The sequence below is a fragment of the Coregonus clupeaformis genome, chromosome 7, assembly GCF_020615455.1.
Source record: "Coregonus clupeaformis isolate EN_2021a chromosome 7, ASM2061545v1, whole genome shotgun sequence".
Lineage (NCBI taxonomy): Eukaryota > Metazoa > Chordata > Actinopteri > Salmoniformes > Salmonidae > Coregonus > Coregonus clupeaformis.
Genome location: NC_059198.1, coordinates 47,001,690 through 47,126,351, shown reverse-complemented (window position 1 = coordinate 47,126,351; position 124,662 = coordinate 47,001,690). Strand labels below are relative to the sequence as shown.

Below are 124,662 nucleotides of genomic sequence, written 5' to 3'. Positions count from 1 at the left end.
TCACAAACACACCACACAGACTGATATGAGGGTCAGAGGCTTTTTCTAAGACTTAACCATCTCCAACCCCTATAGAGATGATCAGACTTTGCCTTACAAAATAGGCAAAACATCAGATAGTTTTTCAGGTGTGGTATAAGTGAAACTCTAGTACAGGCCCTATGTTCCTCCAGGAACGAAAATGATTAAGTAAGTATGAGTAAAACTCTGGGGGGTGAGGCTTAACAGACAGTGATACCTCTTGACACACCCTGCTCTGTAATAATGTAATAAGCCATCATCAATATTAAAATTGAGTACCTGAAAACTTTATTTCAAATTAAAACTGTTCTAGGAGTAGGCTAAGGGGAGAGGAAAACAAAAAGAAAAACAAAGTTTGAAAGTGCATTAAAATGCAAATAGGATGGGAAGAAAAATTGCCAATAAAGCTCAATTTCATCTGGCATTATCACAAATTATATTCATGATTTTTTGTTTTGTATTCATCTTGGTGATAATTTTTCTCATTTGAAAACGACTTGGATTGCATCCAAATGGCACCCTATTCCTGCATTATTTTCGACCAGAGCACTAAATGGGCCTACTAAAGTAGTACACTATAAAGGGAATAGGGTGTCGTTTGGGACTCAGCCTTGCTGTCTAACTCACTTTTCTAGTTTCCACTGTGGAGAGGAAAGGTGTGTAAAACCTATAGAGAACATTGGGTCCTTATCACTGGATCCAATAATGGAGGCAGATGTAACTGATAGCCTATTTGTGTGGAAAGACCTCACTGCATCACCTCTCTACGCCAGTGAATGGCTGTAAATATAAATATTAAATGTAATCTGCCTGACATCTGTATGTTTGTTTTCTTACTTTCTGCATCCTTTCTCCACCCCCCTTCCCCTTCCTCCAATTCTGACCTAAGGTGAAATGTGTCACTCCAAGAGGCTAATGCAACAAAAGTGTTTAATCAAATGAATATTTAATATGTTTTAATGACATATAATGTTGTTTTATTTGTCCACAAGGTGGCATTAGAGGGTAAGAACCCTATGGCAGTGGGTGAATGAAATTATCAATAGAAATTATGAGAGGAACTAATGTTTATTCTTATATTGTCCCCTTGAATAATTTCTGAGAATTAGTTTTTTTAAATTGAGTTGGTGGCAACACGTCCATCATTGAGCTTTATACTTGGGATTGAGAACAGTTATGGCTCTCTTGTAGATCGGTTTGTCACCCTACAATGGAACAGAGGAAGAACAATATCAGTAGGTCTACATATGATTCCCAATGATTTCTCCCATCACAATCCTAATTCAGAGAGTGAAGAGACAAACACAGCTACTGTACTGTACTGTATATTCTCCACAAGTAAGTTAACTTGAGTCTGGTGAGACACTTGCCCTGATATGGCTATAGCCTTCATGGTGTCTACACCACAGCCATATCAGGGAAAGCCAAACCCTGTCTGTGTTCCAAATGGCACCCAATTCCCTATATAGTGCACTACTTTTGACCAGGGCCCATAGGGTCAAAGGGTAGCCAGAGCACCCGCACCCTGTCCCTGTCAGCTTCCTGCTTCCCCTGTTTGTCTCCTGGCCTCTAGAGGTCAGCTGTGTTCCCCTTTTGCCTTAGTTTTTCCTCATGTGTCCTAATTAGCTTATCTATGTCACCTGTGCCTTGTTTCCCCTTGAGTATTTTAGCTGTGTGTTTTCCCCTTGTTTCTCACTTGGTTATTGCGTCCTGACTGTGTGTCTCCTGCTTTGTCTCACCGTGCCTGTCCTAGTAAGTTGTTGAAGTTATCTTTAGTTTGTTTTTCTCCCCTCGTGGAGTTGTTTTGTTTTGCCTCCTGTTTTGGAATATTAAATCTACTTGCCTGGAGTATTGCCTTGGGTGTTTCATTTGGGTCCTACAACATTTCCTCTGTGGCTAAGGGGTAGTACCCCCAGCTCTACACATCTGAGACCGGAGTTCTAACCCGGCTTGTGACAGAATAACCAAGGCAATCATGGACCCAGAAACACTCAGTTCCCAGGACCTGTTGGCGGTGATCATTCGACATGAGGCTTCTTTCCAGCGCCATGAAGCCGTTCTCAGCCGACAAGAGGAGCTGATGGCTAGACATTCTCAACTCCTGGCCGAAATGATGAGTTCCCTTCACCAGCTCTTTGAACGCCTCCTTGGTTCTCCCCCTTCCCCCGGTCACCTCCCAGTGACGACAGGCCTTCTCGGTTGGCGGAGCCCCGACTACCACCTCCCAAGCCCTTTTCTGGGGATCCAAGCTCTTGTCAGGGTTTCCTCACCCAATGCTCCCTCACCTTCGAGCTCCAACCCTCAAGTTTTCCCACAGACCGTTCCAAGATTGCCTACCTCATTACCCTTCTTTCAGACAAGGCGCTCGCCTGGGCCTCTGCGGTGTGGCAGTCCCAGGAGGCCTGTTGTGACTCCCACGCTGCATTTGTAGAAGAATTCAAGCGGGTGTTCGATCATCCTGTCAGTGGGCGGGAGGCTTCCAAGCGCCTACTGTCTCTCCGTCAGGGCCCCCCGAAGCACGGCAGATTTTGCCATTGAGTTCGAACCATAGCAGCAAGGAGCGGATGGAATGATGAAGCGCTGAGGGTCTGCTTTCAGGGAGGGTTATCTGAGCCCCTTCAAGATGAGTTAGCCACCCGTGAACCAGCTGAAGATCTCGAGTCCCTCATAGCCTTGGCCATCCGCCTGGACAATCGTCTAAGAGAGCGGAGAACGGCTCGCCGTCAGGTGTCTCAGTCCCAAGTTCCTCTGAGCAGCTCTGTTTCTCCTGTTTGGACTCCGTCATTCAGAGCTGCCCCGGCTCCTGAACTGCTCCAAGATTCCCCGGAGAGCATGCAGTTAGGCCGTTCCAGGCTTTCTTCCAACGAAAGGGAACGTCGCATGAGGGAGCGTCGGTGCCTCTACTGCGGGGTTGCCGGCCACTTCCGCTCCACTTGCCCCGAGCTTTGGGAAACGCCTGTCCCCGCCCAGCTACAGGAGGGTTGTGATGGGGAAAATTAGAGCTCCTCCTACTAACGCGGTCCTAGCTATTCCAGCCACTCTGTCCTGGGAGGGCCACCAGCATCGGGTCCAGGCTATGATCGATTCCGGTGCCGCAGGTGATTTTATGGATGTAACCTTGGCTAAGGAACTTAAGATCCCTACCCAACTACTTCCTCAACCCCCAGGCAGTTACAGCCTTAGATGGCCGACCTCTGGAACCAGGAAAAGTTACTGAGGCGACTCAGTCCCTGCGACTTACCATCTCTCAACACCAGCAGGAGGAGACCTTCTATCTCATTGACTCTCCCGAGTATCCTATTATCCTGGGTCACCCTTGGCTATGCAGACATAATCCCCAGATCGACTGGCCTACTGGCACCATTCTCAGCTGGGGTCCCACTTGCCAACTCACCTGCATGCTTCAGAGTTCCTCAGCCCCTAGTACCCAGTTTCAAGAGTCTGTTGACGTCTCCCGAGTCCCCAGTGTTTACCATCGGTTCAAAACAGTGTTCAGCAAGGCCCGGGCTACTGCCTTACCGCCTCATCGCACTTATGACTGTGCCATTGATCTACTCCCTGGGTGCTGCCCTCCTAGAGGTCGGATCTTTTCCTTGTCCTCCCCGAGCACGCAGCTATGGACACTTACATTAAGGAGTCCTTGGCAGCCGGCCTCATCTATGCCTCTACTTCCCCGGCTGGGGCGGGCTTCTTTTTGTTGAAAAGAAAGACGGGGGTCTGAGGCCTTGTATTGATTACCGGGGACTCAACAAGATCACGGTTCGGAATCGATACCCTCTTCCTCTCATGGCCACTGCTTTTGAGCTGCTTCAAGGGGCTTCCATTTTTACTAAGCTGGATCTCCGCAATGCTTACCATCTCGTGCGGATCCGGCCAGGAGACGAATGGAAGACGGCGTTCAACTACGCCCACGGGACACTATGAATATCGGGTGATGCCGTTCGGGCTCACCAATGCCCCCGCAGTATTCCAAGCCCTGATTAATGATGTTCTCCGGGATATGCTTAATCTGTTCGTCTTCGTGTACCTGGACGATATCCTCATCTTCTCGAGGTCACTGAAGGAGCATGAGGGGCATGTTAGCCGGGTTCTCCAGAGGCTCCTTGACAATCACCTCTACGTTAAGCCTGAGAAGTGTGAATTTCATGTTTCTCAGACTCAGTTTCTCGGGTTTATTGTCACTCCCGGGCACCTAGAGATGGATCCCAAGAAGGTCAAGGCGGTCCACGATTGGCCCACACCTGCCACGGTCAAGGAGGTTCAACGGTTCATTGGCTTTTCTAACTTCTATCGGAAGTTCATCAAGAATTTCAGCTCGGTGGTAGCCCCCTTGACGACGCTTACCAAGGGAGGAGGGACCAAGATTCACTGGGGTCCGGAAGCAGCAGGGGCCTTCGAGGATCTCAAGCGCCGCTTCACTTCTGCTCCGATTCTGGTGACCCCTGACCCAGAGAGACCTTTCGTGGTGGAGGTGGACGCCTCAGAGGTGGGGGTGGGAGCCGTCCTGTCACAGAGGGGTGCGGATGGGAGATTACACCCTTGTGCCTTCATGTCTCGCCGCCTGTCTGAGGCCGAGCGCAACTACCACGTGGGGGATCTAGAGTTGCTTGCGGTTAAACTGGCCTTGGAAGAGTGGCGCCATTGGCTTGAGGGGGCTCAGCACCCTTTCCAGGTTCTCACAGACCACAAGAACCTGGAATATCTCCAACAGGCTAAAGCGGATGAACCCTCGGCAAGCACGATGGTCCCTTTTCTTTAATCGATTCCAGTTCATCCTGACTTACCGACCTGGCACCAAGAACGTCAAGCCGGATGCTCTGTCTCGAGTCTATTCTCCCGAGGTACAAGAGAAGCCCTTGGCATCGATTATTCCGAGGTCTAGGATCGTCGCACCTCTTCAGTGGGAACTAGAAAGAGGGGTACGAGAAGCTCTTGCCCATGAGCCCGATCCAGGCGGTGGTCCTGCCGGTCGCCTGTACGTTCCTCTCTCGGTTCGGGCCCGCGTCTTGCAGTGGGGTCATGAGTCGCCCTTGACATGCCATCCTGGCAGTGCTCGCACACTGGAGTTCCTCCGACGGCGGTTTTGGTGGCCGTCCATCAAGAAGGACGTGCAGGTCTACGTTGAGGCCTGCCCTGTGTGCAACCAGGGAAAGTCGACACGCCAGCGACCCCAGGGACTGCTCCATCCCTTACCTGTTCCTCGAAGGCCATGGTCACACCTTTCGCTGGACTTTGTTACGGGACTTCCTCTATCCCAGGGCAACACCGTCATCCTTGTGGTGGTAGACCGTTTCTCTAAGGCTGCCCGGTTTATTCCCCTGCCCAAGCTGCCCTCGGCTAAGGAGACTGCTGAGCTCCTCATGAACCATGTCTTCCGGATATTTGGCATTCCCCTGGACGTGGTCTCTGACCGAGGTCCCCAATTCTCGTCCCGGTTTTGGGGGGCCTTCTGCAGGCTTATTGGGGCCACAGCCAGCCTATCGTCAGGATTCCATCCAGAGTCTAATGGCCAAACGGAACGGATTAATCAGGATCTGGAGACCACCCTGCGGTGTATGGCGGCCAGTAATCCCACGTCTTGGGCCACCTATATCATTTGGGCTGAATATGCCCACAACACCCTCCAGTCCTCAGCCACCGGATTGTCCCCCTTCGAATGCCAGTTCGGTTACAACCCTCCTTTGTTTCCAGAGGAAGAGGCGCAAGTTGGTGTTCCCTCGGCCCAGCGCTTTGTCCAACGCTGTAGGCGGACCTGGAAGAAGGCCAGGTGTACCCTCCTTCGGACCTCCCAGAGATACCAAAGTCAGGCTAATCGCCACCGCCGGACGGCCCCTAGTTTCCGAGCTGGTCAGAGAGTTTGGTTGGCCACTAAGAACTTGCCCCTCCGGGTCGAATCCAAGAAGCTTTCCCAGAGATACATCGGCCCTTTCCGCATTTCTAGAAAGGTTAACCCTGTGTCGTATCGTTTAGTTCTGCCTCGCTCCCTTAGAGTTAACCCCACTTTCCATGTTTCACTCCTTAAACCTGTCTTGTCTTCTCCTTTTGCCCCCCCCACAGACCCCCGCCACCTCCCAGGATCATAGACGGCCAGCCAGCCTACACAGTCCGCCGGATACTGGACTCCCGGAGGGTCCAGAACTCTCTGCAGTATCTGGTGGACTGGGAGGGCTACGGGCCAGAGGAGCGCTCCTGGGTTCCAGCCAGGGACATCCTGGACCCAGGGTTGATCCGAGATTTTCGCACCCTGGGGCCAGGGTGTTCTGGAAGGAACGTCAGGAGTCGTTCCTAGAGGAGGGGGTCCTGTCAGCTTCCTGCTTCCCCTGTTTGTCTCCTGGCCTCTAGAGGTCAGCTGTGTTCCCCTTTTGCCTTAGTTTTTCCTCATGTGTCCTAATTAGCTTATCTATGTCACCTGTGCCTTGTTTCCCCTTGAGTATTTTAGCTGTGTGTTTTCCCCTTGTTTCTCACTTGGTTATTGCGTCCTGACTGTGTGTCTCCTGCTTTGTCTCACCGTGCCTGTCCTAGTAAGTTGTTGAAGTTATCTTTAGTTTGTTTTTCTCCCCTCGTGGAGTTGTTTTGTTTTGCCTCCTGTTTTGGAATATTAAATCTACTTGCCTGGAGTATTGCCTTGGGTGTTTCATTTGGGTCCTACAACATTTCCTCTGTGGCTAAGGGGTAGTACCCCCAGCTCTACACATCTGAGACCGGAGTTCTAACCCGGCTTGTGACAGTCCCAAGTCATCCCTCCCAGTTCTTTCTGGATGTGGGCGAACTCCCTCTAGTCGTGGATGGGAGGTAAGTCGTTTCCAGAGCAGTAGAGAGACCACATCCAGGACCACCATGGAGCCAGACACCACTGCAGTCACCAGAACTACATCAGGACCTGACGGGCACTCCGGGAGGAAGAGAACAAGGTCAAAGGTTAAAGCCACAATCTGCCATTTCAACAGCCTGACTTTTCCATTATGAATAATAATTGGGTTGTATATCAATAATTTTAATGGCCTTTGAACAGCAGGCTTTATGACAGAGTGTGGCTTATTAGAGGGGTAATCTGGGATTCAAGCAGCAACAAACTGGGCACCCACCACTCTTTTGGTAAACAACTGAGGGATGGGGTAACCACTCTCAAATGACTGACCATTCATGAGATTAAAATGTTATTATAATTTATTGACAATATAGGTTTTTCTGTGTTCCTACATACAGTAGCTTTAGGGCTGAGTGAATGTGGGCAGTGCCCCATCTCTGTCCGGCCAGATACAGGAAATTAACCCAGCACCTGTCCGTGTCCCTCTCCTTACACCTGTGGAAGCCAGTGGATGCTAACTAAGGCAACAATGGGTATGCAAACCAGGTATTGAAAAAGTTTGGTCCGAAGAGTTGGTTAGTAGACTATTTGTGGTGTCCAATTGTCATCATGGCTGTTTGCATCAGGGTAGGCATGGGTTGGCCTGCGTGGACACAGGCCCACCCACTGGGGAGCCAGGCCCTGACAGGCCCATCCAATCAGGTTGCTGTGGTATAAGCATTGTTGTGGACTTGGGAAACTGGTCAGAATTGAAGGAATGATGGATGGCGCTAAATACAGGGAAATTCTTGAGGGAAACCTGTTTCAGTCTTCCAGAGATTTGAGACTGGGATGGAGGTTCACCTTCCAGCGGGACAATGACCCTAAGCATACTGCTAAAGTAACACTTGAGTGGTTTAAGGGGAAACATTTAAATGTCTTGGAATGGCCTAGTCAAAGCCCAGACCTCAATCCAATTGAGAATCTGTGGTATGACTTAAAGATTGCTGTACAACGTCGGAACCCATCCAACTTGAAGGAGCTGGAGCAGTTTTGCCTTGAAGGATGGGCAAAAATCCCAGTGGCTAGATGTGCCAAACTTATAGAGAGACTTGCAGCTGTAATTGCTGCAAAATGTGGCTCTACAAAGTATTGACTTTGGGGGGGTGAATAGTTATGCACGCTCAAGTTTTCTGTTTTTTTTTGTCTTATTTCTTGTTTGTTTCAAAATAAAAAATATTTTGCATCTTCAAAGTGGTAGGCATCTTGTGTAAATCAAATGATACAAACCCCCCAAAAAATCAATTTTAATTCCAGGTTGTAAGGCAACAAAATAGGAAAAATGCCAAGGGGGGTGAATACTTTCGCAAGTCACTGTAGCTAGACCGTGGGAAAACTATTGCTCGCTATTGTGTAGTGACCTGATGGCCTTCGAGAAGGCAGAAGTTTCCATACGTTTTTGTAAAAATGGTCCCACCCATTCCAAGTAAAAATGTGATTGGTTGATTCCACTGTCACTCCAAAATGTTGCCCTAATACAGTTGAATGGCAAATGCCTTCTATTTGGCTTCTGATGGCCTAGCCAATTGCTGACTTAGCTAGCTATATTTATCTCCCCAAGGACCAGCAAAGAATTGGATGTGTTTTTCTCTTCAGTGTTAACCCTTTCCTTTTCAACAAAAACTGAAGAGATTAAATCAGAACATCATTGAAAATGATAATATAATCTGAACAAAAATATAAATGCAACATGCAACAATTTCAAAGATTTTATTGAGTTACAGTTCATATAAGGAAATCAGTCAATTGAAATAAATTCATTAGGCCCTAATCTATGGATTTCATATGACTGGACATACAGATATGCATCTGTTGGTCACAGATACTGTACCTTTAAAAAAAAGGGTTGGGGCGTGGATCAGAAAACCAGTCATTAACTGGTGTGACCACCAGTTCATGCAGCGCGACACATCTCCTTCATATACAGTTGATCAGGCTGTTGATTGTGGCCTGTGGAATGTTGTCCCACTCCTCTTCAATGGCTGTGCGAAGTTGCTGGATATTGGCGGGAACTGGAACACGCTGTCGTACACGTCCATCCAGAGCATCCTAACCATGCTCAATGGGTGACATGTCTGGTGAGTATGCAGGCCATGGAAGAACTGGGACATTTTCAGCTTCCAGGAATTGTGTACAGATCCTTGTGACATGGGGCCGTGCATTATCATGCTGAAACATGAGGTGATGGCGGCGGATGAATGGCACGACAATGGGCCTCAGGATCTCGTCACGGTATCTCTGTGCATTCAAATTGCCATCGATAAAATGCAATTGTGTTTGTTGTCCGTAGCTTATGACAGCCCATACCATAACCCCACCGCCACCATGGGGCACTCTGTTCACAAGTTGACATCAGCAATACACGCTGTCTTCCATCTTCCCGGTACAGTTGAAACCGGGATTTATCCATGAAGAGCACACTTATCCAGCATGACAGTGGCCATCGAAGGTGAGTATTTGCCCACTGAAGTCAGTTACGATGCTGAACTGCAGTAAGTTCAAGACCTTGGTGAGGACGACAAGCACACAGATGAGCTTCCCTGAGACAGTTTCTGACAGTTTGCGCAGAAATTCTTGGTCTTGAATCGGTCTCGCTTTAGGTGGTCTCGAACACAACACTGGTCAAAACAATGTTCTTTAATACATTTGAATATTTGTAGCTAGTTTTAAAGTAAATACCTGCAGTCAACTTCTGCAATCCGTTAGTAGATAAAGCAGATCGCGTTCTTCATTTCACCTGTCACATTATTATTATTATTATAGTTTTTCATGGTGTTTGTTTACAAGCACACAATGACGAGAAACCAGAGCCTTGTATGTCACTCACTGTTGCAGCACGCGCCAGGTGATCTAGCTACAGTATGGAATTCACATTAAAATGTTTGCCAGCTAGATATCTTATAACTATTAAGTTAACTGTCTAAAATGTGATAAATGCTCTGCAGTTGTACATTTGGTTTGCTAATGTTTTTATTTATTTTTTATTTATTTAACCTTTATTTAACCAGGTAAGCCAGTTGAGCTGAACTGGACCCCGGTGGAGCGGAATGCTCTGGCTCCGGAGTGGAGCCGCTGACCGGAGCTGGACTGTGCACCGGTGGAGCGGACTGCTCTGGCTCCGGATTAGAGCAGCTGACCGGAGCTGGATCAGGTACCGGTGGAGCGGACTGCTCTGGCTACGGAGTGGAGCCGCTGACCGGAGCTGGACTGGGCAGTCAAGGATCGGTAGGATAGTCAGTTTTACGAGGGCATGTTAAGCAGCATGAGTGAAGGAACCTTTGTTGCGAAATAGGAAGCCGATTCTAGATTTAACTTTGGATTGGAGATGCTTATGGTTTATGGTCTAACCAGACACCTAGGTATTTGTAGTTGTCCACATATTCTAAGTCAGACCCGCCGAGAGTAGTGATTCTAGTCGGGCGGGCGGGTGCAAGCAGCGTTCGATTGAAGAGCATGCATTTAGTTTTACTAGCGTTTAAGAGCAGTTGGAGGCTACTGAAGGAGTGTTGTATGGCATTGAAGCTTGTTTGGAGGTTTGTTAACACAGTGTCCAATGAAGGGCCAGATGTATACAAAATGGTGTCGTCTGTGTAGAGGTGGATCTGAGAGTCACCAGCAGCAAGAGCGACATCATTGATATACACAGAGAATAGAGTTGCCCCGAGAATTGAACCCTGTGGCACCCCCATAGAGACTGCCATAGGTCCAGACAACAGGCCCTCCGATTTGACACATTGAACTCTATCTGAGAAGTAGTTGCCCAAAATGCATTGCTCCAATAACTTTCAAAAGATTGTTCCAAAGTTTGCCCCCAAAAAATGTTTTTTCCTATGAATGAAGTCGCACAAAAATGTTGGTATTTTCCTACAAATTAAGTCGCACAGATGTATTTTTTTTTTTACAAAAAGCGCACAAAAGCGCACAAAATCTGCTGAAATGGTTTTGTACATATTTGCATGAATTGAGTGTGAGATTGTGTTGGCATTGTATATTGCCAGCATAGCCACAGGACGTAGGGGTGCTGAGGGTGCTGCAGCAATCACCCAAAATTTTTGTGGAGAAAAGCACCAGGAATGTACGGCTTTCCCATAGAATTCTATTGAACATTTTGGGACAAAGTAGCACCCTTATTGACAGAAATGACAACAGGTCACTGAATTCAGTGCTTCCTAGTTCCATTTATCAAACAGTTATTTGAGTTATATTAAAACCAGGAAAATCTGGAGAGTGCCCTGCTGATTACAGACTCATACGTTTAATAAATTGTGACAAAATAATAACAAATCTCATTAGCAATAGAATGGTAACGAGTGGAGGACAGAGGAGCCTCTTAAAGAAGAAGTTACAGGTCTGTGAGAGCCAGAAATGTTGCTTGTTTGTAGGTGACCAAATACTTATTTTCCACCATAATTTGCAAATAAATTCATTAAAAATCCTACAATGTGATTTTCTGGATTTTTCTTTCTCATTTTGTCTGTCATAGTTGACGTGTATCTATGATGAAAATTACAGGCCTCTCTCATCTTTTTAAGTGGGAGAACTTGCTAAATTGGTGGCTGACTAAATACTTTTTTCCCCCACTGTATCAAGGAAAGGGGGTTTATAAAAAATAGACACTTACAAATACAAGAACATGTTTCAGTTTAATACCATACGCTAAAGAACTACACTGCTAAAAAAAATAAAGGGAACACTTAAACAACACAATGGAACTCCAAGTCAATCACACTTCTGTGAAATCAAACTGTCCACTTAGGAAGCAACACTGATTGACAATACATTTCACATGCTGTTGTGCAAATGGAATAGACAACAGGTGGAAATTATAGGCAATTAGCAAGACACTCCCAATAAAGGACTGGTTTTGCAGGTGGTGACCACAGACCACTTCTCAGTTCCTATGCTTCCTGGCTGATGTTTTGGTCACTTTTGAATGCTGGCGGTGCTTTCACTCTAGTGGTAGCATGAGACGGAGTTTACAACCCACACAAGTGGCTCAGGTAGTGCAGCTCATCCAGGATGGCACATCAATGCGAGCTGTGGCAAGAAGGTTTGCTGTGTCTGTCAGCGTAGTGTCCAGAGCATGGAGGCGCTACCAGGAGACAGGCCAGTACATCAGGAGACATGGAGGAGGCCATAGGAGGGCAACAACCCAGCAGCAGGAACGCTACCTCCGCCTTTGTGCAAGGAGGAGCAGGAGGAGCACTGCCAGAGCCCTGCAAAATGACCTCCAGCAGGCCACAAATGTGCATGTGTCTGCTCAAACGGTCAAAAACAGACTCCATGAGGGTGGTATGAGGGCCCGACGTCCACAGGTGGGGGTTGTGCTTACAGCCCAACACCGTGCAGGACGTTTGGCATTTTCCAGAGAACACCAAGATTGGCAAATTCGCCACTGGCGCCCGGTGCTCTTCACAGATGAATGCAGGTTCACACTGAGCACGTGACAGACGTGACAGAGTCTGGAGACGCCGTGGAGAACGTTCTGCTGCCTGCAACATCCTCCAGCATGACCGGTTTGGCGGTGGGTCAGTCATGGTGTGGGGTGGCATTTCTTTGGGGGGCCGCACAGCCCTCCATGTGCTCGCCAGAGGTAGCCTGACTGCCATTAGGTACCGAGATGAGATCCTCAGACCCCTTGTGAGACCATATGCTGGTGCGGTTGGCCCTGGGTTCCTCCTAATGCAAGACAATGTTAGACCTCATGTGGCTGGAGTGTGTCAGCAGTTCCTGCAAGAGGAAGGCATTGATGCTATGGACTGGCCCGCCCGTTCCCCAGACCTGAATCCAATTGAGCACATCTGGGACATCATGTCTCGCTCCATCCACCAACACCACGTTGCACCACAGACTGTCCAGGAGTTGGCGGATGCTTTAGTCTAGGTCTGGGAGGAGATCCCTCAGGAGACCATCCGCCACCTCATCAGGAGCATGCCCAGGCGTTGTAGGGAGGTCATACCGGCACGTGGAGGCCACACACACTACTGAGCCTCATTTTGACTTGTTTTAAGGACATTACATCAAAGTTGGATCAGCCTGTAGTGTGGTTTTCCACTTTAATTTTGAGGGTGACTCCAAATCCAGACCTCCATGGGTCGATAAATTTGATTTCCATTGATAATTTTTGTGTGATTTTGTTGTCAGCACATTCAACTATGTAAAGAAAAAAGTATTTAATAAGATTATTTCATTCATTCAGATCTAGGATGTGTTATTTTAGTGTTCCCTTAATTTTTTTGAGCAGTGTAGATATAGATTTATCAATAATGGCTGTTAATGCCGAAAAGGCTTAAGACGGTCTTGAATGGCCTTTTCTATTCAAAACTTTGGAAGCTTTCAACTTTCCAGCTAAAATAATAAATTTAGGAAAAATATTATATAAATATTATAAAGCAAAAATATACACAAATAATACATTATCTGATGAAATTGCTTTAGAAAGTGGCACAAGTGTCACGCCCTGACTCAGGGGACGTTTATTTGTTGAGTCAGGGTGTGTATATTTCGTGTTGTGTTGTTTCTATGTTTTATTTCTAGAATGTGTAGATCTATGTTGGCCGGGGTGGTTCCCAATCAGAGGCAGCTGTATCTCGTTGTCTCTGATTGGGGACCATACTTAGGCAGCCTTTTGGCACCTGTTAGTTGTGGGATCTTGTTCCGTGTGAGATATGTTGTTTGTCTACCTTGGACTTCACGTTTCGTTTCATTTGTTGTTTTGTCGTGGTGTTTATTCAATATAAATAAACATGTATGCATATCACGCTGCGCCTTGGTCCGTCCCGTCTATAAACGAATGTGACAGAAGATCCCACCAAAATAGGACCAAGCAGCGTGTCCAGGAGCAGACAGCCTGGACCTGGGAGGAGATCCTGGACTGAAGATGGATCGCCGTCCTTGGGAGGAGACAGTGGAGGCGCGATATAGAGAGGAGCAGCGGCAACGCGAACGGCACCAACAGTGGCGCCAACAGTGCCGACGACGGAGACCCGAGAGGGGCACACGGTGTGGACGACGAGGCAGCAGGAGGCAGCGACAGGGCGATTCTGCAGGTTAGGAGAGGAGGCCACCAGGTAACGGGGGCTATTGGTTCAGAGGGAGCAGGAGTTATTTGGTCCGAGGGAGGAGCTACAGGAGGCTATAAGGGAGAAGGAGAGTGTAGAGGCACGGCGAGAGGTGCTGGTTAGGCAGCAGAAGCAAGTGGTGCGTGTCGCAAGTCCGGTCCGGCCCGTACCTGATCCCCGCACTAAGCCAGTGGTGCGTGTTCCCAGTACGGCCGACCCATTCCTGCTTCCCGCACAAGGCCAGTGGTGTGTGTTCCCAGTACGGTCCGGCCCATTCCTGCTCCCCGCACTAAGCCAGTGGTGTGTGTTCCCAGTACGGTCCGGCCCGTTCCTGTCCCTCGCACCAAGCCAGTGGTGCGCGTCGCCAGCCCGGCCCGTTCCTGCCCCTCGCACCAAGCCAGTGGTGCGCGTCGCCAGCCCGGTCCGGCCGGTTCCTGTCCCTCGCACCAAGCCAGTGGTGCGCGTCGTCTGCCCGGCCTGGCCTGTTCCTGTCCCTCGCACCAAGCCAGTGGTGCACGTCGCCAGCCCGGTCCGGCCTGTTCCTGACCCTCGCACCAAACCAGTGGTGCGCGTCGCCAGCCCGGTCCGGCCTGTTCCTGTCCCTCGCACCAAACCAGTGGTGCGCGTCGCCAGTCCGGCCCGGCCTGTTCCTGCCCCTCGCACCAAACCAGTGGTGCGCGTCGCCAGCCCGGCCCGGCCTGTTCCTGCCCCTCGCACCAAGCCAGTGCTGCGCGTCGCCAGCCCGGTCCGGCCTGTTCCTGTCCCTCGCACCAAGCCAGTGGTGCGCGTCGCCAGCCCGGTCCGACCCGTTCCTGCTCCCCGCACCAAGCCAGTGGTGCGTGTATCCAGTCCGGCACGGCCCGTGCATGTCCACCGGTGCCTGGTCCGGCACCGGTCAGCTGCTCCACTCCGGAGCCAGAGCAATCCGCTCCACCGGGGTCCAGTCCTACTCCGTTCAGCGGATCCACTCCGGAGCCAGAGCAATCCGCTCCACCGGGGTCCAGTCCAGCCCCAGTCAGCCGCTCCACTCCGGAGCCAGAGCAGTCCGCTCCACCGGTGCCTGATCCAGCTCCGGTCAGCGGCTCCACTCCGGAGCCAGAGCAGTTCGATCCACCGTCGTCGGGTCCAGCTCCAGTCAGCGGTTCCAGTCCAGACCCAGACGTCAGCCCCTCTCCAGGTTCGGAGTCTGCCACACCAGGGTCCAGACAGGGCTTGGTGCATCGTGGGAGGAAGGAGAGGGGAAGCAGCGCCCTGAGGTCCAGACCAGACCAGGGGCGCAACAGGAAGGTGGAGAGTAAGTGGTGCCCACCCGGTCCCTACCCTGTTATGTTTATGTGGCGCGGTCGGAGTCCGCACCTTTGGGGGGGTACTGTCACGCCCTGACTCAGGGGACATTTATTTGTTGAGTCAGGGTGTGTATATTTCGTGTTGTGTTGTTTCTATGTTTTAGATCTAGAATGTGTAGATCTATGTTGGCCGGGGTGGTTCCCAATCAGAGGCAGCTGTATCTCGTTGTCTCTGATTGGGGACCATACTTAGGCAGCCTTTTGGCACCTGTTAGTTGTGGGATCTTGTTCCGTGTGAGATATGTTGTTTGTCTACCTTGGACTTCACGTTTCGTTTCATTTGTTGTTTTGTCGTGGTGTTTATTCAATATAAATAAACATGTATGCATATCACGCTGCGCCTTGGTCCGTCCCGTCTATAAACGAACGTGACAACAAGACAGGAATGTCATCTCATCCGCCTCGTTTGCACTGGCAATTGAACTGCTTGCAGAAAGAATTTGACAGGAACCAAATGTAACAGGTATCAGTATTGGTAAACATTAATATAAACTAAACTTATTTGCAGATGATCTCCTGATATACCTGAACAATATTGAAAACTCAATGCCCCTCTTGCTAAAAATATTTTCAGTATACTGTAAAATCTCAGGATTAATGTGGGAAAAAAAATGAAATAATGGCAATAGGAAAAAGAAAAATAATAACTCATGAGCTCTACAGCAATCCTTTAAGTGGACCACGAAAAATATCAAGTATCTGGGCCTCTGCTCCTATGGTGAGGAAAGGACATACGGCAGGCCCTGCATACGGAACCCGCACCTGCACAGTGCCTGGAGAACCGCGCCTACGTGCCCACGGGTGTGTGGGACCGCCTCCTTTCCTGGGCGCACACGGCGCCTGTGTTGGGTCATCCTGGGATAGGCCGTACCATTGCATGCCTGACTGAGAAGGACTGGTGGCCCACCTTGGGTAGGTACGTCCAGGTTTACGTCTCTTCCTGCTCCATCTGTGCCCAGTCTAAGAAACTCAGACACCTCCCTTATGGAAAGCTCCTTCCCCTGCCGGTTCCACAACGACCCTGGTCTCACCTCTCAGTGGACTTTGTCATTGACCTTCCCCCCTCCCAGGGGAACGCCACCGTTCTCGTCATTGTGGACCGGTTTTCCAAAGCTTGTCGCCTCCTTCCTCTGCCTGGTCTCCCGTCGGCCATGCAAACCGTGGAGGCTCTTTTTACGCACGTCTTCCGGCACTACGGGATCCCGGAGGACATTGTGTCAGACCATGGTCCTCAGTTCATCTCACGCATATGGAAAGCGTTCATGGAACACCTGGGGGTCACGGTCAGTCTCACCTTCGGGTACCGTCTTCAAGCTAATTGGCAGGTGGAGAGGGTCAATCAGGAAGTGGTGTTACTGTCAGGACCGGCTGGTGTAGTGGGCGGATTTTCTACCTTGGGCTGAGTACACGCAGAATTCCCTCCGCCACTCCTCCACTAACCGCACTCCTTTCCAGTGGCATCCGAGCCAGACCTTGGCATCTGAGCCAGACCAAGGCCCCTGTTGTGGACAAGTGCTTTCGGCGCGCTGAGGAGATCTGGAACATTGAGCACACTTGTCTCCAGCGGGCTGTGCGTCGGCACAAGGAACAGGCCAACCACCACCGCAGTGAGGCGCCTGTTTTCTCTCCAGGTGACCGGGTCTGGCTCTCCACCCGGAACCTGCCCCTCCGCTTGCCCCGCCGGAAGCTGAGCCCACGGTTTGTGGGGCCGTTTAAAGTCCTGAGGAGGGTTAATGAGGTAACATACCGTTTGCAACTCCCTGCTGATTACCGCATTAACCCAACTTTTCATGCACCTCTCCTCAGGCCAGTGGTGCCTGGTCCCCTCGCTGAGGCTAGACCCAGTGACACCCCGCCTCCTCCTCTGGACATCGAGGGAGGTCCGGCGTACTCGGTCCGTGAAGTCCTGGATTCGAAGCGTCGGGCAGGGCGTTTCCAGTACCTCATCAACTGGGAGGGGTACGGCCCAGAGGAGCGGTGCTGGGTTCCTGCGGTGACCAAGAATTTTCACTGTCTGCACCCTGACCGACCTGCACCGCGTCCCTGTGGTCGTCCCCAAGGTCAGTGTCATACTGCTGCTGGTATAGCGCGTCGGGGGGGTATTGTCACGGATCCCCCCGGTACTGCTGCTCATTCTGTTCACCAGTTCCGGAGGTCTACGTCACCGGCTTTCTAGGCATCACTGACATGGATCATTAACACCAACCTTGGACTGTCATTACGCACACCTTGTTCCCATTCCCCCTGATTTGCATGTGTATATATGTGCCCTCTGTTCCCTATTGTCCTTGTCGATTATTGTCCCATGTCCATTGGTCTCGTGAGTACCGTGTATTGTGTAGAGGTTACACCTCGCTCTTTGTTTGGGTTACATCCCATTATTATATACAGTAGAAGTCGGAAGTTTACATACACCTTAGCCAAATACATTTAAACTCAGTTTTTCACAATTCCTGACATTTAATCCTAGTAAAAAGTCCCTGTCTTAGGACAGTTAGGATCACCACTTTATTTTAAGAATTTGAAATGTCAGAATAATAGTAGAGAAAACGATTTATTTCAGCTTTTATTTCTTTCATCACATTCCCAGTGGGTCAGAAGTTTACATACACTCAATTAGTATCTGGTAGCATTGCCTTTAAATTGTTTAACTTCGGTCAAACATTTCGGGTAGCCTTCCACAAGCTTCCCACAATAAATTGGGTGAATTTTGGCCCATTCCTCCTGACAGAGCTGGTGTAACTGAGTCAGGTTTGTAGGCCTCCTTGCTCGCACACGCTTTTTCAGTTCTGCCCACAATTTTTCTATAGGATTGAGGTCAGGGCTTTGTGATGGCCACTCCAATACCTTGACTTTGTTGTCCTTAAGCCATTTTGCCACAACTTTAGAAGAATGCTTGGGGTCATTGTCCATTAGGAAGACCCATTTGCGACCAAGCTTTAACTTCCTGACTGATGTCTTGAGATGTTGCTTCAATATATCCACATAATATTCCTTCCTCATGATGCCATCTATTTGGTGAAGTGCACCAGTCCCTCCTGCAGCAAAGCACCCCCACAGCATGATGCTGCCACCCCCGTGCTTGTCACGCCCTGACTTATGGAACTCTTGTATGTTGAGTCAGGGTGTGGAGATCTATGTTATTATTTCTATGTTTACATTCTAGGTATTGTGTTTCTATGTTTGGCTGGGTGTGATTCCCAATCAGAGGCATCTGTCGCTCGTTGTCTCTGATTGGGGATCATACTTAAGTTGCCTGTTTGCAATCATTAGTTGTGGGATCTCGTTCCGTGTATAGGCTTGTATTGTGTTTAGCCTGAGGACTTCACGTTACGTTATTTTGTTGTTTTGTTCGTGTGTTTATTTTGATAAATAAACATGTATGCATTTCACGCTGCGCCTTGGTCTGACCCGTCCTTCAATGTCCGTGACAGAAGATCCCACCAAACACGGACCAAGCAGCGTGCCCAGGAGCAAACACCCTGGACACAGGTGGGGAAGATGTGGTCTTGGGAGGAGATATTTGCGGGGAAAGGACCCTGGGCGAAGGAGGAAGCCCATGCAGGAGAGGAGCAACGGCAACACAAGAAGGCGCCGGCCGAGGAGGAAGCCCGAGAGGCAGCCCCAAGATAATGTTTTTGGGGGGGCTAAAGGGGTGGTCGGGGAGTGAGAGAGAAGAGCCCCGACCACTGCACCCGGTGGGTTTCCAGGTTGAGTCCCTACGACCATGGGAACAAGAGTGGGAACAGTTTTATACTGAGGAGTCGGAGGATGATGACGACGATGAGTTTCTGTTCCTTAACTCGTGGGGGCTCCCGGAGGAGTCCTCACTGGAGGAGGATTGGGCGCGGAGAGTAAAGGACTGGTATAGTCGTAGACCTCCAGCGCCGGTTCTCAGTCCGGTAAGATCCGTGCCTGCTCCCCGCACCAAACCAGTGTTGCGTGTTCCCAGTCTGGTACGGCCCGTGCCTGCTCCCCGCACCAAGCCAGTGGTGCGTGTCGCCAGCCCGGTACGCCCCGTACCTATTCCCCGCACCAAGCCAGTGGTGCGTGTTCCCAGTCTGGTACGGCCCGTGCCTGCTCCCCGCACCAAGACAGTGGTGTGTGTCGCCAGCCCGGTACGCCCCGTACCTGCTCCTCGCACCAAGCCTGTGGTACGTGTTCCCAGTCCGGCACGGCCCGTGCCCGTTCCACCGGTGCCTGGTTCAGCACCGGTCAGCTGCTCCACTCCGGAGTCAGAGCAGTCCGCTCCACCGGGGTGCAGTCAAGCTCCGGTCAGCAGCTCCACTCCAGAGCCAGAGCAGTCCGCTCCACCGGTGTCCAGTGGGGGGTGTACTGTCACGCCCTGACTTATGGAACTCTTGTATGTTGAGTCAGGGTGTGGAGATCTATGTTATTATTTCTATGTTTACATTCTAGGTATTGTGTTTCTGTGTTTGGCCGGGTGTGATTCCCAATCAGAGGCAGCTGTCGCTCGTTGTCTCTGATTGGGGATCATACTTAAGTAGCCTGTTTGCAATCATTAGTTGTGGGATCTTGTTCCGTGTATAGGCTTGTATTGTGTTTAGCCTGAGGACTTCACGGTACGTTGTTTTGTTCGTGTGTTTATTTAGATAAATAAACATGTATGCATTTCACGCTGCGCCTTGGTCTGACCCGTCCTTCAACGTCCGTGACAGTGCTTCACAGTTGGGATTGTCTTCTTCGTCTTGCAAGCAACCCCCTTTTGCCTCCAAACATAACGATGGTCATTATGGCCAAACTGTTATACTTTTGTTTCATCAGACCAGAGGACATTTCTCAAAAAAGTACGATCTTTGTCCCCATGTGCAGTTGCAAACCATAGTCTGGCTTTTTTATGGCGGTTTTGGAGCGTTGGCTTCTTCCTTGCTGAGTGGCCTTTCAGGTTATGTCGATATAGGACTCGTTTTACTGTGGATATAGATACTTTTGTACCGGTTTCCTCCAGCATCTTCACAAGGTCCTTTGCTGTTGTTCTGGGATTGATTTGCACTTTTCGCACCAAAGTACGTTTATCTCTAGGAGGCAGAACGTGTCTCCTTCCTGAGCGGTATGAAGGCTGTATGAAGTGTATGTAAACTTCCGACTTCAACTGTACATGTTTGTGTTGGGTGGAGTAATAAAAACCATAATATGTATACCTGCACCTGTCTTCTAATCATTATACAACGTGACAGCTCATCCCCAGAATCTTTCCAAATGTCTAAAAATAACTGATATTGGCACAAGATGGAGGGAATGTTGGAAAAAAAAAAAAAAAGAATTACAGTTAAGGAAAATGTATGCTTAATCCAGTATAAACATAATGTATAGAATTTATTAACCAAGAGACAAAATTCACAAATTCTACAGCACAACGGCAGAGTCATGTCCTAAGTGTAAAACTACACTACATGACCAAAAGTATGTGGACACCTGCTTGTCGAACATCTCAATCCAAAATTATGGGCATTAATATGGAGTTGGTCCCCCTTTGCTGCTATAACAGCCTCCACTTGTCTGGGAAGGCTTTCCACTAGATGTTGGAACATTGCTGCGGGGACTTGCTTCCATTCAGCTAAAAGAGCATTAGTGAGGTCGGGCACTGATGTTGGGCGATTAGGCCTGGCTCGCAGTCGACATTCCAATTCATTCCAAAGGTGTTCGATGGGGTTGAAGTCAGAGCTCTGTGCAGGCCAGTCAAGTTATTTAACACCGATCTCGACAAACCATTTCTGTATGGACCTCGCTTTGTGCACAGGGGCATTGTCATGCTGAAACAGGAAAAGGCCTTCCCCAAACTGTTGCCACAAAGTTGGAAACACAGAATCGTCTAGAATATCATTGTACCATGACAAACAAGATTATCTGGTCTGATGAAAACAAGATTGAATTATTTCGCCTGAATGCCAAGCGTCACCTCTGGAGGAAACCTGGCACCATCCCTACAATGAGGCATGGTGGTGGCAGCATCATGCTGTGGGGATGTTTTTCAGCGGCAGGGACTGGGAGACTAGTCAGGATCGAGGCAAAGATGAACGGAGCAAAGTACAGAGAGATCTTTGATAAAAACCTGCTCCAGAGCGCTCAGGACCTCAGACTGGGGCGAAGGTTCTCCTTCCAACAGGACAAGACCCTAAGAACACAGCCAAGACAACACAGGAGTGGCTTCGGGACAAGTCTCTGAATGTCCTTGAGTGGCCCAGCCAGAGCCCGGACCCGATCTAACATCTTTGGAAAGACCTGAAAATAGCTGTGCAGCAACTCTCCCCATCCAACTTGACAGAGCTTGAGAGGATCTGCAGAGAAGAATGGGAGAAACTCCCCAAATACAGGTGTGCCAAGCTTGTAGCGTCATACCCAAGAAGACTCGAGGCTGTAATCGCTGCCAAAGGTGCTTCAAGAAAGTATTGAGTAAACGGTCTTAATACTTATGTAAAAGTCATATTTCAGTATTTTTCATTTTACATTTTAGTCATTTAGCAGACGCTCTTATCCAGAGCGACTTACAGTTAGTGAGTGCATACATTATTTTTTTATTTTTTCATACTGGCCCCCTGTGGGAATCAAACCCACAACCCTGGCGTTGCAAACGCCATGCTCTACCAACTGAGCTACATCCCTGCCGGCCATTCCCTCCCCTACCCTGGACAACGCTGGGCCAATTGTGCGCCGCCCCATGAGTCTCCCGGTCGCGGCTGGCTACGACAGAGCCTGGATTCGAACCAGGACCACTGCACCACTCGGGAGGTTATGGGATATTGTGTATAGATTGATGAGGGAAAAATACTATTTAATCAATTTTAGAATAAGGTTGTTTCCTAACAAAATGTGGAAAAAGTCAAGGGGTCTGAATACTTTCCGAAGGCACTGTAAATAGCACCACTTGTTATGTCTCAGTTTGGGGCAGTCAGACAGTGTAAGGGGGACTGCCCTTTTAGGTTGCTACTGTATGTAAGGAATAGGGTGCCATTTGGGACACAGCCTTTAGTCCCTCCTTTACAAACCCATTGACCTGTCTCAGCCACAATCATTTCTCTCCTAGAATGTTCTCACTGTAAACCACAGGGCAGTGCTAAAGAGGGATCTCTTTGTGATCACATGGCGCACAATTTGTACAGTCAATTTCTCATAAACATTTGTATAAACCCAGATGGCTGGTGATGACATTGCTGAGAATGTGATATGAATCACTATGTTATGTTACCCTCCTCCCTCTGTGACACGATGCAAACATCTAGCTAGCACAGAACTCTGTTAAATGCAGAGTTTTTACAGCCAAGAGGTTTATTTTAAGATAATTCCATATGCTTCCTCCGACTCTCTCTCTCGCTCTCATCTGTGTCTGATGGGCAATGTGGGCTGTAGACATCGCAGCATTAGCCCATCCGAAGGGAGGCAGGCAGAAGCAGCTGAAAGCAGGACGGATCTCTGCACACCAAAGCTGTGAAAGGAGAGGGAGAGAGGTGGTGGGGTGGGGGAGGGTGAGAGAGACACTCCTTTCCCTTGAGGGGAGAGGGAAAATGTTGCATCACACTGCAACAATGTATTTCATATGGAATATTGTCACTGTGTCTGTCTGCCTGGTACATGAGTGTGTCTACACTGCTGCTCCAGCAATACTTTCCCACACTAAATTCATATTATCAGGTCAGATTAAATTATCCATGTACATTGTCTAGCTGCAGGGAATTTACATCAAATTAGCCATACATGTATACAATTCAATTTTAATACAATACATTCACACATTTCACAGTCTTCCAATTGGCTTAATCAATAATTAATGGAGTAATAGTAGAATATATAATTCATCTGCTACATCTGCCCGGTCTGTTCAGTAACACTTTGAACACACCGACTTCGTTTTTGCGCAAAATAGTATGCAGCATCATCTAGATATGTGTGCAAAAAAAGTTCAACATTCACCTTCTGCTACCATTTCTGTCAACCCGTTTACACATACAGTTTGACGCATACGTTCGATAAATCCAACGTATGCACCACACAGAACGTAAGGTTTTTACTAGGTCCTCTGAAGTAAACTAAACAGTGAGCTCATCCTCTCCACAGGTGATTGGTGGCACTCGCTGTCCAATCACAAACCGTCTGTTTGCCAACGCAAATTTTGTTTTGGTCAGCTGTAATCTTTTTGGACGAACACATTTTTAGCAACAGCTATGATATCCCTTGAAGTTCTGATGTTGTACAGCAAAATATTGATCCAACACACAATTTAAAATAAAAACCGGGAAAAGTGTAGCTACATTCTAAATACTGCATAGTGTTTGTGGATTGCTCAATAGCTTGATTGCTAAGCTAAAGCTAGCCAGCAAGCAACCCAGCAACTAATATATATGCGGCCGGTTTCCTATGGATAACGTTAGCGAGCTAGGATATTCGTCACTCATTTCGACCAGAGTTGTCATCATCCTCCCTGGTGGTTTCGCTGGTAAGTTCATTTTCTTGTGTGGGGTTTGTCCCTCTTAGACTGTATCCATGCTAGAATAAAATATTGTAATGTAAATTTGACACGTTTTTGAATATAACTAGCCAAAGAAAGGGAATAGACATTGGCTAACGTTAGCAAGTTAACGACATTTGCTATCGACGCCCGTGTCTTTAAATTCACAACCCTCGTTTTTAAAAACGGTGCAAATGTAACTTGGTAATCAAATGCCCTTCCCCATAATCTAGCCTGCTAGCTACGGAAACTTCTCATTTATATCTATACTTTTATATAGTTATTTAACTTAACTGCTAACATTAACTGTTGTCGTTCTTGAGAAAAACTAGCTAAGTTAGCTACCCCAACATCTGCCTGGACTGTGTGACCAAACATTCGCTGAGGTCAAGGATTGAAAAGCTGTTTATTAAATGTTATTTTATCGTGGGGTGTAACGTTAACTCGACAAGTTGGCTAGCTAAATTACCTAGCTAGTCAACTAGCTAACGCTAGTTACCTACTTTTTTATTATAACTGGAAATTAGCCAATTATTCGACATTCGTAACCAAGTCAAGTGACCACCTAGCAAATCTCGCTAACGTTCGCTATTGTTGTACAATTTTGTGTCTGTCTCTAACACTGCATTCTCTACCAGAAAGTTGGTTGGCCCTCTTTGATGTCACGTAGGTTGATAGATACATTACTACACTATATATACAAAAGTATGTGGACACCCCTTCAAATTAGTGGATTCGGATCTTTCAGCCACACCCGTTGCTGACAGGTGTATATAATCGCGCACACAGCCATGCAATCTCCATTAACAACCATTGGCAGTAGAATGACCTTACTGAAGAGCTCAGTGACTTTCAACGTGGCACCGTCATAGGATGCCACCTTTCCAACAAGTCAGTTCGACACATTTCTGCCCTGCTAGAGCTGCCCTGGTCAACTGTAAGTGCTGTTATTGTGAAGTAGAACTCTTAAGAGCTCACAGAATGGGATCGCAGAGTGCTGTAGCGTGTAAAAATAGTCTGTCCTCGGTTGCAACACTCACTACCGAGTTCCAAACCACCTCTGGAAGCAACGTCAGCACAATAACTGTTCGCTGGGAGCTTCATGAAATGGGTTTCCATATCCGAGCAGCCACACACAAGCCTAAGATCACCATGCGCAATGCCAAGCGGCGGCTGCAGTGGTGTAAAGCTTGCCGCCATTGGACTCTGGAGCAGTGGAAAGAAACGCGTTCTCTGGCGTGATGAATCACGCTTCACCATCTGGCAGTCTGACGGACAAATCTGGGTTTCGCGTATACCAGGAGAACGCTACCTGCCCCAATGCATAGTGCCAACTGTAAAGTTTGGTGGAGGAGGAATAATGGTCTGGAGCTGTTTTTCATGGTTCGGGCTAGGCCCCTTAGTTCCAGTGAAAGGAAATCTTAACTCTACAGCATACAATGACATTCTAGATGATTCTGTGCTTCCAACTTTGTGGCAACAGTTTGGGGAAGGCCCTTTGCTGTTTCAGCATGACAATGCCCCCGTACACAAAGCGAGGTCCATACAGAAATGGTTTGTCGGGATTGCTGTGGAATAACTTGACTGGCCTGCACAGAGTCCTGACCTCAACCCCATCAAACACATTTGGAATGAATTGGAATTCCTACTTTGAGCCAGGCCTAATCGCCCACATCAGTGCCCAACTTCACTAATGCTCTTGTGGCTGAATGGAAGCAAGTCCCTGCAGCAATGTTCCAACATCTAGTGGAAAGCCTTCCCAGAAGAACGGGGGTTGTTATAGCTGCAAAGTGGGACAGACTCAAAATTAATAGCCATGTTTTTGGAATGAGATGTTCGATGGTCAGGTGTCCACATACTTTTGGTCATATAGTGTATGTTTTCATTTATAAGGGCCTTTTACAAAAAGTCCCACTGTACCAAACATCTTTACTAAACTTTAGACTTATGAGTTACCACACACTGTCTCAGGGATCTATCTAACTCTTGAAATTCCGTTGGTCTCTACTGAGTTAGGTAAATCAGCTTTTCGTTTTCTTGCACTATAGTTGTGCAACAATCTTAAATGTTCTTACATTTGATGTTTTGGTGCCTTTAGGGCAATTCAGAAAGCTGGTAGAGGATGAATGTGTTAGTTTTTTATTACAGTGTTTTTCTTTCTGCTTGCATTTTGATTTTAATATTTTAATATGTGTATTCTTTTGTAATATATGTAATTCAGGGCTCATCTGTAAGAGACCTAGGTCTCAGTATGACTCCCTTATAATATAAACGTTAAATAAAAAAGAACTAGCTACATTAGCTAGCTGAAACGTTTAATACTTTTGATTATCTATCAAATAAAATTGACTACGTAGACAACAGGTGTAGACTAACAGTGAAATGCTTACTTACGGGTCCTTTTCCAACAATGCAGAGTTGTACAATACAGAGTTGTATACACTCACTACTGTAAGTCGCTCTGGATAAGAGCTTCTGCCAAATGACAAAAAAAAGTTAGTTTTATATGGTTAGTTTTTCAGGGGGACTGAGTATTTCCCACCCCACTTTAGCTGAGATGGGTAGAAAAGTTATCTCTACATGCAAATATGTATAAGTCTACAATGTATTGCATTGGGGGCTATGGAGGGGGTGGAGATGGGGATATGTACGACACAGTCCCCCTCAACCTACACATATTTGGTTAGTAGAGACCCAACTGAGTATTTTCCACCCAACTTTAGCTACAAGCCAATATGTATTCCATGTACAGTCTATTATAGTGTAATGCATTGGGGGCTATGGAGGGGGTGGAGTGAAAAGCCAGCAGTAGGCCGTGCAACACAGTCCACCTCAAAACGAACAAAATTCTGTTAGTAGAGAGTAGTGTTGTCACAATACCAACATTTTACTTACGATACCAGACCAAGTATCATGATACCGAGTAGTATCGCGATACAACGGGGGAAATTCAGTGGCCCTGCGTCCTGTTCGCCTTATTCCCATTTTCTAAACGTTATGCGCATGTGCTACATATCTGTCACTGATATTCACACTTCTACTCAATACAACACAAATTGAATTTAACTTCACACTGTTAACTGTATAATATACTGAACAAAAATATAAACGCAAAATGTAAAGTGTTAGTCCCATGTTTCATGAGCTGAAATAAAAGTTTTGTACACAAATGTGTTTACATCCCTATTAGTGAGCATTTCTCCTTTGCCAAGATAATCCATCCACCTGACAGGTGTTACATATCAATAAGCTGATTAAACAGCATGATCATTACACAGGTGCACCTTGTGTTGGGGACAATAAAAGGCCACTCTAAAATGTGCAGTTTTGTCGCCTCCAACGTCGTTTTAGAGAATTTGGCAGTACGTCTAACCGGCCTCACATCTGCAGACCACGTGTAACCAGGACCTCCACATTCGGCTTCTTCACCTGCGGGATTGTCTGAGACCAGCCACCCAGACAGCTGATGAAACTGAAGAGTATTTCTGTTTGCAATAAAGCCCTTTTGTGGGGAAAACTGATTCTTAATGGCTGGGCCTGTCTCCCAAGTGGGTGGGCCTGTGCCCCTGCCCAGTCATGTGAAATCGATAGGTTAGTGCCTAATTAATTTATTTCAATTCCTTATATGAACTGTAACTCAGTAAATCGTTGAAATTGTTGCATTTTAAATTTTTGTTCAGTATAGAATACTGCATAGAATGGCTAATTTGCTCATATTTGCAAAGGCCTACCTGTGATTTGGCTGGAGGAATGGGAGGAAGGAATATACAGTACCTTCAGAAAGTATTCAGACCCCTTGATTTTTTCCCCACATTTTGTTACGTTACAGCCTTATTCTAAAATGGATTACATTTAAATAAAAATCCTCAGCAATCTACACATAATACCCCATTATGAAAAAGTGATTTTTTTTGTGCAAATGTATTATAAATAAATAAACATATCATCTTTACATAAGTATTCAGACACTTTGCTATGAGACTCGAAATTGAGCTCAGGTGCATCCTGTTTCCATTTATCATCCTTGAGATGTTTCTACAACTTGATTGGGGTACACTTTTGGTAAATTCAATTGATTGGACATGATTTGGAAAGGCACACAGCTGTCTATATGAGGTCCCACAGTTGACAGTGCATGTCAGAGCAAAAACCAAGCCATGAGGTCGAAGGAATTTTCCGTAGATTGTGTCGAGGCACAGATCTGGGGAAGGGTACCAAAACATTTCTGCAGCATTGAAGGTCCCTAAGAACACAGTGTCATCCATCATTCTTAAATGGAAGAAGTTTGGAACCACCTAGACTCTTCCTAGAGCTGGCCGCCCGGCCAAACTGAGCAATTGGGGGAGAAGGGCCTTGGTCAGGGAGGTGACCAAGAACCCAATGGTCACTTTGACAGAGCTTTAGAGTTCCTCTGTGGAGATGGGAGAACCTTCCAGAAGGACAACCATCTCTGCAGCACTCCATCAATCAGGCCTTTATGGTAGAGTGGCCAGACGGAAAGACTCTCAGTGAAAGGCACATGACAGCCCGCTTGGAGTTTGCCAAAAGGCACCTAAAGACTTGCATACTGTGAGAAACAAGATTATCTGGTCTGATGAAACCAAGATTGAACTCTTTGGCCTGAATACCAAGCGCCACGTCTGGAGGAAACCTGGAACCATCCCTATTTTGAAGCATGGTGGTGGCAGCATCATACTGTGGGGATGTTTTTCAGTGGCAGCGACTGGGAGACTAGTCAGGATCGAGGCAAAGATGAATGGAGCAAAGTACAGAGAGATCCTTGATGAAAACCTGCTCCAGAGCGCTCAGACTGGGGCGAAGGTTCACCTTCCAACAGGACAAAAACCCTAAGCACACAGCCAAGACAACGCAGGAGTGGCTTCGGACAAGTCTCTGAATGTCCTTGAGTGGCCCAGCCAGAGCCCAGACTTGAACCCAATCGAACATCTCTGGACAGACCTGAAAATAGCTGTGCAGTGACGATCCCCATCCAACCTGACATAGCTTGAGAGGATCTGCAGAGAAGAATGGGAGAGACTCCCCAAATACAGATGTGCCAAGCTTGTAGAGTCATACTCAAGAATGGCGTCAGAGAAGATGGCTGCCGTTTTACGCCCCCCTAACCAATTGTGCTAATATGTGTTTTTTCGGCTTATTTGTAATTTATTCTGTACATAATGTTTCTGCCACCGTCTCTTATGACCAAAAAGAGCTTCTGGATATCAGGACAGCGATTACTCACCTCTTATTGGACAATTATTTTTTCTTCAACGAGTCGGGCGCGAAGGATATTCTACAGACACCTGACAAGGCCCAAATCCCTGTCATTCGCATGAGAAAGAGACAGAGATATCGGGGATGTAGGTCGGGGTGCCTTGTAAGGATCCGACGGCGACCTATTAGCCAACGTACAATCACTGGAAAACTAAATGGACGACCTACGATCACAGATATCCTACCAACGGGTCATTAAACTGTAATATCTTATGTTTCACAGAGTCGTGGCTGAACGACGACATGGATAACATACAGCTGGTGGGATATACGCTATATCGGCAGGATAAAACGGCTGACTCCGGTAAGACAAGGGGTGGCAGTCTGTGTGTATTTGTAAACAACAGCTGGTTCAGGAAGTCTAATATTAACCTCTTTTCAATTTCCACCTAAAATGACATACCCAAATCTAACTGCCTGTAGCTCAGGACCTGAAGCAATTATATGCATATTCTTGATACTATTTGAAACGAAACACTTTGAAGTTTGTGGAGATGTGAAATTAATGTAGGGGAACACAACACAATAGACCTGGTAAAAGATAAAACAAACATAAAAACATATGTTTTCAATTTGTATTTTATTGCATCATCTTTGACATGAAAAAGAAAAGCCATACATTCAGATAGGAAGCTGGAGGTAATTTAGATGTTGTCTACAAGAGGGTAACAGTGTATGTGCAAAGTTTCAGACTGATACCTTCAATAATGAGGGAGCTACATTACATTTAGTATGAAGTCACCCAGGTGTCCCTCACGAGTTTGCCCAAATGTACCCAAGTGGGCGAATTGGTAAATTGATATATTTTCAAGTACATAACTATAGAGAACATACAAAAATGCTATGGTAATGCAAAATACAAGTTTACACACTCCCAGGAATGTCATACACGATGGCTCATTAGCTTCCCTAAATAAATGGTACTAACAGGAGATGCGACGAGAATGCTGATCCAATGCCTCCCAACACAGAAGTGAACTATTTAAGACAAGGGCAAAGTTAGCAGCCAACACTGATCTAATGTCATAAGTGAACACACCACAAATCACACACAAAGTTTTTTAAAAAAGAATACTTTTTACACACTATTTACAATATATTAGTATTTAGAACACCCTCAGTCCTCTACACAAGATTGTGCTGCTGATGCCAAGTCCCATAGTAGTCTCTTTCTGCTCTAAAGCAGAGGGTAACAGAAAAAGTAGTGCAGGTGATGGGAGATTTCTTGTGAAGACACCTGGGTGACATCATACTAAATGTTATGTAGGTCCCTCATTCATATACCTTATGGAACAGCGGGGACTGTGAAGCAACACAAACATAGACACATGCATACTAACACACACGAAAACATACGCACTATACACACACATACACATGGACATTGTACTGTAGATACAGTGGGGAGAACAAGTATTTGATACACTGCCGATTTTGCAGGTTTTCCTACTTACAAAGCATGTAGAGGTCTGTCATTTTTATCATAGGTACACTTCAACTGTGAGAGACGGAATCTAAAACAAACATCCAGAAAATCACATTGTATGATTTTTAAGTAATTAATTAGCATTTTATTGAATGACATACGTATTTGATACATCAGAAAAGCAGAACTTAATATTTGGTACAGAAACCTTTGTTTGCAATTACAGAGATCATACGTTTCCTGTAGGTCTTGACCAGGTTTGCACACACTGCAGCAGGGATTTTGGCCCACTCCTCCATACAGACCTTCTCCAGATCCTTCAGGTTTTGGGGCTGTCGCTGGGCAATACGGACTTTCAGCTCCCTCCAAAGATTTTCTATTGGGTTCAGGTCTGGAGACTAGCTAGGCCACTCCAGGACCTTGAGATGCTTCTTACGGAGCCACTCCTTAGTTGCCCTGGCTGTGTGTTTTGGGTCGTTGTCATGCTGGAAGACCCAGCCACGACCCATCTTCAATGCTCTTACTGAGGGAATGAGGTTGTTGGCCAAGATCTCGCGATACATGGCCCCATCCATCCTCCCCTCAATACGGTGCAGTCGTTCTGTCCCCTTTGCAGAAAAGCATCCCCAAAGAATGATGTTTCCACCTCCAGTTTAGACCAAAAAGCTATATTGTTGTCTCATCAGACCACATGACCTTCTACCATTCCTCCTCTGGATCATCCAGATGGTCATCTGCAAACTTCAGACGGGCCTGGACATGCGCTGGCTTGAGCAGGGGGACCTTGCGTGCGCTGCAGGATTTTAATCCATGACGGTGTAGTGTGTTACTAATGGTTTTCTTTGAGACTGTGGTCCCAGTTCTCTTCAGGTCATTGACCAGGTCCTGCCGTGTAGTTCTGGGCTGATCCCTCACCTTCCTCATGATCATTGATGCCCCACGAGGTGAGATCTTGCATGGAGCCCCAGACCGAGGGTGATTGACTGTCATCTTGAACTTCTTCCATTTTCTAATAATTGCGCCAACAGTTGTTGCCTTCTCACCAAGCTGCTTGCCTATTGTCCTGTAGCCCATCCCAGCCTTGTGCAGGTCTACAATTTTATCCCCGATGTCCTTACACAGCTCTCTGGTCTTGGCCATTGTGGAGAGGTTGGAGTCTGTTTGTTTGAGTGTGTGGACAGGTGTCTTTTATACAGGTAATGAGTGGAGAACAGGTGTGCTTCTTAAAGAAAAACTAACAGGTCTGTTAGAGATGGAATTCTTACTGGTTGGTAGGTGATCAAATACTTACAGTGGGGAAAAATAGTATTTAGTCAGCCACCAATTGTGCAAGTTCTCCCACTTAAAAAGATGAGAGAGGCCTGTAATTTTCATCATAGGTACACGTCAACTATGACAGACAAATTGAGAAAAAAAAAAACAGAAAATCACATTGTAGGGTTTTTAATGAATTTATTTGCAAATTATGGTGGAAAATAAGTATTTGGTCACCTACAAACAAGCAAGATTTCTGGCTCTCACAGACCTGTAACTTCTTCTTTAAGAGGCTCCTCTGTCCTCCACTCGTTACCTGTATTAATGGCACCTGTTTGAACTTGTTATCAGTATAAAAGACACCTGTCCACAACCTCAAACAGTCACACTCCAAACTCCACTATGGCCAAGACCAAAGAGCTGTCAAAGGACACCAGAAACAAAATTGTAGACCTGCACCAGGCTGGGAAGACTGAATCTGCAATAGGTAAGCAGCTTGGTTTGAAGAAATCAACTGTGGGAACAATTATTAGGAAATGGAAGACATACAAGACCACTGATAATCTCCCTCGATCTGGGGCTCCACGCAAGATCTCACCCCGTGGGGTCAAAATGATCACAAGAACGGAGAGCAAAAATCCCAGAACCACACGGGGGACCTAGTGAATGACCTGCAGAGAGCTGGGACCAAAGTAACAAAGCCTACCATCAGTAACACACTACGCCGCCAGGGACTCAAATCCTGCAGTGCCAGACGTGTCCCCCTGCTTAAGCCAGTACATGTCCAGGCCCGTCTGAAGTTTGCTAGAGTGCATTTGGATGATCCAGAAGAGGATTGGGAGAATGTCATATGGTCAGATGAAACCAAAATAGAACTTTTTGGTAAAAACTAAACTCGTCGTGTTTGGAGGACAAAGAATGCTGAGTTGCATCCAAAGAACACCATACCTACTGTGAAGCATGGGGGTGGAAACATCATGCTTTGGGGCTGTTTTTCTGCAAAGGGACCAGGACGACTGATCCGTGTAAAGGAAAGAATGAATGGGGCCATGTATCGTGAGATTTTGAGTGAAAACCTCCTTCCATTAGCAAGGGCATTGAAGATGAAACGTGGCTGGATCTTTCAGCATGACAACGATCCCAAACACACAGCCCGGGTAACGAAGGAGTGGCTTCGTAAGAAGCATTTCAAGGTCCTGGAGTGGCCTAGCCAGTCTCCAGATCTCAACCCCATAGAAAATCTTTGGAGGGAGTTGAAAGTCTGTGTTGCCCAGCGACAGACCCAAAACATCACTGCTCTAGAGGAGATCTGCATGGAGGAATGGGCCAAAATACCAGCAACAGTGTGTGAAAACCTTGTGAAGACTTACAGAAAACGTTTGACCTGTGTCATTGCCAACAAAGGGTATATAACAAAGTATTGAGAAACGTTTGTTATTGACCAAATACTTATTTTCCACCATCATTTGCAAATAAATTCATTAAAAATCCTACAATGTGATTTTCTGGATTTTTTTTCCTCATTTTGTCTGTCATAGTTGACGTGTACCTATGATGAAAATTACAGGCCTCTCTCATCTTTTTAAGTGGGAGAACTTGCACAATTGGTGGCTGACTAAATACTTTTTTTCCCCACTGTATGTCATGCAATAAAATGCAAATTAATTACTTAAAAATCATACAATGTGATTTTCTGGATTTTTGTTTTAGATTCCGTCTCACAGTTGAAGTGTACCTATGATTAAAAATTACAGACCTCTACATGCTTTGTAAGTAGGAAAACCTGCAAAATCGGCAGTGTATCAAATACTTGTTCTCCCCACTGTATGTGGTAGTGGTGGAGTAGGGGCCTGAGGGCACACAGTGTGTTGTGAATGTATTGTAATGTTTAATTTTGCTGGACCCCAGGAAGAGTAGCTGCTGCCTTGGCAACAGCTAATGGGGATCAATAATAAATACAAATACAACAATGCCTCCCAGCTGTGCTCTTTTGGCCCTGAGGCACATTCATGTCAACAGTTATGTATTTTGGTAGGTGAACACAGGAGTAGAGGGGTGAAGATGAAGATCTTCTGGGCTGGCCTCTTCACACCTCTAGATGGCCGGGTGGGGGTAGGTGTGGAGCCAGAGACAGCAGCAGGGGTCGGACTGAATAAATAGAAAAATGCAATACTTTTACGGCTGAGCCCTGCATCAATACATCAAATAAACAACACATGGATGGTGTTAAGAGATAGCTGGGAGGTGTTGAATGGAGCTGAAGGATGGGACTAATAACAACAACTAATAACAACAAGATAACTAATGTAAAGCATACTGTGTCCATAATAAGTATATAGGTTGTAGGTTGAGAGCTTTTGTGAAAGAGCACAGTTAGAAAAATATGGCATATAGAAGCAAACCAGATGGACATCATGAAAATGATCGGAGGAAGTTCAGGAGTAAAAACAAACAAAATATAATTATTGTAGAATTTGACTGTGTCCATAAAATGTATATAGTATGTATGGGCTGGAAGTAGAGGCCTAAGCGTTGTTGTTCACTAGTTTACTCCAATTGGGGAAGGGGTGGTGGGGTTGGAAAGTAATGAAGGGCAATATAATTTAAAAAAGGATATGTATGTGTATATATATATATATATATATATATATATATATTTATATATATATTTGCGAGAAAAAAAAACATATGGGGGATTGGAAGTGATGCAGACAATTACATTGATGGAAGTTACAATCTATCTGAAATATTAAAGCTGATCTACCCCCTAAAAAGTAAAAATAAAATAAACAACACATATCATATCTAGAGTAGGGGGAACACAATCACTGTGGTGAAGTGTGTGTACCAATGGTAAATAAGGCTGGTGAGGGGAGGACGGCTCGTAGTGGTGGGTGGGGTGAGTGGAATGGTATCAAGCACATGGTTTTCGTCTGTTTGGTGCTGTTCCATTAACTACATTCCGGCCATTGTTGTGGGCCGTCCTCCCGTCACCAGCCCCCACTGGCTTATATATATATATATATATATATATACACACACACACAGTTGAAGTCGGAAGTTTACATACAGTGAGGGAAAAAAGTATTTGATCCCCTGCTGATTTTGTACGTTTGCCCACTGACAAAGAAATGATCAGTCTATAATTTTAATGGTAGGTTTATTTGAACAGTGAGAGACAGAATAACAACACAAAAATCCAGAAAAACGCATGTCAAAAATGTTATTAATTTATTTGCATTTTAATGAGGGAAATAAGTATTTGACCCCCTCTCAATCAGAAAGATTTCTGGCTCCCAGGTGTCTTTTTATACAGGTAACGAGCTGAGATTAGGAGCACACTCTTAAAGGGAGTGCTCCTAATCTCAGCTTGTTAACTGTATAAAAGACACCTGTCCACAGAAGCAATCAATCAGATTCCAAACTCTCCACCATGGCCAAGACCAAAGAGCTCTCCAAGGATGTCAGGGACAAGATTGTAGACCTACACAAGGCTGGAATGGGCTACAAGACCATCGTCAAGCAGCTTGTTCAGAAGGTGACAACAGTTGGTGCGATTATTTTGCAAATGGAAGAAACACAAAAGAACTGTCAATCTCCCTCGGCCTGGGGCTCCATGCAAGATCTCACCTCGTGGAATTGCAATGATCATGAGAACGGTGATGAATCAGCCCAGAACTACACGGGAGGATCTTGTCAATGATCTCAAGGCAGCTGGGACCATAGTCACCAAGAAAACAATTGGTAACACATTACGCCGTGAAGGACTGAAATCCTGCAGCCCCCGCAAGGTCCCCCTGCTCAAGAAAGCACATATACAGTGCCCTCTGAAGTTTGCCAATGAACATCTGAATGATTCAGAGGAGAACTGGGTGAAAGTGTTGTGGTCAGATAAGACCAAAATGGAGCTCTTTGGCATCAACTCAACTCGTCTTGTTTGGATGAGGAGGAATGCTGCCTATGACCCCAAGAACACAATGACCCAAAACACACGGCCAAGGCAACAAAGGAGTGGCTCAAGAAGAAGCACATTAAGGTCCTGGAGTGGCCTAGCCGGTCTCCAGACCTTAATCCCATAGAAAATCTGTGGAGGGAGCTGAAGGTTCGAGTTGCCAAACGTCAGGCTCGAAACCTTAATGACTTGGAGAAGATCTGCAAAGAGGAGTGGGACAAAATTCCTCCTGAGATGTGTGCAAACCTGGTGGCCAACTACATGAAACGTCTGACCTCTGTGATTGCCAAAAAGGGTTTTGCCACCAAGTACTAAGTCATGTTTTGCAGAGTGGTCAAATACTTATTTCCCTCATTAAAATGCAAATCAATGTATAATATTTTTGACATGTGATTTTCTGAATTTTTGTTGTTGTTATTCTGTCTCTCACTGTTCAAATAAACCTACCATTAAAATTATAGACTGATCATGTCTTTGTCAGTGGGCAAACGTACAAAATCAGCAGGGGATCAAATACTTTTTTCCCTCACTGTGTGTATATATATATATATATATATATATATATATACAGTGGGAGAAAAAAAGTATTTAGTCAGCCACCAATTGTGCAAGTTCTCCCACTTAAAAAGATGAGAGAGGCCTGTAATTTTCATCATAGGTACACGTCAACTATGACAGACAAAATGAGAAAAAAAATCCAGAAAATCACATTGTAGGATTTTTAATGAATTTATTTGCAAATTATGGTGGAAAATAAGTATTTGGTCAATAACAAAAGTTTCTCAATACTTTGTTATATACCCTTTGTTGGCAATGACACAGGTCAAACGTTTTCTGTAAGTCTTCAGACACTGTTGCTGGTATTCTGGCCCATTCCTCCATGCAGATCTCTTCTAGAGCAGTGATGTTTTGGGGCTGTCGCTGGGCAACACAGACTTTCAACTCCCTCCAAAGATTTTCTATGGGGTTGAGATCTGGAGACTGGCTAGGCCACTCCAGGACCTTGAAATGCTTCTTACGAAGCCACTCCTTTGTTGCCCGGGCGGTGTGTTTGGGATCATTGTCATGCTGAAAGACTCAGCCACGTTTCATCTTCAATGCCCTTGCTGATGGAAGGAGGTTTTCACTCAAAATCTCATGATACATGGCCCCATTCATTCTTTCCTTTACACGGATCAGTCGTCCTTGTCCCTTTGCAGAAAAACAGCCCCAAAGCATGATGTTTCCACCCCCATGCTTCACAGTAGGTATGGTGTTCTTTGGATGCAACTCAGCATTCTTTGTCCTCCAAACACGACGAGTTTAGTTTTTACCAAAAAGTTCTATTTTGGTTTCATCTGACCATATGATATTCTCCCAATCCTCTTCTGGATCATCCAAATGCACTCTAGCAAACTTCAGACGGGCCTGGACATGTACTGGCTTAAGCAGGGGGACACGTCTTGCACTGCAGGATTTGAGTCCCTGGCGGCGTAGTGTGTTACTGATGGTAGGCTTTGTTACTTTGGTCCCAGCTCTCTGCAGGTCATTCACTAGGTCCCCCTGTGTGGTTCTGGGATTTTTGCTCACCATTCTTGTGATCATTTTGATCCCACGGGGTGAGATCTTGCGTGGAGCCCCAGATCGAGGGAGATTATCAGTGGTCTTGTATGTCTTCCATTTCCTAATAATTGCTCCCACAGTTGATTTCTTCAAACCAAGCTGCTTACCTATTGCAGATTCAGTCTTCCCAGCCTGGTGCAGGTCTACAATTTTGTTTCTGGTGTCCTTTGACAGCTCTTTGGTCTTGGCCATAGTGGAGTTTGGAGTGTGACTGTTTGAGATTGTGGACAGGTGTCTTTTATACTGATAACAAGTTCAAACAGGTGCCATTAATACAGGTAACGAGTGGAGGACAGAGGAGCCTCTTAAAGAAGAAGTTACAGGTCTGTGAGAGCCAGAAATCTTGCTTGTTTGTAGGTGACCAAATTTTCCACCATAATTTGCAAATAAATTCATAAAAAATCCTACAATGTGATTTTCAGGATTTTCTTTTCTCAATTTGTCTGTCATAGTTGACGTGTACCTATGATGAAAATTACAGGCCTCTCTCATCTTTTTAAGTGGGAGAACTTGCACAATTGGTGGCTGACTAAATACTTTTTTCCCCCACTGTATGTGTATATATATATATATATATATATATATATATATATATATATATATATATATATATATATATATATATATATATATATATATATATATAAATAAAAGCTCAGCAAAAACAGAAACGTACCCTCACTGTCAACTGCGTTTATTTTCAGCAAACTTAACTTGTAAATATTTGTATGAACATAACGAGATTCAACAGCTGAGACATAAACTGAACAAGTTCCACAGACATATGACTAACATAAATTGAATAATATGTCCCTGAACAAAGTGGGGGTCAAAATCAAAAGTAACAGTCAGTATCTGGTGTGGCCACCAGCTGCATTAAGTACTGCAGTGGATTTTATGGACTGCACCAGATTTGCCAGTTCTTGCTGTGAGATGTTACCCCACTCTTCCACCAAGGCACCTGCAAGTTCCCGGACATTTCTGGGGGGAATGGCCCTAGCCCTCACCCTCTGATCCAACAGGTCCCAGACGTGCTCAATGGGATTGAGATCCAGGCTCTTCGCTGGCCATGGCAGAACACTGACATTCCTGTCTTGCAGGAAATCACGCACAGAACGAGCAGTATGGCTGGTGGCATTGTCATGCAGGAGGGTCATGTCAGGATGAGCCTGCAGGAAGGGTACCACATGAGGGAGGAGGATGTCTTCCCAGTAACGCACAGTGTTGAGATTGCCTGCAATGACAACAAGCTCAGTCCGATGATGCTGTGTCACACCGCCCCAGACCATGACACAGAGGCCCATTATCAGCAACCATCAGTCCTGTGTTCCAATGGCACGTTGTGTTTACTAATCCAAGTTTATCATTTTAAAAGGCTAATTGATCATTAGAAAACCATTTTGCAATTATGTTAGCACAGCTGAAAACTGTTGTGCTGATTTAAAGAAGCAATAAAACTGGCCTTCTTGAGACTAGTTGAGTATCTGGAGCATCAGCAATTGTGGGTTCGATTACAGGCTCAAAATGGCCAGAAACAAAGAACTTTCTTCTGAAACTCGTCAGTCTATTCTTGTTCTGAGAAATGAAGGCTATTCCATGTGAGAAATTGCCAAGCAACTGAAGATCTCGTACAACACTGTGTACTACTCCCTTCACAGAACAGCACAAACTGGCTCTAACCAGAAAAGAAAGAGGAGTGGGAGGCCCCGGTGCACAACTGAGCAAGAGGACATATACATTAGTGTCTAGTTTGAGAAACAGACGCCTCACAGGTCCTCAACTGGCAGCTTCATTAAATAGTACCCGCAAAACACCAGTCTCAACGTCAACAGTGAAGAGGCGACTCCGGGATGCTGACCTTCTAGGAAGAGTTGCAAAGAAAAAGCCATATCTCAGACTGCCCATCTTAGTCTTTTCTTTTTATTGGCCAGTCTGAGATGGCTTTTTCTTTGCAACTCTGCCTAGAAGGTCAGCGTCCCGGAGTCGCCTCTTCACTGTTGACGCTTTCTGCCCATATAAGACATGTATATGTCCGTGAAAATGTGCTTTTGTTTACAACGTCATTGTAGTCCATTATCCGTATTGAGCAACAACTGTCCTGATTTCGGGACACCCATCCAGTAGAGGTTAAGGAAGTCTCGAGGTTTTGCTCGCCTGAGGTAGAGTATCTCATGATGAGCTGTAGACCACACTATTTACCAAGAGAGTTTTCATCTATTTTTTTCCGTAGCTGTCGATTTACCACAACAAACCGATGCTGGCACTAAGACTGCACTCAAAGAGCTATATAAGACCATAAGCAAACCGGAAAAACGCTCATCCGGAGGCAGCGCTCCTAGTGGCCGGGGACTTTAATGCAGGGAAACTTAAATCCGTTCTACCAGCATGTTAAATGTGCAACCAGAGGAAGAAAAATTCTAGACCACCTTTACTCCACACACAGAGACGCGTACAAAGCTCTCCCTCACCCTCCATTTGGCAAATCTGACCATAACTCTATCCTCCTGATTCCTGCTTATAAGCAAAATCTAAAGCAGGAAGCACCAGTGACTCGGTTAATAAGGAAGTGGTCAGATGAAGCAGATGCTAAGCTACAGGACTGTTTTGCTAGCACAGACTGGAATATGTTCCGGGATTCTTCTGATGGCATTGAAGAGTACACCACATCAGTCACTGGCTTCATCAATAAATGCATCGATGATGTCGTCACCACAGTAACCGTACGTACATACCCCAACCAGAAGCCATGGATTACAGGCAACGTCCGCACTGAGCTAAAGGGTAGAGCTGCCGCTTTCAAGGAGCAAGACTCTAACCCGGACACTTATAAGATATCCCGCTATGCCCTCCAACGAACCATCAAACAGGCAAAGAGTCAATACAGGACTAAGATCGAATTGTACTACACCGGCTTCGACACTCGTCGGTTGTGGCAGGGCTTGCAAACTATTACAGGCTACAAAGGGAAGCACAGCCGTGAGCTGCCCAGTGACGCGATCTTACCATACGAGCTACATCACTTCTATGCTTGCTTCGAGGCAAGCAACAGTGAAGCATGCATGAGAGCACCAGCTGTTCCTGATGACTACGTGATCACGCTCTCCGTAGCCGACTGTGAGTAAGACTTTTAAGCAGGTCAACATTCACAAGGCCGCAGGGCCAGACGGGTTACCAGGACGTGTACTCCGAGAATGCGCTGACCAACTGGCAAGTGTCTTCACTAACATTTTTCAGCATGTCCCTGACTGAGTCTGTAATACCGTGTGGTGCCAGGATAACAACCTCTCCCTCAACGTGATCAAGACAAAGGAGATGATTGTGGACTACAGGAGAAGAAAAAAGGACTAAGCACGCCCCCATTCTCATCGACGGGGCTGTAGTGGAACAGGTTGAGAGCTTTAAGTTCCTTGGTGTCCACATCACCAACAAACTATAATGGTCCAAACACACCAAGACAGTCGGGAAAGCCTATTCCCCCACAGGGGACTGAAACGATTTGGCATGGGTCCTCAGATCCTCAAAATGCTCTACAGCTGCACCACCGAGAGCATCCTGACTGGTTGCGTCGCTGCCTGGTATGGCAACTGCTCAGCCTCCGACCGCAAGGCACTACAGAGGATAGTGCGTACGGCCCAGTACATCACTGGCACCGAGCTTCCTGCCATCCAGGACCTCTATACCAGGCGGTGTCAGAGGAAGGCCCTAAAAATTGTCAGACTCCAGCCACCCTAGTCATAGACTGTTCTCTCTGCTACCGCACGGGAAGCGGTACCGGAGCGCCAAGTCTAGGTCCAAAAGTCTTCTTAACAGCTTCTACCCCCAAGCCATAAGACTCCTGAACAGCTAATCATGACTACCTGTACCATTTGCATTGTGACATGGTTTGTGAAATTATATAAAATTCTCGCGAAATCTCGCAAGAAGAAAAAAAGTAGCTCTGGTTATGAGTCTTTTAATTTTTAATAAATAAATAAATAAAATTTGAGCTAGAGACGAGCCATTTGCTATGCTGTAAAGCTGCATGCATGCATGCCTGTCGCGAAGCTGTTTTTCCTCTGGCACTGCTGCGTGACTGTCGTAGCCGGCCGTAACCGGGAGACCCATGGGGCGGCGCACAATTGGCCCAGCGTCGTCCAGGGTAGGGGAGGGACTGGCCGGCAGGGATGTAGCTCAGTTGGTAGAGCATGGCGTTTGCAACGCCAGGGTTGTGGGTTCGCTTCCCACGGGGGGCCAGTATGAAAAATATAATGTATGCACTCACTAACTGTAAGTCGCTCTGGATAAGAGCGTCTGCTAAATGACTAAAATGTAAATGTAAGCGAACTTGCCTATACTAAGACTGGCCTGTGCTCTTGGTTATACCAGGGATTAAATTATATACAATGTATCAATTTAGCTCGCGCTGCTCCAATGTAACAACAGAAAACTGATCAGGGTCTCCATCTCCGCTCGCCATCACTTTAAAAAACTGATGTGCAGGAAGAGAGGACGGAGAGAAGCAGGTGAGTTAGGGCTTGTAGCATGGAAGTGAAGTGGACATTATTGTACCGGTGGCGAACGAAGTGCTGCTGGATATGTACGACACAGTCCCCCTCCAAAACTACACATTTGGTTAGTAGCGACCCTACTGAGTATTTCCCACCCCACTTTAGCTGAGACGGGTAGTAAAGTTTTTTTTTCTTTTTTCTTTACAACCCAAATACTGTGTATTGCATTGCAGTAGGGCTGGGCAATATGGCCTAAAAATCATACCTCATGTTAAAAAAAATAAAAATAAAAAATCTCAATAAGCGTTGTACAATTTTTAAAGGTCACAAACACTGCATTTCAAACAGACAGCAATCTAATGAATTGAGGGCTTGTGAAGTTATACCTAGGCTAAATATAAGCCTTCCACAACCATAAGAACCCCTAATAATTTAATTATTTTATCAAAATAGTTCAACTAGCTTTTTTCCCCCTCAATAATCACTGATCTGGCTTTTAAGTATGTCTATGAAAATTCCCTTTTTTTGTTACAAATTTAACTAGAACCATGCATAATGCACATTCACCCTATTAATGACTAACTTCTTGTAGCAGGCATTAGGCTATAGAAAATTAAAACAGGTCTCATCAACAACCTCTCAAGCCCACGTACTAGTGATTAGCCAGCTAATCTTTATATTTCAAGTTTAGCCAATTTGGATCTATTTGCTAGCTAACAAGGTTGAACAGTTGAATTGTTATGAACACAACTTTCTTTCTCCAACTGTTTGAAAAGCATGTTAGCCTGTCTACTTTGTTCAGATGTTGAAATCAAGTGGCCTACCTTATTTCAAAAAATGAGAACGAGTTGCCAATTCCTTATAAAATTGTGTTTTATGCTTATTGCACTTTCATAAAACACAGACTAGACAGCTAGTAAAACAGTCTTTGGCTAAAATGCTGCTAGTGGTACTTGGTACCGCAATGCAGAGCGCAACAAACTGAGCATTCATTTTCAGGAATCAATGTTCATTGATACTATTGTTTTAGTAGTGACTGCACTGCGTGCAATTTGAGTAGTTGAGACATAAAAAGGGTATCGTTTACAACAATGAACTTCTCTACTACTGTAAAATGTATCAATGTGTTTTGGTGTCCATATTACCGATTTTTATTTTGGACCAAAATGCAAATAGCGAGTTGAAACCGCTTGCGAGAGAGAAAGATGTGATCTCTCAACTTTGTTGGCGTGAGAGACAGGGAGAGGGGCTTGGTGTGTGTGTAAACCATAGAGGAAGAGGTGAAGCGAGAGGTTTCTCTTGCTAAAATATGTCCAAAATAAGGCCAATGCGTTTCTATGGGCTTATTTTGGACTAAGCTTGTCGCCTGCCTTTCCACCTTTGGGACAATGACTCTCATTGTTAGGGCGAAGACGTACATCTCGTCATTACATACACATCTCTGGGGTAAATGGGGAAGGTATACACAGCACAGAGGAGCGAAGGAGACAAGACCAAAAATACAACATGAGAACAAGCAGACATAAACGCTCATAAAATCGAAAAATAACAAAACCTTGTGTTACAGGCATTTGGAATATCGAACAAATATAAATTCTAATTAATTTGAATGATTGCCCAGCCCTACATTGTGGTGGGAGGAGTAAGGAGTTACCAGTACTCTGTACTAAACCCGTTGCCCCGCACGAGACCAATTTAAGTTTAGCAGACTATTGAGTAATTTCAGTAACCTATATTTGTATTTTATTAAGTGTATTTCTTTAAATATAGCCTACACTATCTTTCAACATACCAGTATCTGTGTAAACGTTCAAGATCCAGATTTTGAATTTGAGGATATAGGTTTGACGTCCTTTGGACAACATGTACACAATGACATCAAAACAAGTACTACAGTTTATTTTCTCTGCTTTCCAGGCCACTATGGAGTTATTCCCATTCCCAAATGGATGATAAGCATGGAGTACGTTCTTAGCATGTGGACCAAACACCCCCACTCTACAGGCGGAAGACCACACCCTCCCATCATCAGTATGGGTGAGATCTAGCTGTATGCATTTATAGGCCTAATGATACAGTTCATACAGTGCATTCGGAAGGTATTCAAACCCCTTCCCTTTTCCCACATTTTGTTACGTTACAGCCTTATTCTAAAATGCATTAAAAATGAGGCCCCTTGCTCATTGTTCTATCTGTGCTAATATGGCCTTTTGGCCACTAGAGGCCTCTATCATTCTCTGGATTAGCTGAATTTGGGTGTGTTACAGCAGGGCTGGAGCATGTGCTTGCACGCCCAGTAGCTCTAGGAGGTTTGCGCCTACATCCTGTCTTATGATAGCAACGTGAAATCGAACCTCAGCGGCATAGCTTTCTAAAGCTTGTCGAGCATAATTCTGCTGTTCAGCCATAATCTGGATATTTTCGACTAACCCTTACTTGACGATACTTACTTAGTTCTCGATTCGGAAGGCACCTGTGTCTTATAAACGTATGTGTCCAGTTGCCGGTAGAACTCAGATTTCGAGAAAATATTCAGAAATATATTAAATCCACTTTTTGTACTGTAAAGGTTGGTCTGAAATGTGTTGATTACTGCTAAACAGCAGCATTGTATCAATGGCTATCACAAGCTAATTGCTAATGATAGTTGTTTAATTTGATATTGGCTAATCTTCGAGAAGCATCCACCTGCAGATTATGCACGCTGACGCCACCTGGTCTGCATAGCGCGTGCGTCTCAGATGGTATTTTTGCGTCTCAGTTGGTATGTGCGAGCGCAACCTGAACTTGCAACGTTTTCTAGGGCGCAGTGTGCGACACACATACCAGGCCGACCTAGGCCCACCCATGGCTGTCCCCTGCCCAGTCGTGAAATCCATAGATTAGGGCCTAATTAATTTATTTCAATTTACTGATTTCCTTATGAACTGTAACACATTAAAACCGTTGAAATTGTTGCATGTGTCGTTTTATATTTTTGTTCAGTATAGAAGACTGGTTGAAGTAAGAAATAACCCCAATGCTTTGCAGTACTAAGGTTATGCCACAAGAGGGCGACATTGACTAGCATATAGGTCAGCTAAAATTACAGGACACTCACATCTTTGGTACACTGAGCCATGGTTTGCTTTTCATATTTGGTTAGCAAATAATTTATAATAACAAAATAATTTAGGGGGGTGCTTGTATTTGTTCTGTTACACACAAGTGTCAGTAAGACCAAGGAGCTGATCGTGGACTATAGGAGAAAGAGGGGAGAGCACGCCCCCATCCACATCAGCGGGGCTGTTGTGGAGCAGGTCGAGAGCTTCAGGTTCCTTGGGGTCGACATCACTAAGGACTTAACATGGTCCACACACACCCGCACAGTCGTGAAGAGGGCACGGCAGCATCTTTTCCTCCTGAAAAGGTTTGGCATGGACCCTAGGATCCTCAACTTCTACAGCTGCGCCATCGAGAGCATCTTGACTGGCTGCATCACCGCTTGGTATGGCAAATGCACCGCCTTTGATCGCAAAGCGCTACAGAGTGTGGTGTGGACAGCCAAGTGCATCACTAGGGCCGAGCTCCCTGCCATCTAGGACCTCTATCAGTCGGTGTCAGAGGGCCTGAAAAATTGCCAAAGACTCCAGCCACCCAAGCCATAGACTGTTCACTCTGTCACCGTCTGGCAAACAGGCTCTGAGACAGCGTCTACCCACAAGCCATAAGACTGCTAAATAGCCAGACTGCGGAATAGTCAATTAATGGTACCCGAACTATCTGCACTGACACTATACACACTCACTAGACTAAATATACACACACTACACTACACTACACTACACTACACTACACTACACTACACTACACTACACTACACTACACATACATACATATTACACACGCACACTCACACACTTTTACACTCCTTTGCGGCTACTGTTCTTTATTTTACTCTTATCTATCCCGATGCCTAGTCACTTTACCTTGCCTTCATGTACATATTTATTTCAAATACCTTGTACCTCTGCACATTGATCTGGTACTGGTATTCCCTGTATATAGCTCCATTCTTGTATTTTATTTTATTCCTCTTGTGTTACCATTTTATTTTTAAACTCTGCATCGTTGGGAAGGGCTCTTAAGCAAGCATTTCACTGTAAAGTCTACACGGTTGTATTCGGCGGATCTGACAAATACAATTAGATTACTTGCATAACCCAACTTCCACTGAGACAACCGCAGGGAGTGGCGTCACGGCCAGGGTCATCATTGTCCAGAGTCCCTGGATTTCTCACACCAGTCTGCTGCACTTGTATACAACTTTTCAACTATTCAAGTAGCCCATCTAGAGTTTGTGCATCCCTTGTAACGTATACAAACTGTCAGTTGCTTTAGTTTGTTTAGAGTTCAAATTAGTTCCACTACATGACCAAAAGTATGTGGACACCTCATTCCAAAATCATGGGCATTAATATGGAGTTGGTCCCCCCTTTGCTGCTATAACAGACTCCACTCTTCTGGGAAGGCTTTCCACTAGATGTTGGAACATTGCTGCGGGTACTTGTTTCCATTCAGCCACAAGAGCATTAGTGAAGTCGGGCACTGATGTCGGGCGATTTGGTCTGGCTCGCAGTCGTCGTTCCAATTCATCCCAAAGGTGTTTGATAGGGTTGAGGTCAGGGCTCTGTGTAGGCCAGTCAAATTCTTCCACACCAATCTCGACAAACCATTTCTGTATGGACCTTGCTTTGTGCTCTGGGGCATTTTCATGCTGAAACAGCACAGTTGGAAGCACAGAATCGTCTAGAATGTCATTGTATGCTGTAGCATTAAGATTTCCCTTCACTGGAACTAAGGGGCCTAGCCCCAACCATAAAAAAACACCCCAGACCATTACTCCTCCTCCACTGAACTTTACAGTTGGCACTATGCATTGGGGCAGGTAGTGTTCTCCTGGCATCGGCCAAACCCAGATTCTACTGCCAGATGGTGAAGCGTGATTCATCACTCCAGAGAACGCATTTCCACTGCTCCAGAGTCACATGGCGGCGAGCTTTACACCAGCCGACTCTTGGCATTGCGCATGGTGATCTTAGGCTTGTGTGCGGCTCGACGATGGAAACCAATTTCATGAAGCTCCCGGCAAACAGTTATTTTGCTGACGTTGCTTCCAGAGGCAGTTTGGAACTCGGTAGTGAATGTTGCAACCGAGGACAGACTATTTTTACGCGCTTCAGCAGTCCTGGTCTATGAGCTTGTGTGACCTACCACATCGCGGCTAAGCCGTTGTTGCTCCTAGATGTTTCCACTTCACAATAACAGCACTTACAGTTGACGGGGGCAGCTCTAGCAGGGCAGAAATGTGTCGAACTGACTTGTTGGAAAGGTAGCATCCTATGACGGTGCCATGTTGAAAGTCATAGCTTTTCAGTAAGGTCATTCTACTGCCAATGTTTGATTATGGAGATTGCATGGCTGTGTGCTTGATTTTATACACCTGGCTGAAATAGCCGAATCCACTAATTTGAAGGGGTGTCCACATACTTTTGTGTGTGTGTATATACAGTACCAGTCAAAAGTTGACACACCTACTCATTCAAGGGTTTTTCTTTATTTTTACTAATTTCTACATTGTATAATAATAGTGAAGACATCAAAATTCTGAAATAACACATGGAATCATGTAGTAACCAAAAGTGTTAAACAAATGAAAATATATTTTAGATTCTTCAAAGTAGCCACCCTTTGCCTTGATGACAGCTTAGCACACTCTTGACATTCTCTCAACCAGCTTCATGAGGAATGCTTTTCCAACAGTCTTGAAGGAGTTCCCACATATGCTGAGCACTTGTTGGCTGCTTTTCCTTCACTCTGTGGTCCAACTCATCCCAAACCTTCTCAATTGGGTTGAGGTCAGGTGATTGTGGTGGCCAGGTCATCTGATGCAGCACTCCATCACTCCTTCTTGGTCTGTTTTGGGTCATTGTCCTGTTGAAAACAAATGATAGTCCCACTAAGCGCAAACCAGATGGGATGGCATATACTTACAGAATGCTGTGGTAGCCATGCTGGTTAAATGTGCCTTGAATTCTAAATAAATCACAGAGAGTGTCACCTGGAAAGTGCCTCCACACCATCACACCTCCTCCATGCTTCACGGTGGGAACCACACATGCGGAGATCATCCGTTCACCTACTCTGCGTCTCACCAAGACGCAGCGGTTGGAACCAAAAATCTCAAATTTGGACTCATCAGACCAAAGGACAGATTTCCACCGGTCTAATGTCTTGCTCGTGTTCCTTGGCCCAAGCAAGTCTCTTCTTCTTATTGGTGTCCTTTAGTAGTGATTTCTTTGCCGCAATTTGACCATTTAAGGCCTGATTCACGCAGTCTCCTCTGAACAGTTGATGTTGAGATGTGTCTGTTACTTGAACTCTGTGAAGCATTTATTTGGGTTGCAATCTGAGGTGCAGTTAACTCAAATGAACTTATCCTCTGCAGCAGAGGTATCTCGGTCTTCCTTTCCTGTGGCGGTCCTCATGAGAGCCAGTTTCATCATAGCGCTTGATGGTTTTTGCGACTGCACTTGACATAATATGGACTTAGCCCTGTTTGGTAAAAGACCATCTTCTGTATACCACCCCTAAATTGTCACAACACAACTGATTGGCTCAAACGCATTAAGAAGGAAAGAAATTCCACAAATTAACTTTTAACAAGGCACACCTGTTAATTGAAACACATTCCAGGTGACTACCTCATGAAGCTGGATGAGAGAATGCCAATAGTGTGCAAAGCTGTCATCAAGGCAAAGGGTGGCTACTTTGAGGAATCTCAAATATAAAATACATTTTGATTTGTTTAACACTTTTTTTTTGGTTACTACATCGTTTTGATGTCTTCACTATTTTTCTACAATGTAGAAAATAGTAAAAATAAAGAAAAACCCTTGAATGAGTAGGTGTGTCCAAACTTTTGACTGGTACTGTGTGTGTGCATTTGTATGAGTTTTTTTTCTCATCTGCATTTTGTGCAAAATATTAATCACTGCTGGGCTGTCTGTTTCTCTGTATGGTTTGCAGCTGCCTATCCTATTATGTGAATATCAGTCAGTTTCTACGGAGGGAGCGTGTGACGGGGTGTGATTACTCTCCTTTCCCCAAGTTACCACAGCCACAAAGTCAAAATTGGCTATATCGTAAAAATTTATGAAAACAAATAGTTTTTCGGTCATAATTTAAGTTTAGGGTTATGCATAAGGTTAGGAGGGTGGTAAAGTTTAAAATCACATTTTCTGAAGATAAATTGTTTGACTTTCTGGCTGGGGTAACTAGTGACAACACTTGCCCCAGTGCTCCCTCCCCTCAGGGCTCCGCGAGCGCGCATGCGCGCGATACCGTATGGGAATGGCTGTTGTGTGATCGAGGGTTGGGCCGCCAGGAGCGAAGGGACAGCTGCAAGAATTTGTAATGTCCGCCATGTTGGACATGGCGTATTGAACCAGGGAGGGAGAGCGGAGCCTCGGAAAAAAAGAGACCGACAGAGAACGACCAAAATCCGGGCCTTCCCGGCTCCTGTTCGCATTGCCATATACCTGCCCTGCTACCAAGCGAACGGTTGACTTCTGACGAACATCACATATCCATCCATGAGAACTCAAACCAGTACTGTAGTGAACATTAGATCGGATTTATTTATGCTGCATCTTACATTATAAAAAATGAGTAAATTGTCGTTTCGGGCACGGGCGCTGGACGCTACCAAGCTTCTACCAGTCTTCCGCTGCGAGGACTTGCCTGACCTGCACGAATATGCCTCAATCAATCGGGCAGTGCCGCAAATGCCAACTGGGATGGAGAAAGAGGAGGAATCGGTATGTTTATTTTATTTTATCGCAGTCAGATTCATAATTGAGATGTTTGCCCTATTTTCACAATATGGGGTCGCTCCTATCTTGCCTGCGTAAATGTGCACAAAATGGCGCCCATATGTTTTCCGTGAACTGTAGATTGAGACGTAATTTGCGTGTAACACCGACATCCTTTTCCCCTTAACATTATCCCAACCTTGTATTGTTTCGAATTTAGATTCGTAAGCCGTGTTGTATTCACTTGTTTCACTTGGAATTGCATTGTAAAGCACAAAGGGGTCACGTGGTTCGTCTCGCATCCGCCATTTTGTTGACTTTCTCTTTGCCAAAGACAGTTGGGGATGGGCTTTGAAGTGGTGCCCTTACATGAACAAATACCAGGGGGAGACACTGAGTCGACATGTCTTTTCTCAGCATGTTTTGAATGGGCTACACATTTGGACAGATCGGTAAAACAACAATCGCACGCACGACTCTGTGCCTGTGCAAGTGTCACTCCTAGTCAATAATTGAACAGTAACGTGCATTTATTTTGCATGAAGCGAACTCTAAGGCGCTGACACCACTATTGCCACACTGCACAAGCTGTTATTTTTCTAATACATACGTATGCACATCAGCTTTTCTTAACCAAGTGTCTCAATGTGACAAGGAGCAAGGAGTGTGTTAGAATTTATACCATGGTAAAATTCTTTCAAGCTTGAACTAGACCTGACAGAAAATATACAATTTAGAAGCCAGTGCCGGTATTCATAAAGCACCTCAGAGTAGGAGGGCTGTAGTAAGCTAGCTATGGAAGGAAAGAGCACCTGCCTAATGGTAAAATGAAGCACATGCTCTCCTGAATGTAATATAGCAGATCTGAGTGCAGATGCTGTGCATATTTTTTGCCTGTCGAGGCGTGACGCAAAACGACCCAGTTCTGGGTTATAATCCAAAATAAACCCAGTGGCCAATTTTGAGCATTGTGTTGTGATGATCAGAGAGACATTGCCTCTTCATCACCTAACTAGAGCATCAGAGGGGGGCCTCCTGTGCTGCCTCAGTGGATGCAAACAGAGGGAGGGAGGGACAGGGGAGCAGGAGTGCAGTTAATTTAACTGCCAGAAGAATCCCGCCAGCCCCCCTAACCCCTCTCTCCTCCTATGCTCTATGTTACGTAAACTCCTGGAGTGACAGAGACAGAGGAGAGAGGCTGTTTTACTACAGGGGCTCCAGTGATATGCGGTGTGGCTTCTTTGCTGTCTGACTCTCATCTACCCCAGTGGGAACTGGATGGGAAACCCTGGACTGTGTCCTAAATGGCACCCTATTCCCTTTATAGTGCACTACTTGTGGCTACTGCACATAGGGTTAGTGGTGCGCTATTTGGGACGCAGTCTGGGAGCTGGTTGACTGGGGCAGACTGGATGGATGAACTGCTAGCTAGATTCCCCTGACCAGGTCGTTTAAAATCTGGAAAGCAAAGCTCTGTGGCTGGAGGCCTATAGTGAAACCATATAGGAATCAACAGCATGCATATTTTATACAGCTCAATGTTTTGATTTATGCAGTGTTTATGGAATGTTGAAATAGTTTCCTCATGCTTTGGTCTAAGAGGGGGGTAGGCAACCCTGTTTTTGATTTAACCAACCTGGAGGACTAGAGTTTCCCATCCCTAATCTACAATTGATGTTGTTAACCCTGCACAACATGGGCCTGGGAGGCTGACAAGAAAATGGCGCTGACAGAGAGGGCTGCCTCGCTTCTAGTCCTTAGGAAACTTTGCAGTATTTTGTTGCATTGTTAGCTCAGAAAATCTTCAGTGTTATTACATACAGCCGGGAAGAACTATTGGATATCAGAGCAGCGTCAACTTACCAACACTATAGTACAGTTGAAAAATATATGGCAAATAGAAATCCAATATGGATGGTGTTAAGAGATGGATGGGTGGTGTTGAATGGAGTTGAAAGATGGGACTAATAACGACTAATAACAAGATAACTAATAATGTAAGCAAACTATGTCCATAATAAGTATATAGGTTGAGAGCTTTTGTGAAAGAGCACAGTTAGAAAGATATGGCATATAGAAGCAAACCGGATGGACATCATGAAAATGATCGGAGAGGTTGAGGGTAGAGGAAGTTCAGGAGTAAAAACAAACATAATAGAATTATTGTAAAATTGACTGTGTCCATAAAATGTATATAGTATGTATACGCTGGAAGTAGAGGCCTAAGCATTGTTGTTCACTAGTTTACTCCAATTAGGGAAGGGGTGGTGAGGTTGGAAAATAATAAAGGGAAATATATTTTAAAAAAGGGAATGTATATGTGTGTGTATAAAAAAAAAAAAAAAATACTAAAATATATATATATATATATATATATATATATATATATATATATATATATATATGCATGCATATGCGAGGGGGGAAAAAATATGGGGGATTGGAAGTGATGCAGACAATTACATTGATGGAAGTTAGAATCTATCTGCAATATTAGAGCTGATCTATCCCTTAAAAAAACGTACCAACACTATGACCAGGAATACGACTTACCCGAAGCGGATCCTCTGGAAGGGATTCCAGAGGCCGACCCAAAACAAAGCCACCGGAGGAGAGGCAGCCGGAGCGGTCTTCTAGTCAGACTTAGGAGGCGCGCACACCGCCCATCGCTTTCTAGTATATTACTTGCTAATGTCCAGTCCCTAGATAACAAAGTGGACGAGATCAGGGCAATGGTTGTTTTCCAGAGAGACATCAGGGGTTGTAACATACTCTGTTTCACGGAAAAATGTCTCTCGGGATATACTGTCCCCGTCCATACAGCCATCTGGGTTCTCAGTACATCGTGCCGACAGGAATAAACATCTCTCCGGGAAGAAGGGTGGGAGGGTTTGTTTAATGATTAACGACTCATGGTGTAATTGTAACAACATACAGGAACTCAAGTCATTTTGTTAACCTGACCTAAAATTCCTCACAATCAAATGCCGACCGTATTATCTCCCAAGAGAGTTCTCTTTAGTTATTGTTACAGCCGTATAATTCCCCCCTTCCTCGGCCGATACCATGACGGCGCTCAAGGAACTTCACTGGACTTTATGCAAATAGGAAACCATATATCCTGAGGCTGCATTTAGGTAGCCTTTTTCTCAAATTTGCTATCAGCATATTGACTGTAGCACTCGTGCTGGAAAAACACTGGATCACTGCTACACTAATTTCCGCCATGCATACAAGGCCCTCCCCCGACCTCCTTTCGGCAAATCTGACCACGACTCAATTTTGCTCCTCCTTTCCTATAGGCAGAAACTCAAACAGGAAGCACCCGTGCTAAGGACTATTCCACGCTGGTATGACCAATCGGAATCCACACTTCAAGATTGTTTTGATCACCCGGACTGGGATATGTTCCGGGTAGCCTTTGAGAATAATATAGACGTATACGCTGATTCAGTGAGTGGGTTTATAAGGAAGTGTATAGGAGATGTCGTACCCACTGTGACTATTAAAACCTACCCTAACCAGAAACCGTGGATAGATGGCAGCATTAGCGATAAACTGAACGCACAAACCACCGCATTAAACCATGGCAAGGTGACGTGGAATATGGCACAATACAAACAGAGTGGTTGTTCCCTCCGCAAGGTAATCAAACAGGCAAAACGTCAATATCGAGACAAAGTGGAGTGCAATTCAACAGCTCAGACACGAGACGTATGTGGCAGGGTTTACAGACAATCACGGACTACAATAGAAAACCAGCCACATCTCGGACACCGACGTCTTGCTGCCAGACAAGCTAAACAAGTTCTTTGTGCTTTGAGGACAACACAGTGCCACCGACGCAGCCAGCAACCAAGAACTGTGGGCTCTCCTTCTCCGTGGCCGACGTGAGTAAGACATTTAAACGTGTTAACCCTCGCAAGGCTGCCGGCCCAGACAACATTCCTAGCCGTGTCCTCAGAGCATGCGCAGACCAGCTGGCTGGTGTGTTTACGGACATATTCAATCTCTCCCTATCCCAGTCTGCTGTCCCCACATGCTTCAAGATGGCCACCATTGTTCCTGTACCCAAGAATGCAGAGGTAACTGAACTAAACGACTATCGCCCCGTAGCACTCAATTCTGTCATCATGAGGTGCATTGAGAGACTAGTCAAGGATCATATCACCTCCACCTTACCGGTCACCCTAGACCCACTTCAATTTGCTTACCGCCCCAATAGAGCCACAGACGATGCAATCGCCATCACACTGCACACTGCCCTATCCCATCTGGACAAGAGGAATACCTACAGCTGTGGAAAGAATTAAGAGACCACTGCACATTTTTCTTAAATCAGCATCTCTACATGTACGACAGCCATTCCATTCCAGTATCTGTTGAATTCCAACACAGGCACACCTCATTCTACTGAATTAAGTAATGATTAGGTGATCACCTGAACCAAATCTTATTTAACGAGGAAAAGTATAAAAACCACTGCTGTGGTCATCACTATCCTCTTGCAATAGGACCAGCTGGATTGCAAAAACAGTGCTAATAGTACCTCAAAAGTAATATTAATCAAAAAATAGCTATTGACCATGCCAAAGAGTTGAAAAGGAACGTTTTGAGTGAGGAAAATAAGGGTTCAATTCTGGCTTTACTGGCAGAGGGATACAGTGAGCGTCAGGTTGCTTCCATCCTTCAAATTTCAAAGACGGCGGTTCATAAGAACAAGGTCAAGCAGCAAACATTGGAGACAACAAAGCTACAAACCGGCAGAGGGTGAAAACGACACTACTGACCTGGATGACCTCCAACTCATTCGAATGTCACTCAACAACAGTAGGATGACATCAAGTGACATACAAAAGTAATGGCAAACGGCAGCTGGGGTGAAGTGCACGGCGAGGACGGTTCAAAACAGGCTCCTAGGGGCAGGGCTGAAGTCGTGCAAAGCTAGAAAAAAGCCCTTCATCAATGATAAGCAAAGAAGAGCCAGGCTGAGGTTTGTAAAATACCATAAGGATTGGACCGTAGAGGAGTAAGTTAATCTTCTCTGAGTCCAATTTTCAGCTTTGCCCAACACCTGGTCGTCTAATGGTTAGACGGAGACCTGGAAAGGCCTACAAGCCACAGTGTCTCGCACCCACTGTGAAATTTGGTGGAGGATCAGTGATGATCTGGGGGTGCTTCAGCAAGGCTGGAATCGGGCAGATTTGTCTTTGTGAAGGACGCATGAATCAAGCCACGTACAAGGTTGTCCTGGAATAAAACTTGCTTCCTTTTGCTCTGACATTGTTCCCCAACTCTGAGGATTGGTTTTTCCAGCAGGACAATGCGCCATGCCACACAGCCAGGTCAATCAAGGTGTGGATGGAGGACCACCAGATCAAGACCCTGTCATGGCCAGCCCAATCTCCAGACCTGAACCCCATTTGAAAAATTCTGGAATGTGATCAAGAGGAAGATGGATGGTTACAAGCCATCAAACAAAGCCGAGCTGCTTTACTTTTTGCGCCAGGAGTGGCATAAAGTCACCCAACATCAATGTGAAAGAATGGTGGAAAGCATGCCAAGACGCATGAAAGCTGTGATTGAAAATCAGGGTTATTCCACCAAATATTGATTTCTGAACTCTTCCTAAGTTAAAACATTAGTATTGTGTTGTTTAAAAATGAACATTAACTTATTTTCTTTGCATTATTCGAGGTCTGACAACTCTGCATCTTTTTTATTATTTTGACCAGTTGTCATTTTCTGCAAATAAATGCTCTAAATGACAATATTTCTATTTGGAATTTTAGAGAAATGCTGTCAGTAGTTTATAGAATAAAACAAAAATGTTATTTTTACCCAAACACATACCTATAAATAGTAAAACCAGAGAAACTGATAATTTTGCTGTGGTCTCTTAATTTTTTCCACAGCTGTATGTAAGAATGCTGTTCATTGACTATAGCTCAGCATTTAACACAACTATACTTCATCATTAAGCTTGAGGCTCTGTCTCAACCCCGCCCTGTGCAATTGGGTCCTGGACTTCCTGACGGGCCAGGTGGTGAAGGTAGGAAACAATACCTCCACTTCGCTGATCCTCAACATTGGGGCCCCAAAAGGGTGCGTGCTCAGCCCACTCCTGTACTCCCTGTTCACCCATGGCTGCGTAGCCATGCACGCCTCCAACTCAATCATCAAGTTTGCAGACGACACAGCAGTAGTAGGCTTGATTACCAACAACAATGAGACAGCCTACTGGGAGGAGGGTGAGGGCTCTCGGAGTGTGGTGTCAGGGGAATATCCTCTCACTCAACGTCAACAAAATAAAGGAGATGATCGTGGACTTCAGGAAACAGCTAGATATTACTGCACTGTCGCAACTAGAAGCACAAGCATTTCGCTACACTAGCTATAACATCTGCTTGTGACCAATACATTTGATTTAATATTGGTATCGACGGTTTTCCAAGTCTAAATTTTTCAGCTCAATATTACGTATATTCCCCCATTTTTTTGAAATATTTTTTACATTAATGCACTGTAATTTTTAAGTAACTGTCCAGTCAAAATCTAACTTTTTAAAAGTTAATAGTCTGTTAACTCATACTCAAATAAGGTTGTTGACACATACCTGTATTTGTGGCCAAAGCATAAATTGCAGGAAATTAACTTTAACTGCAACATTCTCTCCATTGCCAAGAGGCGGGCCTTTAAAATTTTCCTTCCGAGGGTCCGAGACATGGTTCGTCCAGCCATTCACTGCTGAAGTCATGGTAAAACTCTTTATGCTATTTTTCTCACTCAAATTGTTTGGATTATGGGGGATTCCTGATGAATTTGCTATAACAGAAAGGGGTTCCCGGCCCCAAAAAGTTTGAGAGCGCATGCGCTAAGCTATGTGTCCCATATAGTGAACAATTTCCAAACCCAGCCTGCCTCGCACAGTTTGTTTTGTAATCCTTCAAGAGGAACATGAGTCAGACTGAGCCAGTGTTTCATAATCCGCCACACTAACACCTAGCCTAATAGCAAACATCCCTGCTGAAACCACACAGTGCACCTGCTACTTTACTAGAATATACTATACACGCTAGGCTTTTACTTCAATTTGTCAATCAAAACAGAATCTGCACCAAGGCTGTAATTATGAGACCTACTCGAATACTGAACTAGGTCTTGAACAGGCCTGCACGAACAGTTTTCATTTAATTGAATGTAAGAGAATGTTGGCCTGCCTCTACCTTTGATTACACCACTCTTACCTTTAGCGGATGCCATTGTCTGACTGAACAGACTGGCTATGAGTCATTGGTTGTGTCCCAAATTGCACCCTATTCCCTATATTGTACACTTATTTTGACCAGGGCCCATCCAATCAGCTTGAATCTGAGCACCTGCTGGAGGCCACATTCTTTTATTGGAGTCCCGTCCTGTGGCTCCGGGGAACATTAAATTGAGGGAAATGCATGTCCCTGTGGAAATAGGCTACATGACATTCACACTTTTATTGCTGTTGTTTTAGCCAAGGTGGCCTAGCTGTGTCTCAGGTAGTCTAATGGCAGTAGAGTTGTATGGTGCTAGCCTCGTCCCATTCCCAGATGTTTCTGTTCTTGACATTGCCAACTGCATGTTTGTCATGACAATGAGTGATAAGGAGTTGGCATGATAGCACAAAGACTGGCACTGAGGCAAGTAAGCTGCTGCTTGTAGCAAAGTTTCTGTATCGTAGCTATCAGGGTGCTTTTCTCTTTATCACCCACACTACAGGTTGCACCTACCGTAGCTAATGCTGCTAGGCCATAAGCAGGTAGGCTACCTGGGCTAAAGATAAGCTAGCTGAGTGATCTAATGTACAGTCCATCTCCCTGCTGTGACTATTTTGTTCATTGGCTGTTTCATTCACAGACGTCCTTTATCACTACCACACACACACACACAAGTAGAGGAAGGTCCCCAACTGCACTACGCTCAGTCTAGCAGCTGTGAGTAATTTGCTATCGTCATGTCTCAGCTCAGCTGTGATTCAGGTTAGTGGGCCTGGCGTTCTCCAGAGGAGCGTGCAAAGGATCTGGCTCAGGCCTGCTTCCAATTTGGTTCATTATGCAAGTTTTCACCCTGCCCAGAGTTCAGCAGTGTGTGTTGACTAAGGCCTAATGTGGGTGATTTGGGGCTATGCTGAGACCTTTAGTGCAAAAACGGGCTCATTGAGAGTTTAATTATTTGTTTACTTTATATGCTATCATATCTGATATGAACATCCTGTCAGGGACATTGTCACATTACTAAAGCAACAGTCTATCCTCCCAATATGGTTGTCTGGAGTGTATTCACTTTAAAACGTCTTCTTCTCCTGGACGGATTTGGCACCAAATCTGGGATATCATCTCAGTACCCAAGTCTTAAATGCGACATTTTCCAGGACTCTAGCTCAAACAATATGGCCACTATGAGCCAATGAGCTTGCATTGTTTTTTCATGTCCAGCAGCGCCACCATGCGGCATAACCGAACCATACTTTACAGGTTAGCTAGACTCATATCCTTGAGCATGTGTGCCGAATCTCATCACCCTGAATCAAACCGATTAAGATATATAAACATTTGCACGTTATAGCGACACCGTGTGGTCGATCTGACGTGCCTGAATTTGCTGAGTATTCAGTGTTTGGAACGGGTACCAAGTTTTGTTACAAAACAAATATCCGTGACTGATTTATGTGCCAGCCCACGTGAATACTTATTGGTCAATAGCGGCCATATTTTAGGTACTAGTCTGGAAAATGTTGCGTTGGGAGAACTTCGTAGATGCCACAAGGTTTCATACATATAGGACATTTGGTGTCAGAGAAGTAGCCTTTTTAAGTGTTTTTTAACTATTTTTAAAAAAGGGCTAAAAATCCATCATGGTGTACCACATGGGTCCTTGAGGCAAATTTGTTTGTTTTGAGGAGAGGGACCTATGTGCTAAATGACCTTGCAAAGTTTGCATGTTAAATCGATATAGTGCCACCATGTGGCCTTTTGGCATGGCATTGCATGAGAAGGTGTGGCCCTTTACCATCATGCCAGGTTGCACCCTCCTAGGCCTTATCATCTCGCGGGAATTAGCATTTTAATTTGGCTTTACGGAAGAAGAGGAATAATAATGAATGCCAACTAATGCAATAGCTTAGCTGCTGAACCCTAACAAGTCTTTTCCAACATTGTTATATACAGGTAAAAGTCAGTAAATTAGAATATTTTGAAAAACTTGATTTATTTCAGTAATTGCATTCAAAAGGTGTAACTTGTACATTATATTTATTCATTGCACACAGACTGATGCATTCAAATGTTTATTTCATTTAATTTTGATGATTTGAAGTGGCAACAAATGAAAATCCAAAATTCCGTGTGTCACAAAATTAGAATATTGTGTAAGGGTTACATTTTGAAGACACCTGGTGCCACAAACTAATCAGCTGATTAACTCAAAACACCTGCAAAGGGCTTTAAATGGTCTCTCAGTCCAGTTCTGAAGCCTACACAAACATGGGGAAGACTTCAGATTTGACAGCTGTCCAAAAGGCGACCATCGACACATTGCACAAGGAGGGAAAGACACAAAAGGTTATTGCAGAAGAGGCTGGCTGTTCTCAGAGCTCTGTGTCCAAACACATTAATAGAGAGGCAAAGGGAAGGAAAAACTGTGGTCAGAAAAAGTGTACAAGCGATAGGGATCACCGCGCCCTAGTCAAGATTGTGAAAAAAAAACCCATTCAAAAATGTGGGGGAGATTCACAAGGAGTGGACAGCTGCTGGAGTCAGGGCTTCAAGATCCACCACCAAGAGACGCTTGAAAGACATGGGTTTCAACTGCCGCATACCTCGTGTCAAGCCACTGTTGACCAAGAAACAGCGCAAAAGCGTCTCACCTGGGCTAAGGAAAAAAAGAGCTGGACTGCTGCTGAGTGGTCTAAAGTCATGTTTTCTGACGAAAGCAAATTTTGCATTTCCTTTGGAAATCGAGGTCCCAGAGTCTGGAGGAAGACAGGAGAGGCACAGGATCCACGTTGCCTGAAGTCTAGTGTAAAGTTTCCACCATCAGTGATGGTTTGGGGTGCCATGTCATCTGCTGGTGTCGGTCCACTCTGTTTCCTGAGATCCAGGGTCAACGCAGCCGTCTACCAGCAAGTTTTAGAGCACTTCATGCTTCCTGCTGCTGACCTGCTCTATGGAGATGGAGATTTCAGGTTCCAACAGGACTTGGCGCCTGCACACAGCGCAAAATCTACCCGTGCCTGGTTTACGGACCATGGTATTTCTGTTCTAAATTGGCCAGCCAACTCCCCTGACCTTAGCCCCATAGAAAATCTGTGGGGTATTGTGAAAAAGGAAGATGCAGAATGCCAGACCCAACAACGCAGAAGAGTTGAAGGCCACTATCAGAGCAACCTGGGCTCTCATAACACCTGAGCAGTGCCAGAAACTCATCGACTCCATGCCACGCCGCATTAATGCAGTAATTGAGGCAAAAGGAGCTCCAACCAAGTATTGAGTATTGTACATGCTCATATTTTTCATTTTCATACTTTTCAGTTGGCCAACATTTCTAAAAAATCCCTTTTTTGTATTAGCCTTAAGTAATATTCTAATTTTGTGACACACGGAATTTTGGATTTTCATTTGTTGCCACTTCAAATCATCAAAATTAAATGAAATAAACATTTGAATGCATCAGTCTGTGTGCAATGAATAAATATAATGTACAAGTTACACCTTTTGAATGCAATTACTGAAATAAATCAAGTTTTTCAAAATATTCTAATTTACTGACTTTTACCTGTATATATGATAATATATAGAGTCCCAGTCAAAAGTTTGGACACCTACTCATTCCAGGGTTTTTCTATATTTTTACTATTTTCTACGATGTAGAATAATAGTGAAGACATCAAAACTATGAAATAACACATGGAATCATGTAGTAACCAAAAAAAGTGTTAAACAAATCAAAATATATTTGAGGTTCTTCAAAGTAGCCACCCTTTGCCTTGATGACAGCTTTGCACACTCTTGGCATTCTCTCTACCAGCTTCATGAGGTAGTCACCTGGAATTAATGTCAATTAACAGGTGTGCCTTGTTAAAAGTTAATTTATTTCCTTAAAGAATGTCTTTCCTTAATTTGTTTGAGCTAATCAGTTGTATTGTGACAAGGTAGGGTTGGTATATGGAAGAAAGACCAAGTCCATATTATGGCAAGAACAGCTCAAATAAGCAAAGGGAAAACGACTGTCCATCATTACTTTAAGACATGAAGGTCAGTCAATCCGGATAATTTCAAGAACTTTGAAAGTTTCTTCAAGCGCTGATTTTTGGTTCCAACCGTCGTGTCTGTGAGACAGAGTAGTTGAACGGATGATCTCTGCATGTGTGGTTCCCACCGTGAAGTATGGAGGAGGTGTGATGGTGTGGGGGTGCTTTGCTGGTGACACTTTCGGTGATGTATTTAGAATTCAAGGCACACTTAACCAGCATGGCTACCACAGCATTCTGCAGCGATACGCCATCTGGTTTGCACTTAGTGGGACTATCATTTGTTTTTCAACAGGACAATGACCCAAAACAAACCTCCAGGCTCTGTAAGGGCTATTTGAACAAGGAGAGTGATGGAATGCTGCATCAGATTACCTGGCCTCCAATCGCCCGACCTCAACCCAATTGAGATGGTTTGGGATGAGTTGGACTGCAGAGTGAAGGAAAAGCAGCCAACAAGTGCTCAGTATATGTGGGAACTCCTTCAAGACTGTTGGAAATGCATTCCAGGTGACTACCTCATGAAGCTGGTTGAGAGCATGCCAATAGTGTGCAAAGCTGTCATCAAGGCAAAGGGTGGCTATTTGAAGAATCTAAAATATATTTTGATTGTTTAACACTTTTTTGGTTACTACATTATTCCATATGTGTTATTTCATAGTTGTCTTCACTATTATTCTACAATGTAGAAACGTTAAAAAAAAATCTAAACTTGAATGAGTAGGTGTATCCAAACTGTTGACTGGTACTGTAGTTCATAGGATTATTAAGACTACATATTAACAAACATTCTTTTTTTTACATTATCATCAAAATATAGTGTGCAATAAGCACAGCACTTATTCATTCATTAATGAATAACATGAGTTCTTATTTTACCATTATGAGTTAATTATTTATTCAGGAATAGGACGCAGTTGGAATAGTACACTTATGATTGTGTAATTATTTGTAGGCTCAATCATTATTATAATTTAAATTGAGTCTAAGTGCCTTAAAGCTGCAATATGTAACTTTTGTTTTTATGACCCGACCAAATTCCCATAAAAATGGTATTATAGATCTGTCATTCTCATTGAAAGCAAGTCTAAGCGGTAGATCTGTTCTATGTGCTCTAATTCTATGCTTCCCGTTAAGTTTTGTTTTTGCGTCTTTTACTTTCAGTTTTGTACACCAGCTGAAAATACAATATTTTTGGTTATGGAACATATATTTCATAGTGGTTTAGACTGTACAATGAGTCTCTACACTATACTTGCTTGTTTTGTGTCAAACTGAAATTAGGGAAACGATAAACAATTTAGCAACCAGGAAATGGTGGAGTGATTTCTACATCTTACACCTTTTAAAAACATGTAACACGTAGCCTACCGATTGCAAGGTGTGGCCTTTACCAAGTTTGCGCCATTATCATTATGCACACTTGCTGCTCCTCATTCAGGCTCCAGGTGGCTAAAGCTTCTCTCAACCCCAGAGCGAAGTTTTCTCCCGTGTGGCTATGATGTTTGCAAGCACCACCCTTTCAGTTGAAACTCCTCATCAATCAAGTGTACTGTCAAACTAAAGTATCCTACTGTTGTGCTCAGTTGATCTTCTAAACCAAAGGTCTGTTGTAGGCGTGTAATCAACGCGTGAGCTCGGTTTCAACTTCTCCTTAAAAATGTTGTTATACAGATGGCGACTTGAGAGAAATATGTGCGAGATGGAAACTTGTATCTCCTGACCAGCTTGTTTATCTTCTTGAAGCCGTCTTTGCTGACTGTAAATAGGAGCCATGTTTTTGGCTATGTGGTAGGTGATAGCCTCTGTGATTTCTATGTGTCTGTGGGATGTTTTTTCGTAGGGCATTTTGAAAACACATCAGCAATCAATGCCTGTTTTAACATAGGTGGCTGAGGCACTTTGCTGCTGTCGGGAGCTTTTTTCATCTTGCAATTGTCGTAAAGTAGGGGATGGTTCTTCAAATAATTTAAATACTTTTGTCGCCACAACACTGAAGCACTTTTTGCACAACACTTGCATTTGGTTGATATTGGTTTGCCTGTAGCAGAAATACTGCCATACCACTGAAGACGCCGTTCTTTGGCACCAAATCGATCTCGTTAGCACTCGCAGCGTTCATGTTTCCGTGGTTTAGTGAGGTAAAGCCCTTTCTCTCCTCACCAGCATCTACCTGCGCAGTCTAAGCGGGGACGTTTGTGATTGACCAGCATGTGCATACCATGCAGAGTGAGAGAGCCTGCTTGTTATATGGAGAGTGAATGAATGGAATCTAGCGCATCTCATTGGAGGAGGTACCGTAAGTCTAGTTTTTGTTGGATTAATGGAGTGTCAAAAATAGGAGAAAATCGCAGCCTCCTACGATTTATGGATATTGCACTTGTCAATATCACAATTTCGATCTGAATTTGATTAATCTTGCATTGTAGGGAATGTGAGCTGGGTGTTGCATCATGATTTGCTTCAACTGCTAAGAGAAGGAAGACCTTAGACTGGCCTGTTTGTAGACTAGCTTCAGATACTAGTTTCTCTCTGTTAATGTTGTAGTTGTAAGAGGATGTTCAGTCTTGCTCTGATGCACATCGTTTGTTCTAAAAGATAAACAACATTAACTTTTCGGCAGCGGGCTGCCTTAAACTCCTGACTAAGGCAGTTTGTTGCGGAGTCATGGATTTTATCATTTGGGTAGGCTAAATTATGTGTGTTGATTACCTCTTGAAGTTATTGTTGCTCTGTCCTGTTGGTTGGCACCTTGCCAATTCATTATGTATTAGAGATTTGTATAACTGTTACAAGTCTTGATTCTGCTTAGTCTAAAGCACCAAGGTAGATGGATGCGCAAGCTCAATCATGGCTTTCCTCTGAATTGGACATGCCTACACAGTGTGAAATGTTCTCATAGTTAACCAGAAATACAGGCGGACCCAAATTTATTGAATAGTCTATCTGCTTGCTCTCTGCAAATGAAATGACATTGGCATGTTGACTTCCATGGAGCGAAAGGCTAGTGCGGCAGGAGGACAATTTGATGGCAGTTATTTTTAATTGATATGAAATGCTTTTTGGATAATAGGCCAATAGCAAATAAAGACCTATTTTGAATGCATTTTATCATGTTATACACTGAGTGTAGAAAACATGAAGAACTCTTTTCTACTGTTGAGTTACACTCCCTTTTGCCCTCAGAACAGCCTCAATTCGTCAGGGCATGGACTCTACAAGGTGTCGAAAGCGTTCCACACGGATGCTGGCCCATGTTGACCAATGCTTCCCAGAGTTGGTTAGCTGGATGTCCTTTGGGTGGTGGACCGTTCTTTGTACACACCGGAAACTGTTGAGCGTGAAAACCCAGCAGCGTTTCAGTTCTTGACACAAACCGGTGCACCTGGCACCTACTACCATACCCCATTCAAATACACAATCCTTGTCTTCATTCTCTCAAGGCTTAAAAATCATTTAACCTGTCTCCTCTACACTGATTTTAAGTGGATTTAACAAGTGACCTCAATATTGGATCATAGCATTCATCTGGTCAGTCTGTCATGGAAAGAGCATAGTTTTGTACACTGTGTATTAGGGCTGACCCCATTTAGTCGACTGGTCGATTCTAGTGGCAAATATATGTAAAAAATAATAATTGTTATGGCACATGAGACGCCTGTCTGAGTGGGCTAATCGATTGCGGGGATTGCACACCAGTAGTACATGTACCTTTTTTAATTACCATAATTTCTCATCTACAATGTTTGTTTGGTTATGGTAATTTCTGTTAATGCATTCAAATCATTATTAGTCTTACCGTTGTCATTGTAGGAGTGGACATGTTGTTTGCAGAGCACACAACCTAGGCAACAAGTTGTCAATTTATTAATTGTCTTTTGTTTGGAGCACTCCTGTCAATCTTGAGTAAGGACACGCACTCGATTATGCTAGGCCTAGGCTACCTGGCCTGCACGCAAATGTAGGCTTATAATTGTGCCCATTTCGGGATCTGATACTATTTCTGATTGTTTTAACTCACCATCACTGTGGAGCTTCTCAAAGTATTTTTTTCTTCGCCTCAAAAAGCAAGTAAAAGAAGTCTGTTTTTACATCCATTGAGAATGACAATAGTTCCTCAATGTAGCCTATTTGAAAAATATATTTCCAGCTCTCTCCCTTTCGATAACCACTCAGAAAATGTCATGCTCTGATCTGGTGGAAATCTCATAAAGGCCTACCTGATTACTACTTGTCCCTTGCGCAAATAGCATATAGCTGTGTCTCTGTCAGGAGCTCACTGGGCCAGAAAATATTTTATACAATGTTGCAAATTCTTTAGTGCAAGCTTCGGCTGGACCCAAGTTAATAGTTGATACAATGTGTCAAGTTCCTTTTCAGACAGGCCATTGCATAGCCAATGTGATTTTATAGGATATTTATTGTTATCAGGATATTTTCTACCTGTGGGCCGTAATGTTTTTATTTGTTGGCTTTATGTAGGCTATTTTTACATAATGGCAATAGATAGACTTTTGATTAAAACCACATGACATTGATTTTGAGATATGAAGACTATTATAAATTAAATGAAACAGTTCCACCAAAATTATAACTGGCACGCAGATCAGTAGAAATGGTACGATAACTTGGCACTCCAAATGGAAAAGGTAGCCTATTACCAGCAACTCCAGGAGCATAATGGCAGAATCTGCAAAGGGCAGCGGGAGGAGGGGGGTCGGGTCGGGAACAGTTTTTTTTTTTGCTCTTCTGGTTAGGCTATATTGATTTCTGGTCCCTCTTTTTAGTAATTTGTGTGTTCATTTTTTATTGCAGTGCTTAAAGCATCAGGCAAAAGCCCTATTCGGACGGTATACGTTTTACTGGGGGAGCTCAGTTAATGTAATTGTGCATGAGCACAAATCACCACATCCGTAATTTTTGTCCCGTCCGAATCTGCGATGTCACTAATTTTTACTTGGCAAGAAGGTTAATATCCCAGCCGAAAAAACCTACTGTTTTTCGGACAACTCCCAGGTCCTCTGATAATACTTATTCCGTGTGAGTCGTCATCCCTGTGTTTTGAGTGATATTAGCGTTTAACAGGTGCTGCACCCAGTTTGGGTAAGAACATTGGAACAAATGTATGCTTAAAACAAAGTGCTATGCACATGGCCTACAGAAGAAGGAACTGTTTTGTCACATATCAACTTTCCTAGTGCCATACTCTTTTATAAGATGAAGTGGGCGATATTGTGCCAATGAATTGATAAATTGACAAATACGTCAGGTAGTTAAATGTCTGCGTAGGTTACAGTTCATGGTTCTTACTGATATGCATTATTATTTTGACTTTCTCCAAACTTAAGGATGTTAGGCCAATATTAGGCTATCCCTAAACATTTGAAATGTCATCGCGTAGAAGAGCCTCCAGGCTTGCGTCATAACGGTCAATTTTGAATGAGGATTTTTATTTATTTACAGGGGTAGTTTGGTAAAACTAATTCTGCCCAAATCGTCCAATGGAAAAACTGACATGCTGGGGTGATAATTACATAATCAACGTTTTGTAGTAATACTAGTCCCGTGCGAATAGGGCTAAAGTAGCCTACATATAGTTGATTTTACTCAAACATAAAAATGGAAAAAATGTCAACCTATCGATTAGTCGAAAGAACAGACTCTCGGTAGACCAAGTTCTTCTTTAGTCTGGGACAGCCCGACTATATTTCTATCTAGTTTCTCAACCGACCTAATAACTTGAGTGTGTGTACACGTATCCCAAAGTTGATACTCACCTGTGCTGATATTGTTATAATATAATAATAATATGCCATTCAGCAGACGCTTTTATCCAAAGCGACTTACAGTCATGCGTGCATGCATTTTTTTTGTGTATGGGTGGTCCCGGGGATCGAACCCACTACCTTGGCGTTACAAGCGCCGTGCTCTACCAGCTGAGCTACAGAGGTAATGATGCTGAACGTCCGACCTCGAATTCTCCTGAATTGATTTCCCCGTAATGTGAATTAAAATTGGATGAGTACTGTGGATGTGGACACTGGACCTAATGCTGGATAGAGTCGGTGGTGTAAGCCTATATGTGGAATTGCTGGGGTGGGCTTAAGGACCGGATTGGGAAACACTGGGTTAGCCTACACAGAGACTGCTTTATGGTTCGCACTTTTCCAATTTGAGCGTTTTGTTCACACTGGGTTGTTTTTCAATGTTAGTTTATCACATTCAGATTTTTTTTAAATCACAGACAAGCTAGTGCCCAAGTTTCCACAATAACGGCCCATCCCTCAAAGGGCCAGCTGAGTGTTTGTCTCACCTAAAACGTTTATTCATGAACTTTTAGTCATCGTTCTCCTATATTTTATTTGTGTGCTTCTGCATTTCTACTTAGGAGCACATCATGTACTCCTTGTAAGAAATGTCGGCGTAGAGCCCTGAACTATAATAATAAATAAGCAGCATTTTGTGGCAGGACAGGCACTTTGTTGATTCTTGATGTTCAGTTGTAGATCTGTTTCTGTTTTTATTATTGGATCTAAATGATTTATTTTAACATATTGTTTAAAAGACTTAGGTCACAAAAATGAAATTAAGCAGTTATACCCCATTACTACTTACTATTAATACATGTCTATTTTTGGTGTAATTAGGCTATGTATAATTATTATTTTTATGTACCTGCCACAGTGGCAGGTGGACCAAAAAGTTAATTTCCCACCCTGACTGTGTTGTTGTAGGCCCACTGACCTCTCCTTTATCTTCCTCCCCCACAGGAGCACCATCTCCAGCGGGCTATCTCGGCACAGCAGGTGTATGGGGAGAAACGGGACAACATGGTCATCCCCGTCCCCGAAGCAGGGAGCAACATCGCCTACTACGAGTCCCTCTACCCTGGGGACTTCAAGATGCCAAAGCAGCTTATTCACATACAGCGTGAGGAGTATTACTGTTCATGTAGCCTGTTTGTCAGCGCTCTTTGTTTTTCTGCTGTGTCTGTTAGCTCTCTGTCTGTCTCTTTGGTCAGTCGGCAGATGTTTGTTTTTCTTCTCTTGAGTGAGCCTGGCGGGTGTGCACATTCTGCAGTTTGTGTTCATGTTGCTGTGTGTGTGTTTGTGAGTTTGCAGTGCTTGTGTGCTCTGTCTGAGGTATGTTTAAAGCCCCAGTGCAGTCCAAATGTGTTTTTCCTGTGTTAAAAAAATATATATATATACAGTGAGGGGAAAAAAGTATTTGATCCCCTGCTGATTTTGTACGTTTGCCCACTGACAAAGAAATGATCAGTCTATAATTTTAATGGTAGGTTTATTTGAACAGTGATAGACAGAATGACTACACAAAAATCCAGAAAAACGCATGTCAAAAATATTTATAAATTGATTTGCAATTTAATGAGGGAAATAAGTATTTGACCCTCTCTCAATCAGAAAGATTTCTAGCTCCCAGGTGTCTTTTTATACAGGTAACGAGCTGAGATTAGGAGCACACTCTTAAAGGGAGTGCTCCTAATCTCAGTTTGTTACCTGTATAAAAGACACCTGTCCACAGAAGCAATCAATCAATCAGATTCCAAACTCTCCACCATGGCCAAGACCAAAGAGCTCTCCAAGGATGTCAGGGACAAGATTGTAGACCTACACAAGGCTGGAATGGGCTACAAGATCATCGCCAACCAGCTTGGTGAGAAGGTGACAACAGTTAACAGCGATTATTCGCAAATGGAAGAAACACAAAAGAACTGTCAATCTCCGTCGGCCTGGGGCTCCATGCAAGATCTCACCTCGTGGAGTTGCAATGATCATGAGAACGGTAAAGAATCAGCCCAGAACTACACGGGAGGATCTTGTCAATGATCTCAAGGCAGCTGGGACCATAGTCACCAAGAAAAGAATTGGTAACACACTACGCCGTGAAGGACTGAAATCCTGCAGCGCCCGCAAGGTCCCCCAGCTCAAAAAAGCACATATACAGTCCTGTCTGAAGTTTGCCAATGAACATCTGAATGATTCAGAGGAGAACTGGGTGAAAGTGTTGTGGTCAGATGAGACCAAAATCGAGCTCTTTGGCATCAACTCAACTCGCCGTGTTTGGAGGAGGAGGAATGCTGCTTATGACCCCAAGAACACCATCCCCACCGTCAAACATGGAGGTGGAAACATTATGCTTTGGGGGTGTTTTTCTGCTAAGCGGACAGGACAACTTCACCACATCAAAGGGACGATGGACGGGGCCATGTACCGTCAAATCTTGGGTGAGAACCTCCTTCCCTCAGCCAGGGCATTGAAAATGGGTCGTGGATGGGTATTCCAGCATGACAATGACCCAAAACACACGGCCAAGGCAACAAAGGAGTGGCTCAAGAAGAAGCACATTAAGGTCCTGGAGTGGCCTAGCCGGTCTCCAGACCTTAATCCCATAGAAAATCTGTGGAGGGAGCTGAAGGTTCGAGTTGCCAAACGTCAGGCTCGAAACCTTAATGACTTGGAGAAGATCTGCAAAGAGGAGTGGGACAAAATTCCTCCTGAGATGTGTGCAAACCTGGTGGCCAACTACATGAAACGTCTGACCTCTGATTGCCAAAAAGGGTTTTGCCACCAAGTACTAAGTCATGTTTTGCAGAGGGGTCAAATACTTATTTCCCTCATTAAAATGCAAATCAATGTATAATATTTTTGACATGCGATTTTCTGGATTTTTGTTGTTGTTATTCTGTCTCTCACTGTTCAAATAAACCTACCATTAAAATTATAGACTGATCATGTCTTTGTCAGTGGGCAAACGTACAAAATCAGCAGGGGATCAAATACTTTTTTCCCTCACTGTATAGAACTCCACACTAAGGTTGTAATAATACTGTGAAATTGTGAAATTAATGCCCTTTTAGTGTAAGAGTTGTTTGAAAAGAGCACCTGAAATTTCAGCCTGTTTTGGTGGGATGGAGTTTTGGCCTTCCATGGTGACATCACCATGTTGTAAATTAGTTAGGCGTAATAGACCAATAAGAAAGCGTTCCAAACCTCTGCACATTTTTCAGTTGTTTTGCCTTCCCACTCAGACCACTCCCAGACAGTCCTAGCAAAAATCTTGTTTGAGAAATTGCCCTTTGCTAAGAAGCTGTTTTTGTTTGTTTTGACAATTTTTATTGAAAACAATCACAGTAAGGTACTTAATTGTTACCCAGAAATGATTTGATATTGAGATAAAAATGGCTGCATTGGACCTTTTTTAAGTGATTGTCTGCCCCTGGGGTGTCTCTAATAGCAGCAGTGTGATCCAGAGGTGTCCTGCTGTCTGAAAGCATTTGCGCACACTCGCACAGTGAGAGACGGCACAGATGGGGAAGTAGAGGGGCACAGACTAGGCAGGGGGTCTGAATAGTCTAAGCCCAGGGGACCCCCTCTCAGCCCCAGCTCACAAACACTCCTGTCGGCTCTGTTTTTTCTAAGGGGCTTTCATGTAGAACCAAAGGAAAAGGGAGGGCAGACTTTTTGCAAGCTTAGCCTATTTCTGGAGTTGGCCGCATTACGCTGCTGATTGTGATCTGCGCTGAATATAGAGACGTGTGTTTTTACCAGAGTTCCCATGGTCATCTTTCTGTATCCCCTATTCACTGTTAAGTAAACTACTTTTGACTAGGGCCGGTCAATTAGTGCTCCGGTCAAAAGTAGTGCACCATAAAGGGAATAAGGTGCCATTTGGGAAGCACTACTACTTGGGAAGTGTTGCAGCATGTTTTTGGGCTTCAGGGCAGGAGTATGGTGGACTGAAGATGGCGGTGCAGAATGCCTCGTGAAAAAGCATATCAATTAATGTACTTTTACGCTGATCTGCTCACTCCTGGGCAAAATCATCCAAACTGGATAATAACGCAAAACAGTTTGTAATTTTATAGACAAATACTACCGACGCAGTCAACACCAAAACATGGTGGAGATTAAACACAGAAAGAATGGAACACCAAACTCTAAAAGAGAACTAACAGACTGACACGGATTACCGTAAATAACAAAATACAACAGTTAGGTATAGTATTTATAAATGTACTGAACAAAAACATAAACGCAACATGCAACAATTTCATATAAGGAAATCAGTCAATTGAAATGAAGTCATTAGGCCCTAATCTATGGATTTCACATGACTGGGAATACAGATATGCATCTGTTGGTCACAGATACCTTAAAAAAAAAAAACAGTCAGTATCTGGTGTGACCACCATTTGCTTCATGCAGCGTGACACATCTCCTTCGCATAGAGTTGATCAGGCTGTTGATTGTGGCCTGTGGTTGGACGTACTGCCAAATTCTCTAAAAATACGTTGGAGGCGGCTTTGGCAACAGCTCTGGTGGACATTACTGCAGTAATGTCCAGACATCTGTGGCGTTGTGTTTTGAAAAAACTGCATATTGTAGAGTGGCCTTTTATTGTCCCCAGCACAAGGTGCACCTGTGTAATGATCATGCTGTTTAATCAGCTTCTTGATATGCCACCCTGTCAGGTGGATGGATTATCTTGGCAAATAAGAAATATGCACTAACAGGGATGTAAACAAATTTGTTCACACAATTTGAGCGAAATCAACTTTCTGTGCATATGGAAAATGTCAGGGATTTTTTTATTTCATGGAACATGGGACCAATACTTTACATGTTGCGTTTATATTTTTCTTCAGTGTAGAAAGTTGGCCAAATTAGATAAGATTTTGCTACCATGGAAAGGACAACACCTGTCTATTTGGGGGAAAATCACCCTGATTAATTATTTATCCTAGTTTACCTATTTACTTATGGCCCTGCCTACGCCTAACGACTTGTTTAAAAAAATAAAATGAGCACAAAATATTCCACTTTATTTGGAAAGGCAAGCCAGACAGAATTCATACCCCTTGACTTATTCCACATTTTCTTGTTACAGCCTGAATTAAAAATGGATTTTTCTCACCAATCTACACACAATAACCCATAATGACAAAGTAAAAACAAGTTTTTAGAAATTTTTGCAAACTTATTGAAATACAGAAATCTAATTTATATAATTATTTATTCCCCTGAGTAAATACTTTGTAGAATCACCTTTGGCAGCGATTTAAGGCTGTGAGTATTTCTGGGTAAGTCTCTAAGAGTTTTCCACATCTGGATTGTGCGACATTTGCCCATTTATTCTTTTCAAAAATTGGTTGTTGATCATTGCTAGACAACCATTTTCAGGTTTTGCCATAGATTTTCAAGTAAATTTAAGTCAAAACTGTAACTCGGCCACACTCACTGTCTTCTTGGTAAGCAACTCCAGTGTAGATTTGGCCTTGTGTTTAAGGTTATTATCCTGCTGAAAGGTACATCTCCCAGTGTCTGTTGGAAAGTAGACTGAATCAGGTTTTCCTCTTGGAATTTGCCTGTTTTAGCTCCATTTCTTTTTTTATTCTGAAAAACTCCCCAGTCCTTAACGATTTACAAGCATACCCATAACAGCCACCACTATGCTTGAAAATATGGGGAGTGGTACTCAGTAATGTGTTGTATTGGATTTGCCCTAAACATAGCACTTTGTTTTCAGGACAATTTGCAGTATTACTTAAGTGCCTTAATGCAAACAGGATGCATGTTTTGGAATATTTTTTATTCTGTACAGGCTTTGTTCTTTTCACTCTGTCAATTAGGTTAGTATAATGGAGTAACTACAATGTTGTTAATCCATCCTCAGTTTTCTCCTATCACAGCCATTAAACTCTGTAACTGTTTTAAAGTCCCCATTGGCCTCATGGTGAAATCCCTGAGCAGTTTCCTTCCTCTCCTGCAACTGAGTTAGGAAGGACGCCTGTATCTTTGTAGTGACTGGGTGTATTGATATACCATCCAAAGTCTAATTAATAACTTCACAATGCTCAAAGGGATATTTAATGTTTGCTTTTTTTACCCATCTACCAATAGGTGCCCTTTGACGAGGCATTGGAAAACCTCCCTGGTCTTTGTGGTTGAATCTGTTTGAAATTCACTGTTCGACTGAGGGACCTTACAGATAATTGTATGTGTGGGGTGCAGAGATGAGGCAGTCATTCAAAATCATGTTAAACACTATTATTGCACACAGTCCATGCTGCCTATGTGACTTGTTAAGCAAATCTTTACTCCAGAACTTATTTAGGCTTGCCTTGACAAAGGGGTTGAATACTTATTGACTCAAGACATTTCAGCTTAAAATGTTTAATTGGGAAAAAAATTGAAAAACATCATTCCAATTTGACATTATGGGGTTGTGTGTGTGTGTGTGTGTGTGTGTGTGTGTGTGTGTGTGTGTAGGCCAGTGACCAAAACATCTTAATTTAATCAATTTAAAATTCAGACTGTAACACAAAATGTGGAAAAAGTCAAGCGGTGTGAATACTTTCTAAAGGCACTGTATATAATGAATATGAATTTGGAAATTATTAAATATTAAAGCATTGGACCTCTCACTAAAGGCTTTAGTCATACAAAAACTATACTTAAATCCAAACTGGTTCTCTAGCAGACTAGTAAGAATGGCTCACCCCGTATTCAAGAATGGCCTTTTTCCCTTTTCAGATAACAACCTCTCACTTTTGGTTATTTGAAAATGAAATAATCTCCAAAATATAGCTATTTTTAAAACAAACCATAGAAAGCTGGTTGCAATTTCAGTTTAATCCACCAGAAAAGGCAGAAGAAATATTAGAACAAATATTATGGTTAAACTCGAATATTCTAATTTATAAAAAATAACATTATTTTTGAATGCTCTTTTGTAAATTATATCATAAATAGGACTGGAGGAGTTATGTTACACATGCAGTTAACAAAAATATATGGAAATGTCTGCTCTATCTAAAATGATAACCAACTGATTGCAGCATTACCTCAAAAATGGAGTAGGCAAGTGGAAAGGGGAGAAGGTAATGAACTTGTCTGTCGGCCCTGCATTAAAGACCAAAATTGGCTAAAGAAAATTGTGATAAATAAATAAGTATACCAGGTTAATTGAAGGACCCACATATGTATGGCTGCGCCATACAGGTTGCAAAAATAGTTGGGAGGAGATTTTGGAGGTACCAATACCATGGCACATGGTTTATGAATTGATACACAAAACAACGCCAGATTCAAAACGTTTTATTTTTTATTTTAAATTATTATACAACATTCTTGCAACCAATAGAATGGTATATGTATGGGGGATACAACCATCCCAGCTCTGCTGATTTTGCTGGGAAGAGACAGAATCATTAGATCACTTGTTTAGGTACTGCCTATATATAGCTTGTTCTTGTTGCAGTTTCAGGTATGGCAAAAAAATAACACTTGCTTGGAGCTAACTCTGCAAATAGCATTGCTGGGTGATTTGAAAAGTCCTAGTCAATCGATCAGTAATATAATAGTCTTAGCAAAAAATGTTTATATAATTAACCATCTGTAGAAACTATTAGAATGGAAAGGTTCAGAACTGTTGCGAAACATCACAGCACAGTGGAAAAAGATATGGCAAATAGAAATCAAAACTGGATGGTCTTCAGAGATAGATGGGAGGAGTTGAGGGTAGCTGAAGGCTGTGACTAAAAACAAATAAAAGATAACTAATGTAAAATATACTGTCAATAAAATGTATATAGCATGTATAAGCTGGAAGTAGAAGCCTATGTGTATTGTCCATTAGTTTACTCCAATTAGGGCAGGGGAGGGGTGGTAGGGTTAGCGAGAAATAATAAAGAAGGAAAATATATATTTAAAATAATATATATTTATACAAAATATATGGGGGATTGGAAAGGGTGCAGATATATACTTTGATAGATCCCACAATCTATCTTTAATATTAAAGCTTATCTACCAACTAAACAAATATATTTAAAAAAACATGTTGGTTATTTCTTACTTCATCCTGTCTTCTCTATCACAGCTTTCAGTTTGGATACAGAGCAGCCGGACTTCGACCTGGATTCAGAGGATGAGGTGTTTGTGAATAAGCTGAAGAAGAAGATGGAGATAACCTCAGTGCAGTTTGAGGAGATGATCGACCGGCTGGAGAAAGGCAGTGGCACGCAGGTACTTTACCAAACCACACCACAATGCTAAAGGCACTTCTCTCAGAAAATGGGACATAGGCCAGTGTTTGTCAAACCTCTTCTCGACTACCATTCTGCTTATTTGATCAAAAAAGTGGAACGGGTAGACGTAGGGCTGTGGCGGACACAAAATTTAGTCAGCCGGTGATTGTCAAGCAAATAACTGTCGGTCTTACTGTAATTTACCGTTAATTAACATAAACACATTTAGCATCTCCTGGCTTCCACACAGCCTACAAGCCATTTTTAAAAAGTCTAATAAATCCATGTAGTATAGCCTACACCTTCACAATACATCCATTATTTATTTTAGACAGGTCTAAAGAAGCATGATATGAAGAAAATGTAGTCTATTTCAGAAGAAAAGAATAGCATACTCTGAGTTGACCTTATGTTAGGTCCTGATGTAGAAAATAATAGCATACTGAGTTGTCCTTATGTTAAGTCCTGATGTGGCTATGCCAAATGGCTGTGGGCTACACTAGTTCATTTAGCAGACAAGATTTGCTTTAAATTCCGTGGCATTATTTTATAGTATGAAGAATACAATTGAACAAAGCTGAATAAAATATAAATATTTTCTCCGAATGATTTGAGGGAGTGCGCACATGCGGCTATTCTGTGTTGAGCGGTTAACAAAGAAATAGGTACTCCTATATGCTTAATTTAGAGTTATTAATGTAACTTTAGTTGTTCTACAAACATTGGGCTATATGTTTTGATATGTAATACATTGTAAGGCTGCATGATGAGATTATAATGATTTAGAAAAAAGTTGCTTGAAAGGCATGAGCTCTGCTTTGTTTTTTTGTGCAGGCTGTACACACCAATAGTCTCACATTCACAATTTCACAAGCACTTGATAATGCCTCGAATTTCACGGCGGCATCCCCTTTGTGGCCGTAATGCGGCCCAGAGTGCTGCGTTGTGCCCTTTTCCCTGAGTGTGCTGTGCAATCCGAAACGTCTCTCACTCACACTGCTCTCTGTCACGTCATCGGGTCTTTCTCACAGGCTACAAGTTAAGACGACACATCGGGGACGCAACTGTGCGTGTCCTTATCCAATTCCGAGGTGCATATTGAAGATGTTGGAAGAGCTGTCCACATTTACTTTTTGTCAGCCAACAAGATGAGTAGGCCTAACTAGCCTAGGTCAATCTACTATCCCCCATAGTACAAAAGTCGACCTATTCTGTGCGAGAAATAAATATTCCAAACATATTCTGGGACAGTTGTGGGATACGATAGATCCCAAATTAATACAACCACTAGCATCAACAGATAAGAAAGTTTAGCTTAAAATGTTGATAAACTATTAGGCTATTTCTTATAAGCGCGAATGTTCCATTAGCGGAAAACACCATTATCAAAAGTGACCGCAAATGCAATTATGCATGTAATGCTTTTATTATAAAGGTGCATTTTTATGGTAAATTATCTTACCCAAACATGAAACTCATGCGCTGCTTATATATGCCAGTTAAGCTCTACACCCCTTTTAAAGCGGATTAATGTGCTTAATTTTAAGAAGTTATTTTGCCACTTTAGTTGTGATACAAACCTTATTAAAACATATATGCCTATGGGCTATGCAACATGAGGTGTGCGACTATGATTAGAAAAAGTGGGGCGGGAAAAGGCATTATTTCTTATGCTGGGCATCATTCACAAGTGATGATAATATAATTCACAAGTGATAGGCTAATATTGTCACCCATCAGACTATTCTTGATTTAATCTTTACTATATAATATATGTGACATTTGTTTTGATTTAGTTTGGACCATTATTATGCACCTGTATCGAACCAGGGGCAGCGGGAAAAAATACATGTCATCTATGCACTGAGAGAATGGAGGACGCTTTTCCCCGTGATTTCTTTTCATTCCAGCCAGGTAGCCAATACTCCTGTTGTAAATATAAGCAATGTGCTTAATATTAGGAAAGTTGAGAAATAAATATAGTAGGCCTAGCCTATAGAAAGCTGATGGGATCCACTTTTTATTAGCAGCCATCACTCTGTTTTCTCCCACAATTTCATACCCTATAGAAATGTTGCGCCGCAACAGCTCATGGGCTCTCATGAAGTGTTTGATAAAATTTTCAAATACATTTGCATTGATGTCAGAGTGATTAGAGGGACAATAGTGCTAAGTACTAGGCAGTTAGCAAGTTTGGTAGGCTACTAATAATCAGCAGCAGCATCAGAGCTTGGAGAAACCTATTTACCGTGACTAAACGGTCATGTGAAATTTGACTGACTTCATGACTCGTGGCTGCCGATGTGACGGTAATACGGTCACCGCAACAGCCCTAGGTAGGCGGTGGATTATTGAGTACTAGAAAGAAGTGACTAAATGTGTTGTCTCCTCAGCTGGTGAGCCTGCAGGAGGCCAAGCTGCTGCTGAAGGAGGATGACGAGCTGATCAAGGAGGTGTTTGACTACTGGACCAGGAAAAGGAAAAACTGTAAGAGCGGCTCGCTCATCCCCACGGTGAAGCAGGAGAAGAGGGACGGATCCAGCACCTCAGACCCTTACGTGGCCTTCCGCAGGAGGACTGAGAAGATGCAGACCAGAAAGGTGAGCCACGACCTAGGTAGGATGACGGGACTAAACAAGGGCTGCATGCAAGTATAATAAACCATTTCACTTTCAGAAAGGGGGGCTTTTCACATAACATTGGGATCCAGGACAGGGTTGAGGGAACGTTCTTACCCACGTTTCTGTATTCACTAGTGTGTCATTTGGCTTCATCAATAAGTGCATCGATGACGTCGTCCCCACAGTGACCGTACGTACATACCCCAACCAGAAGCCATGGATTACAGGCAACATCCGCACTGAGCTAAAGGGTAGAGCTGCCGCTTTCAAGGAGCGGGACTCTAACCCGGAAGCTTATAAGAAATCCCGCAATGCCATCCGAAGAACCATCAAGCAGGCAAAGAGTCAATACAGGACTAAGATTGACTCGTGCTACACCGGCTCCGACGCTCGTCGGATGTGGCAGGGCTTGCAAATTATTACAGACTACAAAGGGAAGCACAGCCGCGAGCTGCCCAGTGACACAAGCCTACCAGATGAGCTAAGTCACTTCTATGCTCGCTTCGAGGCAAGAAACACTGAAGCATGCATGAGAGCATCAGCTGTTCCGGATGACTGTGATCACGCTCTCCGTAGCCGATGTGAGTAAGACTTTTAAGCAGGTCAACATTCACTGAGTAAGACTTTTAAGCAGGTCAACATTCACTGAAAGATTACCAGGACGTGTAGCATGCGCTGACCAACTGGCAAGTGTCTTCACTGACATTTTCAACATGTCCCTGACTGAGTCTGTAATACCAACATGTTACAAGCAGACCACCATAGTTCCTGTGCCCAAGAACACTAAGATAACCTGTCTAAATGACTACCGACCCGTAGCACTCACGTCTGTAGCCATGAAGTGCTTTGAAAGGCTGGTCATGGTATGATCTGAAGAAAATGTAGTCTATTTCAGAAGAAAATAATAACATACTCTGAGTGGTCCTGATATGGCTATGCCAAATGGCTGTGGGCTACACTAGTTCATTTAATTTTACATTTTAGTCATTTAGCAGGCGCTCTTATCCAGAGTGACTTACAGTTAGTGAGTGCATACATTTTTTTTTCATACTGGCCCCCCGTGGAAATCGAACCCACAACCTCATGAGTTCTCCATGACAGTAGGTTCGATTAATGAAATTGTAGGCTCCTGACCTAAATAGGCTGAGGAGCCTGAAGCTCCAACCAGCCATCATTGCCTGAAGCTCCAACCAGCCATCATTGCCTGAAGCAACTTTGAATAGAATTGGCACAGGCACATTTATACCACATTAGAATCCATTTCATAACAAATGTCATACGCACATGTACATCAAATTTTTTTAAATTCACATTTGTCCCTTTGTGGTTTTTAAACATGTGCAATATGTACAAGGATTGCTCTAGAGTTAGATAATGTACAATAATTAATCAGTCTACTGAAATGGTCATTGTCTTTGGGCAGCAGCCTCTTCTCTGGCTTTAAATCCCAGCAGTTAGCAGACAAGATTTGCTTTAAATTCCGTGGCATTATTTTATAGTATGAAGAATACAATTGAACAAAGGTGAATAACATATAAATATTTTCTCTGAATGATTTGAGGGAGTGCGCACATGCGGTTATTCTGTGTTGAGCAGTTAATAAAGAAATAGGTACTCCTATATGCTTCATTTAGAGTTAAGTTTAATGTAACTTTAGTTTAATACATTGTAAGGCTGCATGATGAGACTATAATGATTTAGAAAAAAGTTGCTTGAAAGGCATGAGCTCTGCTTAGTTTTTTTGCGCAGGCTGTACACACTCCAATAGTCACATTCACAATTTGACAAGCACTTGATAATGCCTCGAATTTCACTGCGGCATCCCCTTTGTGGCCGTAATGCACCCTAAAAGAATCCATGCCTTTTGCTGCCCAGAGTGCTACATTGTGCCCTTTTTCCGGAGTGCGCTGTGCAATCCGAAACGTCTCTCTCACTCACACTGCTCTCAGTCACGTCATCGGGTCTTTCGCACAGGCTACAAGTTAAGACAACACATCGGGGACGCATCTGCGTGTGTCCTTATCCAATTCCGAGGTGCATATAGATGTTGGAAGAGCTGTCCACATTTACTTTTCGTCAGCCAACAAGATGAGTAGGCCTAACGAACAGCAAAAGCACTAGCCTAGGTCAATCTACTATCCCCCATAGTACAAAAGTTGACCTATTCTGTGTGAGAAATAAATATTCCAAACATAGTCTGGGACAGTTGTGGGATGCGATAGATCCCAAAAAAGGCTGGTCATGGCTCAGATCAACACCATTATCCCAGAAACCCTAGACCCACTCAATTTGCATACCGCCCCAACAGATCCACAGATGATGCAATCGCTATTGCACTCCACGCTGCCCTTTCCCACCTGGACAAGAGGAACACGTACGTGAGAATGCTATTCGTTGACTACAGCTCAGCGTTCCAACATCATTGTGCCCTCAAAGCTCATCACTAAGCTAAGGACCCTGAGACTAAACACCTCCCTCTGCAACTGGATCCTGGACTTCCTGACGGGTCGCCCCCCAGGTGGTAAGGGTAGGTAACAACACATCTGCCTCGCTGTTCCTCAACACGGGGGCCCCTCAGGGGTGCGTACTCAGTCCCCTCCTGTACTCCCTGTTCACCCATGACTGCATGGCCAGGCACGACTCCAATATCATCATTAAGTTTGCCGACACAACAGTGGTAGGCCTGATCACCGACAACGATGAGACAGCCTATAGGGAGGAGGTCAGAGACCTGGCCGTTTGATGCCAGGATAACAACCTTTCCCTCAACGTGATCAAGACAAAGGAGATGATTGTGGACTACAGGGGAATAAAAGGGGACTGAGCACACCCCCATTCTCATCAACGGGGCTGTAGTGGAACAGGTTGAGAGCTTCAAGTTCCTTGGTGTCCACATCACCAACAAATGTATCATGGTCCAAACACACCAAGACAGTCGTGAAGAGGGCACGACAAAGCCTATTCCCCCTCAGGTGACTGAAAAGATTTGGCATGGGTCCTCAGACCCTCAAAAAGTTATACAGCTGCACCATCGAGATCATCCTGACTGGTTGCATCACCGCCTTATGTCAACTGCTCGTCCTCCGACCGCAATGCACTTCAGAGGGTAGTGTGTACGGCCCAGTGCATCACCGGGGCCAAGCTTCCTGCCATCCAGGACCTCTATACCAGGCGGTGTCAGAGGAAGGCCCGAATAATTATCAAAGACTCCAGCCATCCTAGTCATAGACTGTTCTCTCTGCTACCGCACGGCAAGCGGGCCAAGTCTAGGTCCAAAAGGCTTCTTAACAGCTTCTACCCCCAAGTCATAAGACTCCTGAACAGCTAATCATGGCTACCCGGGCTATTTGCATTTTCCACCACACCCCCTCTTTTACGCTCCTGCTACTCTATTTATTATCTATGCATAGTCACTTTAACTCTACCCACATGTACATATTACTTCGATAAACTGGTGCCCCCACACATTGACCCTGTACCGGTACCCCCTGTATATAGCCTCCCTACTGTTATTTTATTTTACTGCTACTCTTTAATTATTTTCTATTTTTATTTTTATTTTTTACATAACACTTTTTTTTCTTTTCTTAACTGCGTTGTTGGGCTGTAAGTAAGCATTTCACTGTAAGGTCTACACCTGTTGTATTCGGCGCATGTGGAAAATAAGTTGATTTCATTTAGCCATAACCTATTCTCAGGAAGTGACAGTAAAGCAGAGAACCTAGTTAATATTTTAAAGAAGGAAAATGCCTCCATAAATACTGCTCCCATTATTTATTCCTGCACCAACATAGATGTTAACATCTACCTTGTTTCTCTGCAGAACCGTAAGAATGACGAGGCTGGGTATGAGAAGATGCTGAAACTGCGGAGGGATCTGAGCCGAGCCGTCACCATTCTGGAGATGATCAAGAGGAGGGAGAAGAGCAAGAGAGAGCTGCTGCACCTCACCCTGGAGATTGTAGAGAAGAGGTGAGAACTTTTTCATATTTTTACGTTTTATTCATATGAATGAGGGAGAAGGATAAGGTCATCACCGTGAGGAAAGAATGGGTAACTCCGGAATCAAACCCCCACCTTTTCTCTCTGTGATTTGGTTTATGGATTTTTCTACTGTTGTGGATTATGAATTAATTTTTCCCCAAATCAATGAAACAGTTACTTTCTCCGTGACTGTAGCAGACTATTAATTATACCGTTTTTGTTAGACACACCGGCCATTTTGGATCTTTGGCTTGGGTATTAGCCTGTCTGGTTGATTTAACCTGTGATGTTTGTTAACCCAAGGAAACTCAGTTAGGAGTCCGGGCAGGCTGGGTGTCCCCCCCCAAATGGCACCTTATTAGAATATTTCTTAATACATTTTGGGGGGCTTGCTGTTCCCTTGTGGAGCCGTCTATTGGTGAATCCCAAATGGCACCACCCTATTCCCTAATATAGTGCACTACTTTTGAAGAGGGCACATTTGGCTCTGGTCAAAAGTAGTGCATTATGCAGACAATAGGCTGCCATTTGGGACTCCAAATGGCACCCTATTCCCTAATATAGTGCACTACTTTTGAAGAGGGCACATTGGGCTCTGGTCAAAAGTAGTGCATTATGCAGACAATAGGCTGCCATTTGGGAATCAACCTATCTAAATATGACCTATTAGAATGGAATAGATTCCATCTGAAAGTAGCTGTCACTGCGACTTTAGATTAGACTTCTTTCTGATTTGTAGTGCTTCTGATTTGTAGTGACATTTCAATTTCCGCCTGTTATCAGCCTGCCCTGCGCTGGTGGCTCCCTGTATTCCTATGGTTTTATTTTTACTTAGAGATAGATTGGGATATTATTCTATTTTTGATGGGAGATGTTTTGCACTCCTATGCTAAAAGGCTTGTCAGGTGGCCAACTTCCTTCACTGTGCTTTTCTGGGCATTTTCTCTAATTTGAAATGGTGTATCCTGCTCGTATCCAGTAACCTGCAGGTGCAGAGTACAAAAAGTGAAGTCATTTTAAAAAAAAAGGTTACTTGCACACTGTTGAATGTTCCTGCAGTTTTATTGTGCAACGTTTTGACCCAAAAAGGTATTTCGCCGAGTCCTAACCCTTTCTCTCCGTGTATCCTCCCCAGGAACGGCATGCCTGATTATGGCAGTGAGGTGATGGCTGAGGCCCTGGCCCAGAGGGCTCTGGTGAAGCCCATCTACACGATACCCATCATTCCCCTCTCCAACAGCAACCAGTACCGCCACCAAGACCACATGGACATGAAGGACTACAAAACGAAGGTAAGAGGCACAGGGCAAAAAAAATTAACTTTTTGGTCCACCAGCCACTGTGGCAGGTAAATTAAAAATCTACCAGCCACTCAGATTTTTTACCAGCAAAATAATTTTTGTGTGTGCTAAAATTACACATAAAAGTGGTATATATTTTTTTCTTCATTTTTTGTGACCGGAGTCTTTTAACCAAAATATCATAGATGAGGTAAAAAGGTTCACCTACCCCTTTAACGGCTGGAGGTTCCCTTGGTAGCATGACTCGAGTGATGTTTGTGCCTGTGAGATTGAGTCTGACTAGTAGAATTGTCTTCTCTTCCCTAGCAGTTGAAACTCAAACATAGAAAAGCAACCTAGCTTGTGATCAAAACAATGTAAATAGCCAAGAAACACAAGGACAGTCTCACTTCAGTAAATTAGACCAACTTTTATGCCTGTGCACAGCGCTTCTAAAAATGAAGCTTTCACTCAGCTCTTCATGCGTGCACAGCCCCCAGCCAGGTAGTGTTGCAGCCCGAGTTGGAATAGGCTATATAGAATTCGTAGTTCTTTGACTTTGTGCAATTTAATTTATCAGCTATGAAACAAAACGGCGAAAATGCTTTAAACAGCAACTGCAGCATTTATTTTACTATAAATGTGATCATACTTGACTGTTTCTTTCACAAATGCAAGTGAAATACTTGCATGGTGGAGCCCTGACCACCCGCCAACATGGCTAGTGAAATAGACATCTTACCTGGCAATGCCAAAATCAACCATTTTAGGCCCTGAAGAGGCAGATATTCCCATAGCTGTTGTATTGATAAGGAGACGGACACCATTATGGTAGCTTCAGGAACAGCTTTACTATACTGAACAAAAATATAAACGCAACATGCAACAATGTCAAAGATTTTACATTTACATTTTAGTCATTTAGCAGATGCTCTTATCCAGAGCGACTTACAGGAGCAATTAGGGTTAAGTGCCTTGCTCAAGGGCACATCGACAGATTTTTCACCTAGTCGGCTCGGGGATTAGAACCAGCGACCTTTCGGTTACTGGCACTACGCTCTTAACCACTAAGCTACCTGCCGCCCCAGGCGGAGTTATATAAGTTACAGTTCATATAAGGAAATCCATCAATTGAAATAAATAAGTTAGGCCCTAATCTATGAATTTCACATGACTGGGAATACAGATATGCATCTGTTGGTCACAGATACCTTAACAAAAGAGGTATGGGTTTGGATCAGAAAACCAGTCAGTATCTGATGTGACCACCATTTGCCACATGCAGCGTGACACCTCTCCATCGCATAGAGTTGATCAGGCTGTTGATAGTGTCCTGTGGAATGTCGTCACACTCCTCTTCAACGGCTGTGCGAAGTTACTGGATATTGGCGGGAACTGGAACACGCTGTTGTACACGTCGATCCAGAGCATCAAAAACATGCTCAATGGGTGACATGTCTTGTGAGTATGCAGGCCATGAAAGAACTGGGACATTTTCAGCTTCCAGGAATTGTGTACAGATCCTTGTGACATGGGGCTGTGCGTTATCATGCTGAAACATGAGGTGATGGTGGCAGATGAATGGCACGACAATGGGCCTCAGGATCTCGTCACGGTATCTCTGTGCATTCAAATTGCTATAAATGCAGTTGTGTTTGTTGTCCATAGCTTATGCCTGCCCATACCATAACCCCACCACCACCATGGGGCACTCTGTTCAAAACGTTGACATCAGCAAACTGCTCGCCCATACGACACATTACACGTGGTCGGCAGTTGTGAGGCCGGTTGGACGAACTGCCAAATTCCCGAAAACGACATTGAGGCGGCTTATAGTAGAGAAATTAATAAATATACACTGCTCAAAAAAATAAAGGGAACACTAAAATAACACATCCTAGATCTGAATGAATGAAATAATCTTATTAAATACTTTTGTCTTTGCATAGTTGAATGTGCTGACAACAAAATCACACAAATTATCAATGGAAATCAAATGTATCAACCCATGGAGGTCTGGATTTGGAGTCACCCTCAACATTTAAGTGGAAAACCACACTACAGGCTGATCCAACTTTGATGTAATGTCCTTAAAACAAGTCAAAATGAGGCTCAGTAGTGTGTGTGGCCTCCACGTGCCTGTATGACCTCCCTACAACGCCTGTGCATGCTCCTGATGAGGTGGCGGATGGTCTCCTGAGGGATCTCCTCCCAGACCTGGACTAAAGCATCCGCCAACTCCTGGACAGTCTGTGGTGCAACGTGGCGTTGGTGGATGGAGCGAAACATGATGTCCCAAATGTGCTCAATTGGATTCAGGTCTGGGGAACGGGCGGGCCAGTCCATCGCATCAATGCCTTCCTCTTGCACGAACTGCTGACACACTCCAGCCACATGAGGTCTAGCATTGTCTTGCATTAGGAGGAACCCAGGGCCAACCGCACCAGCATATGGTCTCACAAGGGGTCTGAGGATCTCATCTCGGTACCTAATGGCAGTCAGGCTACCTCTGGCGAGCACATGGAGGGCTGTGCGGCCCCCCAAAGAAATGCCACCCCGCACCATGACTGACCCACCGCCAAACCGGTCATGCTGGAGGATGTTGCAGACAACAGAACGTTCTCCACGGCGTCTCCAGACTCTGTCACGTCTGTCACGTGCTCAGTGTGAACCTGCTTTCATCTGTGAAGAGCACAGGGCGCCAGTGGCGAATTTGCCAATCTTGGTGTTCTCTGGCAAATGCCAAACGTCCTGCACGGTGTTGGGCTGTAAGCACAACCCCCACCTGTGGACGTCGGGCCCTCATACCACCCTCATGGAGTCTGTTTCTGACCGTTTGAGCAGACACATGCACATTTGTGGCCTGCTGGAGGTCATTTTGCAGGGCTCTGGCAGTGCTCCTCCTGCTCCTCCTTGCACAAAGGCGGAGGTAGCGGTCCTGCTGCTGGGTTGTTGCCCTCCTACGGCCTCCTCCACATCTCTTGATGTACTGGCCTGTCTCCTGGTAGCGCCTCCATGCTCTGGACACTACGCTGACAGACACAGCAAACCTGCTTGCCACAGCTCGCATTGATGTGCCATCCTGGATGAGCTGCACTACCTGAGCCACTTGTGTGGGTTGTAGACTCCGTCTCATGCTACCACTAGAGTGAAAGCACCGCCAGCATTCAAAAATGACCAAAACATCAGCCAGGAAGCATAGGAACTGAGAAGTGGTCTGTGGTCACCACCTGCTAAACCAGTCCTTTATTGGGGGTGTCTTGCTAATTGCCTATAATTTCCACCTGTTGTCTATTCCATTTGCACAACAGCATGTGAAATGTATTGTCAATCAGTGTTGCTTCCTAAGTGGACAGTTTGATTTCACAGAAGTGTGATTGACTTGGATTTACATTGTGTTGTTTAAGTGTTCCATTTATTTTTTTTGAGCAGTGTATATACACACATATACATACACAGTACCAGTCAAAAGTTTGGATACACCTACTCATTCAAGGGTTTCTATTTATTTTTACTATTTTTATTGTTTGCAGAATAATAGTTAAGACATCAAAACTATGAAATAACACACATGGAATCATGTAGTAACCAAAAAAGGGTTAAACAAATCAAAATATATTTTATATTCAAATAGCCACCCTTTGCCTTGATGACAGCTTTGCACACATTCTCTCAACCAGCTTCACCTGAAATGATTTTCCAACGGTCTTGAAGGAGTTCCAACATATGCAGAGCACTTGTTGGCTGCTTTTCCTTCACTCTGCCATCCGACTCATCCCAAACCATCTCAATTGGGTTGAGGTCGGGGGATTGTGGAGGCCAGGTCATCTGATGCAGCACTCAATCACTCTCCCTCTTGGTAAAATAGCCCTTACACTGCCTGGAGGTGTGTTGGGTCATTGTCCTGTTGAAAAACAAATGATATTCCAACTAAGCCCAAACCTGATGGGATGGCGTATTGCTGCAGAATGCTGTGGTAGCCATGCTGGTTAAGTGTGCCTTGAATTCTAAATAAATCAGTGTCACCAGCAAAGCACCCCCACACCATAACACCTCCTCCTAAATGCTTTACGGTGGGAACTACACGTGGAGATCATCTGTTCACCAACACCGCGTCTCACAAAGACACGCGGTTTGAACCAAAAATCTGAAATTTAGCTGCTTGCTCGTGTTTCTTGGCCCCATCAGGTCTCTTCTTCTTATTGGTGTCCTTTAGTATTGGTTTCTTTGCAGCAATTCAACCATGAAGGCCTGATTCACACAATCCCCTCTGAACAGTTGATGTTGATGTCTGTTACTTGAACTCTGTGAAGCATTTATTTGGGCTGCAATTTCTGATGCTGGTAACTCTTATGTAATGAACTTATCCTCTGCAGCAGAGTTAGCTCTGGGTCTTCCATTCCTGTGGCGGTCCTCATGAGAGGCAGTTTCATCATAGCGCTTGATGGTTTTTGCGACTGCACTTGAAGAAACTTTCAAAGTTCTTGAAATGTTCTGTATTGACTGACCTTCATGTCTTAAAGTAATGATGGACTGTCATTTCTCTTTGCTTATTTGAGCTGTTTTTGCTAAAATATGGACTTGGTCTTTTACCAAATAGGGCTGTCTTCTGTATACCACCCCTACCTTGTCACAACACAACTGATTGGCTCCAACGCATTAAGAAGGAAAGAAATTCCACAAATTAACTTTTAAGAAGGCACACCTGTTAATTGAAATGAATTCCAGGTGACCACCTTATGAAGCTGGTTGAGAGAAAGACAAGAGTGTACAAAGCTTTCATCAAGGCAAAGTGTGGCTATTTGAGGAATCTCAAATATAAAATATATTTTGATTTAACACTTTTTTGGTTACTACATGATTCCATATGTTATTTCATAGTTTTGATGTTTCACTATTATTCTACAATGTATTTTTATTTTATAAATAAATAAAAAACCTTGAATGAGTAGATGTGTCCAAACATTTGACTGGTAGTGTGTGTGTGTGTGTGTATATGTATGTGTGTGTGTATATGTATGTGTGTGTGTACATACATGCATGCATACATTTAAACTCAGTTTTTCACAATTCCTGACATTTAATCCTAGTACAAATTCCCTGTCTTAGGTCAGTTAGGATCACCACTTTATTTTAAGAATGTGAAATGTCAGAATAATAGTAGAGATTTATTTCAGCTTTTATTTCATTCATCACATACCCAGTGGGTCAGAAGTTTCCATACACTCAATTAGTATTTGGTAGCATTGCCTTTAAATTGTTTAACTTGGGTCAAACGTGTAGGTTAGCCTTCCACAAGCTTCCCACAATAAATTGGGTGAATTTTGGCCCATTCCTCGCACACGCATTGCTTGCACACGCTTTTCAGTTCTGCCCACAAATTCTCTATAGGATTGAGGTCAGGGCTTTGTGATGGCCAGTCAAATACCTTGACTTTGTTGTCCTTAAGCCGTTTTGCCACAACTTTGGAAGTATTCTTCGGGTCATTGTCCATTTGGAAGACTCATTTGCGACCAAGCTTTAACTTCCTGACTGATGTCTTGAGATGTTGCGTCAATATATCCACAATTTTCCTTCCTCATGATGCCATCTATTTTGTGAAGTGCACCAGTCCCTCCTGCAGCAAAGCACCCCCACAGCATGACGCTGCCACCCCTGTACTTCACGGTTGGGATGGTGTTCTTCGGCTTGCAAGCCTCCCCCTTTTTCCTCCAAACATAACGATGGTCATTATGGCCAAACAGTTGTATTTTTGTTTCATCAGACCAGAGGACATTTCTCCAGAAAGTACGATCTTTGTCCCCATGTGCAGTTGCAAACTGTAGTCTGTCTTTTTTCATGGCGGTTTTGGAGCAGTGGCTTCTTCCTTGCTGAGTGGCCTTTCAGGTTATGTCGATATAGGACTCGTTTTACTGTGGATATAGATACTTTTGTACCTGTTTCCTCAAGCATCTTCACAAGGTCCTTGGCTGTTGTTCTGGGATTGATTTGCACTTTCCGCACCAAAGTACGTTCATCTCTAGGAGACAGAACACGTCTCCTTCCTGAGTGGTATGACGGCTGCGTGGTCCCATGGTGTTTATACTTGCGTACTATTGTTTGTACAGATTTTAAGAAGGCACACCTGTTAATTGAAATGAATTCCAGGTGACCACCTTATGAAGCTGGTTGAGAGAAAGACAAGAGTGTACAAAGCTTTCATCAAGGCAAAGTGTGGCTATTTGAGGAATCTCAAATATAAAATATATTTTGATTTAACACTTTTTTGGTTACTACATGATTCCATATGTTATTTCATAGTTTTGATGTTTCACTATTATTCTACAATGTATTTTTATTTTATAAATAAATAAAAAACCTTGAATGAGTAGATGTGTCCAAACATTTGACTGGTAGTGTGTGTGTGTGTGTGTATATGTATGTGTGTGTGTATATATATATATATATATATATATATATATATATATATATATATATATATATATATATATATGTGTATGTGTGTGTGTGTGTGTGTGTACATACATGCATGCATACATTTAAACTCAGTTTTTCACAATTCCTGACATTTAATCCTAGTACAAATTCCCTGTCTTAGGTCAGTTAGGATCACCACTTTATTTTAAGAATGTGAAATGTCAGAATAATAGTAGAGATTTATTTCAGCTTTTATTTCATTCATCACATACCCAGTGGGTCAGAAGTTTCCATACACTCAATTAGTATTTGGTAGCATTGCCTTTAAATTGTTTAACTTGGGTCAAACGTGTAGGTTAGCCTTCCACAAGCTTCCCACAATAAATTGGGTGAATTTTGGCCCATTCCTCGCACACGCATTGCTTGCACACGCTTTTTCAGTTCTGCCCACAAATTCTCTATAGGATTGAGGTCAGGGCTTTGTGATGGCCAGTCAAATACCTTGACTTTGTTGTCCTTAAGCCGTTTTGCCACAACTTTGGAAGTATTCTTCGGGTCATTGTCCATTTGGAAGACTCATTTGCGACCAAGCTTTAACTTCCTGACTGATGTCTTGAGATGTTGCGTCAATATATCCACAATTTTCCTTCCTCGTGATGCCATCTATTTTGTGAAGTGCACCAGTCCCTCCTGCAGCAAAGCACCCCCACAGCATGACGCTGCCACCCCTGTACTTCACGGTTGGGATGGTGTTCTTCGGCTTGCAAGCCTCCCCCTTTTTCCTCCAAACATAACGATGGTCATTATGGCCAAACAGTTGTATTTTTGTTTCATCAGACCAGAGGACATTTCTCCAGAAAGTACGATCTTTGTCCCCATGTGCAGTTGCAAACTGTAGTCTGTCTTTTTTCATGGCGGTTTTGGAGCAGTGGCTTCTTCCTTGCTGAGTGGCCTTTCAGGTTATGTCGATATAGGACTCGTTTTACTGTGGATATAGATACTTTTGTACCTGTTTCCTCAAGCATCTTCACAAGGTCCTTGGCTGTTGTTCTGGGATTGATTTGCACTTTCCGCACCAAAGTACGTTCATCTCTAGGAGACAGAACACGTCTCCTTCCTGAGTGGTATGATGGCTGCGTGGTCCCATGGTGTTTATACTTGCGTACTATTGTTTGTACAGATGATCGTGGTACATTCAGGCGTTTGGAAATTGCTCCCAAGATGAAACAGACTTGTGGAGGTCTACAATTTATTTACTGAGGTTTTGGCTGATTTCTTTTGATTTTCCCATGATGTCAAGCAAAGAGGCACTGAGTTTGAAGTTAGGCCTTGAAATACATCCACAGGTACACCTCCAATTGACTGAAATTATGTCAATTAGCCTATCAGAAGCCTCTAAAGCATGACTTTTTCTGGAATTTTCCGACTTCAACTGTATGTATGTATGTCTGTATGTCTGTATGTATGTATGTATGTATGTATGTATGTATGTATGTACAGTTGAAGTCGGATGTTTACATACACTTAGGTTGGAGTCATTAAATCTCGTTTTTCAACCACTCCACAAATTTCTTGTTAACAAACTATAGTTTTGGCAAGTCGGTTAGGACATCTACTTTGTTGGAAAAATTACTTTTGTCATGCACAATTGTTTACAGACTGATTATTTCACTTATAACTCACTGTATCACCTTTCCAGTGGGTCAGAAGTTTACATACACTAAGTTGACTTTGCCTTTAAACAGCTTGGGAAAAATTGTAGACCTTCACTAGTCTGGTTCATATAATAATATAATAATAGTAATATGCCATTTAGCAGACACTTTTATCCAAAGCAACTTACAGACGTGTGCATACATTTTTACGTGTGGGTGGTCATGGGGATGGAACCCACTGCCCTGGCGTTACAAGCGCCATGCTCTACCAATTGAGCTACAGAGTAATTTCCAAACGCCTGAAGCTACCACGTTCATCTGTACAAACAATAGTACGCAAGTATAAACACCATGGGACCACGCAGCCGTCATACCGCTCAGGAAGGAGATGCGTTCTGTCTCCTAGAGATGAACGTACTTTGGTGCGGAAAGTGCAAATCATTCCCAGAACAACAGCAAAGGACCTTGTGAAGATGCTGGGGGAAACAGGTACAAAAGGATCTATATCCACAGTAAAACAAGTCCTATATCGACATAACCTGAAAGGCCGCTCAGCAAGGAAGAAGCCACTGCTCCAAAACCGCCATAAAAAAGCCAGACTACGGTTTGCAACTGCACTTGGGGACAAAGATTGTACTTTTTTGAGAAATGTCCTCTGGTCTGATGAAACAAAAATAGAACTGTTTGGCCATAATGACCATCATTATGTTTGGAGGAAAAAGGGGGTCGCTTGCAAGCCGAAGAACACCATCCCAACCATGAAGCACGGGGGTGGCAGCATCATGCTGTGGGGGTGCTTTGCTGCAGGAGGGACTGGTGCACTTCACAAAATAGATGGCATCATGAGGAAGGAAAGTTATGTGGATATATTGAAGCAACATCTCAAGACGTCAGTCAGGAAGTTAAAGCTTGGTTGCAAATGGGTCTTCCAAATGGACAATGACCCCAAGCAGACTTCTAAAGTTGTGGCAAAATGGCTTGGAGTGGCCATCACAAAGCCCTGACCTCAATCCTATTGAACATTTGTGGGCAGAACTGAAAAGGCATGTGTGAGCAAGGAGGCCTACAAACCTGACTCAGTTACACCAGCTCTGTCAGGAGGAATGGGCCAAAATTTACCCAATTTATTGTGGGAAGCTTGTGGAAGGCTACCCAAAACGTTTGACCCAAGTTAAACAATTTAAAGGCAATGCTACCAAATACTAATTAAGTGTATGTAAACTTCTGACCCACTGGGAATGTGATGAAAGAAAAAAAGCTGAAATAAATAATTTTCTCTATTATTCTGACATTTCACATTCTTAAAATAGTGGTGATCTAACTGACCTAGACATGGACTTTTTACTAGGATTAAATGTCAAGAATTGTGAAAAACTGAGTTTAATTGTATTTGGCTAAGGTGTATGTAAACTTCCGACTTCAACTGTACATACATACACTACATGACCAAAAGTATGTGGACACCTGCACGTCAAACATCTCATTCCAAAATCATGGGCATTAATATGGAGTTGGTCCTCCGTTTGCTGCTATAACCGCCTCCACTCTTCTGTGAAGCCTTTCCACTAGATGTTGGAACATGGCTGCGGGGACTTGCTTCCATTCAGCCACGAGCATTAGTGAGGTCGGCACTGATGTTGGGCGATTAGGCCTGACTCGCAATCGGCATTCCAATTCATCCCAAAGGTGTTCGATGGGGTTGAGGTCAGGGCTCTGTGTAGGCCAGTCAAGTTCTTCGACACCGATCTCAACAAACCATTTCTGTATGGACCTCAATTTGTGCACGGTGACCTTGTCATTCTGAAACAGGAAACTGTTGCCACAAAGTTGGAACCACAGAATCATCTAGAATTCTATGCTGTAGCGTTAAGATTACCCTTCACTGGAACTAAGGAGCCTGAACCATGAAAAACAGCCTCAGACCATTATTCCTCCTCCACCAAACTTTACAATTGGCACTATGCATTGGGGCAGGTAGCGTTGTCCTGGCATCCGCCAAACCCTGATTCGTCCGTCGGTCTGCCAAATGGTGAATCGTGATTCATCACTCCAGAGAATGCGTTTCCACTGCTCCGGAGTCCAATGGTGGCAAGCTTTACACCACTCCAGCCGGTGCTTGGCATTGCTCATGGTGATCTTAGGCTGGTGTGCGGCTGCTCGGCCATGGAAACCCATTTCATGAAACTCCTGACGAACAGATATTTTGCTGACGTTGCTTCCAGAGGCAGTTTGGAACTCGGTAGTGAGTGTTGCAACTGAGGACAGATGATTTTTACACACTTCAGCACTCGGCGGTCCCGGTTTGTGAGCTTGTGTGGCCTACCACTTCGCGGCTGAGCCGTTGTTGATCCTATACGTTTCCACTTCACAATAACAGCACTTAAAGTTGACCGGGGAAGCTCTAGCAGGGCCAAAATTTGCCGAACTGACTTGTTGGAAAGGTACTCCTGAGTGGCGCAGTGGTCAAAGGCACTGCATCGCAGTGCTAACTGTGCCACTAGAGATCCTGGTTCGAATCCAGGCTCTGTCGCAGCCGGCCGCGACCGGGAGACTCATGGGCGGCGCACAATTGGCCCAGCGTCGTCCAGGGTAGGGGAGGGAATGGCCGGCAGGGATGTAGCTCAGTTGATAGAGCATGGTGTTTGCAACGCCAGGGTTGTGGGTTCGATTCCCACGGGGGGCCAGTATAAAAAAAATATGTATTCACTAACTGTAAGTCGCTCTGGATAAGAGCGTCTGCTAAATGACTAAAATGTAAAAAAAATATGTAAATGTAGCATCCTATGACGGTGCCACATTGAAAGTCACTGATCTCAGTAAGGTTATTCTACTGCCAATGTTTGTCTATGGCGAATGCATGTTTGTGTGCTCAATTTTATACACCTGTCAGCAACTGGTGTCGCTGAAATAGCCGTGTCAACTAATTTGAAGGGGTGTCCACATTTTTGTATATATAGTATACCAAGAGTGTGCAAAGCTGTCATTAAGGCAAAGGGTGGCTACTTTGAAAAATCTCAAATATAAAATATATTTTTGTTTGTTTAAAACTTTTTGGGTTACTACATGATTCCATTTGTGTTATTTCATAGTTTAGATGTTATTCTACAATGTAGAAAATAGGAAAAAATAAAGAAAAACCCTTGAATGAGTAGGTGTCCAAACTTTTGACTGGTACTGTATGTATATTTTTATTTGTCTCTGTTGTTGGACATAAAAGTCTAAAAACACCAGGAAATCAGTTCCAAGTTATTTGAATTGTGAAATTCTGTTCCCAAGTATTCCCACGCATAATACAGACGTGATCATATGCAAATGTAAGCAAGGTTTGAAATTGTTTTAGTTTATTTCTGTTTTGGCTTCTTGCAATCAATATGCAGTCTACAAATTATTTGTTATTATGTTCTGGCCCTCCACCATCCGCTCAAGAAAAAATCAGCCCGCGGCTGTATCTAGTTGATAATCCCTGCTCTAATCAAACCGGATCGTTTCAAACTAAAACGTACATGGAGCCCATGTATCTAGATATGTGTTAAGGCTTAGATTGTTATTTTATTATATATTTTTTTTTACTTATGGGAGATTCTCGATATATCACAATTTTTGTAATATTTTCTTTAAATAAGCTTTGTTGTACAATTTAAAGGTCAAATAGACTGCATTTCAAACAGTCAGCAAAAATCTAATGAATTCAGGGCTTGTGAAATTATACCTAGGCTAAATATAGCCTTCCACAACCATAAGACTCTCTAAGAATTATATTATTTCATCAAAATAGTTTTAACCAAGTCTGTCTATGAAAATGCCCCTTTTATTTGGTCAAATTTAACCGAAACCATGCATAATACACATTCCCTAATAATGACTAACTTCTTGTAGCAGGCATTATAGAAAAGTCACACAGGTCTCATAAACAATCTCTCAAGCACAAGCCTGTCTTCATCAGGGTATAATACCCTGTAAATGGGAAGGTGCACACAGCACTGAAAGTTCGAAGGAGAAGAGACCAAAAAGACATGAGAACAAGCGGACATAAATGCACAGAAAAATACAGGCATTTTGGAATTAATTCGATATATCGCCCAGCCCTAAGATGCATATCGATTCGTCTTGAAATTGCCCATCCCTACTACTTATGACTATTAAACAGTCAATCAATCAGCTGGGTGACGAGTGACTCCCCTATTGTTTCTCTCCCACCCTCATCCGTTGACGTAACCCTGTCCCTCCACACCCCACTGGCCCTTTGCTTTCATTCCTTCCAATGTTTTGACTTATGACACCCCCCTGCTCCCCCGTATTGTAGCCTTTCTCCCTGCCTCTTCCCCCTGGGGCCTTAGGTTGAATGGGAGTTCAGTTCACTAACCCCCAGTAGTGGTGTGGAGGAGTGTGTGTGCAGTCAGGTAGGGGGGTCTGGTCTTAGTGGAGGCAGGGAGAGGCACCATCTGTCTGTGCAGAAGCATCTGGCGCGTGCCTCGCCCCCCATCTGCATATCAATGAGTCTTAACTCACTACACTGTTCTGTTTCTAAATGGTTCTCCCCGATCACGGCACCACCTCCATAGGAAATGTTACAGGGCTCAGACACATTTCCGTTGTTCATGGAGTAAATGGAGTGTTAAGTATTCTTCTATATACTTCCTTCCAGCTGGAGAAAACTGAAGTGGTCCGAACAAAGAGGAAGTACGAGAAGAAGCCTAAGATTCCTCCTCTCTCTGCACCCCAAAACTCTGGCCCCTCTGTGTTCAACCCCAAGGACCTCAACCAGTACGACTTCCCCAGCTCTGACGACGAACCCTTTTCCCAGGTAAACTCATAAATAACACCGCTGGTGGTGGTGATGATGACTGTTGCGTCCTAAATGTCACCCTATTCCCTATTTATTGCACCAGTTTGTCAGAAGTGCAACTGTTTACGAAATAGGATGCCATTTGGGGCACAGACAATGGTAGTGAAGGCGATAATGTTAAGTATCAGTCTGTATTTGAAACTGTAATAGTAGTAGTAGTAGCAGTTGGCGATATGTTCACAATCTTGGCTGTTGTCTAGGTAGCCAGCCACGTTGTTGTTATGGTCTCTGCCTCTTAACGTAACTCCCCCATCCCCCCTCTGTGTTTATGTTTAGATCCATTCAGGTTCCTCGGAGGCAGAGGAGGAGAATGACCCAGATGGCTGCTTTGTGTTCCGGAGGAAGGCCGGCTGTCAGTACTACGCTGTGAGTAGAGTAGCTGCCTACCATCCTGTGACTCAACTGCTCTATTTATAGCCCTTACGGTGCTCTCTCGGCCCGCCAGCCACACACAGTCAGGGCTGCCACTGACTCTGCTGCTTTTTTACCTTCCACATTCTACTGGTCACACCAATGCCTTACTTACGGAGCTTTCCTCCTTTGTCTCTAACTCTCTCGATCTCGCTCTCCTCTCTCCCTGTCTCTCCTCTCTCTCCCTGTCTCAGTCTCGTCTGGACCAGAGTGGTAACTGGCCATGGGTCAGCCCGTCGGAGGGCGGTTTGGGCGACCCTCGTTTCCGCTACTGTCTCACGTCCCTAACGGTGCCCCGGCGCTGCGTAGGCTTGTCACGGCGGCGCACGGGCAGAGGGGGCAGGTGAGTTCAGGTGCCCTTATTGCTCCATAAGGTTGTGTCCTAAATGGATTCTATTTGGGACACATCCCGAATCTCACCTTGTGGTTGTACTATCCTTGTATAGTAGCCGTTCATTTGACGGGATCCTATTTCTGTGCTGGATGGCGTTTAGGACAGGGGTTTCCCAACCTTTTTTCCCCAGGGCCCTTTTTCACGTTTGACAAGTTTTTTGTTTTGTAGCTCATTTCCTGCAATTCTATGTAGTTTAACAAGACTCATTACACGTTATTCCACTACCAAATGTTTTATGGTAATTTATATGAACCCTCTATTTAATTATACGTATTCTCTTTTACAGAGAGTGATTTGAACAATTGATGGCGACAGTCACACATTGTATAAGATTACTTCCCAAGCAAAGTCCAAGAGTCCAAAGTTGTAGCTCAGCTTCTGAATGTCATAGAGGTATTCCCACGTGCATCAGTCGTATCTTCCTCTGGTTTTTTACAGCTTGTTTCTAGCCTAAACCATTGTGTATTTATGCTTCGTTTTAAATTGGCATAAATAATTGTGAATTGTTTAAAAATATATATACAGTGGGGAGAACAATTCTTTGATACACTGCCAATTTTGCAGGTTTTCCTACTTACAAAGCATGTAGAGGTCTGTAATTTTTATCATAGGTACACTTCAACTGTGAGAGACGGAATGTGTTTTTCTGGATTTTTGTTTTAGATTCCGTCTCTCACAGTTGAAGTGTACCTATGATAAAAATTACAGACCTCTACATGCTTTGTAAGTAGGAAAACCTGCAAAATCGGCAGTGTATCAAATACTTGTTCTCCCCACTGTGTGTGTATATATATTATAATAATTACCCCTCAAATCAAGGAAGGTGCCGCCCCCTAGTTTGGGAACCCCTGATTTAGGAGATTAAGTTTAGATGGCGACTGTTTCACACGCGCACATACGCACGAGAGAGATTGGAATCAACTATCAGGTCTTTGAGGAAGGCTAGGACTATAATACTCTCATAGTGTGACATGCAATTACAGCTGCAAAATGTAATCACGCTTATACCACCTGCCTGGGGCTCTGAATATATATATATCCAGAACTTACTATCTCATGTTTTGGGAAGAGGAGTCTATAACTGTATCCCAAATGTCACCCTATTCCCTATATAGTACACTGCTTTTGACCAAACAGCACCCTATTGGCCGCCTAATGGGCCCTTGTCAAAAGTAGTGCGCTATGTAGGGAATAGGGTGCCATATCAGTCTGTGTGTTATCAATGCTGTAATTTAGGGGTCATGCTAATCAGTCTATAGGTTGATTTGCATAATTTTGTGGAATTAAATACTGTAGGTGTCAGAATGTAACATCTTGTCAGTCATAAAACCATAAGTGTAGGAGTCGACTGGAATTATTATTTTGCCCAAAATAATGTACAATGAGTTTATAGCGTTAGAAAGTAGCTCAGTTTCTAGTCTAGTGGAGTGGTTTCCTCCCCCACCCCCTCCAAATGTTCCCTCTAAGCAGTGCACAGTTGCAGTAGCCCTGAGACTACCGTGCAGAAATATCAGCCCACAGAGAGAAGCACGCGATTGCATTTCACTGCGTGGCAGTCTCGGAGCAACTGCAAGCCTGCATGGCTTATAGGAACATCTGGCGGGGGGTTCCCCTCACTTTGGGAACCACTCCACTAGACTAGAAACGGAGCCATTAGTTGACGTTAAGCAAGCTACTTTCTAACTCTATAAACTCATTGTACATGATTTTTGGCAAAATAATAATTCCATTAGACTCCGACACTGTTCCGGTTTTATGACTGACAAGATGTTACATTCTGACACCTACAGTATAGCAGGCATAAAAGAAAGCTACAGCAAAGTTAATACTGTGAGATTTCAAAATATTTAAAACCATGACTAGAGAGAGACTGTGAACGAATACAGCAAATAAATGCTGTTTTTATGAGTGAGTTCATGTTTAAGTTCTTACTCACCACTGTCAACACTTTTGTATTCAACACTTTTATAAGCCATAAAATGTGCATTCTTCCTATTTCCACTCAGCGCTACAACAAGCACTGCAGCAGTAATGAATGAGTAGGAAAGTGTATATATAGACTTCTGCATGAGGCAGAAATAATGTGGTGCGACTTGAGTTTTGCCATCAGTTGGAAGACTGTCCCTTTTTGGTCAGTGTCAGTGGAGGAAAGAGAGAGCGGAGGGATGTTGAGACTGGACCATCAGTCTGCTGCTCGCTCCCTCCACTGAGACTGACCATCAGATGCAGGCACCATCAGCCCAGTAAAATAAAAAGCTAATTATTTAAATTACCTCAACTAACCTGTACCCCCGCACATTGACTCGGTACCGGTACCCCCTGTATATAGCCTCATTATTGTTACTTTATTTTTTATTTTATTTAGTAAATATTTTCTTATCTCTATTTTATTAAAACTTCATTGTTGGTTAAGGGCTTGTAAGTAAGCATTTCACGGTAAGGTCTACACCTGTTGTATTCAGCGCACATGACAAATACGATTTTATAAATGTATACTCACTCAGCTGTGCTTTACAAGTAATACAACAACGGATCTATTACCCGTGTGATCATATAGCTTACCTCCAATTTTTATATGTCCCGAACGACAATGCATTGGCAGGTCAATTTAAGCAAAGCAAATATGCAGTGGTAATGTATTGGGCCAATAGCTTACCTCACAAACCTCATTGCGACAGGACTGTTTTTAATTGTTTAATGTTGCATAGGCTTACTCTTTTAAGTGAAGAAAAAATAAATCTGAGCTGTAGTTCTCGGCTTGCAGTTTGACTCAGTGATCTTGACTCAGAAAAGGTTGGTGACCACTGTTCTAGAGTTTTCCCTGTTAACACTATCAACACTTCCCTTTACTGTGGCAATTGTGATCGAATCCACGCAATATTAGCCACTTTCAATGAAACATACCGAAACAAAACAAACTATGTAAGAAATGTTGTTGTAGGCAGAAGGCATCGGAGTAGGATTCTATTGCATTGACACGCACTACTCAGCCCGTACTCTACACAGGCCTGTGCGGCATGAACAATCAGAGCTGCAGTAGGCCTATATGCAAATAGACCATTGCCATATATGGATCTGTGCCATTTACTTTGAACTGGACTGTGTTTACAGCATGAGTAGATGCTCTTGTTTTGAGATCATAGCGAGAGCTGCGTGTAGCCACCTGTGCACATTTTGTTCATATCCTTTGCTAGTTAGTGAGTTATTAGCCCAGTTATAGATCATTCATAGCCAGCAATAGGTGAGTGATTTCTTCATACAAAAGCACAAAACGTGTACATTTCTGGACATCTTTGAAACGCAAGTCAGGTAAAGAGCTTTTCTTTTTCTTTTTTTAAAGGGGCAGTGTTATATTTTGAGACCAGGCTTGAATAAGCTAAGTAGCCAATAGGCAGAGGGTAGTATAATTTGTCTGATTCTCCGTAAAATTATATGGGAATAATGCATTTTATTTTGTAAAGTGGTTTCTTGCATCAAACACATTTTCAGTCACCTCCTTGTCTGAAGGACAAGTGGATAAACAGGTGTATGTCAAGCCCTGCATGTGTTTTTCCCAAAAGTCTCATGGAATGTAGGCCTACATTGAACACCACACATTGGCTGCTACTGTAGGCTGAATGATAGAACAGCTATTTCCATGTTAAAATGTTATGGGATGCATTTTCTCCATTTAAAAAGAAAATGGTAAGCCACTCTGGTAGGCCTACATTATGATCAAATAGCCACAGTAGCCTACATGGCCACTGTTAAAACTGTAACTTAAAGTGGGTACAGACACAGTGCTCACAGTAAATGCCTGTTGGAAGTTGCACAACGTTCAAGTTTGCGCTCAGCAGACCTTAAATTTGCTCAGTGCTGGAAAAAATGAGGGAACATTGCTGCCCTTCACTGGAACTAAGGGGCCAAGCCCAAACCTCGAAAAACAGTCCCAGATCATTATACCTCCTCCACCAAACTTTACAGGTGGCACTATGCATTCGGGCAGGTAGCTTTCTCCTGGCATCCGCCAAACCCAGATTTGTCCGCGGTCTGCCAGATGGTGAAGGGTGATTCATCACTCCAGAGAACGAGTTTCCACTGTTCCAGAGGCCAATGGTGGCGAGCTTTACATCTTGGAATTGCGCATGGTGGTCTTAGGCTTGTGTGCGGCTGCTTCATGAAGCTCCCGACGAACTGTAATTTTGCTGACTTTGCTTCCAGAGTCAGTTTGGAACTCGGTAGTGAGTGTTGCAACCAAAGACAGACGTTTTTTATGCGCTACGCGCTTCAGCACTCCGCAGTCCCGTTCTGTGAGTTTGTGTGGCCTACCACTTTGCTCCTAGACGTTTCCACTTTACAATAACAGCATTTACAGTTGACCGAGGCAGGAGGCATCCTATGATGGTTTCATGTTGAAAGTCACTGAGCTCTTCAGTAAGGCCATTCTACTGCCAATGTTTGTCAAAAAAAATAAATGAAGGAACTCCGTCCGGCTTTCATCTTACTCTTGAAAGTTGTAATAGTAGGATGCACAAGGTGCAATTTCGAAATTGGGTAGTGCATAATAAATGTTCCTCTTGTCATTGCACACCTTAGAGCTATTTATAATTTGTCCGAAATGTCCTGATCAACTAGCCCATGTCAGTTAACGTTTTTAGCTAGGTTTTTTAGCCAATAGATTTTGTTGTAATATTTTAGTCACTTAAACATCACATGAATACATATTAAACATGGCAAAATGTATAAGCTTTAAACCTGCAAAATGTTCTCTCCGCCAACAAGAGGGGTGTGAACAGTTTTTCATGAACAGTGCTTGTGCCCATAGAAATAGACGTGGTGTGCGGGCGCAGGCGTGAGATGTTCCCCGTTGCTGGAAGTGGGGCTTGAGTGAATAAGTTTGGGAACCCCTGGTCTAGTGAGCTAAAAGCAAGCCAGAGCAGAAACACGTTGCTAAGCGACACAGGCTGCAGCAGCCAGTGTTGGCAACTATTTTTCAGAGAGAATCGCTAAATGACATTTTGCCGTTGCCCCGACGACATCACAGCATCAATTTGCCGTGCTGCAGCCCAACTGTGGTCCCCTCTCCTGCCGCATACCCCCTTCGCTTGTGCTTCTTTGCCTGTGTGTTCCGTTGCTGTGACATCTGTTGCACAGACAGCTTCTCCCACTCTCGTTTGCAGCAGAGTTGAGTGGGGAAACTCGCTAAATGTTTTCAAAACCATATAAATCCTTGGTGTCAAAACTCCCCAAAGGCAGCCTGAAAAGTAGCTGAATTCGACGCTAGCCTCTTTTACCAATAAAAGTTGTTGGATGGGTCTGAAAACTCGCTAAATTGGCAACCCTGGCTGCTGCGCAGAGAGCATGAGCAGAGGGACAGACAGGAGCAGCACGCAGCAACTAACAACTGCTAAACTAGCGACAGAAAAAACTTCTCAGCATTACTCTCCTGTTCTACTGGTTTTCATTATGTATTACATTGTCTGCTTCATTACAGTAGTTTAGTTGCATGTTCAATAATATGAGACGATAGGCTTGCTATTAGGGGTGGGCGATATGAGCTAAAATTCATATCACGATATTTTCCACTGTCCAGACGATATCGATATGATATCACGATATATGACGTAAAAAAATATGAATCACATTTTAATATCCCTTCTTGGTTAAATTATATTAGTTAAGGAAAAATATGTATTTGAACCTTATATAACCAGAAAGAGTGAGGCATTGGACCGTATGGACCTGAAAAGTTTTTATTTGTATTGTGCAAACATGCATTCCGTAAACATGAGGTAGGTAGGCCTATATATATATATATATATATATATATATAAATTAGATATTAAGTAAAATTAAATAAAAATAACAGGAGATAAAGAAAATAAGGTAATTACAAATTCAAATACGTGTGTTTGTTTTGGCTACGGTCCGTAGATATGTAAAAAACTAACCGTTTGAAACTAAACCTTTCAAGCCTCAACCATCAATTATCAACAATATCAACAAATCTTCACTAGAACTTTCTTCACAAGTTCCGTGCCAGGAATACCAGCATGTTGACTGTTTCTGGCTTTAGTGCTGCCCTGTGACATGTCACCACATTGCCCCCAGTGCTGAATGCCCTCTCAGAGGGGGCACTTGTGGCAGGGATGCATAAGTATTTCTTTGCCAGACAACTCACACGTGGAAAATTAGATCCGTGAAATCGCCACCACTCCAAAGGATCAGACTCGCTGTCTGCTGCCGTTGCCAGAATGTAGCTATTCAGCTCTTGCTCAATGATCTGCCTCTCTGAACATGAGGCAGGTGCACTGCTGGTCTGCTTAAAGAAGCTCCCAAGGCTCTTCTTGGGCTTCTTGCCTGATTGATGAGCAGTGGAAGCTTCTTTCTCCCTGTCAGTGTGATCCTCTGCAAGAGACGATTTTCCCAGGGCTGTGTTCTCCACCAGGAGGGCTTCGGTCTCTGAGGCAGCTCTCACCTTAAAAAATGAAAATAATTAAACTTTATTTGTATAGCACCTTTCATACATAAAATGCAGCCCAAAGTGCTTTACATTTGAAGCAATAAAACAAGAACAAATGAATAAATACCTTAATGTCCTCCAGTTTCTCAGCGGACATGTACCTGGTCTTGAACCTTGGATCTAGAAAGGTAGCCATGGAGAGCAGCTCATCTGTTGCAGGGTCAGTGTACTTGTTATTCAAGTAATCAAGAACCTTGATCTTGATCTCTTTGGTCAGTTCTGTATCGTCCTTGCTCAGATTTAGAACCTCTGCATTTAACAGATTGATGACAGGCTTCAAATAGGACACGCTCACATACGCTTCTCCTGACAGGGCATCTGTAAAGTCCTGGAGTGGCTTCAGTGCTGCTGTGACTGATTCCAAGACCTGGATGTCTTGCCAGGTAGGTACAAGGTGCCATGTCTTTTTGTCCCCTGCCAGGACCTGTGTAATGGCCTTTTCCTGCTCCAGGACTCTTTCCATCATTTTCAGACGAGATCCCCACCTTGTCGGAGATTCTGTGATGAGCTTGTGCAGGGGCAGGCTTAGTTCATTCTGTGCTGTCATCAGGGCCTTCTGCTTTTTCCAGCTGTATGAGAACGTGCTAACCACCTTTTTGCAAACCCCTGTGGCCCGGGAAATCGCACACCCCTGTGGCCCGGGAGCGTTTTGGACACTCCTCTCTGGAAATTGGGAATAAGAAATCAAAATAATAGGGTGAAAAATAATCGAATCACAATACAATAATAATTAATAATAATGCATTTTTATATAGAAATCACAATACAATATAACTTTTAATCTTTGTTTGAGGATTTACGGCATTTACATTCAACTGTTACACATTTTACAAATCTGATGTGCTTAGATTTAGCCTACGGTACATGGCTGATGTGAGCTGTATTTTTCTTAATAATAAGCATCATACAGGGTAGGCCTAGGCTACAGTCCTGAAACTTACCAATAGCATTGTGCAGCCTGTGTCCGAAACATCCAAGGTTTGCCCACTTGTTCAGCTGCAATGCCTTGATCATGTTCGATCCGCTGTCGGTCGTCATACAAACTTGACGCGACTCTTTTAATCCCCAGGACGACAGTATGTCCCTCAGCCCACCTGCAATTATTTCCCCGGTGTGGTCGTCTGGGAAATAAGACGTCTGTAGGCACTTACTTTTCAGTTTCCAGTCACCGTCTATGTAATGGATTGTGAGGCTTATATAAGGTTCTGTGGTACGACTTGACCATAGATCGGCAGTAGTGGAGAAGAATGGAATGTTATTTATCTCACTGTAAACTCTGTCCCAGCATTCTGTGTAAAGCTGTGGCAGGCATTTTTGGCTAAAATATTTGCGGCTCGGGATCTCATATCTTGGGTCCAGAGTTTGAATCAACTTTCTGAACCCCTCTTTCTCCACAGTTTGAATCGGTACCATGTCCTTCGCTATGTGATTTGTAATCGCAGCTGTGATGTCTATCCATTTTTTGCTCGTCTTCTCATAGCAAGTACCGGCAGCAAATGATGATATAATTGATTGTTGAGTGCGAGTCTGGCTTGTCTTCGGGCGAGCTCCTGGGCTTACTGTCTCACGCATTCTGGTGCATTGTTCATACTCACGGACATGTATGTTTTTTAAGTGATTGAACAGGTTGGTCGTGTTTCCACCTTTTGCTAAGACAACACGACGACACAACTTGCATAGGGTAGTGTTTTGGTCGGGGTCGGAGATTTTAAAGCCAAACCAGTTCCAAACAACAGAGGTGCCCCCTTTCTTCTTAACCAATTTATCCTCCTGCTCTTGAGCAACATCAATTTCTGTGTTTTCGCTCATCCTGGATTGTAAAGTTTTCCCCCAATAGTTAACCTGCCTCCTAACTGCAGCTGCCTGCACACTTCTTTGTTGCTAGCACTACATGCGTGCAACAAGTGCATGCGACGTGCGCTCATAAAAATAGGTCAACATATTAACATACATTCTTTTATTCGTAAGAACCAAGAAAGGTTGGATAAAAAAAAAAAAAAAAAAGATGTAGCTACTTAGTACTATCACTCAGTTGAAATTTGGAACAAAAAAATATTGATGCAAAATTCGAATTTATGAATTCTGAATAAATCGCGGTATCCATGATATTGCTAAATCCATATCATGGCGCGGCACAATACCGGTTTTTACTATCAAACCGGTATATCGCCCACTCCTACTTGCTATTGTCATTTTTTAAGCTATTAATGAAAAATGTCCATTCCTTGGACCCATGCATAGTATTTTCTGTTTGTCACGTAATTTTACTGGAATGAGTTTAACCGTTTGTTAACCCGTTAATGGGTGTTGCTTAGTCGGCAGCAAAATTGACAGAAATGTGCATCCCTATTGTGATTGTAATGAGTCTCTTTCTGATTCTGTTTCAGGCTGTTACTGGACAGAGCACACACAGACCTGGACAGCATTTTCCACAGCCTGGACTCGGACCCCGAAACCGAACCACTTCAAGCCTCATCTCCCACAAGCTCTCCTCTCCGCAACGCAGCGCCAGCCAGTACCTCAGACACCAATACCTCGGACCGAACCAATGCTCCCAACAACCACCACCCCTCCTCTTCTTCCTCCTCCTCAATCCCCTCCTCTTTGTCGTCATCTGTGGACCTCAGTGAGATTCTGTTGAACATTAAGTCGTGCCGCTGGAGGCACTTTAGGCCGCGGACACTATCCCATCACCCCCTGGGTGGAGGTGACATCTCACGCTATAGAGGATTTAACCGGACTACTTCCTCGGGACAGAGCAGGCTCCTGGGGAGTGGAGTTAATGCCCAACCCCGCACCAGCCCTGGAGCTACCCCCGTCACAGGTGAGTTAGTCCACTGTCGTGCTGGAGCACTCATCCCTGCTTTAGGAGGTTTATGCTAGTATTCAGGCATCAGGTAGCCTGCAATGTCCAGCTTGAGAGTACTGAGTACTTTGTTTCTGTCACTCACTACTTTGCTTTAGGGGCTTTACTCAATGCAGGTATAGGCCTAGCTGTACATGCTAATCTGCTTCTGAGTCCTGAATGTACAGTTGAAGTCGGAAGTTTACATACACTTAGGTTGGAGTCATTAAAACTTGTTTTTCAACAAACTATAGTTTTGGCAAGTTGTGCATGACACAAGTAATATTTCCAACAATTTTTCCAGACAGATTATTTCACTTATAATTCACTGTATCACCATTCCAGTGGGTCAGAAGTTTACATACACTAAGTTGACTGTGCCTTTTTAAACAGCTTGGAAAATTCCAGAAAATGATGTCATGGCTTTAGAAGCTTCTGATTGGCTAATTGACATCATTTGAGTCAATTGGAGGTGTACCTGTGGATGTATTTCAAGGCCTTCCTTCAAACTCAGTGCCTCTTTGCTTGACATCATGGGAAAATCAAAAGAAATCAGCCAAGACTTCAGCATTTTTTTTGTAGACCTCCACAAGTCTGGTTCATCCTTGGGAGCAATTTCCTGAAGGTACCACGTTCATCTGTACAAACAATAGTAAACAAAAATAGAACTGTTTGGCCATAATGACCATCGTTATGTTTGGAGGAAAAAGGGGGTTACTTGCAAGCCGAGGAACACCATCCCAACCGTGAAGCACAGGGACTGGTGCACTTCACAAAATAGATGGCATCATGAGGAAAGAAAATTGTGGATATATTGAAGCAACATCTCAAGACATCAGTCAGGAAGTTAAAGCTTGGTCGCAAATGGGTCTTCCAAATGGACAATGACCCGAAGCATACTTCCAAAGTTGTGGCAAAATGGCTTAAGGACAACAAAGTCAAGGTATTGGAGTGGCCATCACAAAGCCCTGACCTCAATCCTATAGAAAATGTGTGGACAGAACTGAAATTGCAATTTTTACTAGGATTAAATGTCAGGAATTGTAAAAAACTGAGTTTAAATGTATTTGGCTAAGGTGTATGTAAACTTCCGACTTCAACTGTAAATGGAATTGACCCCAGCCCTGTGATGGAGGGTGTTTCTGCCCTTCTGCTCTCCAAATGGCACCCTATTCCCTATATAGTGCACAACTTTAGTTTGTCCCTAGGCTCGTATCCACAAGGCATCTCGTATCCACAAGGCATCTCAGAGTAGGAGTGCTAATCTAGGATCAGGTTCCCTCTATTATTCATTATGATTTAAAAAAGTCAAAACTGATCCTAGATCAGCACTCCTACTCCGAGATGCCTTGTGGATACGAGATGCCTTGTGGATACGAGATGCCTTGTGGATACGAGCCTAGGGACAAACTAAAGTTGTGCACTATATAGGGAATAGGGTGCCATTTGGTGTACAGCATTCCACCCTCTTGCTTTAGGGCACGATGTTGATGCTATGCAGGACATGTATTCTCTTTTAGAAATTATCTTTAGAGATTGAAAATAGTTTGTCAGGCACGTAAAGGAGGTGGTTTGTTTGTTTTGACCTCGTCACAGGATCATCATCTCTTGAAAAGACAGTTTCTGTTCTGGCAGAGCTATGAAGGTTTAGTGTGAAAAATGAGAATTGAGCAGGCTTTGAATGTGTTTGTGGGGAGGGGTGTAATTGGAACATTTCTCCATGCCTGAAATTGTGAGCTGCCATATTTTCATTGATCTTGTGTGTACGCGTGCGTGCAGTCTGTTGCGGTGACTGTAGGGCTGTTGCGGTGACTGTAGGGCTGTTGCGGTGACTGTAGGGCTGTTGCGGTGACTGTAGGGCTGTTGCGGTGACTGTAGGGCTGTTGCGGTGACTGTAGGGCTGTTGCGGTGACTGTAGGGCTGTTGCGGTGACCGTAGTGGTGTTGCGGTGACCGTATTACCGTCACAGCACCAGCAGTCAAGAGTCATGACCGCAATAAAAATCCACATGACCGTTGTGTCACTGTAATCTCCTTTTATGCACTCTGGACATGTGTTGGAGTACACAATTCACTAATGACCATCAGGTCGCTAATGGCCTGGTTCTCAGGGCTCTTTATCCCTCTAACCACTGACATCAATGCAAATGCAATAGAAAATCACATCAAACTTTAAAACTCACTGTGATTGATCAATTTGAAGAAAGAAAGAAGTTAAACTGGTTGAAACAGTGTATAACATGGTTGTTGTGGATGTTTCAAAGCCTAACGCATTGAAATGGACAGCACTTTCTAAGCAGATGATTAATTCCAAACATCCATAGGCATGTTGGCGTTTATGCATACGCATAGGCCTATACAGTACCTTCAGAAAGTATTCAGACCCCTTGACTTTTTCCACATTTTCTTACATTACAGGCTTATTCTGATTTTTTTTTTTTTTTTTAAGAATCCTCAGCAATCTACGCACAATACCCCATAATGACAAAACGAAAAAAACTGTTTTTGTTTTATTTCAGCAAATGTATTAACCTTTATGGGATTGGTGTACCGTATACAGGATGGTTGAGCTAATGTGCGCTAATGTGATTAGCATGACTGTTGTAAGGAACAGCAAACCTTCCAGGACATAGACATGTCTTATATGGGCAGAAAGTTTAAATTCTTGTTATTCTAACTGCACTGTCCAATTTACAGTAGCTATTACAGTGAAAAAATACCATGCTATTGTTTGAGGAGAGTGCACAACAACAAACTTATCACGGCAACTGGTTTGATACATTCACCTCAAGGTAAATAATGTACTTACATTCAATAATCTTGCTCTGATTTGTCATCCTAAGGGTCCCAGAGATAAAATGTAGCATAGTTTTGTTTAATAAAATCCAGTTTTATATTCGAATGTAGGAACTGGGTTCTACAGTTTGAACCCCTGCTGTCTCTGGCTCCACACCCATCCCGCCCAGCCATATAGATGTGTGAAAGTTAATGTATAAGCTATTGATCCATCATGTATGACATTCCTGGGAGTGTGTAAACTTACAAAAATGATATGGTAATACAAAATGTATGTTCTCTCTAGATATGTACTTGAAAGTGTATCAATTGACCAATTCAGCAGACTTGATACAAAATAGTCCAGTATGCTTTGCTTCACTGGATCAATCTTAAACTTTGTACACACACTGCTGCCATCTAGTGGCCAACATCTAAATTGCGCCTAAACTGCAATATTATATTGTGGTCTTTCTCTTGCATTTCAAAGATGATGGAACCCCCCCCCTTTACCAGTTCTAATGTTATATTGTCCTACATTAATTTCACATTTCCACAAACTTCAGTGTTTCCTTTCAAATGGTACCAAGAAAATGCATATCCTTGCTTCAGATCCTGAGCTACAGGCAGTTAGATTTGGGTATGTCATTTTAGGCGAAAATGGGAAAAAAGGGTCCAATCCTTGAGGTAAAAAAAACAAAACAGATACCTTATTTACATAAGTATTCAGCCCCTTTTCTATGAGACTCGAATTTTAGCTCGGGTGCATCCTGTTTCCATTGATCATCCTTGAGACCTCCACAAGTCTGGTTCATCCTTGGGAGCAATTTCCAAACACCTGAAGGTACCACGTTCATCTGTACAAACAATAGTACGCAAGTATAAACACCATGGGACCACGCAGCCGTCATACCGCTCAGGAAGGAGACACGTTCTGTCTCCTAGAGATTAACGTACTTTGGTGCAAAAAAAGTGCAAATCAATCCCAGAACAACAGCAAAGGACCTTGTGAAGATGCTGGAGGAAACCGGTACAAAAGTATCTATATCCACAGTAAAAACGAGTCCTATATCGACATAACCTGAAAGGCCGCTCAGCAAGGAAGAAGCCAACGCTCCAAAACTGCCATAAAAAAGCCAGACTACGGTTTGCAACTGCATATGGGGACAAAGATCGTACTTTTTGGAGAAATGTCCTCTAGTCTGATGAAACAAAAATAGAACTGTTTGGCCATAATGACCATCGTTATGTTTGGAGGAAAAAGGGGAAGGCTTGCAAGCCTAAGAACACCATCCCAACCGTGAAGAACGGGGTGGCAGCATCATGCTGTGGGGGTACTTTGCTGCAGGAGGGACTGGTCCACTTCACAAAATAGATGGCATCATGAGGAACGGAAATTATGTGGATATATTGAAGCAACATCTCAAGACATCAGTCAGGAAGTTAAAGCTTGGTCGCAAATGGGTCTTCCAAATGGACAATGACCCCAAGCATACTTCCAAAGTAGTGGCAAAATGGCTTAAGGACAACAAAGTCAAGGTATTGGAGTGGCCATCACAAAGCCCTGAACTCAATCCCATTGAAAATGTGTGGGCAGAACTGAAAAAGCGTGTGCGAGCAAGGAGGCCTACAAACCTGACTGTTACACCAGCTCTGTCAGGAAGAAAGACCAAAATTCACCCAACTTATTGTGGGAAGCTTGTGGAAGGCTTCCCAAAACATTTGACCCAAGATAAACAATTTAAAGGCAATGCTACCGAATACTATTTGAGTGTATGGAAACTTCTGACCCACTGGGAATGTGATGAAAGAAATAAAAGCTGAAATAAATCACTCTACTATTATTCTGACATTTCAATTCTTAAAATAAAGTGGTGATCCTAACTGATCTAAGACAGGGACTTTTTACTAGGATTAAATGTCAGGAATTGTGAAAAACCTAGTTTAAATGTATTTGGTTAAGGTGTACGTAAACTTCCAACTTCAACTGTGTGTGTGTGTGTGTATGTACACACAGCTGTGGAAAAGAGTGTTAGTTATCTGTTTCTCTGGTTTTACTATTTATAGGTATGTGTTTGGATAAAAATATATTTCTTGTTTTATTCTATAAACTACTGACAACATTTCTCCCAAATTCCAAATAAAAATAGTCACTTAGAGCATTTATTTGCAGAAAATGACAACTGTTCAAAAAGCAAAAGCCGCAGTGTTGTCAGACCTCGAATAATGCAAAGAAAATAAGTTATTGTTCATTTTTAAGCAACACAATACTAATGTTTTAACTTAGGAAGAGTTCAGAAATCAATATTTGGTGGAATAACCCTGATTTTCAATCACAGCTTTCATGCGTCTTGGCATGCTCTCCACCAGTCTTTAACATTGATTTATGCCACTCCTGGCGCAAAAATTCAAGCAGCTCGGCTTTGTTTGATGGCTTGTGACCATCCATCTTCCTCTTGATCACATTCCAGAATTTTTCAATGGGGTTCAGGTCTGGAGATTGGGCTGGCCATGACCAGGGTCTTGATCTGGTGTTCCTCCATCCACACCTTGATTGACCTGGCTATGTGGCATAGCGCATTGTCCTGCTGGAAAAACCAATCCTCAGAGTTGGGGAACAATGTCAGAGCAAAAGGAAGCAAGTTTTCTTCCAGGACAACCTTGTAAGTGGCTTGATTCATGCGTCCTTCACAAAGACAAATCTGCCAGATTCTAGCCTTGCTGAAGCACCCCCAGATCATCACCGATCCTCCACCATATTTCACAGTGGGTGCGAGACACTGTGGCTTGTAGGCCTCTCCAGGTCTCCGTCTAACCATTAGACGAACAGGTGTTGGGCAAAGCTGAGAGCATCAGAGAAGATTACCTTACTCCTCTACGGTCCAATCCCTATGGTCTTTTGCAAACCTCAGCCTGGCTCTTCTTTGCTTCTCATTGATGAAGGGCTTTTTTCTAGCTTTGCACAACTTCAGCCCTGCCCCTAGTAGCCTGTTTCGAATCGTCCTTGCCGTGCACTTCACCCCAGCTGCCGTTTGCCATTCTTTTTGTAGGTCACTTGATGTCATCCTACGGTTGTTGAGTGACATTCGAATGAGTTGGCGGTCATCCCGGTCAGTAGAGAGTCGTTTTCGCCCTCTGCCGGTCTGTAGCATTGTTGTCCCCAATGTCTGCTGCTTGACCTTGTTCTTGTGAACCGCCGTCTTTGAAATTTGAAGGATGGAAGCAACCTGACGCTCATTGTATCCCAGTAAAGCCAGAATTGAACCCTTCTTTTCCTCTCTCAAAACTTACCCTTTTCAACTCTTTTGGCATGGTCAATAGTTATTTTTTGATTAATTGTACTTTTGAGGGACTATTAGCACTGTTTTTGCCATTCAGCAGGTCCTATTGCAAGAGGATAGTGATGACCACAGCAGTGTTTTTTATACTTTTCCTCGTTAATTAAGATTTGGTTCAGGTGATCTCCTAATCAGTACCTAATTCAGTAGAATGAGGTGTGCCTGTATTGGAATTCAACAGACACTGGAATGGAATGGCTGTCATACATGTAGAGATGTTGATTTAAGAAACATTTGCAGTGTTCTCTTAATTTTTTCTATGTATATATGTGTGTATGTGTATGTGTGTATATATATATATATATATACACACACACACACACACAGTGGGGAGAACAAGTATTTGATACACTGCCGATTTTGCAGGTTTTCCTACTTACAAAGCATGTCGAGGTCTGTAATTCCAGAAAATCACATTATGATTTTTCAGTAATTAATTTTCATTTTATTGCATGACATAAGTATTTGATACATCAGAAAAGCAGAACTTAATATTTGGTACAGAAACCTTTGTTTGCAATTACAGAGATCATACGTTTCCTGTAGGTCTTGACCAGGTTTGCACACACTGCAGCAGGGATTTTGGCCCACTCCTCCATACAGACCTTCTCCAGATCCTTCAGGTTTCGGGGCTGTCGCTGGGCAATACGGACTTTCAGCTCCCTCCAAAGATTTTCTATTGGGTTCAGGTCTGGAGACTGGCTAGGCCACTCCTTAGTTGCCCTGGCTGTGTGTTTCGGGTCGTTGTCATGCTGGAAGACCCATCCACGACCCATCTTCAATGCTCTTACTGAGGGAAGGAGGTTGTTGGCCAAGATCTCGCGATACATGGCCCCATCTATCCTCCCCTCAATACGGTGCAGTCGTCCTGTCCCCTTTGCAGAAAAGCATCCCCAAAGAATGATGTTTCCACCTCCATGCTTCACGGTTGGGATGGTGTTCTTGGGGTTGTACTCATCCTTCTTCTTCCTCCAAACACGGCGAGTGGAGTTTAGACCAAAAAGCTCTTTTTGTCTCATCAGACCACATGACCTTCTCCCATTCCTCCTCTGGATCATCCAGGTGGTCATTGGCAAACTTCAGACGGGCCTGGACATGCGCTGGCTTGAGCAGGGGGACCTTGCGTGCACTGCAGGATTTTAATCCATGACGGCATAGTGTGTTACTAATGGTTTTCTTTGAGACTGCCGTGTAGTTCTGGGCTGATCCCTCACCTTCCTCATGATCATTGATGCCCCACGAGGTGAGATCTTGCATGGAGCCCCAGACCTAGGGTGATTGACCGTCATCTTGAACTTCTTCCATTTTCTAATAATTGCGCCAACAGTTGTTGCCTTCTCACCAAGCTGCTTGCCTATTGTGCTGTAGCCCATCCCAGCCTTGTGCAGGTCTACAATTTTATCCCTAATGTCCTTGCACAGCTCTCTGGTCTTGGCCATTGTGGAGAGGTTGGAGTCTGTTTGGTTGAGTGTGTGGGCAGGTGTCTTTTATACAGGTAACGAGTTCAAACAGGTGCAGTTAATACAGGTAATGAGTGGAGAACAGGAGGGCTTCTTAAAGAAAAACTAACAGGTCTGTGAGAGCCGGAATTCTTACTCGTTGGTAGGTGATCAAATACTTATGTCATGCAATAAAATGCAAATTAATTACTTAAAAATCATACAATGTGATTTTCTGGATCACAGTTGAAGTGTACCTATGGTAAGAAATTACAGACCTCTACATGCTTTGTAAGTAGGAAAACCTGCAAAATCGGCAGTGTATCAAATACTTGTTCTCCCCACTATGTATATATGTGTGTGTGTGTGTATATGTATATATACACATATAGGTTTTGTTTTTCCAGGTTTCCTTTTTTCCCAGATTTTTCATGCTTTCACTCTCAATCTCACTATTTTTTTAAAATAGAGAAACAATTGGATGTTCTAAGTCCACAACAATGCTTAAAACCACATCAGGAGACCACTTTTGAGGTCTGGGAAAAAATCTGAGATATTTAAATTTTTTGGTGTAGTTACCCTAAGTGCAAGAGGTCTTTTAGGTGTGTTTTTTTGTAGCGCACGTGGGATGTTAGTTTGCAAAACAAATACTTAGCTTAGGCTACTTTGTAGTTAACATTTAATTGAGAAGGTTTTTGGGAATGCCTTTCCATCTACCAGAAGACCGTTTTCATTAGGATCGTCGCTAACGGCGGTAGACACGCGCACCGCACATCTTACCGGACGTAGCTGTTTTGTCCCGCCGATGCACGGAAAACCCAGCCAACTGTATATTATCCGTGTTGTCGTTCAGCCATGACTCGGTGAAACATAAGATTTTTTACGCTTTTTATGTCCCGTTGGTAGGATAGTCTCAAACGGAGCTCCTCCAGTTTATTTAAGGTCAATCTTTTTTTTTTTTTCATGTTGAATTCCAGTTTAATGCCTGGTTTCCATGAGGGCCCTAATTGTCACACTAGCTATTGTTCCTGCGGTGATGATTCTTCAAATGTTTTCATAATTTATCTGCACATAACCGCCAAAAAGCCTAGGCCTACCAGTAGCCTATGCACATTGGGGAGTCAAATGAACGGCTCTCTCACAATGCAATCCGGTAGGCTACACTGCCGAGTCACTCACTTTAGCGTCACTGTCTGGCAAGCCCCGACATCCTAGAATGAAAACCTAGGAAATCCTTTGGTGTACTTGTCCCAATGCGATACCATGGACACGTTGCATGATTTATTATTGTAAGTTCGACACCTTTTATAAACTAGTAAACACTTGCTGTTCAGTTGTCAACCAACATACAGAAAATAGCCTACTATGCGCCAAGATGTGAAACACAAAAAACAAAAATAAATGAATGTCAGAAAACGTATAAACGCATTGGGCTTATTGTGGACAGATTTTGGCGAGAGTGAAGCCTTTCTCTTCGCCTCTCCTTTCTATCCAATCGTGTGCATTTATGCAAATTAGTCTCATGAAGAGAGCCGCGTCTCATCCAATCACATAAATATATGCAAATATCTTCGACACAGAAACGGTGTTGGGACTGGGAGCAAGCAGCAGGCAGACACACACCGAAATACGTCCATCGATAGACATTGTGAATGTGAGGAAGGCTTGTTCAAAGAAAAGAAAAGTTGATAGTGAAAATCGCATTTTCAAAGACGAGTGGACAGACTAAGTACGCATTCATTCTCCCCGCAACAAGTTCAAAACCAATGTGCGTGATATGCTCAGAGTCCGTGCGCTTGTGAAAAATGCCAATGTGAAGCGCCACTATGACACAAGTCATTTCGAGCAAACGTATCCCCAAAACACAGAGGTGAGAACAAGAAAAATTACTAGGCTCAAAGCCCAATATGCGAGGTCCACCAAAGTTTTTGTGCATTCCCTGACAGCCCAAGAACGTGCAATGGAGTGCTCACTGAAAATAGCTTGGGTTTTGGGAAAACGCAAAAAGCTATTTACTGATGCAGAGATGGATAAAGAATGCATGAGCGAAGTTGCTAAGACCGAACAGATTTTGTCAGATTTTATAATGAAACTAAGATGGAATTCTGTGAGGAGCTGTTGAGCTTAACAAATCTAGAAGCGCACACACAGGGAGAGGATATCCATGAGGCCATGTTGATCTCATCCAGAAGCTGATGGATAACTTCGAGGCTTGCTTTGATAACTTCACTGTTGGAAGAGAACTGCTGCTGCTCGTCCGGAACCCCTTCTTGGTGACAAAGTTGTCAAAAGCAAAACAGATCTTCAAATGGGTAGATGTTGCATCACTGCAAATGGAGTTGATTGAGCTGCAATTAAATAGGGCTTTGAAGGAGCAGGCTGGTGATTGTGACCCTATCACTTTCTGGGGAAAGATGGTGCCTACAGCTGATTTCCCTGTTCTCAAGAGACTGGCACTATACATCCTGACCATGTTTGGCTCCACATACAGCTGTGAATCAGCCTTCTCCACAATTACCTTTATTAAAAACAAATACTGCACCAGGCTCAGCAATGAACACCTGCACCAGTGTCTCAGAGTTGCTCTCACACAATTTGTGCCAAAGTTCAAAGCATTGGCAGGAGAGTGTAATTTCTCTCATTAATGCAGGGCAAGGCCCAGATTGACTTTACATGAATATTGCATGGCTCACAATGACGTTCTGTGCATTCAGATTATTTTTGTTCAACTCTCCTTTGTTCTCCAGAAAACATGCACTTTATTTTATTTAAATATATTTTTTTTTATTCAAGGCCCATGTACAATGGTTCACAGTGCACTTTTTGCACAGACATTTATGCAACCACTTTTGTTCTTCAGCAATGTTTATGCAATGTTGCACGTTTACATTCAAAATAAGTAGTAATTAATTCAAATTCCTAATTCAAATGTAATGTATTTTAATGCACATTTTATATAACCACGTTTCCTAAGTCGTAGACGACTATGTTTGTTACTACGCTGTACCACAGCGCCGATAAAGGACGATATCCATCTGGACCTTTGCTACCTAGGAAATGTGTGTCACTGGACCTTCTCACATAGTAATGAGTACCCCTGGACTAGCGAATTGAAACTTTTTTAAATTGAAGGTAGCCTAGTTATTATGAAGTGGAAAATGCCAATGGAAAACACTGATAGAAGTAGGCCTAGGCTACCTGTCCTGTGCACTAATGTATAAATGTGCCCATTTGGGGGATGTCTGATTAGTTTTAACTCACCATCACGAATGAGCTGTGGCGCTTCTCAAAGTAATTGTTTCTTCACCTCAAACAGCAAGTAAACAGTCTGTTTTTAAATCTATTGAGAATGACAATAGTTCCTCAATGTATTTGAAAAATCTTTCCAGCTCTCCCTTTCAATAATTAATGAGCCTTGGTGTGAAATGTAAAAATGTCATGCTCTAATCCAGTGGAAGCATCATAAAATACCTGATAACTTCTTATCCCTTGCGCAAGTACAGCTGTCTGTCTGGAGCTCACTGGCGTGGGAAACTGAGGGCCCTGAATAGTTAATACAATGTTGCAAGTTAGCTATAGCGCTGCTGGCCAGACCCAGTTGATAGTTGATGTGTTTCAAGTTCGTTGCAGACAGGCGGAGTAGAGAGATGAATGCGATTGAAAGAACATTAACAAACCTCCATGCGTAGCCAATGTGATTTATAGGATATTTATTTTTATCAGGATATTTTCTCCAATGTTTTTATTTGTTGGCTTTATATGCAGGCAATTTTTACCTAGTTGGCAATTGATTTAAAAAAAATAATTTCCATGAAAATGTGCATATGAAAATCATAACTGGCACATAGATCGGTATAAATGGTGATGTAAATTGGCACTCCACATGAAAAGGTTGCCGACACCTGATGTAGCCTATTACCGGCAGCAACTTCAGATCTGCGAAGGCCAGGAGGAGCGGGAGAAGGGTCATGAACATTATTATTATTTTTTGTCTGGTTATCTTGATCTCTGGCTCCCTCTTGAGTAATTTGTGTTTCTTAATTGTTTCATATAGTTGATTTTATTAAAACATATGGGGCAGTGTTTCCCAAACTCGGCCCTCGGTACCCCAAAGGGTGCATGCTTTTACCGTAGCACTGCACAGCTCATTCAAATAATCAACTAATCATCAAGCTTTGGGAAACGCTGACATAGGGTGTCTATATATGAAGAAAAAAAGCATGCTTAAAAATTTTGACCAATCTACCAAGATTTGTTTAAGTTGGGGACAGCCCTAATTCAAACGCTTCTTCCTTATTAGAATACATTAATTCCTGTTCTCCCAGCTCAGGGAGTCAATTAGAAATTGTGTTGTATAAATAGATTCAGATGAGGTGCTGGGTTGTCAGGTCTGCTGCATACTAAACACTGTCATGACTCAGGAGGATGCTAGCTGGAGTATTGGGCTTACCCAGATGACGAGCAGAGCAGTGTCTCAAGCTAGGGTCTTTGCTTGATTGGAGCTTAACCTTGATAGTCCTGCCATTCATGTTAGTGTCTGAAGGTCAGAATATACTTCACAGGAATATGTACGTTTTAGAATGCTGTTTGATGTCAGAAAGCTACAATTGGTGTGTTTCCTTTCCATACCCCCTTGTGTTGTGCTAGGCCAGGCATTAAACTGCATTACAATTTTGGGGAGGCATATTTTGCCATGCACATGCTCCTGTGGGAACTGGTGTGTGTGTTTATGTTCACCTAGCGGCTGTTGATGTCATTAGGCGTATTTGTGTTCGAGTAGGCTATGTTCTGGCAATTCAGTGGCTTTTACGCCTGTTTTGCTTAGATCAAAGGATAACCATAGGAGTTAGTTCATAGCTAACCTGGTTATTATCCTGATGAACAATGTTCAGGCTCAGTTGTTCTGAAGGAGGTTTTTGTATGGACTCAGTCAAGTCAAGGCTTTGACCTAGTGTAAATAGTGACCTGATAGAGGTTACATGCCCAATCTCAAACCCCACCTAGAATCTGGAAAGATTTACTCCCAAACCACAGCGGCTGGCTAAGTGTAGGATGTGGATTGAGAATGTCTTTTAGTTAATGGAGTGGCTACGGATACAGAGTTTTTGTATCCCAATTTGCCCAGGCTAAAAATACATATTTCTGAGCATGTGCAGGATTTTCTTTTACGTGGCCAAGTGCCCACTCCGCTGCCTACGTAGCTGCTCTGCTGAGTGCTCTGCTGAGTGCGCAGCTGCCGCTCCCCCTCATTGATCGCCTTTGGTCACAGGTTAGCCTACCAACTTCATGTTGTACACAAAACTGTTAGAACTATTGCATTCCATGCCTCAGTAAGCATAAGCATGATTTCATGTTCTTTTTTCAGGGGGGAGGGGAGTAGGCTACATGCAGCTATTTACATGTTTTACACAAAATACATTATTGACATGTTCGTACAAACAGGGAGTCTAGCGATGTCATGTTCTTCTTAGCTGCTGAGTTACATGCAGCTATTTACTCTCGCCAGAATATCAGCATACAGTGGGGAGAACAAGTATTTGATACACTGCCGATTTGCAGGTTTTCCTACTTACAAAGCATGTAGAGGTCTGTAATTTTTATCGTAGGTACACTTCAACTGTGAGAGACGGAATCTAAAACAAAAATCCAGAAAATCACATTGTATGATTTTTAAGTAATTAATTTGCATTTTATGCATACGTATTTGATCACCTACCAACCAGTAAGAATTCCAGCTCTCACAGACCTGTTAGTTTTTCTTTAAGAAGCCCTCCTGTTCTCCACTCATTACCTGTATTAACTGCACCTGTTTGAACTCGTTACCTGTATAAAAGACACCTGTCCACACACTCAACCAAACAGACTCCAACCTCTCCACAATGGCCAAGACCAGAGAGCTGTGTAAGGACATTAGGGATAAAATTGTAGACCTGCACAAGGCTGGGATGGGCTACAGGACAATAGGCAAGCAGCTTGGTGAGAAGGCAACAACTGTTGGCGCAATTATTAGAAAATGGAAGAAGTAAAGATGACCGGCAATCAACCTCAGTCTGGGGCTCCATGCAAGATCTCACCTCGTGGGGCATCAATGATCATGAGGAAGGTGAGGGATCAGCCCAGAACTACACGGCAGCACCTGGTCAATGACCTGAAGAGAGCTGGGACCACAGTCTCAAAGAAAACCATTAGTAACACACTACGCCGTCATGGATTAAATCCTGCAGCGCACGCAAGGTCCCCCTGCTACAGCCAGCGCATGTTCCGTCTGAAGTTTGCCAATGACCATCTGGATGATCCAGAGGAGGAATGGGAGAAGGTCATGTGGTCTGATGAGACAAAAATAGAGCTTTTTGGTCTAAACTGGAGGTGGAAACATCATTCTTTGGGGATGCTTTTCTGCAAAGGGGACAGGACGACTGCACCGTATTGAGGGGAGGATGGATGGGGCCATGTATCGCGAGATCTTGGCCAACAACCTCCTTCCCTCAGTAAGAGCATTGAGTCCAGCATGACAAAGACCCGAAAAACACACAGCCAGGGCAACTAAGGAGTGGCTCCGTAAAAAGCATCTCAAGGTCCTGGAGTGGCCTAGCCAGTCTCCAGACCTGAACCCAATAGAAAATCTTTGGAGGGAGCTGAAAGTCCGTATTGCCCAGCGACAGCCCCGAAACCTGAAGGATCTGGAGAAGGTCTGTATGGAGGAGTGGGCCAAAATCCCTGCTGCAGTGTGTGCAAACCTGGTCAAGACCAACAGGAAACGTATGATCTCTGTAATTGCAAACAAAGGTTTCTGTACCAAATATTAAGTTCTGCTTTTCTGATGTATCAAATACTTATGTCATGCAATAAAATGCAAATTAATTACTGAAAAATCATACAATGTGATTTTCTGGATTTTTGTCTCTCACAGTTGAAGTGTACTACCTATGATAAAAATTACAGACCTCTACATGCTTTGTAAGTAGGAAAACCTGCAAAATCGGCAGTGTATCAAATACTTGTTCTCCCCACTGTATATGGCAGAACTGTGGCACCAGGCGACGCAAAACGAACTCATTTTCACACACTTTTTACCGGTCCGGATACACGCTCTGCTGCCTAGAATGTTCGGCTGCCCAGAGGTGGAACGCAGCAAGACACACGCAGACCTGCTCTCACTTGGTACTTCTCGGCTGGCATTTTCATAACAATGGCTAACTGTGAACTGATTAGGCTATTTGCTTACAAGACCACCACTGGAAAATGTATTTCTGACATCATAGAAGGCTAGCTATTTTGATGTCTTTTGTCAGCCATGCTAATGGCTTAAATTAGGACTCACCAGCTTGGTGAAGATATTGAATGTTGATCTAGATGACAAGCTACAGGTATACAAGGTCAGTCAGCCTTGGCGATAACAGCCGAAACGTTGTGTATATGTGGGTGCAGGAATAAGGCATGGGAGTGGCATATAGCCTACCGTGTGCACTGTGCAGGTATTTCTTTGCTTTATTATCTATGACTGGTGGAGAAATATAGGATCTGCATATCACCTCAAAACGATTCATTCTCCTGTGACCGTGTGTGTATAACCCTTGTGTGTGTTATAACACTGTTATCCTGTATCTGTGTAGCGTTCACAGCAGAGCAGTACCAGCAGCACCAGGAGCAGCTGGCACTGATGCAGAAACAGCAGCTGGAGCAGATCCAACAGCAGCAACAGACACAGCCGCAGGCCAACACAGACACATCCTCTACTACTACAACTTCCTCAGCACCACCACCCAACACACAGGTCAGACACCACTCTTTTACACACACAAACCTCCAAAAGCTTCAAAATAGCCCTGTCTGTGTATTTCACCCAGCGTTTCCCCTACCATTGTAAAGGCAAGGCAGGCCCCCCTCTCTAGCCCTCCTAAAAGATGTTAGAAAAACCACTGATTTCACGGTTTGACAATTTGTTTGTTCAGTGGTACGTAGAATGTCTGACTTGGTCTCTCTGTCCACCCTCCCCTCCAGTGTATAATCTCTAAGACGTTAGACTCTGCCAGCGCACAGTTTGCTGCCTCTGCCCTGGTGACCACGGACCAGCTGATGGCCTTCAAGGCCAAGGAGGAGGGGGTTCTGGGAAGTGGAGTCAACGGGGTCCTCCCAGGCTCAGGTGAGCAGCACCGCTGATCTGTAGTTCACTTCATAGCAGATTACCAATTAATACAATGAAATAGATGGGACTGGAGAGTTACATTTTAGTAATTTAGCAGACGCTCTTATCCAGAGTGACTTTGTCGACCACATATCAGTCATTGCAAGTCAAGTGTTCAATTGAGGAAGTGTTCAATGTATCTCTTATAAATGTATTTTGTCTTTCCCCATCTCTCTCAGGAGTGTACAAGGGCTTACACCTGGCCAGCACCACCCATCACCCCAACAGCAACCAGACTCCCACCCCTCCTCCATCGACCCCCACCTTCCTCCAGCCCTCATCCAACCACTCCTCTACCTTTCCGTCCCCCGTCACGGCCTCTTCTCTCACATCCCTTCCCAACGCCTATCACACCCACCTGGGTAACAATGCTGCAAACTCCTCCCCCACCACCACTCAGGTCCTGATTGGGAATAACATCCGTCTGAGCGTGCCCTCCTCCTCCCCTGCCCTCCCCAGCCTTGGCGGCACCACCACGCACCACATACCCATGGCCCTGGGAGCCGTGCCCTCCTCTGCCTTAAAGATGACTGCCAACACCAACTGTCAGATGCCCAACAAGGTCACCGGGGCTTCTACCATGGACATGGGATCCAGGTAAGATGAGTTGATATACTCTGACTGATGTACTATGCATGTCTCTCACATTGTACCCTATTCTCTATGTAGTGCCCTATGGGCAATGGTCAAAAGTAGTGCACTATATATGGAATAGGGTGCCATGTCTTGATTGCCTAATGTTGAGTGGGAGCTGTGTATTACAACAAAAGTTTGACACCGTTTTTTATTCCTCCTCCAGGGATAATCCCAATCAAGACAAGCCAGCTCTGAACAGTATAACGGACAACACAGTGGCCATGGAGGTGACGTAGCAGAGTGGTGGTGCAGCTAGCTGCCATGACGGGCAGGCCAGGCCCAACGCTACCCAACGAGGCTACCCAACCAGTTCTTTGCTCTGTCTCCTGCTACCCACTCACTCTTTAGGTGCTGTGCATCGTAGCATTGGGAATGCAAAAAGGGCAGCAGATGGGACTCCACACACAACGGACTACGTATGTAGTACGGACAGACACGTTTCCACGGCAACTGTGGGGACTTATGGTTGCAATTCTCATCTCATGCTTTTTAAATGTTTGTATTCGTTACTGTTAATAAGAGTAAAAATTGTCATCTTGCAAATTATGAATATGGCAAGTTAGTATCTGTACAGTAACTACATATTTCTAATACCCCCTTGTATATACGTTACTTGAATACAGAAACTTGTTCATTTGTGATGTTTTGCACTTGGGAATAAAAAGAAAAGAAAAAAGCGATAAACTTATGTGAGTTGTATAGATGAGAAGTTTCAAAATAAGACGTTTCATCACTTGCATGTTGCAGAGTTTTATCTATTTATTGTGTTGTGTTTACAGTTTTTTCTTTTGTTTATTTGTACACTGTACCTTCATTGGTTCCTGTGCTGTAGTAAATGTTAGGTAGCTACGGACTCCTGGGTATTTTGTATATTGTGAACACAAAGCAGGTTTTCCCCCTTTTGGGTCCCTGCACTTCTTTGGATCATATGGAATTCAATGGTGACATAAAGATACTCTTTGGGGATGAGGGGAGCCAGAGGAGAAGGTCTGCTTTGGTTCACTTTACTTCGCGGGGTTAAATCTCTTCCTGGGATCTTCCATTTACATTGTTATCCCGATACAAGTAACACAACTAGGGATGAAGTCTCTTCCTGCTGCTTCTGATTCAAAGCACTATTGTTTTTGTTTGTTTTCTAATGATTTGATTGATATTTAATGCTGCTTTTGTATAATTGTGGTTCCCAGTTTTCATGCAATGGGATCCCCACCCCCATTACCATATTTGTTTTACCCCACACAATACATTTTTTTTGTTAACAGAATTGTTATTTTTGTATTTTTCTTGTGGTAAAAAATGATTGTAAGCTTCTTCGTATTGAAAGACTTCATTATTTTGTTAATTGTTCATACATAGGTTATAAGGGTGGTGAATGGCAGTTAAAATTGCTGTACATGTATCATCATTCCAATTCCTGACAATAATAAAAAATCTGAAAGGGGAGTAGCTAATGGAGAAAGGCTGCTTTTCTCTTTTCTCCCCAGAAGGCTGCAAGGCCAAAAACCACAAGTATCGGGTGCCTTCCCTTGGGGGAACTATGTGCTCTCTTCTGTGAAGAGTAAGGCACAAAGACAGTGCTACTAGTAGTACTTCTTGTCTATGTCGTCAGAATCTGAATGCCCAGTCCAATGGCAAGATTTGTCCTTGGTTTTCTTGTCCCACCTGGAGGCTGAAAATATATTTTTTTTTTAAAGAAAAAAAGTGACCGAACTCTCACAATAAAATAAGACAATAAAGCCCAGGGCATTATGTGGATTATGTGGCTCGCTGTCTTTTGTCGGGTGAATGTCATGGTCGTGTGTGGGTGGGTGTGTAAGCTAAAAATCAACATCTGAATAAAACGTTGGTCGTTTTTTAAACTACTCATGTCATAGTGGGTTTTGTGTGTATATTTGAGAAAGGGTATTGTTTGGAGGGGCCATACTTGTGAACTTTTGCTTAGACCATGGTTTAAACCTTTGATCTAAAATGGATAGCTGCTAGTTTTTCTCATAGGGCAACCTGGCCAAATTAGCCACGATGCTGAGGATGCCCAGCTGAGCAGATCATTATATCCGTTAACGAATCAACCTATCTGACAAACGGTAGAGCCACCATCCAATCGCATATGTTCAACAGGTCAGTTTGGCCACCAGAGGCAAATTGTTAAACCATCCACCTGCTTGGTTTAATTTGTTACCCATGGTCTAAGTGGAGTGTGCCAATATATTTTGCATGATGCTTCCTTGACTAGGCCACTGACGTCATGCAAAATTCAAAAGGGTTTTTCACAAAAATGACCAAAAAATTAATAAATGATCATCCATTTAACACATATCCATGAACTTTGACTGAAAAATGATTATATAACATGTAACTCTGTATTCAGACATTGTAAAAGTCAAAGGCGATGATCTGTGGTGTGAAATAGCAATCAT

General features: G+C 43.7%; 1 protein-coding gene across 3 annotated transcripts; it reads left to right on the top strand.

Moving 5' to 3' along the window:
- Positions 1-43,643: 43,643 nt before the first annotated feature.
- LOC121569812 (enhancer of polycomb homolog 1) lies at positions 43,644-124,000 on the top strand. Of its 3 annotated transcripts, none has more exons than XM_041881030.2 (14): positions 43,644-43,771; positions 67,639-67,798; positions 74,771-74,916; positions 77,312-77,518; positions 81,363-81,511; positions 82,659-82,815; positions 95,521-95,679; positions 95,998-96,087; positions 96,327-96,475; positions 105,416-105,852; positions 121,038-121,198; positions 121,426-121,567; positions 121,789-122,206; positions 122,409-124,000. In XM_041881030.2, the coding sequence occupies exons 2-14, from the start codon at positions 67,699-67,701 to the stop codon at positions 122,479-122,481; spliced, it is 2,388 nt and encodes a 795-aa protein (XP_041736964.1). In that variant the 5' UTR covers positions 43,644-43,771; positions 67,639-67,698; the 3' UTR covers positions 122,482-124,000. The 3 variants fall into 3 exon arrangements, with proteins under 3 accessions (XP_041736964.1, XP_041736962.1, XP_041736961.1); XM_041881028.2 differs by lacking the exon at positions 43,644-43,771 and adding an exon at positions 49,134-49,593 and having other exon boundaries at positions 121,047-121,198; XM_041881027.2 differs by lacking the exon at positions 43,644-43,771 and adding an exon at positions 49,134-49,593.
- Positions 124,001-124,662: the final 662 nt, after the last annotated feature.

What these genes read in the sequence shown, in the direction of transcription:
- LOC121569812 (XM_041881027.2), top strand. Translation starts at nt 49,441, where the DNA reads ATGAGTAAATTGTCGTTTCGGGCACGGGCGCTGGACGCTACCAAGCTT. An exon ending in TGGAGAAAGAGGAGGAATCG is followed by an intron (nt 49,594 to 67,638) that starts GTATGTTTATTT and finishes CCTCCCCCACAG; the next exon opens with GAGCACCATCTCCAGCGGGC. An exon ending in TGGAGCTACCCCCGTCACAG is followed by an intron (nt 105,853 to 121,037) that starts GTGAGTTAGTCC and finishes GTATCTGTGTAG; the next exon opens with CGTTCACAGCAGAGCAGTAC.